Source organism: Podarcis muralis, chromosome 1 (assembly GCF_964188315.1).
Source record: "Podarcis muralis chromosome 1, rPodMur119.hap1.1, whole genome shotgun sequence".
In the NCBI taxonomy this organism is placed as follows: Eukaryota; Metazoa; Chordata; class Lepidosauria; order Squamata; family Lacertidae; genus Podarcis; species Podarcis muralis.
The window spans coordinates 111954784-112071700 of record NC_135655.1 but is presented as its reverse complement, the minus strand read 5'-3'; the positions used below and the strand labels follow the sequence as shown (position 1 = coordinate 112071700).

The following is a 116917-nucleotide window of genomic DNA, read 5'->3' as shown; positions in this document are numbered from 1 at the left end:
TCATCCTGAAGCAAAGTTCTTAACCCGAGGTACTATTTCTGGGTTAGCGGAGTCTGTAACCTGAAGCGTCTGTAACCTGAAGCATATGTAACCCGAGGTACCGCTGTACTATTATTTGCCTTGATCTGGACACTATACTTCTGTTGATGCAGCCTAGAATACAGTTGTACCTCGGGTTACATACGCTTCAGGTTACATACGCTTCAGGTTACAGACTCTGCTAAGCCAGAAATAGTGCTTCAGGTTAAGAACTTTGCTTCAGGATGAGAACAGAAATTGTGCTCTGGCGGCGCAGCGGCAGCAGGAGGCCCCATTAGCTAAAGTGGTACTTCAGGTTAAGAACAGTTTCAGGTTAAGTACGGACCTCCGGAATGAATTAAGTACTTAACCCGAGGTACCACTGTAGTATTCTCTATTCAGTCCTGGACTGTTAGAACAAGGGTGGTTCCTAAAGACCAGCATGATTCCATAATCACAGTGTGCAAAGCTTAAAGAATTTGGGTCTTTGCTACAATTTGGCATCATTTAAAAACAAAGCTGCCCTTTTCTAGTACGATGCTGTTTCTTTAAGAAGCTGCTGAGCCTTAAGATGAATTTGGAGGTAGTGACAGCTGCTCCCTGGTGGTTAAAGTGTTTCCTCGCAGAATCCCATTTCTGATTGACTTTCATATGAGGATGTCTCCCAGAGGGTTCTAGCTGAGCCATGTGGGTCTTGTCTTTTGACATGACAATTATTGCCGGATGCTGAAGCAATAGCAAAAGCAGCGTGCTGGAGGAATCAGCGGTGAACTACTAATGAATGTTAATGCATTGTTCTAATTTACTACATTTGTTTTGTTGATGTTCTTATTAACCTTCTGATCTGTGGTTAATAAGCCATTCTATTTTAGGGTACTGCAGTCTGAAGCAGCGCAGGGAGGAGGAAGACATGGGAAATCCTGCGATGTCTGATAAATGTCAACTCCTTTCGGGGGGGGGGGGAGGGAAGGAGTTGACTTTCATATGTTGGTTTTATGCAAGTTAATGACATTTATGTAGTGCTTGAGCATGTGTCACATATATTCTTTCAATAATACAACATCCCTATGTAGAGCAAGCCTAGCTTAAGTTGACACTGGGCTGGGCTGGGGTAGTTCCCCAAAAATGAACTAAAAAAGCATGAACTCAAGTACCAGAAAATACATTTTGAAGTATCTTAAATATTTATTATTACATTAACCTTTGTGGACTAGAAAAAAAATGCTCTGAGCTTTCATAGACTGGGGAAAAAGTGCTCTGAGCATGTGCAGGTATTTCACATTTTCATATTTCAAAGTCGCTGCTCATTGTTTTTGCTCACTTCCTAACTTGAGTCAGTCTCCACCTCTCAGCCCATCCTACCTCACATAGCAATGACTGATATAATGCTGACATTTTCCTATAAATTTAGGAATCTAAAGAGGACTGTGCACACACAAGAAGAACAGATTTAAAGATGGCAATGTGCCCTATTTTACAGAGGATGGCACTGTGTTTGAAGGACTCTCCAGTCCAAGCCCAGTTTAAAGATAAAGAACCATAAGCAGAGAGAACAGGGAATGGCTTTGAAGTCCCCACCCCAACTACTGACACCTGGGCAGCAGACTGAGCAGGCGTACAGATGACCTGGACAGTCTCCCCTGCCATGGTATTTCTATTTAAATTATAACAATTATTTATAAATTTTCATTTGTACTAGTAAACTTGCACATGCAACTGTTATGGCAACCTGTGTCCTATTTTGTCCTCGTGATACATCAAAGGCCATTCCTGAGTTCAGGAATGGTTTTTCACAGGGCACAGGGAGCTCCAGCAATGGGTGCTTGTAAAACCTCAGTCCAGGGAACAAACACCACTGGAATCCTGACTATATTTCCATCAGTCATTCCCTCCCCACCACTTTAAAGCAATTTTTAAGCTTGCAAGTTATTTTATAGAAAGAAGATTGTTTACACGCACATTTCTCACTTTTAGTCTTCTATTGTAAAGATACAGAAGTAGGCGTAAAATAACTGTAGAAGAGGACTTAGGGCTTATAGCTGTCAAATGTTAGTTCCTTTAACCAGAGGGACATACCTTTGTACACTAAAAGGTACTCTAAATGTACTGTGCAAATTAGTACACCTCCAAGGCTTCAACCAATCGGAACTGGGCCTGAATTTTGCCTAATTTTTAAACCAACGGATAAATCCTACTTGGGTTCAGTTGAACTGGGGGGGGGGGGACTGTGGAAAGCAGAGTGCTGTACTTTTAATTTTATAATACTTTTACATTTTACTATTTTAATTTCGTAGGTAAAATAATACAGTAAGCATTTTTCCCAATTGCCCAGCAAAAAAACAAAAAAACTTGCAGAAGAACACATTTACTGCTCTTCTGCTCCAACAGCGAAACCACTGAGATAACTAATAGCATATTTAAATGTTATAGAATAACTTTCATTTTATTAATAATAATTTAATTGTGTTTTAAAACCCCAAAGTTCCTCATGAAGACTGATTGATTGATAAACTGCTCTGTGAATTGTAATTCTGGGAGGGGAATAAAAGGTAAAAGGTAAAGGTACCCCTGCCCGTACGGGCCAGTCTTGCCAGACTCTGGGGTTGTGCGCCCATCTCACTCAAGAGGCCGGGGGCCAGCGCTGTCCGGAGACACTTCCCGGTCACGTGGCCAGTGTGACATCGCTGCTCTGGCGAGCCAGAGCCGCACACGGAAACGCCGTTTACCTTCCCGCTAGAAAGCGGTCCCTATTTATCTACTTGCACCCGGGGGGTGCTTTCGAACTGCTAGGTTGGCAGGCGCTGGGACCGAGCAACGGGAGTGCACCCCGCCGCGGGGATTCGAACCGCCAACCTTTCGATCGGCAAGTCCTAGGCACTGAGGCTTTTACCCACAGCGCCACCCGTGGAGGGGAATAGGGGCCTCCTAACAACTCTCAGTGCCCTTAGCAAACTAAGGTTCCCAGGATTTTGGGGGGGGGGAGCTGTGACTGTTTAAGCTGGAATCATAGTGCTTTAAAAGTATGGTGTAAATGTGGCCTACATTTGTCAAATGCAGTTCGGTTCCCCACACAGCTATAGAAAACCAAGTAACCCTCAAACCTATTGCTCTCCTTAATGTTGAAGGGACTCTGAATGTGAAAACCATTCTGAACAATGTATGCTATTTTGTAGGGATCTGGGGACAAAAAAGTAGGTGAACTGGGAGCCCCCCAAGTGTCCCTATTTTCAAGGGACAGTCCCAGATTTACAGAACCTATCCCAGGTTCTGGTTTGATCCCAGAATGTCTTGCTTTTGCTTAGGGTGTCCCTATTTTCACTGGAGAAATGTTGGAACTACCCTCCAGGGTTTTACTCTTACCTAATCATAACTGTTTTTGAATTATGGTGCTGGAGGAGACTCTTGAGAGTCCCATGGACTGCAAGAAGATCAAACCTATCCATTCTTAAGGAAATCAGCCCTGAGTGCTCACTGGAAGGACAGATCCTGAAGCTGAGACTCCAGTACTTTGGCCACCTCATGAGAAGAGAAGACTCCCTGGAAAAGACCCTGATGTTGGGAAAGATGGAGGGCACAAGGAGAAGGGGACAACAGAGAATGAGATGGTTGGAAAGTGTTCTCAAAGCTACCAGCATGAGTTTGACCAAACTGTGGGAGGCAGTGGAAGACAGGAGTGCCTGGCACGCTCTGGTCCATGGGGTCACGAAGAGTCAGACACGACTAAACGACTAAACAACAACAATCATAACTGCCTGGATTTAATCTGCAAAGGTCCTAAAAGCATAGATTAGGCTACAGTGGTACCTCGGGTTAATAACTTTATTCGTTCTGGAGGTACATTCTTAACCTGAAACTGTTCGTAACCTGAGGTACCACTTTAGCTAATGGGGCCTCCTGCTGCCGCCGCACCGCCGCCATGCGATTTCTGTTCTCATCCTGAAGCAAAGTTCTTAACCCGAGGTACTATTTCTGGGTTAGCGGAGTCTGTAACCTGAAGCATCTTTAACCTGAAGCATCTGTAACCCGAGGTACCACTGTATTTCATTGCTTATGGGGGGGGGGGGGAACGACCTCCAGACTTTCCACTTCTTAAGCTCCTGTTTGAAAAGCCATGCAACCCTTTCAGCAACTCCTCCAGCAAGTAAACCGGAAGGCGTTATTTGTCTGTCTCAGAGAAAAGGACTATAAGCAGGAGTGACTCATGGAAAACCTTGATAAATATTTTCATTTCACTAACAATGACACCCAGTCCTGACAAGCGTGCCTCAACACTTGCCATTTCTTACATCCACCCACTTAGACATGTATCCCGAAACACCCAGAAATGCAGGTACATGTGTTCTGTGGGTGGGAGTCTTCTTTGGGGAGTTAAGCTAAGACATATTTTGCTCCTCTGGGCTTAAGGTGGCCAGGGTTTATTCTAAGACCTCTTCCCCTTACCACAGAGACAGCCAGCACACTGCCTGCCCATCCCAACTTTTTGTAACCAAAAGGAAGAACAACAAAAAAAGAGGGAAGAAGAAAATAAGAATGAGCAGAGAAAAGAAGCAGATAGGAAGGAGAAAAAAAAAACACAGGGAAAGAAGGAAAAACAGGAAATTTGGGGAAATGGGGGGGAGGAGCGAGGGAGCAAGAAAAACAGAGGTACCTTTAAAAGAATGGGAGAGTAAGGGGAATGCCCCCTAGTTAATTTGGGAGAAGCTGTTATTTCCTTTCCTTAAGCTATTATTGAGAACTGATACACCCTTCCCATACAAAGCAAAGCTATGAAGGCTGAGCCCCCATCCCTGCAGCTTGACTAGAAATAACAGTCAGTACCCGTTTAGCTAGAGGACGACTCCACATTGTTCTCCTTCAAATATTTCTATGCTCCACAGTGGCACAAGTGCTCATAGCAGATTGGAAGGAAAGGATTTGGACCACTAGCTCAACCCGTTTCCATTAAATCTAAGTATGTACTTTGGTGCAACATTAGTGGGTTAGGTCTGAAACAGCTCAGTCTGCACCTTCTTAGTGGCGAGGCGAGGGTATACTCTGCATGTCCTCAGAGATGTGGCGTTATTCTTTTGCATGTCCTAAGTCAGACGCCTGGCATTTAATCAGGTTTGAGTGTTCAGCTTTTGTGAATCAGGATTCATCTTCAAACCCAAACAACATATTTCCCCAGCATTTTCTCTCTCTCCCTGCTGTGTTTTCCGAGGTAGGGAAATACTCAAGTTGAGATAGAAACCAGTGATAAGGAAGGAAATGCTAATAACTGGGGCTCCCTCCCCTGCTCTGCAAAAAAAAGAAAAAGGGGAAAAAAAAGGAAAGTGTAAATGATGTGAAGGTTATTTTTAAGCTCTACCTCTGTGATTAAAAATTCTCCAGAAAGCATTTTCCCTTCTATTGTTTGTTAACAATGCCGAGGCACTTTGGAATAAGAATGGTCTCTTTTGTTTTGGTTCAGATGCTTCTTATTTTTTTAATTAAGAATAATTATGCTTATGATTGATGAGAGTTTTTGTTGTTAGATTTCTTTGGAGTCCAAAGCACAATGAGTAAAAGAGGGGGGGGGGACAAAACAAAATGTAAAGCAAAAAAGATTCCAAGGACTTAGTCTTAGGAAATCTTTTCATATGTTTCAGAGTGTTCCCACCCAATGACTGTGTGATGGCCGTCAAAAACATACCAAATTGCATTTTGCTTGTGTGTCTTATTCACTGAGAGTCACCCTCTGGTCTTCCAGCCCTGCTAGACATGGCTGAAGCTGAAGTAACAATCCTATCCTCAGTGGTATAATATGAGTAGCATTATCCAGAAAGCATATTCATAGCAATCATCTGTACAGTGGTACCTTGGGTTACAGACACTTCAGGTTACAGACGCTTCAGGTTACAGACTCCGCTAACAGTGGTACCTCAGGTTAAGAACAGTTTCAGGTTAAGAACGGACCTCCAGAACAAATTAAGTTCTTAACCCGAGGTACCACTGTATCTTAATCTTGGTTGTTTCAGTGGAGTTATGGGAGCCACTGCAATGCTGCTCCTTTGCATGCGACTGCGGTTGTGCAAAGCCCCAACCACACAGAATGAGCAAAAATGGGGCTGTGTGCAGAAATGGCCGTGGTGTAAATCAAAGCAGGGCTCATCAACCTTTTTAGGCCCATTGGGGCTGTGGTTGTCCATACCTTCCGGCCACTTCCATCAGAATTATTCTGAGCCTTGAAAAGTACATAGAGCTAGAGGAAGAAGTGGGGAAGAGCATCACTCTTCCAACTTCCTCCTTCAGCTCTGTGTACCTTTCAAGGGAGAAATGAGGTGACCACCCTGACCATCTTATGACCACAAGGGCAGTGAGGAGGTAGCGGTTCAGACATTTTGTGTGCGGCAGGGGAAATCCTCAAGGGCACCATGGAACCAAAACTGTTGCTTTGGAAATTGGGGTGATGTTGGTGTGGGAAGGATGACCCATCTGGGATTTTTCCAGTGATTATTTTCTATAAAAAAAATGTTTAGGGGTACTCTCATTTTGACTCAAGAAAATCACCATTTTATAGTTCAAATTGGGAAAAATAAATACAGTAAATGGACAAAAGTACAAAGAACATGCATTACACCGGGAAAGGAAATGAAGCCGCCATCGGAGGTGGTAACAACAAAGCTGACCAATCACCATGCTAGATCCAAACTGCTACTTCACACATTAAACGCTCGCTTCCGTCTGAGACTCAGGAAACACTGTGACAGGAAATGAGACCGCCATTGGGCGTAGCAACAGAACTGACGATTCACCATGCTATTCAACGATTCACCGTGCTGGAGAAGAAACTAAATTTTAGTTTCTTCTCCCATTAGGTTCTTCTCCCGTTAGGTTCACAAAATGTTTAGGGGTATGTGCTGGATTTTTCTATATGGCCCCAAGATTCTCACATTGTCCTGACAGTTTGGGGGGAAATGTCCCAGGCCAATGACTTACGTAGCATGAGAAGGTGTATAGTTATGGTGCTGCAGAGAAATGCTTGTATTGAGCTAAGGATTTGGCATCCTCTGAGGTGACTATTATAACAGTTTTGTATAGGACATGAGCCTTTTAGAATTGCTTGTACACACCAGAACCTGTGGTTATGGAAAAGCCCTTTTTTTTTTAGGGTGGTGCATTTGTTAGAGTTGACTCAGTATAAGTCACAAAACACACATGGAAAACAGAGTTTGTGGCACCACAGATGACTCACTACTGAAAGCCCAAATGAGTTTGCTCCTATAAAATGCTCCTGTGAGGATTTTTAAATTCAAAAATCATTAACTGGATATTTTCTGAATATTGAGATATATGCTGAATATGCACCAAATATGTCATCCAATCATTATTTTATATCAATATTATATATTTAACAGTTGATGCCTGACAATATTAAACAGGTGATACACTGTGGAATGTAGTATTTGGTGGTATGAAGTATTAAATATTCCCCCAATGTTGTTTTGCGCTTTCAAAATGGAAGCCAAAAAACGTGAGCCTTCAGCAATCATGGCATTGCATGAGGAAACGAAGCAAGAGACACTTCAGAAAATTGCTGCTCTTGCTATCCTTCGAGCAGATTTTCAGGACTCACCTAGGCAAGATGAGCCGTAGAGTGTTTGTTGCTGGCAAAATAAGTTGCTGGCATGGAGGACAAAATATGGAAAAGAACTAAAACAGAAGATAACCTCCAACTAGGCATGTGGTCCCTGGAAGGCTGGGCCTCCAGACTAAAAATGGTGCACCATCTCTGGGATAGATGGATTAATGGTTAGACGTGGTCCAAGCTTTGTATGTTCGGTTTAAGAAGAGTGGAGCAAGAGCAGGAGATGAACAGGTGGTTGCCTCTTTGGCTATTGTGTAGGGAAATGTAATGGTAGAAAGCAGTTCTCTGGGGTGCAACCTGATGACCCTATGCACCTCTGAGGGGCTGGGCATCCAAGTCAAAAGGTGTAGCTTCCAAGCCTGTTGGATTCCTCCCACCTTCTCATTTCAGGTTCCTATCCTTGTTCTTGGCAAGCATGGGAAAACTGTGTGCCGGAAATTGCTGTTTAGAGTTCAGATCTAGATCATGCCTCAAAAAGTCCAGTTATGTACTCTCCATCAGCACATTTTCAGAGTCCTTGGCTTCTCTGTGGGATTGCAGAAAGCCTCTGCCGTCAAAACAGCTGGGAACGGCTGCAGTCAGAGATCTGTGATAACGGCTCCCATTGTTTGTCCGCTGCTGATTTTGCTGTGGTGATTGTTAGCATTGCGGGTGGCTAGGAAAGGTGGTGCCCCAAACTTGCACAGAACACTCCTGTGATAGGGAGCCTTTGCAGGAACAAAGGGGCTTCTTCTCAGGGCTGTGCTTATTTTGTGTGCTTGTGTTTTGAAGCTGGAGATGGGAGGGAGTGATAGAGCACCAACTCCACTGATGAAAAGCACTAATTTTGTTTGTCTGGGTTGCATGACGACAGAGTCAGCAAAGCGAGACACTGAAGATAATAGGCAGCTACAGGACTGTGTTTTAATTAGGAAAGAAAAAAACGTGAATTGTCTTGAAACACTCAATTTGATCGTGTGAAAATTAGGAATCTAAACTTCTGCATGATTGCATGAAAAACTGTTAAGTTCAAACAGCAGTCAAGGAACTCCTATGCACACTTCCCAAAGGTTCTGTCCTTCCTCCAGACCTGTGTGCTCCTCAAACTACAATGTTAAGTATAATTATTTGATTTATATCCTGCCTTTTGATCCAGAAGCATCGCCAAGGTAATGCACATCAAATAATAGAATTTTGAATTGCCAGTCATTTTAATGATAATTTTGTATTGGTTTTTTATGCTTTTTCTTTTGTTATACTTGGACGTATTGTTGCACACTGCTTAGATATTTTACATGAGCTAACGGTATATAAAGACTTTTCAAATAAATAGATACATGCACCATAGAACTCCTCCTGCCCCTTGTGACACACAGCACAGCTCTGGGATGGCATATTCTCTCTCACGAAGCCCAATTCTCATTAAGTCATTGTTTTAAGTTGCCTTTCATCTAGCACTGGGAAAAATAACACACAAACACTCATTTCAAAGCCCTTTGGGTTTTAGGGGTGGTTTTTGGGGTGTGCTGGGCAAAACTTATCATCATAACTCTTCAAAGCTGTGTTGGGCTGGTAGCTGCCATTTTAGATTTCCCAGGCCACTCCATTCTGAAAAACTGGGGGTGAGGGAAAAGTGTCTAATATAAGGGCATGGTGCCCCCACCTCAGCACCCTCCATTCCCTCACAATTCCTCCTCCAGATGGTGACCTCCAACATAACAGAGCTCTGGTAAGTTCCTCCTAAGACCTTGTCAGTGGCCAAGAGGAACCTGGGGGGCAGTTAAGTGCAGCAACTATGCCAATGGTTATTATCATGGTGGTTATTATTTATATAGCACTATCAGCATTCATGGCACTTTACAGAGTGGGGTAATAAAATTTCGATTGTAAATTTCGATTGTAAGTCTGCCAAGGCAGAATTACTATATAACCCTATCTTGACAGGCTTACAATCTACATTTTCACATGGGGAGATGAGACCGTAATTCCCATTAAACCCAGAGCAGCGTATTTCTGAAGGAATGGGACCCTGTTGTAATTCTGTGCCAAAGTTACTTCATGGTGGGGATGGCGAGGGCAGAGGGCAGCAGAGGGAGCTTCTGGTAGGGACAGGGAAAATCTCTCCATTTCACTTTCTCATTTTTCCAACCTTAAATTCAGTTCTTTCCCTATTTCCGAATCAGTTTGCGATTTTATATATTTAAAAAAGTCCTCGTGAAGATTCACTAGCATTTTAGGGTGAATTTCTCCCAATATACACAATTTTTTGTATGTAAAATTTGCCCAACATACCATGTCATTTGGCTGGAGAACTGCCCTGCAAAATTTGGCTGGAGAACTGCCCTGCAAAATTCAGAAAAGTGTGAATTTCAAAGGATGACTGTGTTTTGGTTCCTCTGCCATTTCAGAAAGTGCATATTGGGTAGATTCATCTTCAGATGCAAAGTGAATTGAATTTCTATACCTTCCCCAGTTCTAGGGCATGATGGTAACACTAAACTGGACGTGTGAGAACAAGTACCTCACAGAACAGGTAGCAAAGGGGTATGGTTGGCACTGTATGTTCTCAGCCACCTGGTTTGTTTGAACTAGCAGCAATCACCATGGGGATTAACATAGTTCCTATTTTAACTGTGGCTGTCTGAAAAGCATCCTTAGGCATGTTGACTCAGCATGCCCATGTTGCTGGTATGCCGGGAAATTCAATCCTATAGCACACACGTTGCATGCAGAGGTTCCAGGTTCAATGACTGGCATCTGCAACTAAAAGGAGCAAGTAGCAGAAGATTATGGGGGAAACCTCTGCCTTGTTTCCTAATATTGGAGGTAACGTTGTGCTGCCGGACCGGAGGAGAACTATTGTAATATTATTTGGAGAATCTTCCTTGGAGTTCTTGCATTGAAAGAATTGATGAGAGTCCCAGATTGAAGACTGCAAAATCACTTAGCAGAGAGGGAGCATCTGAATACTAATTCAGACTGAACATTGAACTATTTTGAAGAACTATTGTGCTGACAGATGGGAGTCCTTTTTACCTTTTTCTTTTCATTCTGTTCTTTCTTCCTTTCTTCTTTCTTTATTCAATACTTTCTGTTGCTCTTTCTTTATTCTTTCCTTCTCTTTAGATTAGTTTGACTTGTTTTCTATGTTGAAAACTTTTAATAAAAAAATTACCGTATTTTTCGCCCTATAGGACGCACTTTCCCCCCTCCAGAAATGAAGGGGAAGTGTGTGTGCGTCCTATGGGGCGAATGCAGGCTTTCGCTGAAGCCTGGAGAGCGAGAGGGGTTGGTGCGCACCGACCCTTCTCACTCTCCAGGCTTCAGGAAGCTATCCGCAAGCCTTGGGAGCCAAGGCTTATGGACAGCAGCCTGCAGCCCAAAACCCGGGGAGCGCAGAGGGGTGCACCCTGGACTTCAGGCAGCTCTCCGCAAGCCTTGGGAGCCCGATGCGACTTCCCGCCGCGCTCCCAAGGCTTGCGGACAGCAAGCTCCGGGAGCGATGGCGAGGTTGCGCAACCTTGCCGTCGCTCCTGGACCCGTTCTGGGGGCTGGGGTCGGGGGAAGCTCGGGCTTCCCCCGCCCCCAGCCCCGCAAGCTCCGAGAGCGATGGCGAGGTTGCGCACAACCTCGCCTTCGCTCCCGGACCCCCAGCCCCGAGGCTAAAAACGAAGCCAGGACAGCTAGCAGGATCCATCCCGCTCGCTGTCATGGCTTCTTTGTTCTTTGGGGCTCGGGGGGGAAAATATTTTTTTTTCTTTATTTCCCCCCCCAAAAAAAGTGCGCCCTATGGGCCAGTGTGCCCTATAGGGCAAAAAATACGGTATTTTTTTTAAAAAATGAAGGAAAGACCCTACGTGAAACTGGGAGAGCTGCTACCCACCAAAAGTACACAATACTTGGCAAAGTGGACAAACAGCCTGACCTTGGTACAAGGCATATTTCAATGTTCTTGTAGTGGTCTAGATTCTCTAACCCCCCCCCCCCCCAATATATTCTGGTCTAATATAGGCCACATCTGAGCTATACATTTAAAGCGATATCATAGCACCTTTCCCCATGTCAAGTGTTTCCCCCAAAGAATGCTGGGAACAGTGGTTTGTTATTTGCTGCTGAAAGTTTTTAGGAGACTTCAATTCCCTTCACGGAGCCACAGTTCTCACAGTGGTTGAACAGTCGGTCCCTCTTCCCAGGGAACTCTGAGAATTGTAGCTTTCTGTGGGGAATAGGGGCTCCTAACAATTATCAGAGCCCATAACAAACAACACTTCATGATACAGTGGTACCTCGGGTTGCATACGCTTCAGGTTACAGACTCCTCTAACCCAGAAATAGTACCTCGGGTTAAGAACTTTGCTTCAGGATGAGAACAAAAATCGTGCTCCGGCGGCATGGCGGCAGCAGGAGGCCCCATTAGCTAAAGTGGTGCTTCAGGTTAAGAACAGTTTCAGGTTAAGAACGGACCTTCGGAACGAATTAAGTACTTAACCTGAGGCACCACTGTACTGTTTTAAATATATAGTGCTTTAAATATACACTGCAGATGGGACCATAGTTTGGAGAGCTTCTGAAACCTGCAAAACCTCTTTGAATAGGAACAACCACAACATCATCATCATCAACAACAACAACAGCAAATAATATTAGTAAGTGTGATTCACAAGTGAAAGTGAAAAACAAAAGTAGCACTTTAAAACCCTGCCATGCTTCTCCCATCTCCAGAAGAAGCTCCTTCTAATACTGAGTGGCTCTTTCATACTGCCTTCAACTCCTTTAAAAACTATTATCCCTCTCCAACTTGGAATTGTCAAATAGACAAGGCTCTCGCACAAAGTGGCTAACCTGAAGTGCTCTTTTTCTGCCCTCCTACAAAAGGCAGAGCTCCATCGCCACCAGGGCCAAAGAATGGCATGATTTAAGTTTCCTTTTTTCCTTCGGGAAAGCGCTTTTGACACAATCCATGTCCTACTTCAACCCACTCTCTCAGCCCTTCCCAGCGGCCACACAGCACATAATTCCACTTGACCTCAACATTCATTCCCCCACCCTTGATGTGACAACCGATAGAGTGAGGCCTACCCCTTGTTCTTTCCTCCTGATGAGTCATAGCTATGAGTCAGGCAGCCTTTATGCTGTAGGGAACTTGGAGGACTTTGGAAAGCATTGTGTGTTTGGGCCAAATGGTTTTTCTTAACTGCTCTGAGGGCGAGATAGGAGCGTTGCACGTATCATTTTGTTTCTCAAGTCTGCTGCTGAAAAGAACAGAGTGAAGGAGTAGTCAATTATATTTGCTGATATTTGATATGCCAGTGTTGATTTCTGCTTTTCTTGGTGTTGGCTTCCTTATTTTGGTGTGTTTTAAGGCAGGCTTTATTTTGCATTGCACGTCTCATACAGGTTTATAGCTTAAAGCAACTGATTTCTTGTAACTAACAAATACGAATTTCTGCTTAGAACAGAATGTCATTGGACGCCATTTCCCAGCCAGCATGGCCAATGAATAAGAGTCATGGGAGTTGTAGTCCAGCAATCAAAAAGTCCCCTGCTGAGATTTTACTGTTTAGAAAAGTCTATATAAGGTTGTGCTGGCCTGCAACTTCTCCTCCACTTTGTAAAAAAACCACCCAGTTCTTCTCCCATGAAAGAGGCCTTTGTTTTTCTGCTTCATTGTTGGGGTGCTTTAGAAATCCATTAGAATTTCTGTGGATATGGGGTCATTGTTGCAAGGTAGCTAAGGATGGTTGGTGTTTGCTTTTCCATTGAACTTTTCTCTAACACTCTGCAGCCTCCCCAGCTGCCCACAGTTCCTGATCTGTGAATGCTCCTCAAAATGTCCAGAAAGGCTGGCGAGAAGATTTGCAGTATGAAATAAAAGCTGAAAAGAATGAGACGAACCCCTCAAAAGTAAGTCCAACCCTACACCCCACCCATTAAAATTTTGCTGAATTTTTCTCTTTGCTTTGATGAATTTTTGAATGTGATTTCTTCTCTCATTAATCAGCGGAGAATGGCTGATTTCATATAAGTGAGGGAGGAGCACTTAGTATTTCCAGCTGAATTATCATAGGAATAATAATAATAATAATAATAATAATAATTTATTTATTTATTTATTTATTTATTTATTTATTTATTTATTTATTTGTACCCCGCCCATCTGGCTGGGTTTCCCCAGCCACTCTGGGCGGCTTCCAACAAAGATTAAAAATACATTAAAATGTCACACATTAAAAACTTCCCTAAACAGGGCTGCCTTCAGATTTCTTCTAAATGTCAGGTAGTTGTTTATCTCTTTGACATCTGATGGGAGGGTGTTCCACAGGCTGGGCACCACTGCCAAGAAGGCCCTCTGCCTGGTTCCCTGTAGCTTTGCTTCTCACAGTGAGGGAACCGCCAGAAGGCCCTCAGCACTGGAACTCAGCGTCCTGGCAGAATGATGGGGAAGAATATTTCCCTCCACATAAAACTGATACTGGTGTCTCACAATTCACTCTGCAACAGTGCATTTCCCATCTGCCACTCAACAATTTATGGTCCAGGCAAACCTTGCCACCCTTGGAGAAGAGCTCTGCATGACCTTGGATCAAATTACATCCTGGCTGATTAGCCCCATCTGTCCTCTCTTTTCTTCACGGTGAGAGCTGTTTTGTATCACCTCCTTTGGTTAGAAGGTGCACAGCCAACTCCAAAAGTCTAGGGACAACAGTGTTGCAAGATTATCAAGGACCTTTTCATCAGAGAGCCAAGATGTTCACGTTTTGATCATGTGTGCGGTGGGAGGGGGGGGAGAGATAGAAGTCCCAATATTACGTTCCTCGTGCACCTCCACCCTTTATTTCCTAGCAAATCCACAAGCCACTTTACCTCAAAAGTGTCTTGAAGAAGTATGGCAGCCACACTCCTCATCTCCTTTTCTTATGCAATGACAGGAAGCAGCCTTATACTAAGAGAGACCCAGCTCAGTATTGTCCACCGCAATGGTTCCTAAACTTTCCCCCTGTGAACCACTTGAAAATTGTTGAGGGCCTTGGCAGATCACTTACTGATTTTTGCAGGGAGATTGGTGCGAACCCACTGGCAGAGCCAGTACGGTGTTCCTGCCAGTGTGTTTGCACTCCCTCAACCTCCCCGCTACCTTGCCCATCTCTCTCCTGGTAAACAGCAGTGTCCCTCCTGCTGGGAAGCTATTGAGGTGGCTCCATTCCACCCAGCTAGCTGCTTCTGCCACTAGAGGTGCTGTTGCTGCTGCAGAGCTCTCCTTTCCCCAGACAACTCTGTGTTTGCCATCAGGGCGTTGCTGTCTCCACCTGCTTCTAACTCACCCTCCAGCCCTAAGAGCCTACACAACTGAGCTGCTTTAATTTTACTGAACAGCAGTTGAACCATTTACATCAACTCATAAGCAAAGGCGCATGCTTCCAAAAGAAGAGTTGGCTGAAGCAGAAGACTGAGTAGGGAGGGGCAAGGCAGTCAATTTCTAATGCGGTTTTGGGACTACTTTCAGAGATTAAGCTACTGGATATTTTACTTGACCTATCGGTGATTTCAATGCTTGCTTAAATTTTGATGTATGTTCAGCAATTGCTAGTTGTTAGTTTTTTTATATTAGTATAAGGTTGTAGTGATGTCATGAAGACAGGTTGTCTGTTTCTTGTGTCCGAAATGAGGCAACTTTACCTTCATGAGAAGCTCCTTGTTGGACTAGGGCTCTATCTAGTCTACCTCCCTATTTCCCACAGTGGCCAACTAACTGGATATCTCAGGAGATCCCCAGGGGAGGGCATGAACCCCGCCCCAAAACCTTCTCCTGCTGTTGATCTTCCTCAGAAACTGGCATTCAGAAGGCTCTGTTGCCAGATGCATAAAACAACATATTTTTTTTGAGGCAATGAACAGTAGCCATGTGGTCTACGTCCTTCACTCTGCAATAAAACCTGCACTTCCTTGAAACAAAAATTAGCATTGCATGACGCACAACTACCCTTCACTGGACTAATTGAAGCATTATACAATATTGCTCACTTCCCCCTCATAATTCTGGCTACCTTGGCTCAACCTTTTACTGTGTCTTCAAAATACACTTCCCTCCTTTTTATGAATGTTTGGCTAAACACCTTTGCTTCAGCCAATTTCAATAGCATTTTAATGATTTCCTCACTCCAGCATGTCCTTCCCCCTCCCCTTTGTTTTCTTTGCAATATGGAGAGAGAACGTCTCTCCTTCGGACGAAGACTTTATCACTATTAACAGAATGCAATCATATGGCGTACAGAAAACTATTGGTAAAATAGTATGCTGGATGCATTTATGGTAGTTCTGAGCTTACAATTTTTTTTAAAAAAAGACCAATTTCACAAATTCTAGAATATAAATTTTATTCAACAGTAGTTGAATCATTTCCATCAACTCATAAGCAAAGGGCAATAAGCTACTTATGACTCCAAGAAGCTGAATCTGCCTGCTAAAATTCCCATAGCTATGCTTGTTGTCTGTGGTATCCTGTGAATATACTTTGTTATTTATTCATAATAATACAAGTGTTATTATTATTATTATTATTATTATTATTATTAGGAATTGGGGGTTGCTTGTGCGTAAGGGGGTTGCTGTTCTAGGCAACATTGTCTGGCTAAACCTTTCCCTGGCTGGACAGCCCTTTCTCCGTGGCTGTGTCAGTCACTGGCAGAATCCGTCAGTGGGCGTTTCCTGAACTTCTTCCAACATAAAAGCTCTTTGACGCCAAGTCTCCTCCTAGCCTCCCTGCGCGGAAGTCTTCTGCGCAGAGTGGGCGTGGCCAGCGGAGGTCCTGCGCTCTCCCCGCTGGTCTCTGTGGAAGAGTATTGGAGCCATCTCTCCGAAGTCCTTCCCTGCTCCCCTTTCTTCCTGGTGTCACACCGATTTCCTTCCCCAAAGGAAGTGTTCTCTCTCTCCCTGCTGGTCCCTTCTCCTGCATCGTTGGGGAGCCTTACCTCCACTCTAGGCTCCGATGGCAGTTCCCTGACATTATTATTATTATTATTTCAGGTATATACCACCCTTCCACCTAAAAAAGCATAAAATGCACAATCACTGAATAAAATATATAAAACTTACAATATTTGAAAATAGAATTACACAACCAGCATTAAAACAGAACTATTAAAGCTCCAGAGCCAGTTTATGTCCCAAATGGTCAGGCAAACAGATTCCCCCCCCCCATATGGCATCCAAATAATGGCAGTATGGGGAACAGCCATCCTTCCCTGAGAAAGGAGTTCCATAACTGGGGCCACCACTGAGAAGGCTCTGTCTCAAACCATCGCCCCATGGACTGTGCCTACTGCTGAGACCATGAGCAGAGCCTTCCTTGCACCCATGCATATCAAGTAAGATATGCAAATCACTTCTGTTTGGGGGAAGGGACAGGGAGATGTGTTTTTTTTTTTTTTCCCCTGTCAATGTGTATGCCACCCTATTCACAAGGGGAGCTTTCATCAGCCAATGGCTGCATGTCACATTGCTTCTAAATATGCAGAAGCAGATCTGGCAAAGACATCAAGGAAAATATGACAAGTGTATGCATATTTCATGGGCAAATCACAGTTAAATTATAATGTTGGGGAAGAGGCATTTTATTTTATCAGATTGGGGCATGAATGGCAATTATCTGCTTACATGAGCCACAGCAGTGCATTCATTCTAGTGTTGGCAAAGATCTCAGTCGAGGCAGTGCGACAGGACCAATAAATTTTTAAGCTAGGCCAGATTGTGGAATGGACTGAGTTTTGTGATCTTGTCTTTGAAAAACACCATGGGGGAACCTATTTGAGCCTCTCTAAAGAAACTTCTCTTCTATACATCTGGAGATTCTTATCTAGAGTCCTGGCAAGGAAACACAAAAAAAGGGATTAAAAGATGTGATTAATTTGATATTGTTCCCTGGATGAAAAACCTTTCCCCCCTATCAGTTCAGCAATAACATAGCTGTTAGCAAAGGACTTCAAAGCCTTCTGGATCCCCACACCCCAGGAGGCACAAGGAATGTCAGGAACTAATCTGGTTCTCTAATTGTACTATCAACCATCATTCCTTGTTTGTGGTCGCGGGGTGAGTGGCAGTGGGGTGGAGCTTCTGCCAACTATGTTGCAAAGAGAGTCGCTCTTAATTCGATTGTGAAAGGGGCGGGGAGAATATCTTGAAAGTTGTGAGTGAAAATGATGAAAAACAGACCCAATTCGACTTCCTGCTTTTAAAAAATGGATGTAGCGAGGTCATGTCTAAATTTGGAACAACTTGAGAGCTTCACTGTAGTGAATGATCTGGACAAGAACCGACTTGAATCTAAGTAAGACGACCGACTGGCTTGTAGGGAGAAGCTTGTAGCTTCTTTTTTATTGCATGAGGTAAGTGTCGAATGAGTGCCCTGACTTGTTTCTATCTTTTAGGAATTTCCTTTGTGAAAGTAAACAAGATGTTGAATAAGGATTTTTTTTAAAAGCATAATGTACATTCAGTTTACCATAATGCATCTTCAGAGCTCACAAGACCTTCTTACTGGCCAAACTGGCTGGACAAACATGAGGGTCTAGAATTGCTTAAGAAATGGACTGTTGTTCAGTTGGATTGTGGGGTTGTGAGTTAAATTGCAACTTGTGTGATTGGAAAACAAAAACAAAAAACACTTCATAAACTATACATTTCCATCTGTCTAGGAAGTTATGTACAGTGGTATCTCTGGGTAAGAACTTAATTCGTTCTGGAGGTCCGTTCTTAATCTGAAACTGTTTTTAACCTGAAGCACCACTTTAGCTAATGGGGCCTCCTGCTTCTGCTGCGCCGCTGGAGCACAATTTCTGTTCTCATCCTGAAGCAAAGTTCTTAACCTGAGGTACTATTTCTGGGTTAGCAGAGTCTGTAACCTGAAGCATCTGTAACCTGAAGCGTCTGTAACCCTAGGTACCACTGTAGAATGCATGTCATATGTCATATTCCTTCATGGGCCCAATTTACTGTGACAAATCACCTGAGTGGTTTTACCTTTGTGGAGATGACTTCCACCTGATTTTTAATGATCCTCTGCAGATCCCCTTGCCTCCCACAACAGCTGCTCCAGAGTTTTGAAGTTGCCTCTGGAATATGGAATATGGTATGGACAACTACATGAGAGATGGAGTATCTGTGAAAATTTGGCATTCTAACTCGTGGAAGTGGAAATGACTTTTCCTAAAGCATTGTTTTCCAAACTTGGGTTTCCAGCCCTAGCTAGCAAGACCAGTGGTCAGGAACAGTGGCGGAACTTCATGCTCTGGCACCAGGGGGCAGAGAGCAGGTGGGGGCAGGGCTGGCACACATCCTGGGGGCGTGACGCGCATCCTAGGGGCTTGACATGTCGCCTGAGGGGGCATGGCGCCCAGCGTGGGCGAGGGGCAGCTGTGATGGCACCCCACTGGGATCGAGCTGCCAGGGGCGGTGCGCTCCTCCCACACTCCTCTTCCTCCGCCAGTGGTCAGGAATGATGGGAATTGTAGTCCAAAACCACCTGGAGGTCCAAGTTTGGGAAGCACTGTCCTAAGGCAAAGCCACAATTGGATATACTGCTTTTATTTCACTATGTATGCATTTGATGGAAAAATCGAAGGAGTGGATAGGGTTCAAGTATTTTTACAGATTACATAGCAGGTGGAGTTTGGGTGAATGATGGTTTCCTCACCACGGTGAGACAAGCTGCACCAGCCTCATGTGTACAGCTCTTCCTTTTTACCAGGCCAACGTACAACGTGCACAAGAAATGTGTAAATGTGTTTTCATATTGAAATCTCTGGCTAAGTGCAATGCAGTGGCTACCCAGGTCTGGCTCAGTGTATCACCTATGGAATATAGGTGAGCATGCCTCATCTACCTGTTCTATAGTCTTTGAAGGTTGAGTGTCAAAGTGTGACATCAGTAGGATTGACTTCTAAGCAAGTATGCTTAGCATTGTTCATACAAGAGCTCTTAAGCGGCAGAGGGTGAAATGAGATTTACAATTGCTCCATTCTCCTTCCAGTATTGTAAGTTCTAAGAGCATTATATATAAAAACCCCACAAAGCGAAAGAATGTGAAGTATGTATTACAAGGCTGTTGAGCAAAACCCACCTATAATCATTAAGCTTTTACGCAGAGTTACAAGTGTGTAGCTCCAGATTAGGCTGACTACAGGCTGGAATGAGCAACGAATGCTCTTTAAGCAGACGTGTTCTCTATTGACATGCCTGCTGTATCCTAGCATAGTCTCTAGCATTATTGCATGCATGCTTACGCAAGTCAGCATTTCCTTGGGAATGTGCTAGGGTTTCAATGGAAATATGAATGAATAACCATGCAAAATGACTCCTTCTTGTCCTTTGTTTCCTGAGATTGATTGATTCCCCCTACCGTTTGGCAAGCGGAAGTAAAACACTTTTACTGCGTCATGGGACCAGAGAGGCATAGTTAAAAGTCAGGTTGCCTCTCACCACTGCCATCATAGTCAAAATATTCCAAACTCTGCAAAACCCCCCAAGTATTTAATTGTACTGTATTGTGCAAAATCAAATGGGTGAGGATCTGTTATTATTTCAGCCTGGTGCTGTGTTGCTTTCCTGTTTCATTAAAACCACTGGAAAACATAGTGGGTTTGGGGAACATATGGGGGGAATTAAAACATTTTGGGTTGTTTTTGTGTGTGTTTAAACTTTCTAGCATGGAAATGCAGTTAGGCGAACAGCATCACCAGCTTCGTTTTGCCCGGTTTAAAGGGAAAGCTTAGAATTTTCAGAAGTAGAATGAATCTACTTTCATTCCTCTAAACAGGAGGTGCAGAACCTGTATGTGTATCAACTATTGGTAACTACCAGGAGCAGCTGGATCTCTGCATAGCTTCCCTGCAGCTAGCTCAGTTGGTTAGAGAATGGTGCTGATGACACCAAGGTTGCAGGTTTGATCTCTGTAGGGGACAGTGGCATATTCCTGTATTGCAGGGGGTTGGACCAGATGATCCTCAGGGTCCCTTCCAGCTCTATGAATCACTAAACTGCAGGTTCAGGTTCTGGACTGACTCCGTCCACCAAGGCTGGCCATTGGACCTTCCTGGATAGGAAGAAGACTTCCTGTTCCAATTGAGCTTTGCTCGAGCAACAAGGCATACTCAAGCTCATGTAGGATTGGGGAATACATAGGATGTTGGATTTCAACACCCATCAGCCCCAGCTAGCATGGCTGATGGTCAAGGTTGATGGGAACTGCAACCCAACAAAAGCTGGAGGGACGCAAGTTCCCATCACTGAATCTGGGGGTTTTTTTAACCTGTCTCCTGGCTTGTCCTCCACTCCTGATTCCTGTCTTGCTTCTCAGCCTTGCTTCCTGGTTCAGACACATTCTTTAATCCTGACTACATGGACTCGTGCTCATTCCAAGCTGCTGCCCACCACAATCCAGCCCTAATGGTAGCGGATTGTGGAGAAATTATGTTTTTCCCCCTAGCATACCTGTAACCCCAAGGGCGAAACCTTCCTGGGTTTTAAATGAGTGAATGGGAGGCTGTTGTAGAGTAAATGAATGCAACATACAACAGAAAGAGGTATGTTTTCAGCTGGCAATAATGTGGGAAGGGAATCATTGGACTAGAATGCTTAGTTTCAAAATGGGGATGTTGTATCTCTCTATTTTCGTCTGGGAAATGTTACAGGGATATGATGCATTCATCCAGAGAAAAAGATGAAGCAGAAGTGAGACATGATATAATTTTTCCTTGCCTTGTAGTTTTAGATTATAAAAAATCCTATCAGCCTTTTGGAGTGCCATTCTATTGAAGGTAGTTTTAAAGAGGGAAGTCCTCCCTACTTAAACAACTGAGACATAACTTATTCCACACAGGACACACCCAGCTGGCATGCAGAAACACGGGAGTAGGAAAAGCAATGATTATGGTTTGCATTCAGCTTACTACCCACAAATTTAGTACTTTTTAGGCTTGATTTTTCTGTTGAAACCAGTCCATCCTGTAATGGACAATGTAACTTTGGACATAGCAGGGAATGTTATGAATGGTTACAGGAAATAATTCCATCTTCATCATTTCTCTCCTCTCCTGCCCCCCCCCTGACCCCAAATTTGCAAGTAAAACAAAGCATGGTACAATTGGACTCTTCATATCTATTCGTTTTCTAATCAGCTTTGCATTCTGTTGTTAGTATTTTCATGACTGGGAATTAGGGATGGGGAGAGATTCCACTCAGTACACATTTAAAAGGGAACCTACAAAACTCACACTTTCTAAAACAGCGCACAAACTGAAACATAGCCATATTTTGAAATTTGCGCTTCTCCAAATTTTGCAATGCAGATTGCCAGCCAAGCAATTCATGCCAAAACATATGTACCAGAGTTAAGTGTGCAAAAAATATCCATAAATTAGAGAAAAATGCATGTTGGGGAAAATTCCTTTGCAAAAATGTGTATATTGTGGCAAAACTGCATGCAGAAATGTGTGTCATTGGAGAAATTCTCGCTAAAATGAATTTTCACGTGGAAGTGTGGAAAACTGATCTGAAGACTGGGGAAAAATGAGAAACTGTAGCCAGTGGAAATTGATAGAGTCACTCATCCCTATAGGGAATGGATGGATTTGAATGGATTCCAAACAAACCCTCTGTTTTTATTCAAAACATGTATACCCTGCCGCTACAAAAAAAGTAGTGTTCAATCATAGAATTGTAGGGTTTGAATGGACCATTAGGGTCATCTATTCCACCCCCCTGCAATGCAGGATTCTTTTACTCAATGTGAGACTCAAACCTGCAACCCTGAAATTAAGAGTCTCAAGCTCTACCAACTGAGCTATTCTGACTGCAGGATGGATGCCACCTTTTGAACCTCATCTACACCTATTGCATAAACATGCATATATGAATCCAAATGTAAGGTGTCCCAGCAACATGTTGCTTATGGGACTCAGGTACGCTGAACACATGTGCCCAAGGCACTCCAAAAACCGCTTCATGTAGAATGCAGAATGTGGCTTTAAAAATATATATATTATTATTATTATTTTGTTAGATTTGCTTTTAAAAAAATATGAATCAATTTGGCATCCCTATATGGCAATAGTAACATTTTTCATAGTATGGGAAAGGGGCACTCTAGCTTGCTTCCTTCCTCTGGCCTGATGAGAACAAAACATTAAAATGAAAAGATCTGCCTTTTTAAATACCATACTGAAGTGGCTTTTCTTCTTACAGCTGTTTTGGACACTCTGCACCTTCCAGTGAAATTATCCAGAATCTTATCTGTTTGGGTTACAGCTTTTTCTTACTTAACACATACTGTCATAACTTCCAGAGTTTGGCAGGCTTTTTAAACAAATATTGTTCCTGAAGATCCTGCTGGTTTCAGTGTTTCGTTTCTTTAATGCTCTTGTTTGTCATTAATGGAATTCAGGCACATCAAACTGATTGAGGGGAAGAGGGCAGGGAAAGGAAGCCTTTAAACGCATAAGTGACCTTCTTAGTAATAACACCGGAAGCTGCCTTAGACCACTCAGACCATTGCTTCATCTAGCTTGGGATTGTCTACACCAGTGTTTCCAAAACTTGTGTCTACAGCTGTTTTTGGACTACAGCTCCCATCATCCCTAGGAAACAGGACCAGTGGTCAGGGATGATGGGAATTGTAGTCCCAAAATAGTGGGAGACCCAAGTTTGTGAAGCACTGGTCTACAGAGACAACCAGCAGCACTCCAGGGTTCTCCCAGTTAGTGATGGGGAAGAAATTAGATTCAGTTCGCCTTTAAAGTTGAATCGACCCAACTAACTCTCACACTCCAAAACAATACGCAAACCAAAACACAGCTGTCCTTTCCAATTCATAACGTAAAGGGTAAAGGTACCCCTGCCCGTACGGGCCAGTCGTGTCCGACTCTAGGGTTGCGTGCTCATCTCGCTCTAGAGGCCGTGAGCTGGTGCCGTCCGAAGACACTTCCAGGTCACGTGGCCAGCGTGACGAAGCTGCAGCTGGCGACCCAGCACCAGCGCAGCACACGGAAACACCGTTTACCTTCCCGCTATAAAGCGGTCCCTATTTATCTACTTGCACTTAAGAGTGCTTTCGAACTGCTAGGAGGGCAGGAGCTGGGACCGAAAGACGGGAGCTCGCCCCGCCGCGGGGATTCGAACCGCTGACCATACAATCAGCAAGTCCTAGCCACTGAGGTTTTACCCATAGCGCCACCCGCGTCCCCTTCCAATTCATACATCTCCCAATTTTGCGACGCCACTCTCCAGCCAAGTAATGTGTACAAAAATATGTGTACCGGGGTAAAGTATGCCGTAAAATGCACATGTTTGGGGAAAATAACATACAAAAATATAATTATATATAATGAAAGTGGTGCTTCAGGTGAAGAACAATTTCAGGTTAAGTACGGACCTCCGGAACGAATTAAGTACTTAACCTGAGGTACCACTGTACTGTAGAATATATTATCATATAACTTTTATGTACAAAATTCTACTTTCATCCAATTAAATGTTACAAGAGAAAAAGGGGTTGTCCCGGGAAAGCATTTTTATTTATAAGTGTGCTTGCCAGGGAATTTAAACATATGGATTATTTGGTCTCTCCCCCCCGGGTAAATATTGAACACATTCTTCAGCACTGGGCTATGGCACCGCCGTATTTAATCTAAGATGTTCAACTCCATTCCAGGCTGAGCAGGCCTCAGGCACTTGCCATGAAAACAGAAAGATTTGTTCTAGTATGTTACTTAAACACAGGTTTGTGTTGACCTGGATATAGGTGAGGATTGCGTGCCATGGTTGCCTAACAACTGCAAACAAATGATTTATCCACATGCCAACATGAGGCAGAACTGGAAAGAGGTAGAAGAGAGGACTGCAAGCTTTCTTGTAGGGAGGCCACCCTAGATAGTGATATTGGCTATAAAGCTGTCCAAAGCTGATTCAGGACCAGCCCAGTGTATTTTGCTGCATGACGTGAAACTCAAAATGGCACCCCCTTCCAATTCCACATGCAGAAGCCCACCAGACTGGCAGCTGAATCATACTTTAACCATCATTCGTTTGCACCATTCTGGTGCAAATTAGGTAGGTTCATCTTTAAATGCAAACTGAATCGCATTTCTCCCTGATCCCTATCATTATCATTATCATTATCATTATCGGTATCAGGTTTTTTCACTTGTTGTTTGGTTGTCTTAACTGTATCTTGTTTTGAAACTGTTTTGTGGGTCTATGGACTGCAATAAAGATATATAGATGATATAGATATAGATATAGATATAGATATAGATATAGATATAGATATAGATAGGGACGCGGGTGGCGCTGTGGGTAAAAGCCTCAGCGCCTAGGGCTTGCCGATTGAAAGGTCGGCGGTTCGAATCCCGCGGCGGGGTGCGCTCCCGTTGCTCGGTCCCAGCGCCTGCCAACCTAGCAGTTCAAAAGCACCTCTGGGTGCAAGTAGATAAATAGGGACCGCTTACTGGCGGGAAGGTTAACAGCGTTTCCGTGTGCGGCTCTGGCTCGCCAGATGCAGCTTGTCACGCTGGCCACGTGACCCGGAAGTGTCTCCGGACAGCGCTGGCCCCCGGCCTCTTGAGTGAGATGGGCGCACAACCCTAGAGTCTGTCAAGACTGGCCCGTACGGGCAGGGGTACCTTTACCTTATAGATGATATAGATATAGATATAGATATAGATATAGATATAGATATAGATATAGATATAGATATAGATATAGATATAGATATAGATGATATAGATATAGATATAGATATAGATATAGATATAGATATAGATATATAGATATAGATATAGATGATATAGATATAGATATAGATGATATAGATATAGATATAGATGATATAGATATAGATATAGATATAGATATAGATGATATAGATATAGATTATGTTAGTTAATTTTGTATACCATCCTTTATTCAAGGATCACAGGGTGGTTTGCAATATAAATACACACAAAATTACACAACATAGTAACAAGCAAAGACGATACCTCCCTAATAATCCCTACCCCTGGGGTTTCTGGTTACACCCATGATGGGGGATGTTCAGGCAGGGGATAGGGAGAAAATGAGGCATAAATATCCTGATGCTTCTTACTGGGGTCTGGGGAGCAGCAACGGAGCAAACCAATCAGGCGCCTGGGGCGGCGTGCATGCCCTGCACCCAGGGGTGGGGCCAGCTGCCCGTGGGGTGGGTGCAGCCTGGGCAGGATGCTTTGTGGGGTCTCTGAGGAGTCTACCTGCTTCCTCCCACTCAGCTGCCCTATAGCTGAGGGGAGGCGGTGGGCAGACCATTTGGGGCAATGAGGAGTCTGCGTGCGCCCAAGCCACCGCGTCACCCCCAGGAGAGACCTGTGGCTCGGGCGTGCTGCAGGCCCTGCGGTGAGTGCCACCCGCCATTTTGTCACCCCCCTCAGTGGGGACACCCGGGGCAGCCCACTGCATTCCCCTTCCTCCGCCCCTGCTCCACTGTAACCCACAGTGCCACATAATCCCATGTCTGCCAACTTCCTCACTCTCCTCTGAGGCAAAGTGCCTCAAGACACAGATTGTAAGGGCAGTGAGAAGGCAAGAATTAAGCAACTGCAACCTCCTACTCCACTTGAAATTAAAATATATGTTTCTGTCCTGTCAGCAGAGCACGGTCTAGATTTTCTGCCCAAGATGCCAACGTGTTTTGAGCTCTGCAAGAGTGTTGTTTCAGAAAAAGGAACTACTGAAACGTGTGAGGCTCAAATGGCCAGTCAAAGTTTTACTCATACTTCCAAGTACACTGGCCTGCGAGGAAATTTCTGTTCTCCCTAATGGACACGAATAATATAAACAGGAAAGGTGAACTGTACAGAATCTATTCGCTTGTTTCTCCTCCTGCATTTCCAAGAGCCCAATTACCTCTGGTTTGACAAATGAAACAAAATTACCTTGCGCTCCATGAACAGTCTTTGAAAATACATATATCTGCATTTCTGAAAGGAAACACCTGTTGCAATGCTGGCTCTATTTTTAGCTAGAAGCAGGCATGAAGGAAAGCACACAGACATCTAATGCTTACAGTGCCTCCTGAACAAAGCTAGACTCATCTCTATGAGTTCTCAAACACCCGCAGAGTACCTCTTATGCCCTTCCCTGGCACTGGGCTCCCTTAATATTGGGCACAAGATGGCGCCTCAGATCTTTAATAATAATCAATGTCCTTCTCTTACTACATCCCAGTGTAGATGAAAGTTCAGTTGAGAATGCTAAGATCTAGTTATGAGGCTCTGTTTGATTTAAGTCACCCTGTCCTCAAATTCTCTTTAACCCCTTTCTACGGTTAAACAGTCACCATCAGACCTGGCTTTCACTTCTGTATATAGTAGCTAGTCATAAAACAGTCTCTGCTTCACAGTGGTGTTTTTGGTTTTTTAGTTTAAAAATCCCAGAATCTAATCTGAACCAAGGTGCAATTTTAACTATGTCTAACCTCACCCTCCCGTCAAAGTGGACTATAGTAGAATGGAGAGTTCTGAATCAGGTCCATCAGTCGGATCCAGTTCCACATTCTTGGTTAATGAGGAGGAGGGCAGTGGCAAAGAATTAACCTCACCTCTTCATGCCATTATCCAAACTGCACTCCCTTGCCAACCTCCCACCTATTTTCTTGAGAAATATAAATACAGTATGTTAGGACTTCCAAACCCAGATCTCGCACATCATGTCTTTGTCTGGCCTTGAATCAGAATGAATCAGAAATTCCTCATGTTGAATCTTTCCTCTTCCAACATCTCCTGACTTGGGCTTGGTCAAGTGAATCTTACCTTCAGACTATCTTCTGTCCATTTACCATGTTGAGAAACAACCTAATTTATAGGGTTGTTTTAAGTATTACAGGAAGACAATATTTTGAGCCCAAAAGGAATGCCCTCTGGAGTAATTTGAACAGTCCATGCAAAGTCCGTGGGTGTATTCACATATGGGATTTTAATCCATTTCCATGACTTTTCCCTAACGGTTAAGTTCCGTGCTACATTTGAGCTTGCATGCAATGCAAAAGCCACTTCTGGAACCATGGTAGAATTTAGTGCAAATTTAGCACTCATTTCCATATTGTTTGCAAACAGTTTTTTCTTTCATTGAAGGAAATAACATGGAAATGAGCATTGGACATTCACTGTAGTTGCAGAAGTGGCTTTCACATTGTGTGAAAGCTCAAATGTTGTATGGAAATCTTTGTGAGCATGGAATAAACTGCCATGTGCATTCAGTCTATATAAGAGCACAAGAAGAGCTTGCTGGATGATGACCAATGGCCCACCTAGATCTTGTTCTCACAGTGACCAACCAGATGGCTGGAGGAGCAGATGGCAAGACCTGAGCACAAGAGCATTCTCCCTTCCTGGGGTTTCCAGCAACTGGTATTGAGAATCGTTACTGCCTCCAACCATATATAAATTCTGAGTGTGATGATTAATCGGTCAGATGGGAGCTGTGCTGGAGGAATGCTTGGTGCAGACATCTAAACGACATTTGTACTCTTGAATCTCCCACTCCTTTCAACCTATCCTTTGCTGCAACTGACTGCTTCAGTTGTTGCTGTTTAAAATATTTTTTTTAAAAAAACAAAACACTCTGGCTTTTATTTGACATATTAAACTGTTTGGTAATGGTATTTATGTATAGTTGATGCATTTTGTAGCTCCGGGGAAAGAAAAACCAAGGCCACCTTGATATTGGTTCAGGTATCGTAATTCATTTCTCAGAAGGCTACAAGCCATTAATAGCAGGAACATATCTCGGAATGTTTTTCCAGTTGGGCCATTCCCAGGACCATGTCGATTACAGCTAGTTAATGATTACCGTGAATTTGCATCACTCCTGGAAAGAAACACACAAGATTATTGTTTCGGCAGAATACGGTCTTCTGTTTTATGGAAATGGCTTTCTATTTACGTTCTTTCCTCATACTTTCTTTCCCCTTTGCCAGTACTTGGAAGGTTAGGGGTAAGGACAGTGGGCTAGCAGGAGGTTAATGCCCAATCCTTTAAGCACCTCCTTTAAAGAAGATTATTGGACATCCAATTTGCAAAGGAGAAACTCCAACTCTAAAATAAGCTGTAGGTTCCAGTCTTATTATTATACTGAATAGCTGCTTGGAATCTGTCCTACTTATAACCAAGTGTATATTCCTAGGAACTGGGAAATCAAAGGCAGTTGGGCACAAAGCTAGTAGGAGTTAAATTATCTATGTAGCAGGGGGGCGGGAAGAGGACTTCAAATAGATTATTGAATTGAACTTTAATCCTACAGGGAGACTGTTGGGTAGCAGGATTTTGGCATAGGTAGCCATAGCATGGGATGTTTGCCCTTGAGTGCAGCGTTTTGAGACACTATTATAATCTGCTGTATGTGAGCTGTTTTAGTATTAGTCACTGTCAGGATGTCTTTTACAGGTTGCTGCTGTAACATGCAGAGTCAGCATAGCCTAAAGGATAAATAAAGGCAGTTAATGGGTTCCAGACCTAGTCATGAGTGACACAGACACGCTGCAGTATGTGGCTTTGGGGAAAGTCACTTAGCCTCCCTGCCCTTCCTCTGCCATCTTGATTCTTGAGATCGCATATCCTCCAACATTTCTCTGATGAAAATGAGGACATCCTATTCCATAATAATAATAATAATAATACTCTGCCCATCTGGGCAGCTTCCAACATGTATAAAAACATAATAAAACATTAAGCATTAAAAAAAACCCTTCCCTATACAGGGCTACCTTCAGATGTCTTCTAAAGGTTGTATCTCCTTGGATCGGGGGTTACGTAACTCCATACTCTCCAACATTTCTCCCAATGAAAATAGGGATGTCCTAAGGAAAAGCAGGACATTCTGGGATCAAGTCAGAAACCGGGATGACTTCTGTAAACCTGGGACTGCCCTGGAAATAAGGGCTACTTGGAAGGTCTGAGATAGGCCCATTTAATGTTGGTTCAGGTGGGTGGGGGTTTGGGGGAGAGAATAAAAGGGATTTGCACAAACCTTGACGTTTCTCGCATCCTTTTCTTCCCTACCCAGCAAATGGCCAGGGAAGGAGAAGACCACTTTCCCCAGAGGTCTGAACTAAAATTAGACCAAGGCTGAGGGCCATAGGCTTTTAGGAGTGATTGATTGGTTTCCCAATTCTATTCATGGGAATCTGATGGCAAAACTCATTGCAATATGTGTTATCAGCACGACAAATGACACAATGGTCTTTCCACCAACGGGCTTGGAATTCTACCTGCTCAGTACATCCTTGTGATGCTGGCCTGCATCACTTGGCTTAAGTGGTTCTGCTTTGGTGGTCTCAGCATCAGTGTCCGAGAGTCTGAGTAGTCATTGAAAAAAATGGGGCTTCGTTCATGGGTCCATCGGTTGTATCTATGGTGAGGAGCCACCAGTACGTCTCAGGCGGTTGACTTTCTGGAGCTAAGTGCTTCAACCTGTTTTAATAATATACTATCAGTGATATGCTGTTGCCACACAAAAATGGTTTAATGACTTCAAAGGAAATAATTAGCTGATGACTCAAATGGTAAACATGTCAAGCAAGGGAAAGGCAGTTTGAACAAGAGCTGTGGCATGTTTATTTTTTCCACTGCTTTTTATTTTATTTTTTAGTTCTGTTTAGAGAACTGAGAAGACGGTCTGCTCCTCTGATTTCCAGGGAGTTGCCTCTTCTCCCTTAAATAATCATAAAAAAACACAACTCTCTGTTGCTTTTAACATGATGCAAAAGGCCAGAGAAGCAGCTTTTCTCATTTGCTTACTTATATTTATTTATTTGCAAAAATGTCTATACCACCAACATTAGGAAGAAAAGAGCATGCCAGTGAACAGCATGGAATCAATAATTTTTATTCTTGACTCTATGCTGTTCATTAGTGTAGCATTTTACATTCATAAAACAAGTGCAAATTAGGCTACAAATCAGTAGCTTAGTACACCAAGAGAGCTGGCCAAAAGTATCTATAGATTTAAAGATATTCATAAAATAAGAAAAATGATTTATTAAAAAGGTTTTTTCCTTCACTCACTTCTCTCCTTTTTCTTCTTTATGTATTTTTATATATTTTTCTTTTCTCAGTTATTAACAGATCTATAATATTCTAACAGATGGATTCATGATACCTGTTTCTATGACCCTGTTTGATTTGTGATCTGTGTCTCTTTTCCCTCTTCATTTATTTTCAGCTTTTTGATTAGATGTGTACTTTCACAATGCGGCAATGAGATAATGCTACTATATCTTTCTGATTGCATGACGACACGGAACTCAGCAACACTGAATTTTAAAAAGCGCTTTATATGTGTTATAACACTGTGAGACCAGATGGTGCTGTAGAGTCCCGTCTTTTGCCAACATGATTTTCCTTTACAAAGTTTAGAATGCGTTTTCCTGAAATGCTTTTTTGATGTGTCTAGATCCAGCCACGGAAACATATTTTTGAGCAATAAAAAAGAGAGAGAAATACGCAGCAAACACAGGGAGCTTAGGAAGAGAATTAAGCCCAGGTGGAATCCTTCAGTATATCTCAGCATTTATTTTGACAAGCCACACTTTCCTGAAACTTTCCCCAACATCACAGAAAATAAAAAGTGAATGTCTCCAATGTGCTTTCACTGGCATCTGAAAGATGGTGTAAGTGCTTACTAACACCTCTCCAAAAAGTGTTTCCAAACGGCAGCGCTGCCAAGTCAGAAAGGTGGAGCTCTGAACCATCATTAATCAGGTTTTGTAACTCTGTTGGTGCAGCAATTAGCCATGACATGTTGAGTCAAGTGGTCTCTGCTTTCATGTACCCGAATACTAAATCTCACCATCGAACCTTTTATTAAAATCAACTGCTCTTTTGCTGAATGAGTCGTCTGCAGAATTGAAAGTCATTGTGTTTGGGGTTTGTTGTTGTTAGTTTTCTACAGCAGGGTTCGCTGGACTCCATCATCCCTCGCCAGGGCAGCTGATGGTCAAGGATGATGGGAGCTGCAGCCCCACAACATCTGGAAGACTACAGTGTCTCCACCCCTGCTTTACAGTAGCACTTACGCGAGTTGCCTTGGGGCAAAATCTGTTTTCTTTTGATCAAAGGAAAACATGATTGTGTTCAAAGAATATTTAGAAAGGAGAGTTAGCTCTAACAGCAACACAGCACAATTATCGTAACTGTGGGTTGGGAACTTCTGGTTATAATTTTGTACATAATGGAACTCCTTGTTTTAATGCACCATCATGCACCATCTTGAGGTAGAATTAGGGCCTCCACAATCCTCTCATGCAAACTGCAAATAAAGTGGTATAACAAAGTAATAAACTTAAAACAAAATGGTTAAAATGACAGATGAGCAGAATTAGATTATCGTTAAAATTGTGGATGCCAGGGAGAAGTCCTCGCAAACATGTAACAAAGTGACAGGGAGCCTGTGGACCTCCTTACATTATTGGACTACAACTCCCATCATTCCCGACTATTGACCATGCTGCTGGGGATGATGGGAGTTGGAGTCCAACAACCTTTGGCGACCCACAGATTCTTCAACCCTGGTTATAACAGTTTACTAGCATACCAAGGTGCAAGTTTATAAAATGCCCCTCACTGTCAAAAAGACACTATGGGTTGCTGAAGGAACGTGCACGACCCTGAGTGCAGTCCTGTGAAGGATGAGGCTGTTAAACTATGTGTGTGTGTATATGTGTGTGCGTGTGTGTGTGTGTGTGTGTGTGTGTGTGTAATTAAATTTGAAAGGCAAGGGAATTGCTTCACGCCCACAGTAGTACATTTCCTTGGACTCATAGCAAACTGTTAGAAACAGCTGACTCATTAAGTAGACAATGAGTCAGAGCTGCATCTTTTAAAACTTCTCACACAAAGATAGCCTTGTGCAGAAGAAGCACATTGGTGGTGCAGATGGGCGGGAAGTCCGTGGATGCAGGGCCTGTTAGAAAACTGGCGATGCCGCTACAATTTGCTATCAGCAGACTGTGCACCTTGCCAGTGGTTTTATGCAAACATTGGGTTCTCATGTGTATATAGAGGCATGTTATTTGCAAACAGTGGGGAGGTGTAGGCTTTGTCCTGGGATTCCAGAAGCCTGTTGCATAGTGACATGCTCTTTCCTTTTCATTGCACTGAGACGGCTAAATTCCAAGCCAAATTGGGTGCTCAACACCTTTTGCTCTTGCTGTGCAGAGGTGTTCCCCCTACATCTGCTTGCATTCGTTCAGGTGATTCATTCCTTGTTTTCCCTTTTCGCCTTTTCCTAATCTAGTACTTACGTGAGATGGCAGTTGAGTTTATTTGGCCCACTTTCTCCTTATGGCTCAACTTTGCTCACATTCACTTCTATGGATTAAAGAAGGTCAGAAAGAAGAGCTGATCGGGAGAGAAAGTGCCTTGGTCCTGTGACCACATGTCTGGACCTGACACCGGGTTAGATTGGCACTACCTTCTGGGAAGGGGGCTAATGTGGGATAGGAAGATAAAAGGAGGGCATGGGAAGCAGACTCAGGGGGTAGAAAGCAGGAAACACAGCTGCAGGACATCCAGGATGGGTTTGCCCTCCACTGGAAAAGGGACCCATAGTTTGTGGCCCATGTCCATCATCTCTCACCATCTCCCTCTTTGCCTCCCCTAATGGTACCAAGAATAGCCCACCTGAAGCAAATTGCCACACCTTGCCTCTTGGCAGGGCTACCTCTGAATCCCTGCATAAGTAAAAATGTTTTAGCTCCTCTGATTCAGGTGGAGAATCAGAGCTTGAAGAGACATGAAGAAGGAGTTACAAGGAGCACCCAAAGGTCTCTTGGGTGAACTATTTTTCATCCATAGACATGGGACCATCATTTTCAATGATAGTAGGGTCATTACTTCTGGCATGCTATGTTGACAGTTCCATTAAAGAACCACAGAGCTCCAGGAAATGATCCAAGTTAAGACCCAATGTCATTGAAGAACACCTGCTCCCACATCTCGTACCTGCTCAGGTGATAAGATAAGCCTACTGTGGGCCCTCTCTGGGTACCCTGTCATTAAAGATCAGGCAGGTGGTGACTAAGGAGTAAGATATTTCAGCTGTGATGCCCCAGTTATGAAATTCCCTCCCCATTGAAGCATACCCATTGCCAATTCTGTTATCTTTTTGATACTGAGGTGGGGAAAAACATTTCTGTTTTCCCTGGCTTTATAATTACCTCTTATATACTTGTGGATTTATTATATAATTCACATTGTTGTTGTTGTTGCTGCTGCTGTATATAGAGATTTTTGTATTCCCGTTAGGTTTTCCTTGTTACTTTTTATCATTTTAAATTTGCGTTGTAATCTGTCCTGGGAGAGGGATCATGAATGGGTGGCACAGTAGAGTTCTGGATAAATAAAAAGTCAACGACATGGCATACTCTGGAACTCTTCATTCCCATGGCTAGAAGAAAGCTCCGAGTCTTAACTGTTTAAACAAGCCACACAATCAGATAATACCCTGAGAGAGAGAGAGAGAGAGAGAGAGAGAGAGAGAGAGAGAATCTGCATTGATATTGGTGTGTTTGTTGTGTTCTTCATAGGAACATTTCAAAGGGTTTATTCCAAAGGCTGATGTACACAGACTGAATGGACCAGGAGGCTGGGAAAAGGTGAAGTTGGATTAGATCCAACTTCAGCTAAAGAAAAGAAGGAGACTCTTGCGTCATTGGTCTTCAGGACTTATTCTACAAACAATAACTGGCAAGTCAAGGGATGGAGGGGAAAAATACTTCAGGACTGCAGCATATTGGCTTCATAACGCCAATCTGATGATTGCCTATATACAGGTACATTGTTGGCACCTGTTGTTGTTTTTTTCTTAATGAGAGGTAGATGTCAGATAGGACACAGTTCTTAACACACTGGTAAACAGCAGGCATCTTAATCAGGGATTGCTTTGCAGCAGATGTACCCCCTGACTAAGGTTTGTTTTACAAAGACAAACACATCACTCAATTCTAGAGCAAAGATGGAGAGGATATGGATGTCAGGAGTCTTGCTGGATGAGACCAGGGCTATTTTTCTTGAAAAGGAGGTCCCAGAACTCACCATGAACACCTCCCTCATTCTCTTAGAATGGCAATGGCACCCACCTGAGAAGGGCCAGAATTGAGTTCCAGCAAGTTCAGGCAGAGAAAAAGGCCCAGATGAGACCAAAGGTCCATCTATTTCAGTGATGATAATGATAAACCATCAGTATAGATGGGACTTGGAAAAACCTGAAGGAGAGCCACAAACATTTGTCACCACCCTGCTTCTCTCATGCTCATTTTCTGCAGGAAGACACACACGGAGAGGGGCTGAGATTCAAATGTAAAGGTCTTAACAAGATGGCAGACTCTGACCTTCACCATCTTCTTACTCCCATAAGGAGCCAGAAGGAAGGGCAGGGCTTTTCTTTTTTCAGCCAGAACTCACTGGAACTCAGTTCTGGCCCCTCTCAAGTGGGCACCTGAAATATACTCGGAGTCAAGAGTGGATTTCATGCTCTTTATTCAGCTCATAGTGGTGAGGAGGAATGAATGTTCCCCCAAAATATCTGCTTTATATACATTATTTACACAATGGGCTGCTAATTCCAGGATTCTCCTGTAGGCCAATCAGGTTGTGGATTCACTTCCACCTAGAGCTGGATTGGGTGGCTCCTGCAGACCAATCATACTGCTGCATTATTCTAGGACCAATCAGACTGCTGCATTTTGGATCCTATTCAACTCAGTACATAACAGCACCACTGCCATTATAAGAGAACAAGGGAGGTGTTCATGGTGAGTTCTGGTGCCTCTTTTTCTAGAAAAATAGCGTTGGGGAGGGGACTTTGCATATTAAGTTCGTTCCTCAACATACTGATTTTAAAAATACGCTTATAAGGCATAATAAGCTGCTGGCATCACAAGCTTATGAAGCTGCAAAGATGCCTTTCAGTCACTGGGAATCTGCCACAGCTGGATTCAGATGCCTTTTGAAGAAACCCGGCCACTGCTCTTTCGGGTATAGTTGTAACATGGTGAAACCAATTTGTCCGCAGAGCTAGGAGCTCATAAATTCAGCTCATCCAACCTTTTTGCAACTATAGATTAGAATTTTCTAGTTGTGATACGAGGACAGTTCACACAGGAACTGATTATTATCTCTTGAAAGAAGTCACAGCTTTTTGCAGCCTGTGTTAGCCTATTAGAAAGCGAGTGAGCCGAAGGGAGATCTTTCTTCCCTGTTCGCAGGATGTCAGCATTGTATTAAGTTCATGGCAAGAAAAACACTCTTGAGGAAAAGCAGATACCAAGGGCTTTTGAATGCATGTGAATCCATAAACTTTTAAGATTAGAAGGAAGAAACAGTGGTGGGTTGGCCCCATGGGTGTCCCAGGGGGCAGCTGCCCCAACTAAATCAGTAAAAATAAATAAAAATTACCGACGGTCGAAGAATGGAGATTGAAATTGTCGGACTTTGCAGAACTGGATAAACTAACGGGGAAGATTCGATATTTGCGAGACCAGAAGTTCACCGAGGACTGGAGAAAATTTACCGATTATCTGAAAAGTATATGTGATGAACAGACAACGCTTGTAGGTTTTCAAGATGTTCTGTGAAAATATGAGGAATATTGTAAAAAAGGGAATAAGATTGGGGAGGTTATATTTTAAAGGCAATATTAAAATTAGAAAATGTGTGAATAAATAAACAAAACGAAAGATTGGCAGAGAAGCTGGGGGAAGTAAAAAAAAAAGAAGGTTATGTGATAAATTTTGATATTGGTTATATAAACTTGTATTTGAAAATGAATAAAAATATTATATAAAAAAAGTAAATAAAAATTGCCCTCCACATCAAAAGCCTGCTCCCCCCCCAACAAAAATCCTGGCCACGCCCATGGTTGGTCCTGATTATTATTTTTTAATTCATACTTTTTTCAGGTAATAAACATGAGATAATGACTTCATCAGAGGTTACACAATTCTAACCTCCAGAATTTGAGGATGCTGAAATTGTACATACAAAAATGAAACAATAATGTATTTTATTTTTTTAAAAAACCCAAGTATAGTATAGCGCTCTCTCCCGCTCTCTCCCCCCCCCTCTCAATTAATGATAAGCACACAATGGGTCAACCTATGTAGAACATCTTTAGCTTACCACAAAGTAGCACCATCGTTTAAGACTTTTTTGCTTTGTTATCAATGTAACACAATGATGTAACAATGGCCACATAGCAGGGAGAGGGGCCTAAATTTTACACACTGAACCAAATCAACCCATTACTTCTTTGAGTACAGGCTTCTAAGACGAATAGGCTTTGGTTTAAGCAATGTAACTACATGCCAACTATGCCAGAAATGGTTACAGTATTTCTTTGTAAACCAGCCATTGTGTTTTCCATATATCAGGTCAATTCCAGCAACCAGTCCCACAGTGACATCCCTGCAAAAATGTTCTGTAGGCATGGCACAGGGAAGAGGACATGAACCTAGGGGTGGAAGTTCTGGTTCCTTGCCAGATTTTGGAGATCCTTGGTCAAGATTCTTAATCTAGAAGAGGTGAGGACTGAAAAGTGAGAATTCTCTCATGCTGCCTCAGAATTTATTGGGTGCTCCATGGAAGAGTGTGGTTGTGGAGCAAGTAAGGAGCAATTTCTTTGGCTCCTTCCTCTTGAGCCAGCTGTGCCCTGGCTTTACAGTACAGAGAATGTCCCTCTTGGCAATCATTAAGTATCCCTAAGAAGGGAAATAAACATTTAATAACTACAGTGGTGCCTCGCAAGACGAAATTAATTCGTTCTGCGCGTTTTTTCATCTTGCGAATTTTTCGTCTTGCGAAGCACGGTCAAGTTGCAACTGCACCTCTTCAAGAGGTTTTAAGAAAAAGGAAACAAACTTGCAAGACGTTTTCGTCTTGCGAAGCAAGCCCATAGGGAAATTCGTCTTGCGAAGCAACTCAAAAAACGAAAAACTCTTTCGTCTTGCGAGTTTTTCGTCTTCCGAGGCATTCGTCTTGCGAGGTACCACGGTAGTTGTTGCACATGCCATGTCTTGTTCTTGAGGAGCACTATAAACACCCTAGCAGTGGTCAGGCTGATGAGTCTGACCATAAGAATTGCTTGAAAAATTTACAAGAGCAGGATCAATATACTTCCCACCCGGCAGATTCAATTGACCCACTACTAGGCTACTGGACTTGCTACTTGACCCACTACTACATTGCACCGACTAGATGATATCCTTCTAGGGTTTCACTTGCCAGACAGGTTACTATTTTTATATACATGCAATATTGAAATGCTTTTGCGAGTCATTTAGAGGTTTGTAGTTTGCTTGGCACTGGGAGAGCTCATTGTTCATTTTCTGAAAAGGAATTATTTGTACTTCAATTAGTAAAACATACTGAATTTATTAGCTGTACTGGCCATAGTCCAGAGAACCAGACACCCCGGATCTCAGTGTTCAACTATGATTTTTCTTCTTTTTAATCACAGCAGGTTCTCCTCTTCTTCTGCGTACTGCATGTCACTTGTTAAACTCATTCCCCCGTTTTTACAAGCCCCAACAGAATACATGCAACGTCAGGAATCTTTTGGTTCTGAATGTGGCTGCTCTGTGTGTTGACACAGAACCAAGAGAGAACCTACTTCAACTTTTACCTTATTCGTGCTTCCCCAAACCATACGGGCACCAAAGCACTGCATTTTTATTTTTTATTTTTTGAAATTCTCACTTCAAATTTTGCAATGCAGTTCTGTAACCCAAAACTGCATTGCAAACTTTGAAATGAGAATTTCAAAAAAAAATGCAGCACTTTGGTGCTCGTATGCTTTGGGGAAGCACAAATTAGGTAAAAGGTGAAGTAAACCAAATTTCTCCATATATATATATATATATATATATATATATTGTGCACACACACAATGTGTGTGTGTGTTTGTGTGTGTGTATGCATTGCATGACAATTGTACTGGGAGAAATGAACACTGGCGACTTTTCACCTGTACTAAAAAATAAATAAAGTGCAGGCTGTTGTAAAAATGTGGCAAACTGAGCTGAAGACTGGGAAAACAGGAGACCCAAAGTAACAGATTAGTCCAGGGGTCAGCAAACTTTTTCAGCAGGGGGCCGGTCCACTGTCCCTCAGACTTTGTGGGGGCGAACGCGGACTATATTTTGGAGAGGGGAGGAAATGAATGAATTCCTATGCCCCACTCATAACCCAGAGATGCATTTTAAATAAAAGCACACATTCTACTCATGTAAAAACACGCTGATTTCCGGACCATCCATGGGCTGGATTTAGAAGGTGATTGGGCTAATTTGATCTTGTTTATTTTAGTTTTTTTATTTTTAATTGAAGTATTAAGATTGGATTTTTATTGGAAAAATCAATAAAAATGATTTTTTTAAAAAATAGAAGGTGATTGAGCCAGATCTGGCCCCCGGGCCTTAGTTTGCCTACCCATGGATTAGTCCATCCCTGGTGGTGAGCCGTCAGAACGTTTGCTTATAACATTTCTGTGGGCACTAAAGTGTTTTCAGGATGTGAATTGGCCCCATTCACTCATGCAAGCCTTTGGGCACTCCTAGACAGGAAAAGTTATAAACGGCTTATCGTCTGAGCCGAGACCTTGTCTGGGCAACAAAGTCTATCTAGTTATGGTGTGTTTCTGCCCCCATTTACACTATACGTTTAAAGTAGTATCACACTACTTAGAATAGTTCTGGCTTCCCCCAAAGAATCCTGGTAACTGTAGTTTGCTAGGGGTGGTGTGAACTAAGGGTTATTAGGAGTTAGGGGCGCGGGTGGCGCTGTGGTCTAAACCACTGAGCCTCTTGGTCTTGCTGATCAGAAGGTCAGTGGTTTGAATCGCCATGACGGGGTGAACTCCTGCCGCTCTGTCCCAGCTCCTGCCAACCTAGCAGTTCAAAAGCATGCCAGTGGCATGAAGGTAAATGGCAGGAAGGTAAATGGCATTTCCGTGTGCTCTGGTTTCCATCATGGTGTTTCATTGAGTCAGAAGTGGTTTAGTCATGCTGGTCACATGACCTGGAAAGCTGTCTGCGGATAAACGCCAGCTCCCTTGGCCTGAAAGCGAGATAAGCACCACAACACCATAGTCAGCTTTGAGTGGACCTAACCACCCAGGGGTCCTTTACTTGTTAGGAGTTCCTTGGGAAGAGGCACTAACTGCTAAACCACTCTGGGAATGGTAGCTCTGTGAGAGGAATAGGGTTCTCCTAACAACGCTCAAGGGACGCGGGTGGCGCTGTGGGTTAAACCACAGAACCTAGGACTTGCCGATCAGAAGGTCGGCGGTTCGAATCCCCGCGACGGGGTGAGCTCCTGTTGCTTGGTCCCTGCTCCTGCCAACCTAGCAGTTCAAAAGCACGTCAAAGTGCAAGTAGATAAATAGGTACCACTCCGGCGGGAAGGTAAAGAGCTTTTCCGTGTGCTGCTCTGGTTCACCAGAAATGGCTTAGTCATGCTGGCCACATGACCCGGAAGCTGTACGCCGGCTCCCTCAGCCAATAAAGCGAGATGAGTGCTGCAACTCCAGAGTCGGTCACGATTGGACCTAATGGTCAGGGGTCCTTTAACAACTCTCAGCACCCTTAACAAACTACAGGCATCATGAATGTTGCAATTGTTATGATACTGCTTAAAATGCACAGTACAGACGTGCCTCTATGTATCTCTTGGCTCTTCATCAACTACCAACACACATTGATACTGTTGCCTAGATAGATTTTCTGTAAATAAAGTATATCTGTGGCTTTTGTTTAAGAATTTGTTAGTTTCCAAAACAGCCAATTCAAGCTAAGAACAAAGAGTCTGGTAGCACTTTACAAGTGAACAGATTTTGTATGAGTGTGTGCAGTATTAGATTTAATGGATGGGGATTGTTTCAATATTCCAAATGTTAGCAGCTGCTTGGATTATGATTGCAAAAAAACTCAGAAAAGCCCAACAGCCCTATCAATTGATGACAGGCTGAAGAGGACCTGGAATTTTGCAGTAATGAATAAAATTACGAAGTTATATATAGTTATGGGAGGCTAGAAGTCAGGCAACTGAGATATTTCAAAAGATTTGGACACTGTTTGGAATCAAAAGAATATTGAGGAAGTGTTTATTATGGAAACAGTAAGCACCATATGATTTGTATTGATATTGTAAACAGAATTAAGTAATAATAATAAATATTTGAATTGTTTAAATAGACAGAATATGGAACACAGATTTTATTTATAAATTATAACGGTTCTTGGTTGCATTCCAGTCTCATGCTTTTCTAAACGAAGGGTTTCTAAATGAACTTTCAGATTCCCAAGGATTTAAAAACAAACGTTCACATTCTGAAGCGGAATATTTAAATAGTGAAATATACTCGGAGTCGAGTGTGAATTTCATGCTCTTTATTCAGCTCATAGTAGCAATGAATGGATCTTTCCCCCAAACATCTAGCTATATATACATTATTTACACAATGGGCCCTGCGTCATTGGCTAATTCCGGGCTGCTCCTGTAGGCCAATCAGGTTGCGGATTCACGTCCTCCAGAAGCCTGATTGGCTGCTCCTGCAGACCAATCATGTTGCTGATTCACTTAATCCAGAAGCCTGATTGGCTGCTCCTGCAGGCTAGTCAGGCCACTGATTCACTTCCACCTGGAGCAGGATTGGGTGGCTCCTGCGGACTAATCAGAGTACTGCATTCTGGATGCTATTGTTCTAGGATTCAGCTCAGTACATAACAAATAGGTTGCCCAAAGCCAGGATCCAACCATGCAGGGTGAACTGCCACCCAAAGTGGCTGCAGTACAACACGGATGTAGTAATTATCAAGTTCATTCCAGTGGATTAAGAAGGTTTCAGGCTAAATGTATGAGCTGAAGACCTGCTAGGCAGAATGAGGTCATCACCCCAGGCAGCAGATTTGGGGTGTCACAAAAGTACAACACACTGTTAGTTATTGATCATTATTGTACTTCTGCTACCAGGGAGGGGGAGAGGGGATTGTGGGAGTTTGTGTCTCAGTAGCCGCAATAACGTGGAGAGTCTTAAGAACCTATTTGGGGTTTCCATTTGCTGCTCCACCTCAGGCAGAGCTTTCTCTCTTACCCCTAGTTGCCTGGGATCTCTCTGTTCTCTGAAAGTGCTAGAACTAAAACGTGCAGGAGACTCCAAGGATTATTGGGGTGTTTTGCTATAACACCCACCCATTTCTGTACATTTCCCATCCATAGCCATAAGAATTCTCTCTCACGGTGTTGATATTTATGGTTCCATTTGCGGTTGTTGCTAGCTCTTGGGATTCTTAAAATATCTATGGCTGCCCCCTCAGTCAGAATGATTGCCCTTATTGAATTTGTCTGGTTTTCTTCTTCTAAATAATAGCCATGGGGCCAGGGTACCAACTTGAATAAAATATTGGGGGCAAATAAGCCCCACCCCACATAATCAACCACACACACCCCATTTGAATGGCATTGCCCATCAACTTTGGGGGGCGGTCACCACAAATATTTTGGGGGCAGGGTGAAAAGACCTCAGCCTCTAGAGGTTAGCTGCTAGGGTGGAGTGTATGTGTTAGACATAGATCTTCATTGCTGCCAAGTTGTTGTGGACACTGTCAGATATTTAACTTGGGACTTATCATAAGAAATCAGTTATATTATGATGGTAGTGTTGGTTTGGAAGTCCCAGGTGTCAGACGTAAGCAGCATTTATTCTCTAACAGAATCTGATCATGTACCTCAAAGTCCATGGAGGGTACTAGATTGGGCAAATGGGTTTCTGGGCTTGCTTCATTTTCCTCAGTGGTTGCACATATGCATGTTGTAACAGTTGTCTAAGGATGTGCTTGGCTAGCAATTGCAGAATACTCTGCCTATTATCTCAGGACCGAAGATCCCTCAGCGAAACCTTTCATCCTCTGGCTGTTGACTGGGGAATTCAGTTGTCTCAAACACCACTCGCCACACCTCTGAATGAAAGCAATTGTCTTCCTGACAGGAGTGACACAATAGTCTCTTGCCAGCTAAATAGTTCTCATATTTCCCCTGCAAACAGAGCAACTATGGAAAGGCTGCCAGCAAAATGGCTGGGGATCTTCTGAAAGTGAGGGGACGGCAAACACGCACAAATGAGGCCTATTATTGTGTGGGTGAAGTAGAGAAAAATAATTCCAAGTCCTCACAGCCGAAGGGCCTTTGGATGCTCAGGGTAAAATGAAGCACACATTTGTTTTCATGTCCCCACCCAACTATCTCTATTTCTATAGTTGTAGATCGGGGTGGACAACACACCTAAACCCTATAAATCAATAAGTGGTTGAATTTTGATTATTTGGGATGTGAAGGGAGAAATACGAACTGCAGAGGAATTCCTGAGCCAGCCTATGCTTTGGTTGTTATAACCAAGTCTTCATAGGCCTTAAGCCTCATTTCTGCCATGATCTGGCTTTTCAAAAAGCACTAGCTACTTTAATCTGCTTAACTGCAAGTCTTAGAAATATTAAAAGTGTCGCAAATGAATTCAAATAAGTATCTAGAAAGGTTCCCATTGCCAGCAGTTTTATGGAGCGCTGACATAAAACCCAGAAGAGGATTATCAAACTTTTGCCCTTAGCAGTGAACATGCCAGAATGACTCAGGCAAAACTGTGACACTCATTCCCCCTTATTTAAAAAAAATAAATCAATTTGTTCTCTTTGTCGAGTCGACCTCTCTGTAGACTAGCTTGAGATATTTTCTTGCATAGAGTGCAGCATCAAGGCAGGGGTTTTCAACCAGTGTGCCGTGGCACCCTGGGGTGCCTTGAATGCTGGTCAGGGGTGCCGTGGGCAACACTGGCCTCCGTCCCTCCTTCCTTCCCTCCCTCCTCTGATGCCCTCTTGCACCTCTGCCTCCCAAAGACTTGCTCAGTTGTTTGTTGCAGCAGCCCTGGCTACAAGCTCCCCAGGCAAATGGTGCCTCTGGGGCTGGCCAGGGAGTGCTGGTTGCCAGGAGCTGAGGCAGCCTCAGAGTAAGCAAGCGGGTGAGGGAGCCCAGCCAGCTAGTCCACCAACCCTTGGGTTGGGAATGGACAGACAAGTGGGAGGCAGGCATTGCACTGGCCTTTATTGTGCTTGCTGTGTCAAAGGCCTGCCTGGGAGCTGAGTGCCCAGGGCTGAAAGGGAGCCTTTTCACCATGCAGGCCTGGCAGCACCCGCTGCTGCCACCCAAGGTAAGGTGTTGGCCACACATTCACCTTTGACCATTCTCCGTTGGGCCACTAAGGCTGGAGGCATCCTCTTTCCAGGTATGTGAGGAGGTACCTCACTTTGGGATGGGGGGGCAGGCAGCTCAGAGACTCGAGAGGCAGCACAGGCTGCCCGGAGGACTCCCAAGGAGAGGGGAGAGAAGGCGGAGATAGCACTGCACAAGCGAGGGTGTTCAAAAAAGGGTGAGGGGCTGCCAGCTCTGCAGGCAAGGGGGGGGGGCATAACTGGACTCCTGAGCCCCACAGGGGTGCCACAAAAAGAATGTAGTTGGTCAAGGGAGCCGTGCACCCAAAAAGGTTGAAAACTCTGCTTTAAGACATTTCTGGCCCTGCCCCCATTTTGGAAACCTTTGGAAATCTAAGAAACTGTCATAGCCACCACAAAATACAGTACAGTGGCACCTCAGGTTACAGACGCTTCAGGTTACATACACTTCAGGTTACAGACTCCGCTACCCCCGAAATAGTACCTTGTATTAAGAACTTTGCTTCAGGATGAGAAAAGAAATCGTGCTCCAGCGGTGCGGCAGCAGCAGGAGGCCCCATTAGCTAAAGTGGTGCTTCATGTTAAGAACAGTTTCAGGTTAAGAACGGACCTCTGGAACGAATTAAGTAGTTAACACAAGGTACCACTGTACTCATTTCATAGATGAAAAACTAACAATGCTCAGGACCTCCCCCCCACCCCACACAAAGCAGGCAAAACAAGGAAGAACTCCACCTCAAAGTCCACCTCCGTTTGATGTTTTAATTTGCCCAGAGTGACTATGGCAACCCAGTCAGATGCGTGACATAACAACATCAACAACAACCCCAAAGAGGCAATCCTGAAGCAAAGAACCCCCACAAGTTTATTTATTTCATAATATTTCTACACTGCTTGATTGTAATGTGGGGTAGGGTTGGGGAGACAAAAAAACCCAAAACCAAGGGGGGGGGGGATTACAATAGTTTAAAACAAGTGTTCCCAAGCTTGGGTCTCCAGCTGAAGGTCTCCCCATTCATGCTTCAATGGCGGCAGGTCCACTCTGGGTTACTGTTGTCTTCCGAAGTTTTACAGCCAAGTTTCAGCCATCTACACCCCAGTCACACCTATGAAACTCAAGTCACACGGTTACTGTTGCAATGTCACCATCACGTTTTTTACTTGATGTTATCTTCTGGCCGGCCCTTTCGGAGACTCCCATGGAAAGTACTGTACTTCGAATCAGTCCATAAGCAACACACCCACCCCAGATTTGTTTGAATCAGGTGACTGACTAAGCCCGGGTGCGGGAGACGGAGTCAAATCACCCAGGGAAAAGTACAGCACAGAAAGGTAGGCGTTGGATAGCTCAGCTGGTAGAACATGAGACTCTTAACTCTCAGGATTCCAGGTTCGAGCCCCACATTGGGCAAAAAAGATGTCTGCATTGCAGGGGCTTGGAATAGATGAACCTCGTGGTCCTTTCCAACTCAACCGGGAGAGCGTGAGACTTAATCACAGGGTCGTGGGTTCGAGGCTCAAATGGGTCAAAAAAAGATTTCTGAATTGCAGCGGTTTGGACTAGGTGACCCTCGCGGTCCCTTCCAACGCTGCAATTCTATGATCCCTCCGGCCACTACAAGCACCCTTGTCCCAGCCCCAGGCTTTGTTTATTTTTCAAGCGACACCGCCAGCAGGAGGAGATGAGCGCGCCTCTCGCCTCGGGTCCCCATCACGTGGGCCGCTGCCGGAGCAGTAGTCAAACTCTCCTCCCGACAGCTGCGGTATGAGGAAGTCGGGGAGAGGCGCGCTCGCCTCGCTGTTCTCCTGATCCCGAGAGCAGCGAGGGCGGAGAAGACGAGGACGTGAGTACCGCGCTGTCCTTGGAGTGCGGGTGTGTGAGGAGGGATTTGGCAGGGTCCCTTCCTTCCTCCTGATCGCGGTGGAGGCGCCCGGGGGAGGGGACCTTCCTTGGCAGCCGTGGCTTCCCCTCCCCTGGGTTAGGACACCGCGCCTTCTTAAGTGCCCTCTTCCCCCTTGTCACCACCGGGACGCTGGAGGAGGAGGAGCCGGATCCTGCCTCCCAACACTGCCTGCAGTCCCCTCCCCAGGGAAAGTGGGGTGTTGGGGGGGAGAGACAGCAGGAGAGAGAGGAACACCCTGATTGATGATATAAACTCTCCGATTTCCGTGCTCTTCACGTCCGATCAGGCTCGGGCGGGCCTGCTTTCGCCTCTGCCGGTAATGCCGCTTCATTCCTCGGCTGCTTGCTAGTCCCGGGCGCGGCGGGCGCAGCAACTCTCGGGTGGCGTCGTGGGGAAGTTTGGGGCGGCTTCGCTGGCGGGCGAAGGGCGGCTGCAGAATTTCGCAGCGGCCGGGAGCTACCAAACGCAGAGTCAGTTTCCCTCCTTCCTGCCTCCTCCCCCGGCGGCTTTGCTTGTTGCTACTAGGTTGCAACTGGAGAGGCGGAGGCACGCTTTCAAGATTTTTTTGTTTTATAGCCCTGGGAGTCGAGGGGGAGGAGTAAATGCTGGGTCGTCTTGGTCATGCAGCCGGGGACGGGGTTGCTGCTGGGTGCCTGTGGCCACATGTGCTGCTGCTGGGCAGCTGTGGGGTGGCCCCCTCGATTCCAGTGGCTCCCAGAGGAGCGGATGCGCTAGATCGGGGGCGCCCAGCGATTCTGCCGCGCCACCTCCTCCTCCTCCTCCTGCGCAACTTTTGCACAAGTCGCCCATCGCCACCGACTTGGCGCGTAATTGCGCACGGCTCCTGCTGCTGGTGGTGGTGCTTCTGCTTCCCGCAGCTCGACTCGATCGCGCGCAAAAACGAGCTCTCCTCCGGACCTTTTCTTTCTTTCCTCCTTGCTGTAGGTTGGAGGCGTTCTTCAGCAGCCGGGTGAGGGCGGGCGAGCGAGTCACCGAGAGCGAGAAGCGGCTAAGGGCTCCCGATGGAGGAGGAAGAGGTGGCTTCGGTGCGCGACGAGTGGCAAGGGGTCGCTCAAAGGAGAAAGGCCTGGGCCAAAAGCAGAGACTCTTGGCAAGCGTCGGAGGCGGAGCGGCTCTCTCCAGAGGCAGCTGAGCCGGCGCCGGAGCAGGAGATCGCCGGGGGGAAGCTGCCTTTGGCTGCCGAAGGAGGTTTGTCTTATTAGCCTCATGGTTTTCTCTCTCTTTGGCTACCCAAGAGACACTCGGAGGAGTCATGTGGCACCTAAAAGGTTAACCGATTGATTGTCGCATCAGCATCTGTGGGCTAGAGGCTGTTGCTTGGGTGTTTGATGACGACCACAAAAACTGATGCCAAGATAGAGAAATGCCTTTCAGGTTTCACAGGAATCTTATTTTGATGAGCAAATAACTGTTGGGGGGTGGAACTGAACTTTATGGCTGCTATCCTAAACTGCCATACCGAGCTCTGAAGCTCTTTCTTCCTACTGCAATATCACACTTTCTTTTCATTAGAAAGAAAATCCTAATGAGCTCACCATGCTGTTCTAGGCATGTTTACTGGCTGAGTTGAATGCAATATTATAACTTTTAGGCAGCAATCCTAATCTCGTTTACCAGCTCTGTTGAATTTGGTAGGACGTGCTTCTGAGTAGGCTTGTAAATTTAGTAAAAAAATAATATATAAATTGTTTTCAGGATTAGCCTGCAAAATTCTCAATTGTACCCTTGTTGTTCATACCCTTGTTGTTCATACCCTTGCTTTGTCCTTGAACGTTTTAAAGAAAATGTTGGGAGCTTGACTTCCCTTCTAGAAACTGTTGATATTGTGCCTTAGCTGGTCTACATATCATTTAGTTCAGTGGGATTTTTGAAAGCCAGCAGGAAAGATGCCTCTGCAAATGGCTACTTTTATCATTCATCAATGATAACTTCTTGCTTCTCCCCATTTCCCTTTTGTTTCTCTCTGCCCTTTCCCACCTCTCCCCATTCAGCAGGCTCTATTCCAAATGAAAAGATTGCAATATGGCTTAAAGATTGTAGGTAAGTACTTCTTGTACAGAATGATGCAGTTGTTCAATATATCTGCTCCATCCTGAATCTTGTAAGATATCTAGAACCTCTCTGGCCCTGAGGCTTATTAGAAATACCAATTGCAAATCGGTTTCCCTTTGGCTTCTTTTTGCCTCCCAAAATGTGTTTTAGTAGTAAATCACATGAATTGCAATGGATTTTTTCTCTGTGTTTCGACCATAATTCAACACATCCTTTAATCCTTTGCATGCTTTCTTTGGGCTTCTTTCTGAGTAAATTTGCATAGAATTAGACAAAAGTTGGGCATGCATTTAAACTCACTGATCTATAAGGAAATTCAAGCCCTCTTTATTTTGTGCTGGAATAGGCTGTGGCCAGAATATTTTGTGTGCGAGAGACAGAGATGAATGGAAGACTGCTCTTTCAGCTAAAGTTTATTATGTTGTTCAGGAAATAGCAGCTGTTCTTTGGGACGGCAGGTCCTGTTGTTGTAAAGACACAACCCATAGTGCATAGACCGGGGTGTTGTCTGAAAATATAACTGCATACCAGAAACAAAGGGAAAGTTCCATGCTGTCTCGGCTTTGTGATTTCAGCTGCGATCATAAATGCATTTAGGATGTACCGGGAAGTAAGCCGTGTTGCAACCGGTTGGATTTCCTCCCATGTTTGTAAACAAGTTTTAAATCCACCGCTGCTGCAACTGCAAATCTGCTTTAGCCTGAAGTCTTATTATTTATTAGAGAGATGTGTTGAAACCAATTCAGCTTTTGGATCAGGGTTTCTCACATAGTGGGCTATGGGCGACTTTCTCCTCGTTGTCTTGCATTGCCTCCTAGCTGATCTTGTAGGCTTTTGGTTGGATTGATGCCAGTTTGAGCAATTCCTTGCATGCTGAGTAAAGGTAGCCAGAGGACTCAGAGAAATTGGGTGTGCGTGTGTTTGGAATGAAGTAAGAAAGGAGATTCCGATTCAACATCAGGAAGAACTTTCTGACAGTAGGAGCTGTTTGACAGTGGAACAGTCTCCCTCAGGAGGTTGTGGACTCTGCTTGGAGGTTTTTAAGCAGAGGTTGGATCGTCATTTGTCATGGCTGCTTTAGCTGAGATTCTTGCATTGCAGGGGGTTGGACTAGATGATCCTTGGGGTCCCTTCCAACACTACAATTCTCTGATTCTAAGGCACGGGTCACCAACCTAAGGCCTGGGGGCCAGATGCGGCTCAATCTCAATCTGGCCCATGGACGGTCCGGGAATCTGCATGTTTTTACATGATTAGAATGTGTGCTTTTATTTAAAATGCATCTCTGAGTTATTTGTGGGGCCTGCCTGGTGTTTTTACATGAGTAGAATGTGTGCTTTTATTTAAAATGCATCTCTGGGTTGTTTGTGGGGCATAGGAATTCGTTCATTCCCCCCCAAAAATATAGTCCAGCCCACCACATGGTCTGAGGGACGGTGGACTGGCCCACGGCTGTAAAAGGTTGCTGACCCCTGTTCTAAGGGCCAAAGGTAGCATTGAAGGGAAATGGAAAGTGAGATCAAGACTAGTATTTAATAGTAATAATAATAATAATCAAATAAACAAAATGGGAATAGAAAATAGAGAGATAAGAGAGGAATGCTGTCGCTGGAGGAAGAAGGGAATGTAACAGGACCAGGAAAGAAGGGATAAAAAAATTGGCAGTTTTGGGGTATGGGATAAGGTATAAGAGGAATGTGAAAGGAAACTGGGAAAAGAAATGACAGGAAATGGGTAAAAATACTCTTAAGAGGCAAGTGGGGTGGGGAAGGAAAATAGAAAAGAAGAAGCCTCTTAATCAGCAAATTTTGCCTAAAGTAGGGAAGCCAAGTCACAATTCCTCCAGAGTAAATGGCTGTAACTTACGTTGAAGAAAGCTGAGTTGTGGAACTCCTTGCCACAAGGAAACTGCTGTGTCAAAGAATGTAGCAATTTCCAAAGATAGATTAGATATCAGTAGAACATGATGCCTGTATTTGGCAGCTGGTTTTGCCAAACTCTGCCTCCACCCACCTCCATTTTGTGACTGGCTCTGCCACTGACCCACCATTTTGTGTTTGGTGGGCCTTGTGAGTTTTCAGCTGCCTTAAGTGGGCCCTGGGGCTAGAAAGTTTGAGAACCCCTGTTCTGTATAAATGTGTTTTAGAATAACACAGTGTACCATCTGGAGATATTTACAACACTTCATTCAGTTTTCCAGAAAGGTGAATTTAAATTAGAATAATGCATAGGTCACTTAACACTGGTTCACTCTCAGTTGCACTTCCTTAATGTAATCTACCTCACAGGGTTGTTGGCAGGATATAAATGGACACCCATCTATGCTAACCCAAGGTTCCATAGAAGAAGAATGGGATGGAAAGGACTTTTATAATATCCCTTTTCTCTAGCTATGTACTTCATAATTTTTTTTGTTTTTAAGGTAAAATTAAAAACAAGAGGATTTTTAAAACATGATCATAGCAGATCAGGATAAGCCACAAGAAGTGTAGCAATTCTTTTGTGTAGGGCATTATTTTTTTTTGGGGGGGTGACAGTTAATTTGTAACATAATTTGTAACATAAACATACTTTTTGCTGCCTCTGTGGGTCCTATCCAACTTTTATCATACTCTGAATCGAGCATTGAAATGAATGGACTTACATAATTTAAATGCTTTAATGTTAGTGGATCTACTGAGCATGATGGTGGAGATCAATCGGTCTTCCAAATGACACACAGTCCATTTTCTGCCTTTCCTACTTTCCTTCTGTGTGGTTTGCTGTGATAAACACTCAAAGCAGAGCTGTGGCGTAGACACTCCCTCCCATATACAGTGTATCAAGTTTGAGGTTGTGACACAGAAACTGTAGCACAGAAAAGCAACGATTGGGTTTTCCTATTTTTTTTCGTTTTGTTGTTGTTTTTGAGAAGGAACTGTAACCCCATAAACTAGGGATGGAGAATCTGCTGCCCTCCAGGTGTTGTTGAACGACAGTTCCCATCATCCCTGAACACTGGCCATGCCAACTGGGGTGCTGGGGTTCAAGAGCACCCCATAGATCCCATTCCCTGTCCTTAAGGATCTCCTCCTCTATTGGACATGATCAGCATTCCAAAAGTTTTTAACACCTATGTGAACTGAAGTTACTTTTCTTATAAGCCAGGGGCCCAAAGAACCACCGTTCTGCATTCTTGTAATGGCAGCTCCTTGTACAACATAGCGAACCCTGTTTGAATGGAAGGAACGTTCAAATGCAGATTGTAGTATAATGTGAGGGTTTGCTGCTTGGTGAAAATCATTCTTAAAATCTCACTAGGGAATGCTGAGTGAAGCCTTTGGATGAGCCAGCTGAATCAGCTGTCTTGGATACTGGTTATTATGGTTAAGGTTCTTTGCAGTGTTCTGATCTAGAGGGTATTCTGAGCAGTTAGTTTGTTGTTGTTGTTGTTGTTTAGTCGTGTCCGACTCTTCGTGACCCCATGGACCAGAGCACACCAGGCACCTCTGTCCTCCATTACCTCCCACAGTTTGGTCAAACTCATGCTGGTAACCTCGAAAACACTATCCAACCATCTCGTCCTCTGTCGCCCCCTTCTCCTTGTGCCCTCCATCTTTCTCAACATCAGTGTCTTCTCCAGGGAGTCTTCTCTTCTCATGAGGTGGCCAAAGTACTGGAGCCTCAGCTTCACGATCTGTCCTTCCAGTGAGCACTCAGGGCTGATTTCCTTAAGAATGGATGCATTTGATCTTCTTGCAGTCCATGGGACTCTCAAGAGTCTTCTCCAGCACCATAATTCAAAAGCATCAATTCTTCGGCGATCAGCCTTCTTGATGGTCCAGCTCTCACTTCCATACATCACTACTGGGAAAACCATGGCTTTAACTATACGGACCTTTGTTGGCATGGTGACGTCTCTACTTCTCAAGATGCTGTCTAGGCCTGTCATTGCCCTTCTCCCAAGAAGCAGGCGTCTTTTAATTAAAAGCAGTTAGTTTACTGTTTTCTTTTTAGGTGTAGCCGTATGAGCAGGTGAGCCCTGCCGCTGCCATTATTTAATTCTCCTCTGGGCTGTAGTGTGGATGCTGACTGCTATTCACCCTGTCCCAAAACTGCAGGGAAATGAATGATGTCTCTCAGCCTGCCCCGCCCCTTTCTTCTGCCTCATCCTTTTGGCTAGATGTGATTTGAGGGTTTGAGCTATGGCCATCAAAAATTGCTCATCATTTCCCTCTGTGGTGTTTAGTCTGGAACCATTTCTCTAAAGCGAGACAAGGGATTGATGCGCTGCGTTCTCCAGTCTGAAGAGGGAATCTGAAACTCTTTGAGGAGGTACCAGGAAGGTAGAGTCAAACCTAGAAGCCTTGCAAAACTAGAAATTCCACTATTGTTTCTCCTTCGAATTCAGAATTGGCCAACCTTGTTCTTGTAAGGTGTGGAAAAGGCGGCTGGAGAAAAGTTTTTCAGCACTCTCTTAGAATGCTGTTATTTATTGAATTTTATTATTCATTGGAGTTGTACCCCACCCTTCCTCCTCATGGAGCTCAGGGCAGCAAACATAACACAATTTAAAACCAAAGGAAGCCAAAACATTGTAGAACAGTTAACATATCCTAAAAGCAGCTACAGTCAAAAACATCTAACATCAGTTATAGTTTAAAACAGATGAATGCTCCTAGTTGTTTTCCCCTTACTGCTTTTCTTCATTTCAGGGGAGAGAGTTTGCCATTGTCAAACAGCTGGGAATAAGAAATCCTAGCTGATCTGCTACAAATCACCCAGAGATCTACAAATAGATCCAAAGTTGCTGATGATCAAACAATTTCTTTGGCGACTGAGAGGTCTGGGATTTAAAAAGTCTTAATGTTTGCAATGTTGGGACACGGGTGGCGCTGTGGGTTAAACCACAGAGCCTAGGACTTGCCAATCAGAAGGTCGGTGGTTTGAATCCCCACGACGGGGTGAGCTCCCGTTGCTCGGTCCCTGCTCCTGCCAACCTAGCAGTTCAAAAGCATGTCAAAGTGCAAGTAGATAAATAGGTACTGCTCCGGCAGGAATGTAAACAGCGTTTCCGTGCGCTGCTCTGGTTCGCCAGAAGCGGCTTAGTCATGCCGGCCACATGTACGCCAGCTCCCTCGGCCAGTAGAGCGAGATGAGCGCTGCAACCCCAGAGTCGGTCATGACTGGACCTAATGGTCAGGGGTACCTTTACCTTTAATGTTTGCAGCGCACCAAAGGCATGGGATATTATAGTTCTGGTGTATCTCATTTATTTATACTGTGAGGGGCTATTTAATCTAGAATATGAAAATAAGTGGGAGTTTTAAAATGCCATTTACCTTTCCCGTGCCTTGTTTGAGAGAGAATTATTTCTTGGTGGTGGTACCTTAATAATAGCCTATAGAGGAGCAGGCTTGTCTTCTCCACCCAGGCCCATTAAACAAAGGAGAGGTGAGACGCTTCTGGGAAATGAGCATTTGCCGCAGGGTTATTCGGATAGCATTTTGCTCTGCTTCAGAGCATCTATACAGAACCTTCTCCATGCCCAACAATTTGCATAGGGATGCAGGGGGGACTCATTGTCCTTCTGTTGTTCAACAGCTGCAGTCAGAATGGCTAGTGGCCAGGAATGATGGGAATTGTAGCCCAATGACATTAGGAGGGTGCCAGGTTTGCCATCCCTGACTTAGTGTCTTCCTGATGCATCTTCAAAGGAACTATCTGAATAGCAAGAGCAGGCATAGGCAAACTCGGCCCTCCAGATGTTTTGAGACTACAATTTCCATTATCCCTGACCACTGGTCCTGCTAGCTAGGGTTCATGGGAGTTGTAGTCCCAAGACATCTGAAGGGCCGAGTTTGCCTATGCCTGAGAAAGAGGCATACAGTTTCACGGTCCAGTTTCAAATTCACTCACTGTCAGATCAGACATCCCCACCTACATGATCTACTTTAGGGTGAAATCTTCTCCTCACGCGCACACCCCATTTTCATCCTGTTTAGTTATCAAAGGAAGAAACTGCCTGTTTCATGTACAAAGTGGTGGTGTTTTTCAAACAAATTCCTTCAAAATGCATGCTGAATATGAAAGGAGGTAACAAAGTTGGCCATTAATTTTTTTCTTTTAATGGTAGTGCTAATTTTATCATTTGTACCTAATGTGAAATAATTTGCCCCGGCTGTAAATCCTCCCCTGATGCTGTATAAGGCTTTGTTGTCCTGTGTAAAACACAACATATAGCATACTGTTGAAACCCTTCTGGATCCACCTTGGGGCTAAGGAGGCGCCTGCAAGTTATTGCAAAGATTAATTTCATATTTCTGAGATGGATATGGCGGTTCTGCAGCCCAATTGTGCATGTTTACACAAAAGCCCTGTTGAAAAGAGGTGCAGATTTCCATCCAGTTTGGTTGCCTTCTGTTTGTGGGCTCTGTTAGAATCGGTACTTCGAAACACCTGGGTTTTAGTGTGGCTTCTTGCTGTCTTTCAAAAGTAAATGGTCTAAGAGGTACCTCTGATCCAGGCTGCAATTCGATACCCCTTTACCCTGAGAGTAAAGCCCTATTGAGCTCTATTCTATGTCAATAGCAGCATCAAAGAATAGAATTTTCAGGGCAGCTGTTTCTATATTTATCAGAGAGCAGGCTTGTAAACACACTTCCTCCAGGGAAATTTCTGGCCCCTTCAGCTTCCTTTTTTTTTTTAAGCTCCCAATTCTTTATTTACAGACTTTTATAGAAGGAAAATCACCTAGTTGCTTAGTGAGAGGTAAATCTGCTCTGCTGCCTTCCATTGCAGTGTTCAGGGAGCACCAAGGCGGTGGAGTAATCAGTAGTTGGACACCTGACATTTGAGTTGATGAAATAAAATGTAAATGAAAATTGCACTTCTCTAACATGTTTAAAAGTTTTGTTCTATTAGCAATAATTTCCGAAAGCTTAGCCATATTAGTCTGCTACTCCCAAAAAATAAAAATAAAACCATTGTGTGGCACCCTAAAGTCCTAACAGATTTGCAATGCAATCCTAAGCATGCTTACTCAGAAGTTAGTCTGTGTATTTCAATGGGATTTACCCCTAGTTAAGTGTTTTTAGGACTTCAGCCCTATGGTAAGTATAAACAGACCGGAGGGTAACAAAAATAACTGTGTAGCTAAGTAAAAAAAAAAGCTTATGCTACAATAGAGTTTGAAGAAGAAGAGTTTGGATTTGATATCCCACCTTTCACTCCCTTTAAGGAGTCTCAAAGCGGCTAACATTCTCCTTTCCCTTCCTCCCCCACAACAAACACTCTGTGAGGTGAGTGGGGCTGAGAGACTTCACAGAAGTGTGACTGGCCCAAGGTCACCCAGCAGCTGCATGTGGAGGAGCGGAGACGCGAACCCGGTTCCCCAGGTTACGAGACTACCACTCTTAACCACTACACCACACTGGCTCTTCATAGAATTGAAGAACGCAGGAATATGCAGCTGTTAGGGATCAAACTTGCAACCTTGGCATTTTCAGCACAATGCTCTAGTCTAAACAACTGAGCTAGGTGACTCAAGCTTCTTTGAATTCATTATACTATTTAGTGGAGTGTTTTTGTTTTGGCATCGGCTTACCTTGACTACCGTAAGCTGCCGTCCCTTCCACACTTTCCCCGAAATAGGTCCAGCTGAATTCAGGAGGACCTACTTCTGAGTAGGCACGTATAAGGTTGCACTTGTTAGTGAATCCATAAGCCTTTGTCAGCTGGGGTAGTTCAGCTGGTTAGCGCATGAGACCCTTAATCTGAGGGCCATGGGTTTGAGTCCCACGTTGGGCAAGACATTTCCTGCATTCCAGGGGTTGGGCTAGATGACCCGCATGGTCCCTTCCAATTCTATGATTCTTGGTGTGGGCTCACCTGTATAAGAGCCCTATTTTTGTTAGCAATTTGCTGTCAGCCAACATATAATCAATTGTGCTGGTTCTTACCCCAGACATGAATGTATATTCCCCGGGGATATCGCCCCTGGTGCAACCATTTAGGATATGAAGACTAAGCAAAGATCAGAAGATGACCAGGATGGTCGCCAGATTCTATGTACAGATGTGTAGGCGCAGACGATCTCCTAACTCAAACTAGTGCGTTATGAAACTCCCCAAACACAGTTCCATGGGTGACTGGGTCAACTCCCTGTGGTAGTTTATTGTTGTACATGGTTTTTAAATTTATTGTTGTACATTGTTTTAATTGTTTGTTTTTCTTCTGTGACTGTACCCCCAAGTGTGTTTTATAAGCTGATCTCCGACCTTAATAAATTATCTATCATCTATCTATCTATCTATCTATCATCTATCTATCTATCTATCTATCATCTATCTATCTATCTATCTATCTATCATCTATCTATCTATCTATCTATCTATCTATCTATCTATCATCTATCTATCTATCTATCTATCTATCTATCTATCTATTTATCCATCTATCTATCTGAGCCCTGCTGGAGACCAGTGTGGTCTCACAGTGGCCAGCCGGATGCCCTTGAGAAGCCCACAGGCAGGAGGACACTTTGCAGCAGCTCTTCCCCCAGTTGTGCTTCTTCAGAGGCACACTAACTCTGACAGTGGAGCCGCAACACCGCCATCAATAGCCTTATACCCCATTAGTTTGCCTAACCCCCAGCACATCGCATGGGAGCAAATTCCACAGTTCCAACTATACCCTGCCTGAATAAATAAATAACCTTTTTGCCCATCCTGAATCTTCTGACGTTTAACTTGGTTGGATGTGTGTATGGGAGGGAGAAAAAACACTTCTGTACGTTTTCTTTGCTCTCTGAATAATCTCAAGCACTTCTGTCGTGTCTGACATTTGCCTTATTTTTCCAAACAAAGCAAAAAACAGCGCCAAATGTTGCAACCTTCCCTTGCAGGGCTTCAGCCCCCTCAGTCATTTTGCTTGCCCTTTTCCTGCCCTTTGTCCAGCTTTGAAGCGTCCTTTTTTTGGGGGGGGGGGGTGCCGCAACCAGAACTGTACACAGAATGGCACCGTGCAGTTAGTTTACCTCACGAGCTTTTGCTCTGGAAGAACCTAAGTTTATGACTTGTAGACTTGTACGGAACATGTGCCGATGCCAAAAACAACAACAATAACAAAAAGGAAATAAAAAAGAGTAGGTATAGTCAGAAGCCGAAGCCACGAAAACTGCCGCCAACAATGTGGCTGGTTAGTCATTTCTTGTGTGTTTGTTGTGGTCGTGTTCCACCCTTCCTCCAAGGAGCTCTGAGCGGTGTGCATGAGGGCTGCCTCATCTTATTATATGTTAGAAAATGTCCTGTCATATGAGAATGTGTCATCCCTCCACCGCTCATGGCTCTCTGACTTGGTTTCGCTAGCAGTTCCCTAGAGAATATAAACTCTCTCTCCCCCCCCCCTCCATTTCCAGATAATAGCAAATAATTTCTTCTCTTCCCATGAGGCAAGTTCTTTAGGCTCCACTGCATGCCTTCTGTGTCCATCTTTCCCTCTCGCTTTTGTGTCCTCTGTAAGTTGTTCCCTCAGGTTCCTGTTTTTGAGTTGGGCGCCTGCGTTTTGTAGGGGGCTGCAGTTTACTGAGTCAGGCGTTCTCTGACCACTCTCCCATCTACCTCTTCCCTCGAGTAGTCCCACTTCCTGTGCCCTCTTCCAACACCACAGACTTTAACCCAGTTCTTATTGGCACTTCTGATAAAAAGGTTGCACTGGTTTTCCACCCTGGGTGTTCACCATAGATATGCCAAGAGATTACAGTGATGGCGTTGCTTGTCTACAGAGAATAATGGCCAACAGTGGCTTTCAGTTGTATAATGGAAGTCGATGCCCCACATAGCTGGTCCTGCTATCTTGGCCTTGTGAGGGTTTTCCTCCCCTCCCAAGCCACCCTGACCTTTCACTTTCTTGAGTAGTGCTGCTGTGTGTCATTCTATTGCAGACCATTTCCCCTTGAGCAAATACAACATTAGCAAACATTTTATGACATCACAGTAGCTCAGTTGATCCCCGTGATTAGCCCTCTGACAGATGGAAAGCAGATGGCAGCCTGTGGCTAGCCTGTTTCTGTTTGCCGAGGGTATAATTGTATTGTTCCCTACCACATTTCACAAACGGAAATAATTAACGCTCCTGTGCATGGGGTGGGGTGGGGGATGTTTGAGACTACGGGCAGAGTTCAGCAGACCAACAGTGGCCTGGTGCATTATGGCCGTGTCAGCAAAATCCAGACTCTCATGCATCACAAGAAGAAAGTGGGAACTAAAGGCTCCTGCAAGAAGATTTCTCTAGATGAGAAAAGCACCAAGGCAAGTCACACACTGCAGGGAAAGTTAAAATTATGCGAAGGACACACATTGCATGAGTGCTACCGTACTTTTCTGCCTACAAGATGCCCCCATCTATAAAACACCCCCTATTTGAGGGGACTCAAATTTGAGAAAATTGGGGAGGGGGGGGAGAGATGGCTCAGAGTTTAGTTTTTTTTTTGCAGAGGATTGCCCAGAGTTTTACAGCGTATTTTTTTTTGGGGGGGGGAATTGCCAAAAATTGCTCACACGCAGCATAGACACCAACAATTGCAGGCAGCAGACAATTGCCCACTTCTCACAGCGACAGACAATTGGAAACAGACCCTTCCCCACAAAAAAATTCTTACCCGACTGAGAAAAGCTGTCCGCTGGCAATCGCACGCATCCCAGAACAGCCGCTGCCAATCGCGGCAGCGACAGCCAACCAACAGCAGTGTTTGCTGCAGAAGCCAATCACCAACCCAATTAGAGAAGCAGCAGACAATCCAAAGCAGCCCTTCTAGCAGCCAACAATCATCACTGACAAGCTCCTGCCAATCACCTGTTCACCCCATTCACTATCCATGGATAAGACGAGGCAAGTTTTTGAACATAATTTTAGAGTAAAAAACCTCGTCTTATACATGGAAAAGTACAGTATTTGAAGGATGTTCATAGAATCATAAACTGGTTGGAAGGGACCATGAGGAGAATTATCTAGTCCAACCCCCTGCGATGCATGAATCTCAATCAAAGCATCCATGAGAGGTGGCCATTGAATCTCTGCTTAAAAACCTCCAGTGAAGGAGAGTCCACTATGGTGGTTCTGTTTTACAGCTGAAGAAGACTTGACACACAGCAGTAAGTGGCAGAGCCCAAGAACAAGCAGCAAATCCATGGCAGGGAATTCTTAAAGCGGAAACTGCATCTGGTATTGCAGTGCTATGGTTTTCACAGTAGTGATGTATGGAAGTGAAAGCTGGACCATAAAGAAGGCTGATCGCCAAACAATTGATGCTTTTGAATAATGGTGCTGGAGGAGACTCTTGAGAGTCCCATGGACTGCAAGAAGATCAAACCTCTCCATTCTTAAGGAAATCGGCCCTGAGTGCTCACTGGAAGGACAGATCGTGAAGCTGAGGCTCCAATACTTTGGCCACCTCATGAGAAGATAAGATTCCCTGGAAATGACCCTGATGTTGGGAAAGATGGAGGGCGCAAGGAGAAGGGGACGACAGAGGACGAGATGGTTGGACAGTGTTCTCGAAGCTACCAGCATGAGTTTGACCAAACTGCGGGAGGCAGTGGAAGACAGGAGTGCCTGGCATGCTCTGGTCCATGGGGTCACAAAGAGTTGGGCATGACTAAACGACTAAACAACAACAAATTGCAGTGCCTCTGAGCATATGCGGAATGCTTTGCTCTCAGTATTAAGGGAATGTGTGTCCCTTTTCCTCTGTCAGTGCCCACTTTGAAATTAAGAAGCAGAGTGACTCTGAGAAGGTCAGAGTGCCTTTACGTTGTCACTTCTTCCACAGTCATAATAAAAGAGCATTTTCCTTTGTCCAAGGCTCAGAAGGATGGGAGCAGGTGTGGTTTCACCCAAAACAGGACTCTTGCCAATAATGACTCTCCTGGCTGAATCTGATCCGCTCCAACACACTGATGCCAGGGAATGGGGTGGACAGAGGTGGTTATAGGGTATTACGACCAGTTCGGCTGCACTGGCTGCTGGCATTGCAGGGGGCACTGCAACAGTGATGCGGAACAGAGCATGAGAGGTGAGGGAGCCCCAAATTTTAGCAACGCACCGGGCGCTGCTGAAATTTGAGAGCCCCAATCTGCCACTGGGTGAGTGTAACGTTGGTGGTGGGAGCTAGTAGCAGGGCCCCACTTTCCCTTAATCTGCACTCTTAGTGTGAGCAGGTCTTTTAAAGGATTTGGAATTTGTGAAGGCTCCCTACAGCTGAGGGGAAAAAACAATCTGCATGAGAACATCTCTTGGTCTTGATCTCTGCTTCACTTTCTTTACAGCCCAGCATAGATATTAGGAGTGCCTAACCCTACTGATTTATTATTATTATTTTTTAAAAAATTGGTCCTGGGTGTGTCTGCATAGGAATGGGCCTCAGGTTTGTTTGTTCTGCACATTTGTCAGCAGTTCATGAAGCTGATAACCACCCTTTCCCAGAGCAATGGATAAATGAGTCCATTTCCCCTTCTGTTCCATTAGGGATTTTTATATGCAACAGAGTTAGCCTATGTTTAAAACTGGTATTGAATCAGAAAAGTTACAGATATCTGCCTGTTGTTTTATGGAAGCGACTTACCGTAGTTCGATCTAATCAAATTGAGGCTCTAACAAGCATCCCAATTTCACAAAATCAGCTAAAATCATCATAATTGAACAAATGTCATTCCTTTACAGATAGCAGTGCAGTTTGTTATCGAAAAATCAGAATTACTCACACAGGATTAATGAAACTAATATGCATTGCTTATAATGGTTTCATTTTATTATATTAATTTTGTTGTTGTTTAGTCGTTTAGTCGTGTCCGACTCTTCGTGACCCCATGGACCAGAGCATGCCAGGCACTCCTGTCTTCCACTGCCTCCCGCAGTTTGGTCAGACTCATGTTTGTAGCCTCGAGAAAGATCCTGTGTTATATTAATTACACATGGGTAATTTTGATTTTTTGATAGCTAATTAAATAGGAAAATTATCTTTGACTGTGTCAAAGGAATTCATACTGTAATAATTATTTTAAGCTGCACCCCACCAGCAGTAGCCAATCCTGCATCTCCTTCCCCCTGCCCTGGGTTGGGACATCACTTGCATCCACACTTTCCTTAAATAACAAATCATATAGCTTATAACTTTGGGGAAAGCAAATTTGTTGTACAAGAATGCTATTTGGTCATTTCTATTCATCTCAGTCATTCTTTATGATGTGTTATGAAGAGCTCGCAAAGAGAGCTTGCAAACACGGGCAAGGATTCCTGGAAGAGACTGAAGAGAGTAAGATTGTGTCTTTTGGAGCCGGAGGGTGTGTGTGGCTGATGGCTCTATGGGAACACAGGATCTGAGAGGTAGGAGTTCCAGCTGAGAGGAAGCCAGGCTGAGGGAGGAGTTAGCAACCAGCAGCAGTCAGACTTAGCTCAGTGCAGATCCTGGGAGCTCGCAAACAGACCTCGCAAATGGGCATTTAGTGGGGGAGTTTAAAGGGGAGGCCCAGAGTTCTGTCTCTTGATGTGCATAGGACCAGAGACATGGAGGGCGAGGGAGCTGCTGCAGTGATCTGTCAATCCTGTGTCATGTTTGTCATTCTGCCAGAGAACAAGCAACAGGACACTTGTAGCAAGAGCAAGCTGCTTGTCTTGCTGGAAGAGACTGGAATTTAGGAGTTTAGGGGTATAAACTGTTCAAAAGGAATAGGCCAAACAGGAAGGGAGGAGGAGTAGCATTGTACAGTGGTACCTTGGGTTACATACGTTTCAGGTTACATACGCTTCAGGTTACAGACTCCGCTAACCCAGAAATAGTACCTAGTGTTAAGAACTTTGCTTCAGGATGAGAACAGAAATCGTGCAGCGGCGGTGTGGCAGCAGCAGAAGGCCCCATTAGCTAAAGTGGTGCTTCAGATTAAGAACAGTTTCAGGTTAAGAATGGACCTCCGGAACGAATTAAGTACTTAACCCAAGGCACCACTGTATTTAAAGGATGTGTACACTTGTGATGAAATCCATGACCTGGAGAATAAAAAGCGGATTGAGAATATATGGGTGAAAATTGTAGGAGAGAGAAGCAACAGTGACCTTACTGTGGGTGTCTGCTACAGACCACCAAGTCAGACTGAAGACTTGGATGATGCCTTACTAGAGCAGATTACCAAACATTAAGAAAGGAGAGAAATAGTAATCATGGGGGACTTCAACATCCCCGATATCTGTTGGGACTCAGACTCTGCCAAGAGTATAAGGTCTGACAAATTCCTCTATTGCGCCACTGACAATTTCATTTCCCAGAAGATGGAAGAAGCAACAAGGACCTGGTCTATCTTGGACCTGGTCCTCACCCATAGAGAGGAACTGATTAATGAAGTGGAAGTACTCGGAACTGATTAATGAACTGATTAATGAAGTGGAAGTACTCGGAAACTCGGGAGGAAGTGCTCATGTTTTCCTGGGTCCGTTGTTGTTTAACGTCTTTATAAATGACTTGGATGAAGGAATTGAGGGGATGCTCATCAAATTTGCAGATGACACCAAACTGGGAGGGGCAGCTAATGCCGCAGAAGACAGAATCAGAATTCAAAATGACCCTAACAGATTGGAGAACTGGGCACAAGCTAACAAAACTAAATTGGAGAACTGGGCACAAGCTAACAAAATGAATTTCAATTGGAACAAATGTAAGGTTCTGCACTTGGGCAGGAAGAACCAGATGCACAAATGCAGGATGGGGGACACCTGGCTTGCTAGCAGCACATGGGACCACACTTGGAATACTGTGTCCAATTCTGGGCACCACAGTTTAAGAAGGATGTAGACAAGCTGGAACATGTGCAGAGGAGGGCAACCAAGGTGATCAAGGGACTGGAAACTCAGCCTTATGAGGAGCTGGGTATGTTTAACTGGGAAAAGAGGAGACTGAGAGGAGGTACGCTACCCATCTTCCAATATCTTGAGGGCTGTCACATGGAGGAGGGAGCATGCTTGTTTTCTCCTGTTCTGGACGTAGGACTCAAACCAATGGCTTCAAGTTGCAAGAAAGGAGATTCTGACGAAACATCTGGGAAAACTTTCTGACAGTAAAAGCTGTTCAGCAGTGGAACAGGCTCACATGAGAGGTGGTGGACTCTCCTTCATGGATGATTTAGCTGAGTTTCCTGCACTGAAGTGGGTTGGACTAGATGACTCTCGGGGTCCCTTTCAACTCTATGATTCTATGCACTCTTATTGTGCCAAGGGCATGAGAGATCTGCACAGTAGTGAGACAGCCCAGGCAATGTCTACCCTGTGCATGCATGCTTGGCATTTGGTCGCTTTGAACCCAGTGGAACTTCTGAGTAAACGCTCATAGGATTAGGCTGCCCTCCCCCAGGCCCTGTTACAGGAGATCTATTGGTAGACTGGCTAGATGCCTGTGGAGGATAGCATAGCTTGCCATGCAGGGGTGAGAGAGACTAAGCACTCTGAAATGTCTCTTGCGTAGCGAGACTTGTTCTTTTGCATCTGGTCACTGTAACCACTCTTGCCTTTATATTTTGAAAGAGGGCTTCTCGCTGTTTGTTTCTGTGTTTTGAGTTGGTCTTCCGTCCTACCTACCCAAATCGTGACCTTTCGGGCCAATGTAATCATCTATGTGTTGGCCTTCCAGGGGTTTGATAAACCTGTTTTTCCTGCTTTTTGGACTGACTACAAAAAGAAAAAAAGAAAAAAGGCAGTTGTTGAGCACTTGGCAAGTCACAACACACGCTGGGTGGGCTGCAAGTTGTGTGGGCTTCTTTGAACAGCTGCATGACAGGTAGAAGTTCAACATGTTTAGATTCCTCAGCACAAAAGGAGCCAAGGGGAGGGGAAAACATTGCCTGACACACTTTTGCCTGTCGTGGAGCAAGGGCCCGCAAATGGTGGGGTGGAACTTGCAATTCTATATTTAACATCTTGCCATTTTTCAACATTTATTTTAAGTCTTCTGAATGACTCTGGGTTGTGGTGGAGGCGGGATTCCCTAGTCTAAATCTTTTTCCTCTTGAGGAATGTTGATCATGACTGGACAAAATTTAACTTTTAAAGTAACCTCTAACTGTTTTAGGACTTTGTGCTAAAGATCCTCAGATGGATATAGGAACCCAGAGATAAGTGATTTGAGCATTTTAGGACTGGGACTCCAGTGTTGTGGTAAATGCATTTTAGTATTGCAACAGCCCATCTGTGGTGTGTCACAACTGCTAATGTCCAGTTTTTAAAAAATAGTATGGTGTGCTCGTGTGCAGAGTTAGCTACGTGTCAACCTCCTGGTGTCAATTGGCTTGTATAATGTAACTCTACATAGGACTGAGCTGTTAGTTTAGCTAAATCAAGGCAATCTTGTGTTTACAAGCTTGGGGGTCCAACCCGCTGAAATTTAGCATTCTTAAATCTCATTTATTCCCTTGGAATTTGAATCATGGTTAAGGTGGCTGTCATGTGTCCACTTGCTTAAGTGTAAGTCCCAGGGGGCATGCACAGCATTCAAAATTTACCATGTGCATTTTGCACCTGGCTATCGGTTAAACCACAGAGCTTAGGACTTGCCGATCAGAAGGTCGGCGGTTCGAATCCCCGCGATGGGGTGAGCTCCCGTTGCTCGGTCCCTGCTCCTGCCAACTTTGCAGTTCGAAAGCATGTCAAAAGTCCAAGTAGATAAATAGGAACCGCTCCGGCGGGAAGGTAAACAGCGTTTCTGTGTGCTGCTCTGGTTCGCCAGAAGCGGCTTAGTCATGCTGGCCACATGACCCAGAAGCTGTATGCCGGCTCCCTCGGCCAGTAAAGCAAGATAAGCGCCGCAACCCCAGAGTCAGTCACAACTAGACCTAATGATCAGGGGTCCCTTTACCTTTATCGGCCACTTACAACCTAGGTGAAGATGCCTGGGCTCCAGAATGGTGCCTGACGTCTCCACCATCTGGAGGGGCATGTCTGGGGATCCTTGGATCTTGATTGCCTTAACACTCTAGCAACACATCTACTGGCGGAGGAACGGGTGTTCGGAGGGAGCAGACTGCCCCCAGCACCACTATTCCGGTAGGGTGCCATCGCGGCAGCCCCCCGGACATGCGCTGCGCACCCCCATGTGCCGGGCACCATGCTCCCACAGGCAGCGTGTCACACCCCCAGAATGCACACCATGCCCTCACGGGTGGCATACCATGCCCCTGGGATATGTGCCACGCCCCTGTGGGCGCCACGCCCCCAGGTGCACCACGCCCCTGGGGGCGCCAACCACGCCCCCGCCTGCTCTCTTCCCCCAGTAGCGGAGCGTGCAGCTTCGCCACTGAACACATCCTGTAGAATTCTATCCATTATATTTTATCTGCACAATCAGAATGAATTTCAGGAACCAAAAACTCACATGCTAAAATACAACTTTTGAGCCTTCTGGCCCCCAAAATAGCAACTAGGAATTCTGTTTTGGCGACTGTAACCATGGCCATTTGGCACCTAGCTTCTATATCTGAGTTTCTAACGTTGACATGCTTCCAAGTAAACAAACGTAGCATTGCATTAAATCATCCAGTTGATTTCTGAAATTTGCACCTTGCCTTTCCCACCAAATGCTGCCCATCCTAGTTACATCCTTGGCGTTTGAAGCTACAACTGCGCCAAAAGATGGACAGTCTTAATGGGTTTGCTCTGCTTGTCTTTGGCTGCTGAGGTAAAGAGAAGGTGGGGGTGTTCGCTTATTTAAAGAAAGCTTATCCCTATAGGAGTCTTTAACAAACAAACAAATCTGTGAATTGTTCTACGGTTTGCATGGGTGTCTTTGTTTTCCAAAGCGCAAGTTTTCTGTTTTGCATCAGCTGTGGTGCTCTTGTTCAAGCAGGTATCGGTGAAGTCAGGGCCTCTTTTCAGCCGGAACTTGCCAGAACCTGGTTTCAACACCTCTCAGGTGGATGCCATTGCCATTATAAGAGAACACGGGGGGGGGGTGTTCATGGGGAGTTCTGTCACCTCTTTTTCTAGAAAAATAATGCTGTGTGAAGTGAATGGGAGCCAGTGACTCCGTAATGCAGGTGTGAGCAACCTGTGGCCATTCAGATAATTCAGTCAGCATGGCCAATAGTCAGCGGTGATGAGAGGGCACCAGATTCTTCACTCCTTCCATAAGGAGGTTAGTTTGGGAATTACACTGCTATTTTTCTGTGGGAAATCTGAGAAAATTGGGCCTCTTTTTTAAAATAAATAAATACATTTACAATGTACTTCCTTGTATTGATATTTGGGCTGGGCACACACACCCCTTTTTTGTTCTTGTTTCCTAAATATGTACTGCTGTTGTAGACAGCCAACAGTTTGAAAAGTCATCCTTCCAGAAAATTGGGAAAAGGCTGGTGGTTTTATAAGGAACTTCTTTTCTGGGATGTTGTGCCAAAACGTCGCCCCTGAAATGTAAGCGGGCAGTATTTAGCCAGCAGGGAAAGACTAATTCTTTAAAAAATAAACAGCACACACACTCAAGTTCAGACAATAAGAATCAGCTTAAGCTTAGGGTAGAGGATTTCCTTGTTTGTGTGTGCCCACAGATCCCAGGGGCTAGCTTTTCCTCAGTCACTTTTGGTTGGCCACAAAAACAGGGCAATACCTACTTTGGGGTAAGGAGAATATTCATTCATTGGTGGGGGAGAAGAAAGCACCTTTTGGTTTGATTGATAGGGAGTTTGCAAAATGCCTGAGAAGAGAGAACAGATTTGACGTCTGGAGTCTGGTAGATGAGTTAGCTTTCTGGAAATGTGCTGCGTTGATGTATTGCATGGGTGATCCTCCTGAGTTTGATGCTTTCTTTCATTTAAAAACAGATGCACTGGGGCACACCCCTTTCCAGAGCTTTCTGAAATAGAAGGGCTTGAAGAGGCTGGTGGTCGTCGTGGGCTTTCCTTTTTGGAGCTGTTCAACAGCTAGAAATATTCATGTCTCCCTGCAGTGGAGATGTGGTGATGATGAAAGGAGGACTTGGTTACCTTTGCCTGCCTTGTAGCTGTTCAGCTGTTCACCACGCAAGTACCGTATTTTTTGCTCTATAAGACGCACTTTTCCCCTCCTAAAAAAGTAAGGTGAAATGTGTGTGCGTCTTATGGAGTGAATGCAAGCTGCGCAGCTATCGCTGAAGCCAGAACAACAAGAGGGATCACTGCACAGTGCTCCCTCTCACTGTTCTAGCTTCTGGCTTAGCTGCATGCAGCCTCTTCAGGGCAGCGGGGAGCCTTCATCCCGCTGCCCTGAAGAGGCTGCGCAGCTATCCCAGAAGCCAGAAGAGCAAGAGGGATCAGTGCGCAGCAATCCCTCTTGCTCTTCTGGCTTCGGGGATAGCTACACAAAGCCTCTTGAGCGCAGCGGGAGTGCTCCTGCCTCTTCACTCAAGAGGCTTTGCGTTGCTTTCTTGTTTCTTGTTTTCCTCCTCTAAAAACTAGGTGTGTCTTACAGTTGGGCACATCTTATAGAGTGAAAAATACGGTAGTTGCACTCTTCCCCTGTGGCAGCTATAGAGTGCAAATGAAGATTGCAAATGGAATGGAGATGGGTGTCCTCTCTCTCTCCCACACCACCTCCACAAGGTTCATATTCACTCTTTATCTTCTCCCCCAGATAGTTCATATGCCACAAGTGAGCTGCTTTGGTATGCATTCCCTTGAGGGCTAGGATGTTTGCAAGGCTGTTTGGAAGATGAAGCTTCAAGGAAAGCAAAGAGGTGCTAAAACGGCTAGAATAAGTTGATAAGCTGGCTAGACAGGGATTTTCTTTTCGCACAACCTTGGTTGGTTTGCTTTTGTGTGTGAGAGCTATTTAGAACAGAGCAATATTTTGTCTAGCTATTCTCATGAGCGAAAGATTTCAAGGTTTTTGTATTCTAATTTGTTTCCATGAAATCTAAATGGTGCTTTGTGGCTGTCCCCATTTTATGGATGGGAAACTGTGACATTTAGGCATTGTGTATTGTCAAAGCTCCACAGATATGGTAGCTGGAGAGACCTCTAGCACTCTGAAAAGCTAGTGAGAAACGTCTCTGTCAACAGAAGCTCATAGTTTTGCTCTTACTGCCTGTGTCTGCTAGTTAGTGTATATTAGGGATGGGCAAACATTAGGCTTATGGGATCTAATTTTTTTAAAATTGTTTTTACTGGAACCAGACCTCAGTGCAGAATAGTGACTGAGGACAAACACTGAGAATTAAAGAGTGGGTACCTCTTAGCACAGTCCAGGATAAAGATCCATTCTGGGTTCCTCCCCCCCCCCCCATGCTTCCTTTGTTTCAGCAGCCTAATTCAGGATAGGGAGGGGTCGGCCTTTTTGCTGCTGCTATTGTTAGACAGGGGAACACGGGTGGCTCTGTGGGTTAAACCACAGAGCCTAGGACTTGCCGATCAGAAGGTTGGTGGATCGAATCCCGGCGACGGGGTGAGCTCCCGTTGCTCAGTCCCTGCTCCTGTCAACCTAGTAGTTCGAAAGCACGTCAAAGTGCAAGTAGATAAATAGGTACCACTCCGGTGGGAAGGTAAATGGCGTTTCTGTGCACTGCTCTGGTTCGCCAGAAGCGACTTAGTCATGCTGGCCACATGACCCGGAAGCTGTACGCTGGCTCCCTCGGCCAATAAAGCGAGATGAGTTCTGCAACCCCAGAGTCGGTCATGACTGGACCTAATGGTCAGGGGTCCCTTTACCTTAATTGTTAGACAGTTGGGAGTCAGAAATCCATGACAACCTACTGAAAATCCTTTAGAAATCTACTAGGAGACCCTGGTCTGCCTTCTGCCCCTCCTCCAATATAACACCTGTTGTGCCAGCGTAACATCATCAAACAAGATCTCTGCATGGCAGATAAATATGGTATAGGAGATGTTGAGGATTGTAGTGTCGAAGACCCTTATTTTAGTTTTCATTTTTAGCTGTGTTTCCATTTTGCAATCACCTCCCCACCGCTGCCACCCCAAAGCACTTGCTTAACCCAACTGCAAAGGAAGTCTTTTTCTCTGTTCTTTCTTTCCTGTGCCTGCCTGACAAATTCTTTTGAATGCATACAAGATATCTGCGGCCTCCGTCCAGAATCCAAGCTTCCTGTTTAGCATTATCGTACACTTCCAAACAGACTCGGCCAACTCAGGAGGTCTTGCTGCCGCAAAATAGTTTCTTTCCAACTGTCCCAGTTTGCTCTTCAGTTACACCCTAAAGGGCTTCATACGTTGTGCAGATCTGTTGCCCTATGTTCAAACACAAGCATCTCCCTTCCCCTCCCAGACTATCGCTGTAGTGGGCTAAATTGTCGTGACGTCTTGTATGTAGAAAATGCAAGTGGCGGGGCTGCCTTGACGAAGCTGTTTCACTGGTAGCTGTTAATCGGCTATAGAGGTGAAGGGTTAGCTCTTGCAGCACCAGCTTTGCTGTTCATTTACTGCTTTGTGCTAGCAGCTGATGTGTGTATCGTTGGCAACAGCCTCGAAAGGATCTGGGAGCACAGCGAGATGCTCAGAAGTGGCCTGAAGCAGAGGAGAAGAATTTTAAAAGGGCCATTAAAAGCCCGTGGTGTAAACAATAAGCACAGTTGTTTAAACCCAAGCTTTTGAAAGGCCATCACTTGAAAATGTTTAGCAGAGGAAAGTCTTCCTCCTTCCTCTGAACCTTCACCTTTGATATACAAGGTTCCAAGATTTATCAGAGTGGTGGTGGGGTTTTGCAGAGAAAGAAGCTGGCCAGTACTCCAGCTGTGAAAGCCCCAAATGGTCAGAGGTTGGTGCTAATAACCCAACCCTGAAATTGTACCTGCCCCTTTAAAAGTTCCGAGGGCAAAAGGATGAGGGTGCAGCTGTTGCATTTTCTCGCCTGCCCTACCGTTTGTGGGTCAAAAGTAAAAAATTGTGTGCTACACCAGGGCTGTTGGAGCAGCGGAGTGTGAGATCCTGGGTGCCTACAGCTGGTTGCGTTGCTTTCGAGTTTTTAAAGAAGCCCTGGCATAACCTTTTGGCAGGCAGCTGGAAGCTCTACAAACAGCATGTAATGATACTGTGAAATACTGTAAGTATTTCCTTGGCAGCCCATCCCACAAAGATCAGTGGGACTTTAAACTCGCGCTAAAGTGGCTTCAGATTGCAGCCTAAATTGGGCTGAGAGAAGATAAAACGAAGAGAGTGTCTGAAACAATCATAGATCGTACTCTGCTTTTAGCCAAGCAGAAATGTATGTATGTTTGTGGGAGAGGAGGGGGCTTTTATGCCCATACTTTTAGCATTGGCTGTATGGATGAGAAATGTTTAAAGTGCAGAATGAATTTCAATTAAGTATAGTGCTGTAGGTCTGTCTCCTTTACTCACGCATTAATGCTAAAGATGATAATAAAGTAAGTTTTTTTTTCCTTTTTCTTTTGACAGACTAATTAATCACGTTAATGTTCATGTACACTTACGGCAGCACGGACAATCTTATGCTCAGTCATTTGGGAATAAAGTCCCACAGAGCTTACTTCCTGCATCGGAGCAGTCTGTTAAGTTGGCAGCTGTATCAATTTGATTAAACAGCCTTTTCACAAACTGGTGCCTGGTTAGGGGCTGGTTTCTTCAAAGCTTGCTTTGCAAGTTTGTGTGTGTGTGTGTGTGTGTGTGTGTGTGTGTGCACATTTTCAGGAAGAGGAGGGGACGGATGTGAAAGAAGTGTGGCTTTAAGGAAGGACATGAAGAAGCAACTTTTAAAAGACAGCCATGCATGTTTTAATCTCTTCTGTGGTTTCAGAACGCCATTGGGAGCCTCCCTGGATGAGCAGAGCAACGCAGTTCTAAAGGGTAAGGATCCGAGGCCTTTTAAGTGCATTTCTGTTTTCCTGCTTGTTTGTTAGACAAAAAAAAGAATCCTAATTCAAATGCAGGTTTGAGCTGACGGTGTTAGAAGTTGTTGAGCGGGCTTCTGCAAGCCTGAAAGCAGAAGAGACAAATGGATCTGCAATTTTTTTAAACTGAAGGAACTCTTAAGCAATATTTCTCTTGTGATAAAGATAAGCTGTGCTGTTTGTGTGAGAGAGAGGGAAAGAGAGAGAGAGAGAAAGGCAGAGAATGAATATTAAGTATTACACTGAGAAGTAGGTCAACCCCTTTCAGCACAATCTCTGTTGGCTTGCTCCGACCGAACTTGCCACACCTGAAAAGTTACCACTTGCGCAAACCAGAATGCAAAAGTTCAAAGTACAACAAGACGCTGCAGGTAGCGACAGGGCAGCTCCGAAGCCCTTTCAGTAGTTGCAGCTCCTTTCTTTCAATGCGCAAGGGAGACAGGGAATGTTTGATCCAGGACGTTTCCTTGGCTTGAGACTCCTTGGTAAGAGACCTGCAGGCTTGCTTAAGATGCATTCTGTGTTATATGCAGTGCAGTGGTAACCAAAGGTGCGTGGTACTCATGGCCCTGAAATGGCCATTTTCTTTAGCTTGGGCATGGAGCTCTATGGAAGTTACCTTAATGGATCTTTTGTGTCTGTTGTAAGACTTGCACTCTGCATTGAAAATAACAACATATCTCACCTTGAAGGAGACTGAGACACTGCAGAGCACTGGTCTGGTCCCCAGATTTGAGCTTGGAGAACTCAAATTTGGCTTTCAAGAACAAGGATTTTATATGCATGGCTGTCATTTGGTGCTTTGGTTTTAAGCGGGCAATCCAGATAACTGGAAGGGGAAACCCTAGATGTTGATCACGTCAAATTGGCATCTTTTCAGGCATGCTGGTGAGAAACGGAGGAAGCTTTGAAGATGATTTATCCCTGGGGGCAGAAGGTAGGTGTGGTATTGAAATGCATGCTTGTTCCCTGCTCCCCAAATCAAAATCAAGCAGCTTGTTAAAAGCAAAACCGCGTGTAGTGCAAGATTTGCTGAACTACAGCACTCACATGTGAGCATTGAGATTGCTTCGAGTTGAAGTCCAAGGACATCTCAAGTCGATAGATTCTTCATCCCTGACCTAGTCAAACTACATGGGCTACATTGGTTGACAAATAGAGAGAAAGAGGATGATTGGAAAAACATGAAAAGTCCTTTTAAAGATCTGTTGGTATAGCTACAGATCGGTCTCTGAACTCAAAAATCAGATATGTATGTTCATCTCATTATTGACATTGGTTAAGTATAGGGTTTCGGGTTGGTTGCTTGTGGGTTTTTTGCAGATTTTGTGTGTGTACCTGTGCAAATGATTACACAAAATTATGTTTGATTGGATGCTGTCACAGGAGGGTGATGGGAAGAAGAATAGCTGTACCATAGGCAGGGATGGCAGCTGCTTCCCACAGCTGACATTTTGTACCCAAGATCCAGTGGCTCTGCAGGTGTCATGTGTTAAGCGGACTAATGGAAGCCTTTGCTATTGTGGAGGTTGAGAGTTATGCAGAGCAGATCTGAACCATGCAGGAACTGACAATTGAATTTAAGGCAACCTGTCATCCTCAATATACTGTGCCCAGGAATCTCCTAGGTTTATGGGCTCTCTTGTACCCCTGCTCAGTTGTATTTTGCACATAAAGGGCTGCTGCTGCTGTCTCATAGCAGCCATGATGAAACAAATGTCCTTGCTCTGCCAGTTCACTTTCTTTGTTATACATTGGTATTGGAGCATAGTCTTAAATAGGTCTTGGAAAAGGCTCGTGTGCAACCGCCATGCTCCTGATTCTAACCTGATTTGTATAGTCTACTGCAGATGTTACACAAGATGTGTTCATAGCATATATGCTGAAAAAAACTACAGCAGAATTTGTCATTGCCTATCAAGTGGCTATTGTTCTTTGGGTGACTGCATATAGTCTGGTGCCAACAATTTATTTTCCCTGTCTTTCTCCTTTAGCTAATCAACTGCATCAAACCGGCGAGCAAATGGAAATCTGGTGAATATTCACACTTCTGGTTTGGGAGTCATGTCTGGCGTGGGGATAAGCTACCAGGCAATTTATGTAAAACATTTTAAAAATCTAATGGATTGTTACTGAAGGAGGTCCTTTATTGTGGGAAATGTTTTTGGAATCTGAATTAAGTAAATATCAGAATTTAAAGCAAAATAAACTGAAAACCAGTGATCTTAATTCAAAACCCCCATCAGTAGCCCAGATCCCTACAGGCACAGGGCTCTTGCTGCCAAATATAAAAACACAGAGTTTCTTTAAGGTCTGGTTTAAAGATGAGGTTTGTGCCATGATTACATTACTTACTGGAGGCGTCCCGTTCATCATGTGAAGCAGTCAGTTGAATTCAGTAGCTGGAAGGAGACATAAGTGCAGCACAGAATACTTCTATATTAAATATAAAGAAGGTTTTGATCACATAAAATACAGATGAGCATTTTCCCCCTTCTTAACTTACACATCCAGACTCTTTCAGGAGTTGGTGAGGTTTTCCACAAGTCATTTTATGCTTATTGTCTCACCAGCTTACCCATAATATACCGAAGACAGCAAATTAGTCATTCGTTGTTGTTTTTTTGTTTCAGCGGGTGATATTGTAGTGCAATGCGCCCCTTTCCTTCTTTCCCTTTCCCTTTTGTATTTCAAAATACAATTTTGTTGTTGTTTTCGAAAAGAAGTTGAATTCAGCAATGTCCCTGAACAGTGCAAAAGCTTTAGGGGTGGTTTCGTCTTCTTCCAACAATGGAGACAGCAGAAGCTCAGAGATGAGAGTGAGGGTGGTTGTTGTTGTTTTGGAGGAGTTCTGATCCTTGAGGTACGAATGTTGCAGCTGTCTGCTCTTAAGTGAAGGGCGTGCATTCTTAAGAAAAGAGAAATGGTACAATATTGGATTTTTGGAGTGTTCTTGAAAGAGGAAGGAAGCTATGCTGTTCTTTCAATGCCTGATTCATTTGTATTGTCAGTAACGGCATGTTGGCAAAGGACAAGAGGCTGCAGTTTCATCAGAAGGGGAGAAGTATGAATTCCACTGGCTCGGGGAAAAGCAGTGCAACCGTTTCAAGGTAAGCAGTATTGATAACCCGGGGGCTGGGGGTAGGTACAGACCTGACATTAGGTTGGGCCCACTGTCTATAAAATGCTGGCTATAGTCAACCCAGCCTCTTGCACTTCTCAGTGCTGGAACCTGGGTGGCTTCCCATTTTTAATTCCCCATAATGCATCTGGGCTCCCGAGATAACGTCTCCGCAGAGCTGGGCTCTGGCACTGTCCATCTTTTAATAGCTCAATGGAATTTCTTCTTTCCCCCCTATTCTGCCAACAAAAATCACCAAGCTGTGTAATCTGTTGATGGCCTAAGTGCCTGCTTTCTGCTTTTTTGAGGTATATTCACAAACTAGCACCTCCCTGGAGTTTTATAAGCTGTGGGACATGCTAAATGTGATAAGGGAAGCCATATTTGTTGTTCATGTATCTGCTCTTTTCAAATAGACCTGATTTTTACATCAATAGATGATGAAATTTGAACCTCTCATTGACTCCCCATTTTACATCTTACTCTCGCTTCCCCCCCCTCTCAGTCAGAGGCGGGGTGAGGGCAAAGTACGTAGGGACAGGAAGCTGGATTAGGCCCCTTCACTTGCACACCCATTTACAGGATAAAATAGCTCCCAATTTGTACCTGAATGAGATGCTACATATGAACCTGGCTATACCTCTGTGTTTCCATAGGATTTTTTCTAAGGACCAATGAGAAAGATGTGCATTGTTTTGAACAGCATAACGCACTCTAGAACTACTACATAACCAGTTAGAAGATCTATTGTAGTGGAGACTAGATAATGCTATGTACTTTGGCTACTTCTGCTGTCCAAAGCATAAACCAGTTAAGTTGAATTGTTTGGAGTTGAAACTGTAGTCACATAACCCTCACCCCGGGCATTGGTTCCATTGATCTGATATTCTTTTGAGTAGATGTGCCCAAGATTGCATTGTAAACTTGCTTTTGAGGTGGTAGATAGCACTTGTCTCAGAAGCATGTTTAAAACCCTCAAGACTCTGAAATGGTATACAGTGGTACCTCAGATTGAGTACTTAATCCGTTCCAGAGGTCTGTTCTTAACCTGAAACTGTTCTTAACCTGAAGCACCACTTTAGCTAATGGGGCCTCCTGCTGCCGCCATGCCGCCGGAGCACGATTTCTGTTCTCAACCTGAAGCAAAGTTCTTAACCTGAAGCACTATTTCTGGGTTAGCGGAGTCTGTAACCTGAAGCGTATGTAACCCAAGGTACCACTGTACTGGGGACTGAAGCATTAAATTTGCATACCAAGCCTAGACACATTTCCTTGAAAGCAAGTTTTGCTTTGACCTTGAAGTTCCTCTCAAGTCAGCAAGCCGGAGATGGCTATCGAATGCCACCTCCAGTTCAATGAAGACTTCAGAAAACACGGGAGGGCAATGCAGATGAGCATGCTAGTTCTGTCCCTTCCCCCAGGCACTCTTCCCACCCAACTTCCCACCCAATCCAAGCCTCCTGCATTTGTGAAGGCTCCCTGTGCACTTTAAGGTAAAGGTAAAGGTACCCCTGCCCGTACGGGCCAGTCTTGACAGACTCTAGGGTTGTGCGCCCATCTCACTCAAGAGGCCGGGGGCCAGCGCTGTCCCGAGACACTTCTGGGTCACGTGGCCAGCATGACATTGCTGCTCTGGCGAGCCAGAGCCGCACACGGAAATGCCGTTTACCTTCCCGCTAGTAAGCGGTCCCTATTTATCTACTTGCACCCGGGGGTGCTTTCGAACTGCTAGGTTGGCAGGCGCTGGGACCGAACAACGGGAGCGCACCCCACTGCGGGGATTCGAACCGCCGACCTTTCGATCGGCAAGCCCTAGGCGCTGAGGCTTTTACCCACAGCGCCACCCGCGTCCCATCCCTGTACACTTTAGAGCCCAGGAAAATCGGGGCTCCAAAATGTGTGGGCGGCCTCCACAAGTGCAGAAGGGCGATGCCAACTTCTTCTTTTTTGCGCTCACTATTGAAACACCTGAAGAGGGTTGTAGTCTCAGACAGGTCCAGTTCCTCATTCCTCAACACATGTTCTTGGAAGTAAACCTTGCAGACTCACAGAAAACAATTTCATCTCCTTGAAATGCTTAGAACCGTAGCCTACATCTGTTTTAATCAGAGGACTTCAGTTTAACCAGGGTGTAGTTCTTGCTTGTATAGTGGTACCTCGGTTTAAGAACAGTCCGGTTTAAGATTTGGTTTACAAACTCCACAAAACTGGAAATAGTGTCTTGGTTTGAGAACTTTACTTTGGTCTAAGAACGGAATCCAAACAGTGGAAGGGCACCGGTGGCAGGAGGCCTCATTAGGGAAAGCACATCTCAGTTTAAGAACGGTTTGGGTTTAAGAACGGACTTCGGGAACGGATTAAGTTCGTAAACCGAGGTACCACTGTACTTGTCCGAAAGGAAGGAATCACGTCCAAGAAAAAAAAAAGGGTGGAAAGCAATTATGGGGTGTTTTTGTTTTCATCTAGTGTATCTGAACTCCTGGAACTGTACGAGGAAGATCCTGAAGAGGTCCTCTACAATCTTGGATTTGGCCGTGATGAACCAGATATTGCTTCTAAGATTCCATCGAGATTTTTCAATTCATCGTCCTTTGCCAGGGGGATAGATATCAAAGTGTTTCTGAATGCCCAGTTGCAGCGCATGGAAGTGGAAAATCCGAATTTTGCATTGACCAGTATGTATACTAAATTAAGAGCACGGTGTCAAAATTGCTGATGTCATGTTGACGGCCTCAGGAGCGAGTGTTTGGGGCCCCATCTACAGTACACATTTAAAGCAGGATCACACCACTTTAAATCAGAGGGGCTGTAGTTTGTTCAGGCTACAGAGTGTTGATAGGAGCCTTCCCAAAAAAAACGTCTAGTGGTTTAGCAGTCATTCTTTGTGAGGGAAATGGGAGGTCTAACAACTCTCAGAGCCCTTAATGAACTACAGTTCTCATAATGATGATGATTTTTTTTGGGGGGGAGCTGCAGCTATTTAAAGTGGTGTGGTACTACATTAAATGTATAGTGCAGATGGACCCTAAATGGACTTCCCTAACAAAATGCTGAATGCTCTAGAGCTTGGAAACCCAATAACATCTGGAAGGCCATCACTGGGTCCCCACCCCTATTCCAGAGTGACACATAGTGCCTTCTTGAAGGCAATTGACCACAGATGACAGAGCAGAGGATCTACACTGGCTTCCAGTATGTTTCTGAGCACAATTCAAAGTCTTGGTGTTGACCTTTAAAGCCCTAAACAGCCTCAGCCCTGTATACCTGAAGGAGCATCTCCACCCCCATCATCCAACCTGGACACTGAGGTCCACCGCCAAGGGCTTTCTGGCGGTTCCCTCACTGTGAGACATGAAGCTACAGGGAACCAGGCAGAGGCCCTTCTAGGTAGTGACCTCCCCCCCCCTCCCGCGTGGAACTCCCTCCCATCAGATGTCAAGGAAATAAACAACTAGCTTAGTACAGAGCATCTGCTTTGAAGATTTTGACCCCAGGTTCCGTCTCTGGCATCTCCACATAGGACTGGGAGAGACCCCCGATCTGAAATCTTGGAGAGCCATCTCAAGTCAGTGTCAATAGTATGGAACTAGATGTAGCAGTGGTCTGACTCAGAATATGTGTCATGTCTGGTTGGCTGTAGAGGAATGGTGAGAGGAATCAGTTGAAGAACCCTCATGGGGTTCTTTGAAGGTAGGGCTAACTTTGAAGGTGACCCAGAAACTACAACTAATCCAGAATGTGGCAGCTAGACTGATGATTGGGAGTGGCCACTGAGACCATATAACCCTGGTCCTGAAAGACCTACACTGAGAGCCAGTGTGGTGTAGTGGTTAAGAGCGATAATCACGTAATCTGGGTAACCGGGTTCGCGTCTCCGCTCCTCCACATGCAGCTGCTGGGTGACCTTGGGCCAGTCACACTTCTTTGAAGTCTCTCAGCCCCACTCACCTCACAGAGTGTTTGTTGTGGGAGAGGAAGGGAAAGGAGATTGTTAGCCACTTTGAGACTCCTGAAGGGGAGTGAAAGGCGGGATATCAAATCCAAACTCTTCTTCTTCTTCTACATTGGCTCCCAGTACATTTTCAAGCACTATTGAAAGTGCTGGTGCTGTTCTTTAAAGCCCTAAAGGGCCTCAGCCCAGTATACCTGAAGGAGCATCTCCACCCCCATCGTTCAGCCCAGACACTGAGGTCCAGCTCCGAGGGCCTTCCAGTGGTTCCCTCCCTACAAGAAGTGAGGTTGCAGGAAACCAGGCAGAGGGCCTTCTTGGTAGTGGCACCTGTCCTGTGGAACTCCCTCCCATCAGATGTCAAGGAAATAAACAACTATCTGACTTTTAGAAGACATCTGAAGGCAGCCCTGTTCAGGGAAGTTTTTAATGGTTGACATTTTATTGTATTTTTAATATTTTGTTGGGAACCGCCCAGAGTGGCTGGGGCTACCCAGTAATATGGGCGGCACATAAATAATAAAATTATTATTACTATTATTGTGATGGTGGTGGTGGTGCATGGTGGGATTCAGAGGAAAGGATATGAAGCCACTTTGAGAGGGGTGGATGTGAGTTAAGGGGGCAGGGACCTGGGTGGGCAAAGGTGGTGAAAGGGGCCGACGCTGACCTCTCTCTCCTCCTGAAAAACCTCACCAGAACTTTGCTAGATGCAACCAAAATGTATAGTTTGTGTAACTTGAATGGCACAAGTGATTTAAAGACTAGCCTATTGGCAGTAACATTTTGTATGTGTGTGTGTTTTCCTTTTTCATGTAATTGTCAAAATGACATTTTAATAATGAAATGCAATAGTTTGGAGTACGAAGTAACAAACAGCTGTTCTTAAAAATAAAATAAAACGATTGGCTTTGGGTACTCTTTGACAGAGACATTTGAAGTTTAGCAATCTGGTGGGTCTTCGCCTGCTATGTGTTTGTTTTTACCTTTGCAAGTTCCAAGCAGCTTCATTATTGACTCTTACAATGCCTCCCATTGTTCTCTTTGTCATCTCTTTGTTTTTTTGTCCTTTTGCCAGGCCGCTTTCGTCAAATTGAAGTGCTCACCACGGTGGCCAATGCATTCTCTTCCTTGTACTCCCAAGTCTCTGGCACTCCGCTGCAGAAAATTGGGAGCATGAATTCGACCGCTTCCAGCAAAGAGGCACCCAGCCCTCCTCCTCTGACGCGGAGCAACACGGCCAGTCGTTTCATCAAGACCTTGTCTAAACTCAATCTGTACGGGAGCCCGCAGGCAGGCGAAGGGGCCGGCAGCCCTGCCGCCTCACCAGTCGAGAAGGGGAAAGCCGAAAGTGGGGCTGAAGAAGCGGAGGCGAAAAATGAGCCCAAAACGCCAAAACACTTCAAAGCTTCTCTGCTGGCTACGGTAAAAGAGGAGACTCCAAGCAACCAGTCCACTGCGGCTGAGGGTCTCAAGGCTTCAGGAATTTCTTCTGGCATGAATGCAAAGCAAGGAGATGGTACTGTGCCTCCTGAAGCCAAGGACTCGGTTGATTATTCAGATGAGAAAGCTGCTGCTACAACATCCAGTAGTATCGAGAGCGATGCGCTAGCACCAGCCAGTTCTGGGCTCGAAGTTAACGCCGAACAGCAAATAACTCCTGCTCCCGTGTTGGATAAACAGCCCTGTGCTTCAATAGCCAACCCATCCATTGTCAATCTCATGTTGCAGCAGAAGGACTCGTTTGAGATGGAAGAGGTAAGTGGAAAGTAATTTGTGCAAAGTCCTCCTTGGTCCCCTATGCTAGGGCTGGGTGAAATATCAATATATCATCCAAAACCGGATTGAAGTCCATATCGTGATATTGGTTTCGTAATTTTTGACCTGGCAATGTGTCGTGAATCGTGGGGTGTGTGTGTGTGCTGTGCAAAAATCAAAGGGTGGGGAAAACCGTAAAGCCAGCCAGTGTTGATTCCTGCAGCCCATGTTAACTCTGCTGACTCGGCTCTCCCCTGCCTCCTGCAGGGGGGCAGCGAATCACAAGAGCAGGTGCCGGCAAAAATCATGATGCGGGAAAAACCATGAAGCCAGCCAATGCTGCCATATAGCTCCATCCTTCTTTGAGACATCGTGATATATCAGTATACTGCAATGTTTAGCTGGTGATACTTCATAATCTTGAAAGCCAGATTTCGCCCAGCCTTACCCAGTTTTGTATGCTCCTTCGATCTAGAGGTAGCATATAGCCATCGTGACTACTAGGAAGCACCAGCGAGCTTAAGTACAGCTGATGTGCTGAAATGATGACAAATTCTTGCTAAATAAACATCTGCATTCTGGTTAGAGGCGTTTAAGTCCACAGGAGTGGGAAATCCAGCTTTTCCCAACAGGAATGAGGCAATTCCCTTTTAAAAAAATTATTTGTGTTTCTAAAAATGCGTATGAAACAATGAGTGTGTGCTGGGAGTGCCCAGCGGCCTTCTGGTCTGCCTCTTCCCAAGCATTGCTTTGGCATGTTTTCGTCAGGCATCGCATGGCAAGCCTACATTCCTGCAGGTTTTTCCGTGCTATCCTGGGGCTCCTTTAGGAAGTCTGTTGCTGTCAAGATAGCCAGTGTGGGAGTGAGTCAGGGCAATGTTTCCTCGGGAGCCCTGGCCTCTGCCCTCTCAGCCAATCACGATTCTCTCAAGTCTATGTCCCATATTGATATTGGCTAAGGAGGCGCAGAGGGGTGGATTGGGCGGTGGTTGCAAGTTTGCAGGGTACAAATGCTGGCGGGGCTTTGATCCTGGGGTCCAGGCAAGGGCGGGTGATGACAAATGATCTGGTCCTTCCCCCTCCAAAAACGCCACCAGGAAAAAATAGAAAGGTGGGAACACAAGAAGCTTAAGTGTACCCAACCGGGAGCAAGTAGACCAAGGCAACGCCTCCGAAAAGCCAGACCGTAGCAGAAAGGCTTGTGAGATGAGCTTTTTAAATATGTATTTGATTCTGTAGGAAACTCTGTTAAGCTGTTTTGTTTGTGTGTGTGTGTGGTGTGGTGTGGTGTTGTGTTGTGTTTTTCTTAAAAATGTCATTGAAGTAAAGCTGTCACTAACACAGTATAAATTCTGATACTAGTGCTAGACAATGATGTGTAGCGTATTATATCCCTGGGAATTTTCAGTGCAGCTACAGTCGGAGAGGCTTTCTTCCAGGAATGAGTTTGTTTTTGCGAAGAGGTTTCTAACCTTCATTTTGTTTGCAAAGAGGGGCTTTAAAAAGAGGCACTGCTTTGTGTGGCTGCTGAAACTGCAAGGCTCTGGGAATGGGGAAGGACTTCCAATATTGAGGGTGAACTAAATTCACTCAGCTAAGGTCTTACCTGTCCGCAGAGAGCTTTTTGATCTCTACCTGCTCTATTTGCACCTCACCTTTCCTAACTATTCTAGCATTTTGCCATTAGCCCCAGCGGCACTGATTTAAATCCACCATGGCTGCTCCTGATGTACACTGAGATTTATATAGAATTCTGTTGTTGTTTTTAATGACATGGGGTGGCAGGACTCCAGGCCATACTGTGAACTTGGCTCTGATCACAGTGAAGTTGAAAGAGTGGCTGGATCTGGTTATTGGTTTGCAATGCAATGCATATTTCAAAAAGTGAAAATCCGGACACAAAAGTTTGTTGAGCCTTTTGGGGCAAAGTTGTTGAGGTTTTGTTTTCGTTCGCAAAATCTCCAAAAAATTTGAAAGTTTTCTGCTATTTTTAAGGAGATTTGCTGAAAAATCAACACATCTGGCATGGGTTGCCATATGCCTGGATTTTTACCACTTTTCAAAAATTCCACCCGGACGTTATTTTCGAAGGACAAATTCCAGATATGCCTGGGAAATCCCAAGACTTATGGCAGCCCTTTGCAACAGTGTGCCTTGGCAAAGAAGTGGTGGTCAGTTATGAAGACTATTAGAATTTTGAGACTTGTTTGTGCAGCAGCTTTCTCTTTCTGCATTCCTTGTCCATCTGTCTAGATGTTCTAGTCCAGCCTGGTGTTTTCCAGATGATTTGAACTATAGCTCCGATCATCCCTGGCCATCCTTGCTGAAGATGACTGGAGCTATGATTCAAGGCATTTTTTTGGGGGGGGGGAGGCTGCCAGGTTGGGGGAGTCTGTTCTCATCCAGGCTGCAGTATAACCACAAGAGAGTTCCTGTTACGCTGTGAGATTACATGATTAAAGGCTGTTGCAAGCCCAAATCTCCCATTCCCAGAAGAGGTTTGTGTCTTGTTCCAAGGAAGCCTCTGTTAGGGGCAGCCAGTTCTGCTGCCTCTGTGTGCAGTTCCTCAGAATAACTGCTTGGAAGAGGCTGCCTGGTGCAGCTCTGCATGAAGCTCTGCTTAGAGCAGTATTTGCATAGGTCACTATTACACTATCATAAGCCTTCTTCAGACATTATTATTATGGTATTATTATTATCCTATTAAGGAAACATGGGACGTGGGTGGTGCTGTGGGTTAAACCACTGAGCCTAGGATTTGCCGATCAGAAGGTCGGCGGTTCGAATCGCCACGATGGGGCGAGCTCCCATTGCTCGGTCCCTGCTCCTGCCAACCTAGCAGTTCGAAAGCACGTTAAGTGCAAGTAGATAAATAGGTACCGCTCCAGCGGGAAGGTAAACGGCGTTTCCGTGCACTGCTCTGGTTCACCAAAAGCGGCTTAGTCATGCTGGCCACATGACCCGGAAGCTGTACGCCGGTTCCCTCGGCCAGTAAAGCGAGATGAGCGCCGCAACCCCAGAGTCAGTCACGACTGGACCTAATGGTCCCTTTACCTAAGGAAACATGTGAGAGGCGTGGAAGTGGGGAAACAAGCATGCCAGCTCTGCTCCCTCCTTCTCATCCTCATCCCTCGTCTTTCACTGAATCATAGAGTTGGCAGTGACTCTGTGGATCGTCTAGTCTGAGGTTTCCCCAACTTGTGTCTCCAGCTGTTTTTGGATTACAGTTCTGGTCATCCCTAGCTGCCGGGACTAGTGGTCAGGGATGATGGGAGCTGTTGCCCAGCAGCATAAAGAGAACCACAGGTGTCCCATCCCAGGCTAAGCCTTTCTAAGGTTATTGATGCACCTACCTCAAAGTTCCTCTGGCATAGAATCTTGTTTAGAATGAAGATTAGACAAGGGCCGTCAACAGAAGTGGCCATACTAGGATTTCTAGAAGGAAGCTGAACTTGTGTGTGTGCGTGTGTGCCTGTGAAATCCATGTGTATTGTGAATCAAGGGATCAATTAGACTCATTATAGAAAGGAACAGGGGAGAAAGAATAGGGTTTTAGCTAAACTGTGGTCATCTTGGTAGTATGCATTTCCCATTCTTTTTGTATGTGTGTGTGTGTGTGTGTGTTTCTCATGGTACTGTAGTTTTAGACCCTAAACTGTCTTGGAGACCACTGATGGAAAGGGAAAGGTATACATAGAATCATACAGTTGGTTGGGACCCTGAGAATCATCTAGTGCAACTCCCTGCAATGCAGGAAAATGCAGCTCATAATAATAATAATAATAATAATAATAATAATAATAATAATAAATAATAACCACTACCGAGAAGTGCACCATGCTCTAACCAACTGAGCTATCCACTTGGATCACCTTTATTTCATTTCTTTTCAAACATCTGGACATATCTCTGCTGAAAAACTTGAGCTCTCCTACTCATAACAGCATCGTCTCTGACATCACAGCCTCTATGTTGTCCAACTTTAACATCATACTGAACTGTTACAGTAAAGCCGTCCTTTGAGGACTTTGCCATTTCAAGCATCTTCCCATGTGGTTTGGGCCCGAATAAGTGCTTTCAGGCTGAATCTATTTGGGAACATGTTTCTTCTTTTCACCTTCAAGATAGACATGGCAAATAGAGGCCAAATCCCTGTGTCAGGGCTGGTGCCAGCATGTGGAATGCTCAGGCAGCTTCGAGTCAGGATTCAGGGCCCTGGAAGAGACCCACCCAGCTATATTTGAGTTGGGGTCTTCCTGCCATGTTCTGCCAGGGCACGGTGGAAAAGTCAAAATGGCAGGTGCCCATCACAGATTTCAGGGGCATTGCTACTGTCTTCTGCCACCATGGCAAACCCACAGAATTGGTGAGGACCTGCACCAGAACTGTGGGGTCACTAAATGGCACTGCTGGGGGCACATCTGGAATTTGTCTTGTGTGCTGTTCTGGCGCAGTGCTGTAAGATTCAAGATTTCCTGCCCTTTAGCCTTCCAGGGGTGTGGGGTGGGAAGAGTGAATGACACAACAAAATGCATACAAAAATCCCCCATTTTGTTTCCTTGGACAAAGCTCAAACAGTTTTCTTTCAATAGCATTTAATCCATTCTTTTTAAGCTGTGATAACAGGGACACAATGCCTCAGCTTGATATTTTGAAAATACGCTGGTTTCCTAAAAGGAAGTCCTTTGATATTGGATGTTTCTATTTTAATAAACCAGTATTAAGTCAGAGTTTGTTGTGTGAGAAAAGAGAAAGCGAGCAGTTTTATCACCAAAGAACATCTTGGAATTGAGGAAATGTCTGAAAGTTGGTCAGTTGTGAAATGTGGAGACTGGTCACTTGAGAAGGGAGAGAACAAGTCTAGCTGCCTTCACTTAGATGGATTCTTACTTAAACAAGTTGGCATAAATATTTGCAGTTCTTAATACCAGCCTTAGTAATTTAAAGATCACACTTTGTTTTATAGGCAGCATCACTTTGGGGAACGTGACTGGAGACGATTGTGTGACACAGAGGTTATTGCAATGGGCACAGTTACTTTATTGCCCTGCTCACTTGAGGGAAGTAGTCAGGAGCAAGATATGCCACTCTGAATGACCAGATATTACATAAAATGATGACTGGTGAATAAAATGATGTTGCGGCTTGAAGCACTGATTCAGATATGTTTAAATAACAAGTTTGTTAGTGGCAAAAAATTATACAGGCTACCCAAACCCATGTTGACCATAAGCTCAAATTTGGAGATTTGGAAGTTGTGGGGAATCCACCCATTTCTGGAAAAATCCAGAATCTTCTGCCAGGTAATAGTAATTGGTATTAAAACTTTTCATATGAAAGCTATGTTCCAGAATATGAAGGTTCTTCTCTCACAGACTAAACGTGTTACAATATTCAGGGTTTGCTACCTTTAGGTGAAATGTAACAGAAGAAAGTTTTGTATTTGTAGCTTGCCTACAGTTTGCATATAACCACTGTAATTTAAGGAATGGCTATTTATAGTTTGCTGTGTCCTGGATTTCAGAGTTCTTTTTTAACAATGAAAAGATGTTTTTGTGTTTAGGTAGCGCTGTTGCTAAGCTGCAATCTTATATGTGCTTAAATGGGAGTAAGTACGGCTGAATTCAGTAGTGCTTATTTCTTGAGCAGACACAGATAAGATTACACTCTTAAGGCGCCTTTGCAGGCCACTCAGATACGTAGTTTTCTTGCAAACACATGCATAGAGTAACCTTTGCCATCATAATGGGTCTAGACGAAACTAGACAATACAGTTTTTCTGGCAAGCGATGAGCAGATTTCGACTGAGAGGGTGTGATAGCCATTTAAAAAAAGGTTTATTCTTGGTGGGGCCCCCTCTCTCCCAAGAGTCTGGGCTTGAGTAGTTCAGAGAAAATTGCTAGAATGAACAATGTATATGCAAACTTGGGGATAGCAGATGGTTTTGGCATGGATGCTAATTGTTTGGACAGGACTCTCAGTTAATTTTACATCATCTAATTGGCACCTGCTACTTCTAGTACTGCTTTTGGCAAAATGTTAACATGGAGTAAAGCTTCAGACACTGTACATACATACACATACATACATACATACATACATGTATTTCCACAGTTTAAACCATGCTCAAGGTTGCTTACAACATGTAAATATATATACAACAAAAGTAGTTGTAAAAAATAAATAAAACATTACAAATACACAACCAAACCAAACAATTTCCACATAAATCACAATAAGATCCAAAATAAAAATGCAAAACACCTCCCCACAACCCACCCCCCACAACAGCACCCCAGCCCAAGAGTCTGTTCAGCAGTCTCAGCTTTTGGAGTTGGAGTCAGTCCTTCCCAGGCCAAGTGGAAAAGGCCCACAAGGCAGGGAGCAGGTCTTCCTGGGCTCACAGCCAAGATGGTCTCTGGTCTCTTCAGCAGCCTCAGCTTTTGTAGACCAGAACGGGCAATTTCATGTGGGTGGCAAAGAGAGGGAGAAACAGAGGGGAAAGGGAGGGTTAAAGAGAAAGCTACTTTTGACTGTGGCTCCACTGACTTATCAGTATGTGGCTCCTGACAAAGTAACACTGAGAGAACATGGCCCTCGAAAAGTAAACATTTGCCTATCCTTGCTATAGCGTAGCCACTAGTCTCCATTTTGCATTGCTTTGGATTGGGTGCTTTTAGTTTGACACTCTAGATGGAATGAGGCTGACACTCGTGTGTCGTTCCTAGTCACACTCTTGAATATCCTATTCTTATATGAATTAAACAAGAATTGTGATGTATACCACATTGGTGATGATATGCATCTCCCAATCAGTTGAGCGCATTAATAATCTTATTGCAATCGAGGCAATTGCCACTTTGTGTGGGGTGATTAGATTAGCTTGTGGGATGTCTTCCTCCCTTGTTTGGGTTGGGGAGCATGTGTTTGCTTAAAGGCATAATTATTCCCTCAGTTGCCACACCAAAAAGTTGGCATCTGTGCTGTAGCTGGTTACAAGGCTTTCTCCAAACAATGGCTAGCAATAACTCACTAGAACTAGGGGAATTTAAACAGAGGTGACTGCAGTCTTATCCTACCTTGGGGCAAAGCTAACTTAACCTGCAAAACCTGTTGAATGCTAATAAATAGTAGGTCATATTCATCTTTTAGATTGATTGCAACTGGTGGTGTGGTTTCTTTTTTACTTAATTTTGAAATTTTAATTTGATTCTAACATCCGGGATGGTTTTATATATAATTTTATTGATGAGGTGGCTCTCTTGCTTTGTGCAACAAGAAAAGAGACATTTCCCCCCTTGAACAAAACCTTTCCTGTCTGGTTTCTCTTTGTTGCTGGGTGGTGGGAAGTTGCATGAGAACTGCTTATTTAGCAATTAATTTAGAGCAGCTTTCATGCTGTTTAAACAAAGGAGCTGCTTTGTGCTACATCTCCCCATTCCTGCTAGCAGGCCGGCCTGCCTTGCAACATAGTCTCTGACACTAAATAGAACTTTATAGAGGGAAATGTGAGCTGTGAAACCAGTAGTGCTGCCTATTTAAATGTTTTGGGTTGAATATACTGGCCAGATTAGTCATGATTTGACAGCTGACATTGGATGGTGATTTCAGGTGATGTCAGACCTTGTCTGTGGTGTTAATTACTTTGGTAATAGACCTACCATGTGGTGTTATAAAATCATAGAGCTGGAAGGGAACCTCGGGATCATCTAGTCCAGTGTTTCCCAAACTTGGGTCTCCCGCTGTTTTTGGACTACAACTCCCATCATCATTCTATCTGGACACTGAGGTCCAGCTCCGAGGGCCTTCTGGTGGTTCCCTCACTGCGAGAAGCCAAGTTACAGGGAACCAGGCAGAGGGCCTTCTCAGTAGTGGCACTCGCCCTGTGGAACGCCCTCCCACCAGATGTCAAAGAGAACAACAACTACCAGACTTTTAGAAGACAGCTGAAAGCAGCTCTGTTTAGGGAAGCTTTTGATGCATTACTGTGTTTTAATATTTTGTTGGAAGCCACCCAGAGTGGCTGGGGAAGCCCAGCCAGATGGGCGGGGTATAAATAATATATCATCATCATCATCATCATCCCTAGCTAGCAGGACCAGCAGTCAGGGATCATGGGAATCAATGTTAGAAACTGAGATATGAAAGCTGGGAGCTAAATGGCACCTTAAACCTAGGTTATGGGCACAACAACGGAATGTCTAGGTGCGCTTTTTTATAACAAAGCTGAATTTTTTAAAAACAATGCTGAAAATGAGTGAACTGCAGCTAAAATATTATGTTTGTTTTTCACATGGTCTCATCCTTCCCCTGCCCGCCCCCCTAATATTCTTAAGAGGGTCTCTTCTCCAGAGAGTAGCTGGAAGTGGGGAGGCAGAAAAAGGTCCTCCTTTCCTTCCACTCTGCGGTTTTAATCTGAAATCTTAGGCACAGTACTGAGCCCAGAGCTCAGAAACTGCTCATGCTAATGAAATTCCCTGCCGCAAAATGCGCCTAGAACAATCGGAGTTTTGAACACTGATGGGAACTGTAGTCCAAAAACAGCTGGAGACCCGCGTTTGGGAAACACTGATCTAGTCCAACCCCCTGCAGTGCAGGAAAATGAAGTTGTCCCATATGGGGATCAAACCTGCAGACTGTCAGCACTATGCTCTAACCCAGCCTTTCTCAACCTGTGGGTCTCCAGATGTTGAACTACAACTCCCATCATTCCTAGCCAACATGAACAGTGGTCAGGGATGATGGGAGTTGTAGTCTAAGAACATCTGGGGACCCACAGGTTGAGAACTGCTGCAACCCAAGGGTAGGCAAACTAAGGCCCGGGGGCCAGATCCGGCCCAATAGCCTTCTCAATCTGGCCTGTGACCGGTCCAGGAATTGGCGTGTTTTTACATGAGTAGAATGTGTCCTTTTATTTAAAATGCATCTCTGGGTTATTTGTGGGGCATAGGAATTCGTTCATTATTTTTCCCCCAAAATATAGTCGTCGTCCCCCCCAAGGTCTAAGGGACAGTGGACTGAAAAAGTTTGCTGACCCCTGCTCTAACCGACTGAGCTATGTGTGAATACTCAATTCTTCATCTATGAACCTGTACAAATAATATTAAAAAGTATACATATGGATACATAAGGGGAGATTAGTTAGGATCTGCTAAAATCCTAAAGCAATGGGATAGTTTTCAGCTTTCACAGAACAGTTCTGAGGATCAGTATTAATGTGTTTTGGACTGGGGGGGGGGGAGAGAGAAGGAGGTAGCTTGCAGACTTAGAGGCATGATAGAAACCTCTGCAATGTTAGTGGTTTTAAGATCAGAAGATTTGCCGCTGGGGCCTCTACAATGCCCTATACAAACAATGTCACCCTCCACCCTTTTAAACACAGCTTTTGGGGAAGCCTTTAGTGAAATTCACAAGCTACCTGTCATTAACTTTATTATTTTTGTTTGGTCTAAATCATTATATTGTGTTACTGCATCAATAAACCAGCTTGTTGTTGTTGTTGTTGTTGTTGTTGTTTGTTTTGTTTTTAAACATTCTTGCCTAAAAGCGAAAAGCTCTTTTGGAGATTATTGTGTTTTCTATACAACATTTCTCTTTTTTTAAAAAAAAAAAACCCAAAACCTTCATTGCCCCTGGAATACTGATATGGTGTCTTTTTATTCCACACATATCATGTTCTGCATGTTCCAGCTTAAGTACTTATTTTCTGCTGCAGGAAGTCTGAAAGGGGTATACTAGCGATAAACAGCAATGAATGTTTACTTTGGATTGCCAAACTTGATTGTGCTGGATTGTGAATCAGCTAAGTAGCTAGTTATGTTGATCAGTGGGCATAACTGTCTGTTGGGCATGACTCAAAAAATGCTTTGATTTTATTCCTACTGCAGATTCAAAGTACAGAAGGAGAGATTCCACATGCTCTGAACATGAGCCAGCTGGCTTTAGCCAAAACTAAAAAAGGTGAGTACGTTTCTCTCCTCTTTCTTTTTGGCCCCCTCTGAAACGGCTCTGGCACAGCCCCATTTGTTTCTGACAGTGCCCATTGACATGTTGATGCAAGTACTTGGGAGCTTCTTAAATTGCAGCCCACCCGAAAGATCCTTGTCTGCTTCTCTGCCAGCTTTCAAATCATAGTGTTCCCCTTGTGAAGTGGCACTTCAAATGAGAGAGGATGAATCACGTTTCTAACCTCAATGAATGGTTCTGCTTCTCTGTGCTGCGGGTGATGGGTCGGAGAAGCTGAAAGGTTGTGTTTTCCTTTGTTTTTTTATAACGGAGCCCTGTCATTTGAAATGACAATTTTAAACCTTAAAATTACAAACTCTTTCAAGCTGAATTGTGTGGTACATGCAGCATTTTACTGCCCTTCAGACTGCTGACTGTACAGAAGCCTCGTACTTTTGACCACACAGATTGTCTTCCACTGCAGTCCTCTGCACATGTTAAGTTCCACTGTTTCCAAGGGAGATTCTTCCCTAGTAAGTCTGTTTTCAGGGTGCAGCATTTATTCCCCTCTTTCTCTGCCAATAAGGGATGCAGGTGGCGCTGTGGGTTAAACCACAGAGCCTAGGACTTGCCAATCAGAAGGTCGGTGGTTTGAATCCCCACGACGGGGTGAGCTCCCATTGCTCGGTCCCAGCTCCTGCCAACCTAGCAGATCGAAAGCATGTCAAAGTGCAAGTAGACAAATAGGTACCGGTGTGACGGGAAGGTAAACGGCATTTCCGTGTGCTGCTCTGGTTTGCCAGAAGCGGCTTAGTCATGCTGGCCACATGACCCGGAAGCTGTACGCTGGCTTCCTCGGCCAAGAAAGCGAGATGAGCGCCACAACCCCAGAGTCTGTCACGACTAGACCTAATCATCAGGGGTCCCTTTACCTTTACCTTCTCTGCCAATATGCGGGCAATGGTATTGCCCAAAGGATGAAAGCAAGGGCAGTGTAGGATTCCCAGCCTCCAATATACAGCTGATGGACATGAAGAAATCCCAGAATGCATCACAGGAAAGCACCATTTGATTCCTGAGCCTTGTCTGAGCAAGGAAAAGGGGTGGGATCCTGGGAGGCCAAATTAACTGGGTTATTGTGCAGTGTAGCAAAGATATCTGCCCACCATTCAGGGAGCTGAACAAGAAAATGCATTGTTCATTGCATGCATGTAACTTTTGAATGTACTTTACAAGTTGCTATGCAATATAAATAAAATAGACATATAGAGTGAATTGTGCTTCCAGTTTCAATACAGAAAACATTTTGCTCAAAAGTTTTGGGGGGAAAACACTGATGCCATGTGCATGTGCAGCTGACAACAGAATTTAGGTACATACATGCTTGTGTGAGTGTGTGCACTTTGAGTTGAGAGCCCTATGCTCCTGTTTAGTAATAAATCAGCTTATTATCAGACCCAGGTTTTGTTTATTAATTCTCCGAGTCCTTAAGTCCTTCAACCTTGGTTCAGGCTCACATGAAAGCCCTAGCCTTGCATTGCAAGATGTTATCTCATTTCCATCAACCTGTTTTCCACTGCCTGTTTCCAAAGCCCGTTAATAACAAAACGGGAGTCCAGATGCACTTATCGTATATGTAGCTTGTGACTCTTAAATGCCTGCTTTGATGCCCATACCAGTGTTGTGCTCTTCAGCACAGAATGTTATGCACTTGTAATACATTTTTGGTGGCATTGTGCCTCCAAGGAGAAGGTCACTGTTGCTTTTTGTAACTTACTGCGGTCTGAAAAACATGTTTAGCAGACACGCAGTAAAACGTACAATATCTGATTGTTTTTATAATATTTGTCTCTTTTTTTACAAGCATGGGGGCAACCCATTCTTAGGATTTTTATGTTAAACACTGCTGCATTTTACAACTACTGTGCCATGCACAAATGCAAGCTTTAAAAAAAATGTCACTGCCCTCTTTATGAATTGTGCTTAAAAAGAAAAAAGCTTAATGTAATCATTTTTCATAATCTTCTGTTGGCTGAAAAAACAATATTGCAAAACAATCTTCCTGTACATATGATATGATGTACTTTTTAGGTAATGCATTTTACCCAAATGACTTTATCTGGTGTTTTCAGCACTGGCATTTGTTATTACGTAACCCGAATGGAGATATGTTTTGCTTTCTGCATTTCTTTCCTATGACTGGAACAAAAAGATACCCTTGCTCTGCACTATAAAAATGAAAGTGGTGCATATGCTAGTTGCGAGAGCCAGTGTGGTGTAGTGGTTAAGAGCGGTAGTCTCGTAATCTGGGGAACTGGGTTCGCGTCTCCGGTCCTCCACATGCAGCTGCTGGGTGACCTTGGGCTAGTCACACTTCTTTGAAGTCTCTCAGCCCCACTCACCTCACAGAGTGTTTGTTGTGGGGGAGGAAGGGAAAGGAGAATGTTAGCCGCTTTGAGACTCCTGAAGGGGAGTGAAAGGCGGGATATCAAATCCAAACTCTTCTCTTCTTCTTCTTCTTCTTCTTCTTCTTCTTCTTCTTCTTCTTCTTCTTCTTAGTTAATTGGAGGAAGCTCATTTCAGGGAAGGCACCACTTTCCTGCCCCTCACCCCTTTCTTCTGTAATGGCTTGACCTTGGAGCAACATGAGTATTAGGGGGGCCTAGTGTGCCAGTGTTGGAGTAAGGCAGTGATGGCCAAACTTGGCCCTCTAGGTATTTTGGGACTACAACTCCCATCACCCCTAGCTAACAGGACCAGTGGTCAGGGATGATGGGAATTGTAGTCCCAAAACAGCTGGAAGGCCAAGTTTGGCCATCACTGGAGTAAGGCTTCAGAGATCAAGGTTTAAATCCCCTCTTGGCCATGAAGCTCACTAGGTGACCATGGGCCAGTGTTGCTGCATTTCAGTCTAACCTACCTCACAGAGTTGTCGTAGGGATAAAATGGTTGGGGGGAACCATGAGCACGACATTGAAGAAGAGGGTGGGTTTAACAAACCTGTAAGTAACAGTTGGTTTGTTCTTTCTGGAACCCCAGCTCTCAAGTCTCTGGCAGATTGAGAGAGAAGTTGAACACCCAATTGTCTTGAAAGCTCAGAAGTCAAATGCTATCATATGAACTTGCCTTATACTGAATCCAGCCGTCCTGTGATAAGACATTTGCCCAGCATCACCTATTTTATCTATCCATTTAAAGGGTTTATGTTGATATTACTAACAAAATAAAATAAATAAAATATTAATTTTTTTTTAAAAAAATTCCTTCCAGTATTACCTTAGAGATCAACTAAGTTAGTTATTGGTATGAGCTTTCGACACGATAGCTCATACCAATAACTAACTTAGTTGGTCTCTAAGGTGCTACTAGAAGGAATTTTTTTAATTTAATTTAATTTATTTTGTTTTGTTTCGACTATGGCAGACCAACACGGCTACCTACCTGTTGGTATTACTAGTACTCCTTCTACGTTTGTATCCTGCCTTGCCACTAAGTTGCTCAAGGTCATGGTATACGTGGTTCTCCCCTCCTCGTCTCATTATCACAACAACCCTCTGAGGTATGTTTGGCTGAGAGATGGGGACTGGTCAATGGTCACCAAATGAGCTCATGACTGGATGGGGATATGAACCCTTGTCTCCCAAGTCCTAAGCATACACTACATTGGGTTTCTCCTATACCAGTATTCAGCTTCCGGGATGGATTTACAAGCGTTTTTCAGCTGAGGAGATCAAAGTTTTGCATGTGTCCACTGGAAATGTGAAATAATTCATTGCCACAATTTGTTGTTGTTGTTCTTGACCATTATTTCAGTATTGCAGGAGGTGTTGTTTCTTTATTTTTAGCACAGTTGCTTCTCGTTTTGGGAGGTAGTTAATACAACAGTTACAGATATGTGTGCAGACTTCAGTACACAAACAGGTCAATATGCAGGGCCAGCAGTTCTTCAAGGCCTAGATATCTGAGAACCTCTCAGCTAGAGGGTGCCATCAGGGTTGACCCTGCTAACCAGCAGATACTGGGGTGGAGCAGTACAACCCGCCACTCTTTCCTCCTGAGCCCACCAGCTGTTCCCCTCTGCTTCCCTGAGGCGTTTTAGAAGACAGTGTCTATATGATTGTCAATGTTATATAGCTCTCTTTAGTTGAGCAGCGGAGAAGAGCCAACTTGCCAAAAGCCTTACATACAAAGATGAGGGACCTGTGGCCCTCCAGCTCCCATCAGCCTCAGCCAGCAGTTAGGGATGATGGACTCTGGATTCCACCAACACCCGGAGGCCAAGGGTTTCCTCAGGGGATGAAACAAATTGCAAATGAAGACCCTGCTCCTCCACCACTAACCAACTTAAGGGTCAAGTAGGACACTGCTATGCCGTTAACTCGCTCCTGTTTTTCTGGTTTCAGGGTTAGATCTGAGTCTGCAGAATGCAAAATTGACTAAGGCGTAACAGGTTCAAGCCAGTTTGTTTAGTGGATAGGAATGTATGATAAGAATTATTACAAAGGGGAATTTGCTGGTGTGAATTGCTGGATTGAGTTTCAGTGTGTTTTTGAGTTCATGTGCCCTTTAAAGCAGCCAATAAGAGCATTCCAGTTTTACTGTTCTTAATGCTTAAAAAAAAATTTGGTAGTTCACAAAGGCCAACCTAATAAAAACTTGCAGTTACTACTTTGCAAGGCCAACATCTATTACTCAGTGGTCTGAAGATTTCACGGCCCTTTCTACATTTGAGCACAGGGCTTATAATAATCAGTCTCATTTGGATACCTATTCAGACATATGGACTGCTTATATTCATCTATATGTTTAAATTGAGGCTGGTGGAAAAAAATATTTTAAATATCCCCCTTCTCCCTTTCTTTTTGTTATACAGTGGTACCTCAGGTTACATACGCTTCAGGTTACATACGCTTCAGGTTACAGACTCTGCTAACCCAGAAATAGTGCTTCAGGTTAAGAACTTTGCTCCAGGATGAGAACAGAAATTGCGCTGCAGCGGCGCGTCAGCAGCAGGAGGCCCCATTAGCTAAAGTGGTGCTTCAGGTTAAGAACAGTTTCAGGTTAAGTATAGACCTCCGGAACAAATTAAGTACTTAACCCGAGGTACCACTGTATCTGCAAATAAGCATTCTAAAATAAAAAATAAACACCAAATACTTTGGTCACCCTTGTCTATTGTGGAGGAGCCATAGCTTGGCAATAAGGCATATCTTTTGTGAGTTGAGTTCCCAAGTCCAGTCACTTGCAGGCGTTGCCAATTTAGAACACCTTCTAACAGGAGAGCCGATTCAGTTGGAAACCTTGCCCCTAAAAGTAGCCGCTGCTCTGAACGACGTTTGTGTGAAGTCATCAAATTATTAACACTCATGAGCAGCAAGTTGAACCCCCTTCAAATGTTAAAAGGCTTTCTTGACTTAATCTGCTCCATAAGACTCTTGAGAGCTCCTGATGGATTAATTGTTATTATTTCTTTCATGTGCAACTTTGTAAGAAATGTACTGACTGTCAGCTCCACGGAACCTTTAAAAACCTTTCATCAACCTTTTAAGAAACTGCGCTGCTCCGTTTTTCAGCCATTCCTTATAAATTATATAGTTTCTTAAAGCGATATAGGTGGGGAGGGGGCAAAGGAGTTCCAGTTGGATCCTGCCAAAATGTTTACTCTAGCTGTGCACTTTTAATTTCCCATAGAATCCTGAGATCTGTGTTGTAAAATGCCTCTTTGTGGCTTATTTTATTTATAACAGAACTTTGTGAAATGTGTAAAGGTCTGCCCCGTGCAGGACACAGTCTGCCTGCAAGGACACCTACTAAATCCAGCAACACCCATTGACGCAGTTATATGTGACCATTGCCAGCATCTGAATGTAGGAGGCTTGCCTATATCAAGTCAGACCATCCATCTAGCTCATTATTGTCCTTACCATTGTTTCTCAAACTTGATGTTGTTGGACCACAACTCCCACCACCCCTGACCACTGGCCCTGCTAGTTAGGGATGATGGGAGTTGTAGTCCAACAACAGCTGGAGACTCAAGTTTGAGAAACACTGGTCTATACTAACTCTCAATGGCTCTCCAGGGTTTTGGGCAGAAGTCTTTACCAGCCTTACCTGGAGATGCCAGGGGTTAAACCTGAGGGTTTTTTGCATGCAAAGCAGATGCTACAGCACTTTCCCAAGGAAGGATGCTGCGCTTCCTTGGATTTCTGTGATGTGCTCCGCTGCATCCAGATGTAATTGGGCATTTGCATGTTAAATGCCAGTCTGCACTAAGTAGGTAGTGGTACTTGGCATACTGCCTCCTTGATGGCTGAAGCTCTACATAAGCTAAGAGATGGTTGGGAGCATGGCAGCCTGCACTGAATGCAGTGTGTCTAGCAGTTTTAAAAACAATGAAAGTTTTCCTTAGTTTTGCAAGAGGAATTTCAGTTTGGGACGCCTGTCTACAGACCAGTAGTTTTGCTAGGGCTGCCATACGTCTGGACACATCTGGGAATTTTTTTCTGGACACATCTGGGAATTGGGTGTCAAAAATGGCATCCGGGTGGATTTTTGCTGTATCAGCAAAATGTCCGGGAAAACTCAGATATATGGCAAGTAGGGTGATTTTTTTAAAAAAAAGCTTTAAAAATTATCTCCAAAACCCCAGCTTGTTTGGGATTTTCACTTTTGGGAATATGGCAACTCTAGTTTTGCTGACTGTTTTTGCTGTTTTGTTTTGCAGGATTTGATATATGTGTTTTTAAACAGTATTTTATTGTTTGTTATGATTGTGATATCTTTTATCGTGTTTAGTTGCCCCATGCTCCCATTGGGAGGAAAAGTACAAGGAAATAAATACAAAAGCCAATCTCAACATTATGTTATATACACCAGAATGACTTAAGAACATGGAGTCCGGGTGTGTGTGTGTGTGCACAGATAATGCTCTTAATGGTTAGAGTCACTCGTGGGCAAGAAGCAGGTTTAATTCATCACTTTAGCAGGATATTTGGACTGCTTTATTTATTTGTCAGCTGAATTCAATTTTAAGATGTGTCCAGTTTTGAAAGACACTTGACCTGGCACACAGATCTGCAAATGACTTAAGTCGGCCTGTTTAAACTGAGCAAGTCACACTGAAGCCAATGGAAATACAGTTAATCAGCAGAAATCCATAAGCTCTTCCTACTAGACCACGTTAGCACCACTTGTGTTGTACCAAGCTGAAAGCAGCTACTAGCCATGTATATTGCGCCTGCCCAATGTTTGGCAGTCCCTGCTTCTACATCCCAGACAGCAAACATTGGTTGACTTGCTGATGGGAGACCCCATGTGGCTGGTTGACTTTGTTGGCTTCATAGGTCACAAATAGTGTAGACCTGTGCATGGGTCAGAATTTTCTAAGTCTCTACAGGCTATAACTGGAGAGTTGCTGCTTTTCCAGGAAGGAAGGGGAGGGGGGAACCCAGAGGGTTATTAGTGTCTACCTAAACTATACAATGCCTGTCCTGGAATTCACACGAAAGATGGCTCCTCTCATACTACCGGTAGAAATTCTTTGAGTTCTCGTTCTGGCAGTGTGATTTGGGCAAATGGTTTCAAATCACAACCTTCGGGATGGAACAGGCCAAACATTGCAGTTCTGCTCTTCGTAGCTAAACGCAGATTTGTGTCTGTGCTGGTTCACTAGATCTGCTGCAGACAAGTTTGTTTGAACCTCTTGGTTTCTCTCGCTTTCGCAGACCAGCTCTTACGATCGGCAAGTCAGCATTCTGACAGCAGTGGTTTTGCCGAGGATTCTTCCACAGACTGCTTCTTGCTGAATCAGTTGCAGGTACAAACCTTATTTTTTTACCAAAAAAACCCAATGCGTACATGTTTGGGGGGAGAGATATATAAAGTCCTAGGCGTATTTTAAAGTTTTTTATTGGCTCTTGGTGACTGAGTAACAGTAATGTTACAGCCATGAAGCTTTCCTCATTTTATTGCCACCAATCAGGGCTTTTCCTACAGCCGAAACTCGGCCGAACTCAGTTCCGGCCCCTCTCAGGTGGGCGCCATTGCCATTCTAAAGAGAACAATGGAGGTGTTCATGGTGAGTTCTGGCACCTTTTCTTCTAGAAAAATAACACTGCCAGCAAAGCTATGACCACTCTCATTTTCAATACCCCTACTATATGTAGGGGGACGCGGGTGGCGCTGTGGGTAAAACCTCAGTGCCTAGGACTTGCCAATCGTCAGGTCGGCGGTTTGAATCCCCGCGGCGGGGTGAGCTCCCATCGTTCTGTCCCAGCGCCTGCCAACCTAGCAGTTCGAAAGCACCCCCGGGTGCAAGTAGATAAATAGGTACCGCTTTATAGCGGGAAGGTAAACGGCATTTCCGTGTGCTGTGCTGGCTCGCCAGATGCAGCTTGTCACGCTGGCCACGTGACCCGGAAGTGTCTGCGGACAGCGCTGGCCCCCGGCCTCTTAAGTGAGATGGGCACACAACCCTAGAGTCGGACACGACTGGCCCGTACGGGCAGGGTGTACCTTTACCTTTACTATATGTAGGCTATAGAAGCTGTGATATATTGCTGTTGGGGGGGCAGGAGAATAGAATAGAAAAGCCACCAGTTATGCCTGTGTCTCATCCAGAAAGAATAGCCAGAGACATTTTGGCAAATTTAAAAAATCCACCTGGACATAAATTTTACTCCTGAAAAAGAGGACACATGGCAACCCTGTTTCACCATTTACACAATTTTGTGTAAATCCCTACACAGATCTATTTGTTTCTTTTTGACTACATTTTTAAAATTATTTTTATCCTGATGCTACGCTGGTTATATGTAGATGTACTACTTTTAGTGAGCATAAAACTTTCTAAGAATCTCTGCAAATGTATACTTCAGTCCTTGTTGCAAATGTATATTTTGGTCCCTGTTGCATGCATCAAGAAATGGAATCAGCCCAAAGATAAACTAAAAGTCCATGCTTTAGGCTTTGACCTGCTTATAAAATAAGTATTAGGGCTCATCTGCCTTGCAGGATAAAATCACATCAATGTGCAAGTCCCCTCCCCCTCCCCACAGTAGTTGGTGTTGATCTGGGCAAAAATATAGTATTTTGTAGATATATGACTATGTTCACAAGCAATAAAATACTGTAATGTCATGAGTAACATTCTGCTTGTGTGAATGAAGGCATTGAAAGGCAGGAAACTTGTAATGTTAGCTTGAGCAAAGCAAGCTTTGCTTGTGCCATGAAGTTTTTAAAAGACTGCCTGTCCGGTCTCTTCCTGTGCACTTCCAGCCCTTTCTGCTGGCTTGAGCAACAAGCTTCTCTGTAAGAAATGGAAAGGGATCCAGACTGAATTCCCAAAGACGACTTACCTCAAAATATTATAAATTAGTGCCCTCTGCTGTTAAACAGATTTTTCTTTAAGGAGTAGAATAATGTTTGGTATTTTTCTTCTTCTTTTTAAGTGGCAGAAAATATATTGTCCATGTTTATATCCTGCCTTTTCTCCAGTGAGCTCAAGGCAGCAAACGTGATTCTCTTTCCCTCCCCATTTTTTAAAAATAATAATACCTTTTTTATTTATTTTCATGGTACAGAAGATAAATTTTGAGAAAACAATTGTCACAACAGTAAACAACAAATAACTTGTCTTGATAAAATTACAGACTTTTGTCATGCCATCTGTTAAAGTTTCATTTGAGATCATGCCACATTTTCCCATGAGCGCTGGGTAGATTCCTGGTGCAGTCCGAACAAGGTAGGTTAAGCTGGCTGGCCCAAGCTCACCCAGCACGGAGCTTCATAGCTAGGTGCAGATTTGAACTTGGGTTTCATCTATCCTAAGAGACGCAGGTGGCTCTGTGGGTTAAACCACAGAGCCTAGGACTTGCCAATCAGAAGGTCGGCGGTTCAAAAACCCATGATGGGGTGAGCTCCCGTTGCTCAGTCCCTGCTCCTGACAACCTAGCAGTTCGAAAGCACATCAAAGTGCAAGTAGATAAATAGGTACCACCCAAGCGGGAAGGTAAACAGCATTTCTGTGCCCTGCTCTGGTTTGCAAGAAGCAGCTTAGTCATGCTGGCCACGTGACCCGGAAGCTGTACACCGGCTCCTTCGGCCAAGAAAGCGAGATGAGCACCGCAACCCCAGAGTCGGTCACGACTGGACCTAATGGACAGGGGTCCCTATACCTTTACCTTTACTTCATCTATCCTTATCTGACACTGTGATCACTACACCACACTGGACCTCACTGTGTTGTATATTAGAGAATTCAGTGGATTAAAGATCTGACCTACTGTCCAGTCTTGCTTTATTTTCTCATGAATGCTTATTTCTCCAATCCATCTATCTTATGGACTCGTTTTGCTTTTCATTTTATTTTTTAAAAGTTATTTGCATAAAGGTACAAATGTTTTGGTATTTTTGTTGCCTCTTCACCACCCTGTTCTCATTGTGTTCCTGACAGGGACACGAGTCATTGCAGGCCATGGGAAGCAGCGCTGACAGCTGTGACAGCGAGACAACGGTGACATCTTACAGTGAAGAACTCAAAACGCCAATAGATGAGCAGTCCTATTTTAATGAGCTTGATGAGGAGAAATTCCTCCGCACAGAAGTGGAGCAGCGGAAGAGGGAGGCGGTTTCTGGGAGCGATGCCAGAGAAGGTTGGAAAGTTCTAGAAGGTGAAACTGGGCAGGCTGAGACCGGAGGAGATACAGAGTTTGGACAAGGAGGATATATTAGAAAAGATGAAGATGCTCTTTCACAGGAGGGAGAGTCTGAAGTGCTGGAGGAAGGCAGCGAAGAGAGCGACGCAGATAAAAGCAGCGAGTACGAATTTCCTCAGTATAAAACGCACCACATTCTTAAATCAATGTCCTCTATAGAAAGCTGCAGTTCATCTCCTTCGTCCACCGAGCGGGTTAGCATTGCTTTGCAAAGAGCCCAGAGGAGGATTAGTGGCTCGTCTGATTCCAGAGCCGGTCGCTCGCTGCTCAAGTCGAAAGACTTTCTTTTCAAGCAAAGGCATCGGATCTCTGAGTTGGACTATCCATTGAGGCGCTCCCAGTCTCTCCCATCTGCACTACTGAACCCGGTGAAAGTCGTCTCCTCCGTGAATGTCCAGCTCACTCCGGGAAAACAGACATTTTGTAGCCCCCCATCTTTTACTTACAAGTACGACAATCCTGAACAGGAGGGAAAGGAGGAGCACACGGAAGAGAAGCCCCCTGAGGAGAGAGACCACAGTCCCCCAAGGTGCAAATCCACACTTTTCATTGCACCATCATCCCTTAGGAAAGAAGGTTCCCAGCCTGCATTGAACAAGGCGGCGGACGAACCGTGTCGGAGCAGAATACAGAGCTGCCCTTTGCACCTCCCGGCTCATATGTCTCAGTCGTCGTGCTCGCTACATTCCCTTCAGTTTGACTATCCAGACAGGCCCTTATGCGCGCATATGAGAACATTTAGTACACACAGCATCCCAAGCACCCCTGGGTCGTCTTGCAGTGGTTTGCCTTCCCCGTTCAGCTGCCCTTACTCGCTGAGGCACGCTGGGCACCGGCGCCAAACTCATGCCATGCATTCACCCTCCACGGTCGAAATGCAGCTGAGGAGAGTCTTGCACGACATCAGGAACTCTTTGCAAAACCTTTCGCAGGTAAATTAGCTCATGGCTGCAGTCTGTATACCCCCCGGTGTGTCTGTCTGGAGGGTGCATATTTTGGTTGCTAAAAAGAAAGACCATTGTGCGGTGGTTTGTTTAAATTTAGGATTCCCCGTGGTATTTAGTGTTTCCACATGTAATTGATTTTGCTGGCAAAGGGGAAAAGCTTGTCAAAGACTGGTTTTGCGAACAGGGGGCCCTCTAGGATTGCAATTTCCATCATCCATGACCCCTGGTCGTGCTGATACGAGTTGTAGTCCACCACAGCTAGAAGGCCCCACATTGGATGCCACTGCCCAAACATTCCATTGAGTCCCTGACTAAGTTGGGATTTGACTCCCCAGATCTAAGTTTGATGCTCTTATCAACTGGGTCACGTTGCCTTTCAATACAGTCATGGCAAAGCTGACGTACAAAAACTCAGTTCTGTGAAGCATGAATTAGATTTCTTCCTACTCGGGATCTTTTATATGCAAACGTTTTAAAGGCCTTGCTTTATTATTATTATTATTAAATTGAGGCTTGAGAAGATATTTCTGTTCTGTTAGTGCATCTGATGAAGTGTAAGCCATTGGTATTCTGTGCCCTGGGGAATGTTGGCATTGCTCAGGCCAGGAGCTTGACAGAGTCCCCTCAAGGACAAGATAAGTAATGGGAGGTAAACTTTGCAGAAGGACAAGTTTGCTCCTCACTAATTGTCTAATGCATGCCGTGTCCAGCTGTGTGGAAATGTTGCATCACAATTCCCATTGTCCCTGATAATTGGCCATGCTCGCTAGGTCTTATGGGAGTTATAACAAAGGGATGTCTGGAGGGTCACAAGTTCTCCTCCTCTCATCTAGAGAGTCCTTGAGCAGGGTTGTGAATCTGAGCCATCTCCCATTTCCCAGATGTCATTATATGGAAGGCCAGCCTGGTTTAGGCAAGTGTGAAATGAGTAGTATGCAGAAGAGCCAAGCCCCGTTCACACACACAAATTAGAATAAAACAACAATATTTGAATGCCATACGTATTTCTGCAGAGTCTTCATGAAGCCTGAGAGACATAGGCTAGGCGGCTTAAGTTTTGCAGCCATGTGTTTCATGTGCAAAACTGATAATTTGAAAGCTCAGACTATTTTAATGCTCTGCAATAAATTTTGATTAAGTAACTTCCTTTTCGCAACCTCCTCCTAGAACGAATCCCAAGATTTTCCCCCACTTGGTACTTAACAGCCCTGTCATGTTCTAAAATGCTTGCCAGATGCAATAAACTCCGTTCTGGAGCTGGGGAAAGTTCACCTTTTTTTGAAGAGGCTTTCACAATCGGAAGCCTCATTTTATCATATGAAAGTTTGGAATGAACATAGTTGCTTCTCCAGTCAGGAGTTTCCCAGGGATCTGACACAGCTTTACTCATTCCATTTTGTAAAATGCATTCTTTCCCAGGGTGTCCATAGTTAATAAAACTCCTAGACCTACACTGGACTTGCTACATTTCCCCATCCTTTAGGAGTTTGGCGGTATTGCCTCTGTGTGTTTCTGTTTTGACATATTTGGGTTTGTGTAGATAATGCTATCTGAAGTCTTGCTACTTGCACACTAACTTCTTAGATACTTTTAAGTCTGAGGAAAAGCTCCTTTGTCTGTCATGCAGCACGTATCATTATCATCATAGCACAGTTTTGATTTGGTACTTGTATCTTAACCAGAATATTATGAGCCAGTTTGTGCAGGGGTTACAGCATTGGACGTAGACTGCTTTGACCTGTGCTTCAAATCCCTGCTTAATTGTGAAGTTCACTAAGTGGCCTTGAAGAAGGCATTTGGTCTCAGTCTATTTCGCAGAGTAGACAGTCTCCTATGGGCTGCTCTTAGTCCTTTGGGGGAAGGACAAAAATCGCAGGTGGGAAGTTTTGCTTTGCACAAATTGGCTTCTTACCCAGAAATTTCACTGCCAAATTGGATTTTTGAATCTAAATCCATTCCTCCTCTTAGTTGGAATTTGCTCTTCACACAGGTGCACAGAGCTAATTCAGATGGCACACATGATACCGCCGTCCGTAGGACTATACCACCTTGCAAGGCTTCTGGGGGCCTTGGTGGTTTGAATACACGCACCCAGCAGAATTGAAGAGGTGCAACAAATCTGACCAGTCTCAGATTTTAGATATTGTTTGGGGCTTCAGTGTTTCCATATCTGAGGGGTGGCAGGGGTATCACTGCCAGAAACACTGGCTGAAACACAGGTGGGCTGTCATTTAGGTGTGAGGGCGCTGGGCCCAGAGTTGAGGATGAGAGCCAAAGTTTGGCCTTGCTTGAAGTGCCAGCCCATTTACTAACAAAGTTGTTATAGAAAAATAAACCGGGCAAATGCAAACGACCTACAGTATTTTTCCTTGTATAAGATGCCCCAATGTATAAGATAACCTCAAAATTAAGAGATCAATATTTTAAACACAAAACAGAACATCTTTGATATTTTCTTAAATATTCAAAGTACTGATATATTTAGTACCATATATTTAAACATCTGACGCGGGTGGCGCTGTGGGTAAAGCCTAGGACTTGCCGATCGTATGGTCGGCGGTTCGAATCCCCGCGGCGGGGTGAGCTCCCGTCGTTCGGTCCCAGCTCCTGCCCACCTAGCAGTTCGAAAGCACGTAAAAGTGCAAGTAGATAAATAGGTACCGCTTTATAGCGGGAAGGTAAACGGCGTTTCCGTGTGCTGCGCTGGTGCAGGCTCGCCAGAGCAGCTTCGTCACGCTGGCCATGTGACCCGGAAGTGTCCTCGGACAGTGTTGGCCCCCAGCCTCTTAAGCGAGATGGGCGCGCAACCCCAGAGTCGGTCACGACTGGCCCGTACGGGCAGGGGTACCTTTACCTTTACTTTATTTAAACATCAGTGGTCAGGGAAGTTGGCCAAAGTTGCTGAGCTTTTGCGGAAGTCCCCCAGAGTTAGGGTTGCCATATTTCAAGAGGTAAAAATCAAAATTTGTTGGGCTTTTTTGGTGCAATAGCATGAAAAGATCGTTGTGTTCATGACTGTTGTATTGACATGTTATTGCTTATTGGTCTTATGTACCAAGTTGTTAAAATGTATGTTTGTTTTGACCTCTTCTCTTCCCTTTCTAGAATGCTATGATGAGAAGTCCTGACCTCACTACAGCCCCTTACAGTACTCAGAGATCTTCTATTCTACCTCTCTATGAAGTAAATGGCATTTTTCTCTCTCTTCATCCAAGTTCTGTGTTTGAGATAAACTTGCGCCTATATATATGTATGAAATGAGAATGTCCTTTCATCTGGGTTCTCCCCTCCCATCTTTAGAAGATAGGGACGAAGAAAGAGGTGTTGCAGTTCTCTACTCCATGTATCCAGCCCTCTCCCTTCCTCCCTCTGGGTGGTTTTCAAGGGCAAAGGACAGGGAGGTCATGGGCATGCCGTAGGTGTGGTGCTAAGATGGCTGACTCCACCAATAGGCTGTAAGTTGCTGAGCCCCAGCCCAGAGCCCAGATTGTCTCTATGAAGACAATCCATTGGCAGATTGGGCTCATGGAATTCATGGGAGACAAGGCTATAGCTACCAGCCATAGTGGCTCTTTATTCCCTCAAGTGTCAAGAGGGCGGAATGCCTCTGAATACTAGTTTCTGGGAATTGCAAGTGAGAAGAGAGCTCATGTCCTGTTTGTGGACTTCTCTTGTGTTTTATTGCATATTTTAATTTTTGAGGTTGTTTTAGTGCCCCGGCAGAATGGTTTTTGTCTCTTTTAGTTATGCATTGGTTTTTATAGTTGGGGAACTGTAGCTGTAAACTGCATAGGAGGCATTTTGACATAAGCAGTATACAAGTGAATCATCACTATCGTCGCCATCTGCTTGGCTACTTGTGAAGACAGGGTGCTGTCCTAGAGGGGCCTTTAGTCTGATCTAGCAGAGCTCTTGTTATGTATTTACACAGAGTTCTGAACATAAATACTTCTCTGTATCTGTCTTCTAGAATACATTCCAAGATCTTCAAGCCGTGAGAAGGAACCTAAACCTGTTTAGAACGCAAATGATGGATTTGGAATTGTCCATGTTGCGCCAGCAAACCACTGTTTATCAGCACATGACAGAGGAAGAGAGGTGAGTGGGGTAGGGGGGTGTTCTCACCTAAGCAACTTGTTTACTATATCTGTGCTCACATGCAGGTTCCTTTTATATTTCTACTAAAACCTTTCGCATCTGTTCTCTTTCTTTCTCAAAAGCACTGTTTTTCTTCTAGGTGCGCAGCCTTCAGTTAATCCTAAAACACGCTCCTTCTCCTTCCTCTTCTGCGCATTTAGAACTGGCCTTTTGCATTCTGACTCTGCCACTTTGCTTCTGATCATCACTCACAGTTAGATTGCTGCAACTTTCTCCATGGCGGTCTTTCTGTTCTGCCACCTCTTCTCTACTCACTCCAGAGTGCTTCTGTCAAGACCAACCTTTCGTCCCTTTTGCTCTGATCTCTGCCCTCTTGGTAAGATCCTTTTTGACATTTGGATTTCGTTTTGTTTGGGCATTAACTTAAAGGGTCCTATTTCATAGGACGTTTAGATGTTTTGAAAGGGATGGCTTTTCATTTTATTTATTCCTCAAGGAGTTCAAGGTGGCATGCTTCTCAACCCTTCAGTTTTTGTCCTCGCAGCAACCCTGTGAAACAGTAGGTTAAGACTGCAAGACTGTGGCTGGCCCAAGATCACCCAGTGAACTTAATGACTGAATGGGGATTTAGACCTTAGTTTCTCAGGTCCTAGTCCAACACTATGGGATGCGGGTGGTGCTGTGGTCTAAACCTCTGAGCCTCTTGGGCTTGGTGATTGGAAGGTCAGTGATTTGAATCCCTGTGACAGGGTGAGCTCCCGTTGCTCTTTCCCAGCTTTTGCCAACCTAGCAGTTCGAAAGCACGCCAGTGCAAGTAGATAAATAAGTACCACTGTGGCGGGAAGATAAATGGTGTTTCCATGCACTCTGGATTCCGTCACGGTGTTCCGTTGCACCAGAAGCGGTTTAGTCATGTTGGTCACATGGCCCAGAAAGCTGTGTGCAGACAAACGCTGGATCCCTTGGCCTGAAAGTGAGACGAGTGCTACACCCCATAGCCACCTTTAACTGGACTTACCCGTCCGGGGGTCCTTTCCCTTTTATTTTATTTTTACCTTAGTCCAACACTCAAACCACTTCACCACACTGGGGTGGTCTCAGGATTTCCCTCCGGATCATACCAGTCACTCTTATAGCCACCTTGTGGTGAGGTTCCGTAGAACTATTTGTTTCTGAAGATACTCATTTTATTACACACACACACACACACACACACACACACCTGCCATCCTCCTAAAGAGATAAATGTGCCCTGAGTTTCTTCTCCCCACCCCATCTTAGTCTTTCAATATGCTTGCGGTAAAGGTTTGCTTGAGAAATAGTGACTGAGCTCAAGGTCAGTCATGAGTGAGTGAAGATTTGAGCGTGTGTCTTCCCAGGCCTAGCCTAAGGCTCTGCTCGTGAGTTTCTTGTCTGATGTCTGCTACATGCATGGTAGCCCTTCAAGCCAGCCTAGTTCCACTGAAATCCCGTTTCGTTTTCACTGTAGATTCTGTAAGGAAAGAAAAGGGTTACTTCACTCTCCCATCCATGTATTACGGCATCTGCATGACCAGCTCTCTCCCTTGCTTATATAATACGCTGCTCCCAATAAATACCTGGACCACATCCAAACCTATATATAGCATTTAATTTACAGATTTGCTAAATACATACTAGTTAAGCTCTGGAAGTCTTGTTCCCCGCCCTAAGGGATTAGTTGGTTTTTTTTACTAATTTCATCTCCAGTGGATTTTCCTCATTAGTTTGCAAAACCAAAAGTAAAGCCCCATGCACTCCTGTGGAATGCACACATTCCTTCTTTCCTCTGTTCCCTTTTCTTGGTTGCTATATATTTTCATGTGAAAGTGCATATATCTGCATAACACTGGACTGATATGTTATCATTCCCTCCACTGCTTTGGATGATATGCCTATTTGTGCTCTGCCAACAGGATTATATATTCCCCTTTCCATTTTGTTTGCTTCTGATTTAGATACGAAGCTGATCAACTCCAGAGCTTAAGGAAATCTGTCCGCATGGAGCTTCAGGAATTAGAAATGCAGTTAGAGGAGCGCCTTCTTACTCTCGAAGAGCAGCTTAGGAATATTCACGTGTCTTCACCTTACAGGCAACAAACACCCATGGTATGTCTTTTGTCACAGTCCGTCTGTGCAGATATATCTGTGCAAGGGATGTAGAAGCACTGGGTGCTTCTATGGGGCGAGTTATTCCCCTAATACCCAGAACTTTGTTATGCCACCAAGCATTAGAACAGACACATTAAGCATTTTTGTTTTGGGGCAGAGTATTTTCCCCCCATGTGGATCCATGTTCCAGAGGCTAATGGAATTCAATATTAGACATTCTAAGCAAATTTTCAAGTCAGTGGCAAGAGGGAAGCCCAGATTGAAGGCCTGTAGCCCACAGCCTCAGAATGGTGAGGACATGCACATTCAGCAGAATGGTTGAGTCTGTCCTGTGGGTATTTGTACTCCTTTATTGTTAAAAAAGTGGGACGCGGGTTGCGCTGGGGGTTAAACCACAGAGCCTAGGACTTACCGATCAGAAGGTCGGCGGTTCGAATCCTCGCGACGGGGTGAGCTCCCCTTGCTCAATCCCTGCTCCTGCCAACCTAGCAGTTCGAAAGCACGTCAAAGTGCAAGTAGATAAATAGGTACCACTCCGGCAGGAAGGTAAACGGCGTTTCCGTGTGCTGCTCTGGTTCGCCAGAAGCGGCTTAGTCATGCTGGCCACATGACCTGGAAGCTGTACGCCGGCTCCCTTGGCCAATAAAGCGAGATGAGCACCGCAACCCCAGAGTCGGTGACGACTGCACATAATGGTCAGGGGTCCCTTTACCTTTACCCATTGTTAAAAAACTAAGAGACAGGCAACTGGGCTTGGATTTGTAGGCCAAGAAGAAGTTGGGGGTTGTGTTGCTCTGTCAATACCAACAGGCATAAAACATGGCCTGTGTTCTCCCCTAGGCTCACAACTTGCTCTTAGGTGGTGTAGCCCAGATGTCACTAATGATCCAGTTCAACAATCCACTAATGATCCAGATCAATCTTCCAGCCCCTTGATCTCTCTGGCATTCTTCATATGAACAAACCTGAGATAGAAAATGATAGGGGCTTATATTGACAGTGGCCCAATCCTGGCTTAATAAGCTAGGATATTTCTGAGCTGTTACATCTCCTTCACTCCTCCCTTTGTCTCAGCAAGGAAACAGACCAGGAAGCTACAGCTGAGTGCAGCTTTCTGTTACATGTGAATGGAGAACTGGGGTTCATGGCTTCTAAAGAAGCCTGGATATGGAAGCCACCCCAAACGACAAACAATGGTTTCTTGTGTCCACTCATGCGAAGGGGAAACAAAGGGGCTGCATGTGTGTCAAGAATTTAATCATATGAATGGAGCTATTACGTTTGAGTGAGGGGTCAGAAGAAACTAAACTAAAGAGCATGTAGCATATCCAAACTCTGTCCCTTTCCCCACATCTGAGGGGGGAAGTTCTAGACAGAATAGCTCAGTTGACTACAGGTTACCCGATAACCAAATGGTGACCTCTGCAGATTCAGGTTGCTTTTCTTTGGAGATTTCAAAGGTTTAGAAGACCCAGGGATGGGTCTGAGGTGGGAAAGGAAACATGGTGTTATTTTTGGGGGGGGGGGCGGACTAAGAATAAGAACCAAGTAAGTTGTGCCAAATAGATCCACTGAAATTGATGAACTTAAGCTACTTAAGTCCGCTGATTCCGTTTGGTTGTCTTTGAGTCCTGACTAACGGGGTCCATCACCTTTAAACTCTTACAGCTCTTTAAATATTTTTCTTCCTTACTATGTCCTGGAATCATAAATGCAGAAGTAGCATAAAAGGCTCTCTGGGTCCTTGTTTTCTCAGAAAGTTGGTGGTTTGGCACAGGCCACGAAGCAGTTTTGAGAGCTCCCGAAAACATTAACAACCCCTAATTTCTGTGTTTTCTTTTTCTTCCAGGGCATGTATGGGAGCAGAAGCACTGATAACTTGTCGTGCCCTTCTTCACTGAATGTGATGGAGCCGGTAAGTATCCAAAACAAAGGCTGGAAGTGAAAGCAGTGGTATTTTCCAGTCACATTGAGATGTTTCATTGGCAGTGATGAATGGAATGGATTGGATTGGATTGGATTGGAGTGGAGTGGAGTGGAGTGGAGTGGAATAAATGTATGTACAGAACATGTGAGATACTGGGGATGCTGTCAAATTCATGCTAGGCCTTTGGCTATTCTGTGCCGCAGTGTGTTCCAGTAGGGTTGAAGGCATGGCTTGTAGCTCAAGGATGAGGCGTGATTTTTGTGCTCCTGTTCCAGCATACATTTGGGGTTTTGCCTGTCTCACAAGTCAGTAAGTAAAGCAGTTGTCTTGTCTTCCTCCCCCACCTCCCGTAATTCCGTAGGTCTCTGAACTCATTCGAGAGCAGTCATTTCTGAAGTCTGAGCTGAGGTTGGGCCTGGGAGAACTTGGAATGGAGATTCCGCCGGCCGACGGCTCAGAATGTGCTTTTGATCACGGACATTCTGACTCCTCTTCAGTGTGTTCCAGCCAAGCCAGCAGGAAAGACAGTGCACACTCATCTGAGATGATGGGGAAGGCCAAGCCCCAAAGCAAAAAAATCTACCGAGCGTGTGTGGCCTTGATGCCCTCTCCACCGGCAAGAGCAGGAACAGGGCAGCCTCCTGAAAGCTCTGAGGGACACACAAAGTCCAGATCGGAGGTGGAGCAGAAACTTGAAAAGATCCCTCTTGTGCCTGCGGTTGAAGAAATTCACAGAAGTGTGGAGAACGATGAACTGCAGCAAGTCATACGAGAGGTGAGCAGCAGGCTGGCTAGCATTTTTTTGACAGGAGCGTTTGATCTCAATGTTTTCTTCTTAATGTGGTTAAGAAGATTCGATTGACCTCACCGAGCTCCAATCCCCAGGATAGTTTAATGATCAATCCCTCTTCCCAGGAAATGGGGAATTGTAACTCTGTGAGGGTAATCGGGATCTCCTAACAACTCTTGGCAACCTTAACAAACTATAGTTTCCAAGATTCTTTGAGGGAAGCCATCAGGTTGCTGTTTGCAGCAGTTGGAAAGCTTTCTTTCTTCTTTTGGCCCAGGCTTAGTTCAGATCTTTCCCAACAGTATCATGAGATGTCAGGGGTTGAACTGAGATCTCCTGCATACAGAGGATGTGATCTTTCCCCAAGAGTCTCATATTCAATGCTGGGCTTTGGAGAAAGTCTGGTGCTGTTATGGTCTAAGGACTAATGCCATAAAGGTTATTCAATTCTTCTCATGTTTGCTCAGATGTAAGTCCCATTGTGTCGCTAGTCCCTTAAACAGAGAAGTTTGCCAAATCACACATTGTGTGTATGTTACAGAGTGGGTTTGTTTAACGCTGGCACCCACTTTGTTTAGTATATCCCTTTGCATCTCATAAATACCAAAAGTATCTGCCTTGCATTGTTTGCCTCCCAAAGCAGAATGAATCCATTGCAGGGAAATTCATTAATATGCATTCTTGATATTTCTTCACAAATGTTAAACTCATGGCATTCTGAACAATTCCTCTCCCTGTGTATACATGAATTATCTTGGTTTGTAGGAGAAAACAGCATAAACAGTATTCAGTGTTCCAGAGCATGCCAGAATAGACTGTAATGGGTGTGAGCTTTTGACCTGTATCTTTTTACTGGAATGAAAAGGAACCCGCTATCCTTTTCTCCATACTCCCACAGAAGAAAACTACAAAAATGCCAAGATACTTAACTTTGTTCTCTCTTGCTTCGAAGAAAATGAAGATTGCTTTCTTATTTATGGAATATAAAAAATGCAAAATATAAAATAAAAGAAGAATGGAGCTAGTGTTCTCTACTTAAAAGAAATCGGGTTATTGGGGAATAGTATCTTGAATCAAATTGTTTCAGGAATACTTGATTTGAACAGTCTGCTTCTCGATACTCTCCACTTTACCTTTTCAAGGGGCACTTTTGCAAAGTCACACTAGTGCCTCAAGGCACTAGTTTCAAGGCACCTTTGGGTGGTAGCCAACATTAATCATTCTCAGCATAGATCCATTGAAATCATTGGACATCACCCTCTATTTTGAAGAAGCTTCTCTAGAAAGAGTGGCAGGTCTTACACTTAGCTGTAAAACATTTTTTAAAATCAGACTGATTGCAGGTCCATTGGTATTCTTTCTTGTGTGCCACTTTCTAGATGCAAAGTTGGATTCTTTGCACACATCCCTTACTGCAGCGAGGAAACTTGGACGCAGAGACAGCATCCTGCCCAAGGTCACACAGGAAGCCTGGCTGTAGCAAAGCCAGGAATAGAACACAAGTTGCCTGTTCCTTTCCACACAGATGGATCCTTTCTCTTGCTTGCTCATCCATTAGCTCCGCTAATTTGGGAAGCCTTTGTCACTTCATTTCAGAATGCACCCAATTTATTTATAGCCTTTGTATTCTTGGGTGAATAGCATTCGTCCCTTAAGTGGCAATCCCACCAGCACTGGAACGCAGAACCCTTGGTTCTCTGCACAGCGCTGCTCCTTGTGGTCAACCACCAGGGCTGCAGTTTGGAGCAATTTCCTGGGCATTAAATAATCACTAGACTGGCTCATTCTCCAACCACACCCCTCCTGCCACTTGCTGCCCATTGGATTCTCATAGACAGGAAGAATGATAAGAGGCTTTCTGTTAGAGCTGAGTTTTTGGACAACAATGGTCATCCTGGCTTAGGTATCTGCCAATTTATTCCTCATCTTTGGCTCCTAGGTTATTCTGCACCATGAATTTGTGGGTCTGTTTCTCAGTATTGACCCCCCTCCTTCAGTGTTGACCTCCAACAATATTCTTGTAGGATTAAAAGCACAGTACAGAACTTAGGGACGTGGGTGGCACTGTGGGTTAAACCACAGAGCCTAGGAATTGCCGTTCAGAAGGTCAGTGGTTCGAATCCCCGTGGCAGGGTGAGCTCCCATTGCTCGGTCCCTGCTCCTGCCTACCTAGCCGTTCGAAAGGACGTCAAATTGCAAGTAGATAAATAGGTACCACTCCGGCGGGAAGGTAAACTGCATTTCCGTGCGCTGCTCTGGTTTCGCCAGAAGCGGCTTTGTCATGCTGGCCACATGACCCGGAAGCTGTACGCTGGCTCCCTCAGCCAAGAACGAGAGATGAGCGCCGCAACCCCAGAGTCAGTCATGACTTGACCTAATGGTCAGGGGTCCCTTTACCTTTTTACAGAACTTAGGACACATCCACTCCATACATTTAATAAAGCACATGGCTTCCCCATTAATAAACCTGGAAACTGTAGTTTACCCCCTCACAGAACTACAGTTCCCAGCACCCTTAAACTACAGTTCCCAGGATAAGTTGGGGGAAAGCCATATGCTTCAAATGGATGGTGTTGCAGATATAACCCTGGAAAACTGCCTACTGCCACATTCCCCCAATTCCACAAGGAAAGATTGAATGGGATTGGCCCAACCTATGCAGTTGTGCTTAGCCTTCAGTGAGCTACAAATATAGGGGAAGGATGGTAAATGTAGACAAACCTGAAATGTCTTCTTTTCAGATCAAAGAATCTATCGTCGGTGAAATCAGACGGGAAATTGTAAGTGGACTGTTAGCAGCTGTCTCTTCCCCTAGCAGATCTGCTAACGCTAAGCAAGAAACGCAACCGTGAATCGGTACTACAGGTAAATATTTCAGTGTTGCTGCATGCCAGTAAGTGCTAGCAGGAGGGTGGGGAAAGACCATGCAGATTACATCAGAAAAGAATGTGGGGGCTGAATATTACAGAATTGCACTACTGCCTCCACTTTCTCAAAGTTGACTCTAGCAACAATGCTTGGCCACCAGTGGGTGGATTCCAAACCATTAGCCTGGGGTGTTGAGATGCATGTGTTATATATAATATATATACTTTTTCTTAAATTTTCTGTTTTACAATTTCAAATACTCATTTTACATCCTTAAAATATCCTTCTTCTCTTTCCATAGTTCATTTTACGTATCATAAATCTCTGCATATTTTACAAAAACTATACCATTCGGTATTCCATTATTGCACCCACCAAAACTTATTTACACTGTTGAATTTATCTTAATGCTGCCAGCGTTTTCAGCTATACACAATTATTTCCCATATATTCAATAGATGTTTTCCAATCTTCTTTAAACGTATGTTCTTCTTGTTCTCTTATTCTATGGGTTGAGTCTGCAAATTGTGAGTCCCGGGTGTTGAGATGCATGTCGCTGCTTTCACCGAATAAATATATTTGTTTTTTATTTGAAATGACAATCATGCAATAACTCTCCCCCCCCCCCCAACGACAGGTTGGCATGTGGTCCAGGGACACTGTGGAATTCTCCTTTTGGAAGGCTAGATGGGCGTGTCTGCCTGCACTCAGGAGGACAGAAGTGAAGGCTACTGTATACAGTCCGTAGTTTTGTGCTGCTTAATGTTCCACTTCAGCTCCCTCTGCTCCGATTGGGACACTCTACATCTTACTACTGCCCATGAACCACCTTCCAAGCCTTAATATTTATTTGTACATTCCTACGGTTCATTTGTGCATAGTGTCTTGCTATTATTATTATTATAATTATTTCTGTGTAGTGGTGTTCCTCATAAAACTTGAAGACTTCCTTGATCTACCCCAGTTATAAATAGCCTAGGATTGTCATTGTTATTTTATATATCTATGTAAAAACCCACTGACCTCTGTGAGGTATTTAACTGTGCAATAACTGATTCACTCTGAGAGCTTGAAACAACTATCCTAACTGTTTTCACTGCTGTTACCAAGTGCCACTTCAAAAGAGGAGAGTAACCTGTTGTGTTGTTGTTGTTTTAAAATGCTGTAACTCTTGGGAGAAGCTGTTGTTTGCAAAGGGTTTAGAGAGCTAAATGAACTTATGTAAAACTACTAAGAATGCTTACACCGAGAGCCTTATCTTTGAGCAGTAGACACCTTTTAAAAATAAATAAAAAATTCTGCTTCTTTAATCTTTCTCCTTGGGGGTGTGCTTTGTATTGTTTTAAAAATCCTTAATATATATTGATGACTTCTCAACGGTATCAGGAGGCAGCCTTTTTCTCCTTTTAATAAAACAAGTCTATAAAACACTAGAGGGTTTTTCTAAGTGGATAATGCTGTTGTTGTGGGGGAATTGGAAGGAATTGTTCCCCTTTTTCTGAAGTTTTACTATGGCCCAGGGAAAATGGCATGTATCAGAACAGATGAAATTGTATGTTGGCAGGGTTTTCGGTTTCTTTTACATGTTTTTTTGTCAATGGGATGCTAGACAGTCAAGGTTTGATAATGTCTGGATTATTGCCACTGGGATTCATTATGTTTCTGTGGTTTTGTTTTTTGTTTTTAAAATATGTTTTCAACTAATAAAATCAAGATTGTGTTGAATACATAATCAAAACTAGTAAAACTATAACTATCTTTTATGAGAAAAGTCTGTCAAAGTGCATTTGGAATGGACATAAGGGCTTTCATATTAAAAGGGGCTGTTATGCCAATAAAATATTTATTTTGCCTACAAGTGTTTCAAACTCGTTATTTTCATTGGTTTTCAGACACTGGAGTCTTCTGGCTGGGCTGGGAGAGTTATGTGAATAGATCCTTACATAGGCATTTGAGAGAAGAATTCAGCTTGCATATTAATCCTGGTTTATACATGCAGCAAAATGAGATATTAGAACCCTGAGCTGGTATAATGGACTGAACCACTTCAGGTGATAGCTGGGGGTGTGTGTATGTGTCATGTATGAATGTTCCTATACATTACAAGAGACACACAAGCCGTGTCCAGTCATTGTACCATTCAGGTTGTGCAACTGAAGTTGATCAGGAGCTCTTGCACAACAAATCTGTTACCCACTCCTGACCCCTTTAAAAAAAAAAGTGACTTTTTGCTATAACGCTGCCCATCTAACCTGGTTGCCTCAGCCACACTGGATGGCTCCCAACAAAAAATAGGGGGGGAAACCCCAAACAATATCACACACTAAAAACTTCCCTGAACAGGGCTGCCTTCACATGTCTTTTAAAAATCACATAGCTATTTGACATCTGCTGGGAGGGTGTTCCACAGGGTAGACGCCACTACCAAAAAGGCCCTTTGCCTGGTTTCCTGTAAGTGCACCTCTCACAATGAGGGAACCACCAGAAGGCCTTCAGAGCTGGATCTCAGGGTCTGGGCTGAACGATGGGGGTGGTGACACTCCTTCAGACCAGAGATTATGGGAGTTTTAGTTCAGTAATCATCTGTGGGGCCAAATGTTCCCCATACCTGACCTAAAGAAAAGGCTGGATTCAAGGAATTTACTGCTGAAGGGAGCTATTGGGCTAATGTCTTGCTTAAGGGCTTCCTGTAGGTATCTAGTTAGCTAGTGTGAGAACACTTCTGGGTTGGATGGACCTTTGATCTGATCCAGCAAAGCTATTCTTCTGTTCTTATTTACCTATAGATTAATGTTTGGTGTCAATGGAACAGACTCTTCTTGGTTTTTTGCTACCATTTCAAAAGCTACATAAAAGGCAAAGGTAAAGGACCCCTGGACGGTTATGTCCAGTCAAAGGCAACTATGGGGTTGCGGTGTTCATCTCGCTTTTCAGGCTGAAGGAGCCAGTGTTTGTCCACAGACAGCTTTCCGGGTCATGTGGCCAGCACGACTAAACCGCTTCTGGTGCAACAGAACACCGTCATGGAAGTCAGAGCGCACAGAAACACCGTTTACCTTCCCGACGCAGTGGTACCTATTTATCTACTTGCACTGGTGTGCTTTTCAACTGCTAGCTAGGACAGAGCAATGGGAGCTCACTCCATCACGGGGATTTGAACCACCGACCTTCTGATTGGCAAGCCCAAGAGGCTCAGTGGTTTAGACCACAGTGATACCCATGTCCATAGCAGCTCATTGTCACCACAGTTATGACTCCATGCTCCTGGCTATTTAACATAGCCTCGAGCGTACCGGTAATTTGGTTGATGCATAGATCCAGAAGTTGTCAATGTATATAGGAAATAGCATGATTCCCCCCCCCCCCATATAGTATAGGGTTGTTGTTGTTGCTTTTTTGCAGCTTCCTGCCACATGCAACAACCATCACTGAAGCAAACCTACTCAAACTGGCCTTAAAAATGACTTTCATTGCACTGAGGAGGGCGACACCTACACAAACAATCCTTCAGGCTGACATTATGATGGCGATGAATGTAAGCAATTTATTGGGCTCGCTGGCCGGGATCCCAAGCACCACGCGACTAATTGTACATGCCTACATGGGTTTCAAACAGCAGCCTTCTGTGCAATGTGTCTCTTTAATTCTTCACAGTCTCACAGCCTCCAAAAGAGCTTTTATGTTCTCCAGTAGTGAATAAAACAGTGTCACTTGTTCTAGATACCAAGTTTTGCTCATCTACACCGCCGCCAGAGACCCTAGGGTAGGGTTGCCATATGTCCAGAATTTCCTGGACATAGCCAGAATACAGCAGTCAGAAGCAGTGTCCGGGCAGAAAATGCTGAAACGTCCAGGGAAATCCAAACATATGGCAACCCATTTCGGTTGCCATAAAAATAGCTCAAAAATTTCTGACTCCCATCAGCCTGCATTGCTGACATTCAG

At 44.4% G+C, this 116917-nt stretch overlaps 1 protein-coding gene across 4 annotated transcripts; it reads left to right on the top strand.

Annotated features, from left to right (window-relative positions):
• The first annotated feature begins 44868 nt into the window (after positions 1-44868).
• ITPRID2 (ITPR interacting domain containing 2) lies at positions 44869-114830 on the top strand. 4 transcript variants are annotated; one of them, XM_077916392.1, is made up of 19 exons: positions 44869-45745; positions 46751-47014; positions 47818-47866; positions 70631-70680; positions 71605-71661; positions 72719-72758; positions 73736-73834; positions 76312-76520; positions 78873-79552; positions 89440-89512; positions 97222-97313; positions 99951-101144; positions 104265-104342; positions 105130-105257; positions 107234-107384; positions 109237-109302; positions 109676-110089; positions 112846-112969; positions 113610-114830. In XM_077916392.1, exons 2-18 carry the CDS (start codon positions 46828-46830, stop codon positions 112954-112956), a joined length of 3678 nt encoding a protein of 1225 aa, XP_077772518.1. In that variant the 5' UTR covers positions 44869-45745; positions 46751-46827; the 3' UTR covers positions 112957-112969; positions 113610-114830. The 4 variants fall into 4 exon arrangements, with proteins under 4 accessions (XP_077772518.1, XP_077772525.1, XP_028603996.2 ...); XM_077916399.1 differs by having other exon boundaries at positions 44869-46121; XM_028748163.2 differs by having other exon boundaries at positions 44869-47014; positions 47821-47866.
• The last annotated feature ends 2087 nt before the right edge of the window (positions 114831-116917 follow it).

Excerpts from the sequence above, each read along its gene's own strand:
- ITPRID2 (XM_077916392.1), top strand. The coding sequence starts at position 46,828 with ATGGAGGAGGAAGAGGTGGCTTCGGTGCGCGACGAGTGGCAAGGGGTC. Across the intron at positions 105,258-107,233 it reads CACATGACAGAGGAAGAGAG|ATACGAAGCTGATCAACTCC; the intron begins GTGAGTGGGGTA and ends CTTCTGATTTAG. Across the intron at positions 107,385-109,236 it reads ACAGGCAACAAACACCCATG|GGCATGTATGGGAGCAGAAG; the intron begins GTATGTCTTTTG and ends TTTTTCTTCCAG.